The sequence below is a fragment of the Podarcis bocagei genome, assembly GCF_964188305.1.
Source record: "Podarcis bocagei genome assembly, chromosome: 3".
Classification (NCBI taxonomy): Eukaryota; Metazoa; Chordata; class Lepidosauria; order Squamata; family Lacertidae; genus Podarcis; species Podarcis bocagei.
Genome location: NC_138127.1, coordinates 88607941 through 88752119, shown reverse-complemented (window position 1 = coordinate 88752119; position 144179 = coordinate 88607941). Strand labels below are relative to the sequence as shown.

Genomic DNA, 144179 nt, shown 5'->3' with positions numbered 1-144179 from the left:
TCTTGCCCTTGGAGGAGATTGTGTTTTTACTTGCTCAGATAAATATATAGTGAAGTTCATGCATCTTGAAATAGAAACACGAGCTGACTTTCGGAACACAGGCCAAAGAAACCATTAAGTGGAAGCAAACACAAAGCGCTCTCTCTTGTTCAGCTGTATATTCTTGCCTGAATATTCTATACAAAGAAATGCAGAAAATGGAACGCATAAGCATTCTGTCCAAATACTTCCCCCCACATTTTGCAGCTCACTATCCTGGTATGAAGAGTTATTGTATGTGCCCCCATTTTACTCACATGTAATTAAAACTGGAATATTTAGCAGTTGCTGCTTGTTGTCTTGCTTTGGAAATACAATATTTATTTTGTGTACAGTGGTACCTCGGGTTAAGTACTTAATTCGTTCTGGAGGTCTGTTCTTAACCTGAAACTGTTCTTAACCTGAAGCACCACTTTAGCTAATGGGGCCTCCCACTGCTGCTGCGGCGGCGCAGCACGATTTCTGTTCTCATCCTGAAGCAAAGTTCTTAACCCGAGGTACTATTTCTGGGTTAGCGGAGTCTGTAACCTGAAGCGTATGTAACCTGAAGCGTATGTAACCCTCTATCTTGACTGGTTATTGTTGGAAGTAGAATGCTGAAGTTGATGGAGCTTTTATGCTCTTAAATAGCATGACATAAATGTATTTGCTTATACTAAGGGGGGGGGAAGAAAAATTTAGCTGAAGGACCAGGGGAAAATATAGGTGCGAGTGACCACAACAATAGAGATGGTTGTTGTTTAGTCGTTTAGTCGTGTCCGACTCTTCATGACCCCATGGACCAGAGCACGCCAGGCACTCCTGTCTTCCACTGCCTCTCGCAGTTTGGTCAAACTCATGCTGGTAGCTTCGAGAACAGTGTCCAACCATCTCGTCCTCTGTTGTCCCCTTCTCCTTGTGCCCTCCATCTTTCCCAACATCAGGGTCTTTTCCAGGGAGTCTTCTCTTCTCATGAGGTGGCCAAAGTATTGGAGTCTCAGCTTCACGATCTGTCCTTCCAGTGAGCACTCAGGGCTGATTTCCTTCAGAATGGATAGGTTTGATCTTCTTGCAGTCCATGGGACTCTCAAGAGTCTGCTCCAGCACCATAATTCAAAAGCATCAATTCTTTGGCAATCAGCCTTCTTTATGGTCCAGCTCTCACTTCCATACATCACTACTGGGAAAACCATAGCTTTAACATTGAGATGGTAGAAAGTATTTATTGCTTCAGAGATGCAAAAGTTAAGGCTGGAGCATTAGCTTACAATTTCCATGCTTTGGGGCAGAGAAATGAATTTGTAAGCACCTTAAGCTAAAACAAATAAATGTAACCTAGAAATTATATACATCATTATTTTCCTTTTCTTAAAAAGTTCAGCTTAAATGAGTCTCCCACTCTTCTCCCAACCATGCTCTCACCAGGTGCATGCCTAGTTAGCCTCAACATTATTTCAGCACCAGTTAACCCTCACATCTTCAGTGGAACTTTTCCCCTCCAGTTTCCCTCAAAATGTAATATGCCATTTTAGCCTGGGGAACCACATCCATGGGGAGAATGTCCATCCATTTCATCTCTACCAGGGACATTAAGCCCCACTGGAAACAGTGCAGTTTCTTCTGAGTCATCATGTACAGGATTGTGCTGTTCGTTCCGTGTTTGTGGTATATTACTTTTTACAGTCTGCACACAGATTGGGATGCTGTTGCATGTATCCGATTCCTGATCTGTACGCTAGCAATCCATCGGTCTTTCTGTGCACATAAGGACAGAGTGGGAGATAATACGAGACCTGACACATGTTTTTAATGGAACGGCGCGCGCATGGTCGCCTCCTGTGAGGAGTTCTCAGCTCTAAAGTACCAGAAAGCTGTTGTAGCTCTGCTCTCCCCGAGTCCTATTGTATGTACGTCTCTCCTCTTGTCATAACACCACCTCTGAAACATTCACACAGCTTAGTCCCTTTTGCAGAACATTTAGAGGGTGGAATTTTGAAACGTTAAAAAGACTGTTTAAGCAATGTCAGCTGCCTGACTCGTTTCACAAAAGGAAAGAAGCTCTCAAGGAGGAAGTAAATGATAATGTCATATCCTGATATCTTTTGCCCCTTGAATTCTGAGTGGTCCCATATGGCTTTTGCATTCTCCCCCTTTTGTTTCTCTCCCTCCACACGTGCCCCCCTTTGAAACAAAGGGGTTGAGCCTCACACTGCATTCACAACAGAGAGTCAGCCTTGAATTTAGTCCTTAAAATGTCTGTGTGTGTGTGTGCGTGCGCGCACGCGCGCACGTGTGTTTTAAGAAAGAATGTGAGAGAAAGAACCAAGTTGCCAATGTACAGTCTGCATACTACAGTGAACTAGAAAAGAGATCCTAATCACAACAGAACATTATGCAGAAGCATAAATCATTTTTTTAAAGTGTCTTAAATATAATAAAAAGAATAATTAAGAATCAAATGGCCCACTATCTTGACAGTTTAATGATGCCATGAAAGACAGAGAAAGTCTGGTTTTACTACTTTCTCTTTAAAAAGAAAAAAATCAAAATCATTGAAGTTTACTTCCATTCACACTTTTCATGCACACACACAAACACACTTGTGCTTGTCTGCTACAGAAGGCCTTTGGTATGTGCTGCTGTGTATGCGTGTGCCACCGAGAATTCCAGAGTTGGAAAGGACGCCAAAGGGCATCTAGTCTAACCCCCTGCAATGCAGGAATCTCAACCTCCTCTTCAGTCCCTTACTTCAGCCATTGCCCATTCACTGGGTGTTGTGATTTCCAATTTGGCTTGAGACCTGGTGGTTCTCAATGAAACATTGCCTAGAAGAAATGTGGGTACCCTCATCAGAAACACACACAATAAAAGGATTTCATCTCTCTGTCCTTCTAAGCCTACTACTAAAAAAAAAATCTGGTTAGTTCATAAATTTTTCAAACTAACAAACCAAAACATTTCCACCTCTGCTTATCTGAATGGTTTTAACCGAGGTATAAACTTTTCTCCATTTCCCCCCCCCCAAAGGCGCTAAATGTCCGAAGCATTTGCTTCCTTCACTGAAACGAAGAGGGCAAACTCTGTGGACAACCTCCATGTACACTATGAAAATCCCATGCCTGATAGTAGGTCACTTTGCCGTTTAAAATGCTAGGGCTACTTTAGAAAATGGAATATAATACCACTCCTTGCCACATGGTTCCGAATATTTGACCTGCTCTTGTTACCCTCGTTGTCTGAGGTGAGGTGGCCAATCACTGGTGATAAGGTCCTCTCTGTTGAGCATCCTCCCCAGGGAAACTCAATTGGCTCATTTTCTTCTAACCTGTAGGTGCTAGGAATACTGTTTAATGATCTCCGCCAACAATTTCTAGACCATCTACGTATTCCAACATGGAAACCAGAGACAGAGGTTATACGCTTCTTATTACAGGGGAGAGACCAGGAGCTCACCAAGACAGTAGATAAGTTCCTCTATTTGATTTTCTGTCGCCAAAGTACGCTACAGGATCTTGCCCTTGCTGGAGATCCACAGAGATGAAATAGATTGCTCGGCTCTTCTTCCCTTTGGCAAATGACTGTACTGTTGAAATGGCAAAGAGATCGCTCTGGCCTATTTATTCTGAATGTTTGTATGTGATGCCAATAAAGATTTGATGATATTGATGATGATATCAGTCATACCATCTCGGGACTATTTAATTGCTCATCGTCTAACATTGTGTATGCCATCAAATGCCAACAGTGTCCTTCAGCTCTCTATATTGGACAAACAGGCCAAACCTTACGCCAAAGAATAAACGGACATAAATCTGACATCAAGAATCACAAAACAGAGAAACCAGTAGGAGAACACTTCAATCTCCCAGGACATTCTATACAAGATCTCAAAGTAGCTGTTTTACTACAAAGGAATTTCAGAAATAGACTGGAAAGAGAAGCTGCTGAATTGCAACTCATTACCAAACTTAAAACAATGGAGAGACCTGGTCTGAACAGAGACATTGGATTCTTATCTCATTATACATGACTAAGCCATTTCTCACCTTCTCACCCCTTGCCTTTTCCTGTAAGACCTATTACAGTCATTAAGAGTCGTCAACAGGCTCATCTCAGCTATCTGCCAATCTCCCATTCCCACCACCCTTCTGAGTAATACCCCTCCCCACCTTCTCACTATATAGAAGGATCTGGCAACTTCTGTTTCAGTGTATCTGAAGAAGTGTGCATGCACACGAAAGCTTATACCAAGAACTAACTTAGTTGGTCTTTAAGGTGCTACAGGAAGGATTTTTTTTATATTGATGATGATGATGATGATGATGATGAATACTGTTTACTACTTGTAAATTTTTAAGGTTGAAAGATGGGAATTTTTTTTTTTATAAACATACACACACACACACACACACACATATACAGTGGTACCTCGGGTTACATATGCTTCAGGTTACAAACTCTGCTAACCCAGAAATAGTGCTTCAGGTTAAGAACTTTGCTTCAGGTTGAGAACAGAAATCGTGCTCCGGTGGCGCGGCGGCAGTGGGAGGCCCCATTAGCTAAAGTGGTGCTTCAGGTTAAGAACAGTCTCAGGTTAAGTACAGACCTCCGGAACGAATTAACCCAAGGCACCACTGTTTGTGTGTGTGTGTGTGTGTGTGTGTATAGTCTGCAACCATTAGCGTCCTTCAGCTCTCTAATATGATTTTCAGCATGTTGGGGCAGCCAGCATTCTTCATCTGGTTCAGTCCTCTGAGGCCCACCTCTGCATCCGCTGCATGAAGTGGTGACATGAGGACAGGCCTTCTCAGTGGTGGCTCCCTAGTTGTGGAATGCTCTCCCCAGGGAGGCACCCTAGCACCATCACTGTGTGTCTTTGGGCATTAAGTGAAAACATTTTTATTCACTCAGGCCTTTGGATCTTAATTTTCTGCTTATCTTTCAGTGAAGTTGTGTCGGATTTCCTCTTTCTTGCTTTTATGTCTGTTTTCAATCCTTGTGTTTGTAAATCACTTGGAGTTCGTTTTTGAAGTGGGAAGGGGGAATGGACAAATAAATATAAGGATAAATAATTGAGAATAATAGTAAGACATAGCTCACCTGGTTCTAAACATGCATGCACTGACACAAGATTTGTGATTGGACTTTAGCAAATATAAATTGGTTTAAACCAACCCTTTTCTAAAAATTATTTTGTGCTATGAATTCTATTATTAGGAAACCAAATGGACAGTCCCTTCCACTACCCCCAATCTCTTATCTGAATAAAGTGGTGCATCCAGCCATCAAGACGGCACTCGGATCAGCACCCCGGTCCAGATGTGCACCTGCATCTGTCCTGTGCCTGAGATCCTTTCTCCCTGAGCACATCCATCTTGCTGCATAGGGACCCAGGTGATTTTCTGGTGCTGTGGATTGGCCTTAGCACCACGACCGCAGAACCAAAATGTAATGTTTTGGGTTTTTTTAAAAAAAAAACACCTTACAGCAGAGAATAGTGCTTGTTTCTGGATCTTTTCAAAAACAGAATAGACTACAATTATTTTTAACAATGGGCTTTCTGTGTTGTCAACAATGTGATATTTGTGTGCGTTAACAGTAAGCAAACAACATAATGTATCAATGCTTTCTAAAAGGACATATCAATTGTAAGGGCTGAGTTGCTTTTTTAAAATAAAATAAAAAGACTCAATATATGGGGCACGTCCCAGTTTCTCCTATAGCACCTGGTGATGTACTTTTGAAAAGTTTTGGGTTAAAGCATGACTTTAATGTAAGGTTAGGGCTTATCCAGTCTGCTTCCAGTTTTCCAGCAGAATTTGAGTGATGGTCTAATAGAAAAACACTGTGGTAAAGTACTTATTGATGGTGGGCAGAGAGTGGGTTGAGGAGAATCCTTCTTTATAGCATGATATCCCATCCCTTACGACGACGACGAAGAAGAAGAAGAAGAAGAAGAAGAAGAAGAAGAAGAAGAAGAAGAGGAGTAGTAGTTTGGATTTGATATCCCGCTTTATCACTACTCGAAGGAGTCTCAAAGTGGCTAACAATCTCTTTTCCCTTCCTCCCCCACAACAAACACTCTGTGAGGTGAGTGGGGCTGAGAGACTTCAGAGAAGTGTGAGTAGCCCAAGGTCACCCAGCAGCTGCATGTGGAGGAGCAGAGACGCGAACCTGGTTCCCCAGATTGCAAGACTACTGCTCTTAACCACTACACCACACTGGCTCTCAAGGATGCAGTCCTGTACCCACTTACCTAGGAGTAAGCCCCACTGAACTCAGTAGGACTTACTTCTGAGTAGACACGTCTACGACTGTGCTGTGAATTGCTCAAAATAATTATATCGTAAATACATTAAAGCAGGCTTTGCATCTGGTGCCCTGAGACATTTTGGGCTGTCCATCAGCTTCAGCCAGCACAAAACACCTCAAGGGCACCAGGTTGCTGAAAGCTATATTAAAACGATAGATTGGCAAAGCCTGCGTTAAAAACAACAACAAAAGCTGCGTTCCAAAAGGCAACAGAAATTCAGTTTACACCCTGAGGTTCTCTTCAAATAAAAAATAATCTCCTATGTAACAAAGCATTCTTGGTTGCACTGTAGCTCTTCCTTGAAAGGGTCTGCTCAATTCTCCATGTTATCCAAAAGAAATACAAATAAGGATTATTGATTAGATCTTATACTGGCATCCTTTGACACAGTTGATTTATATAGGGCAGATGTGACTAGGCCTCTAAACCTCCAGAGCTTGATTCCAACGCACATCAGCCCAAAGGCATCATGGAAGGATGGGAGCCGTTGTCTAATATCTGGAGGTGTCAGAGTTTAAAAGTAAGAGATGTATTTCTTTGTGACTTATTGAGAAGCATTTAGAATAGCACCCCGTTCTCTGAAAAAATGCTTCCATATGTAAATCACACAGATCTTACCAGTGACACAACTATCTATGTCATATAGTCCTGAAGACTTGACTCAACAACCAGCTTCCTTCAACCCCCTGCTACAAGAAGAATGTGGCAGGGACATAAATTCAGCATTTTAACCCGTTGTATTTTGCTGCCATCTGGTGGCTTATCCAAATCACTGCACTGCTGAAACCAATTAAGGCAAAAAATAATAATCTTTGCAGCGTTTTAATAAACACAAACAAGAGTTTGTGGACCATTTTAAGTGTTGCCTTTATTGCAAGAGTTAGATCTGGCATTTAATATGGACCCGTGTGAACGCTCTCTCTTCTGCTTTGACTCCTGCCACCGTGATCAATGATGTCATGTTATTATTGCCAGTCCTGGTTTGATTTCTGCTTGATGAACCGGAGAGATAAGTAGTATAAAACCAAGAAGGTGGTGGAAATACTGACCAAGATGAGGTAAATTGCGTAGTGGGGCTGGAGGTCTAAATCCAGAGACTGGAGTACCTGTAAGTCAGTCAAATTCCAATTAAATCAATCAGTTTGAATTCCAGTTAAATAAATTGTAATTGTTTACTCATAAGTGGGTCTCAATCAATTAATTAAATATCTAAATGTGCATGCAAGCGAAACAGTAGATCTGAAGATGAAACCATTATTTGTTCTGAGAGGAGTATGTCTGTATTACAGCTCAATGGTAGAGCATCTGCTTTGCATATAGAAGCTCTCAGGTCCAGTCTCCAGATTTGTCCCCGGTCAAAAATCTTGGAGAGCTTCTATGAGGCAGCATAGACAATACTGAGCTAGATGGATCAATGGTCTGAGTTGGTATAAGTTGGTATAAACACCTTTGCTCTTTGGTACTTGTAGAACTCAGCAGGGAGGAGGATGCGGAGAAAAGTAGAATTAGTTGCCTTTGCTCTGGCGCCATCCACTGTTGGCCTCCTGCCTTACGCCCTACCAGTCTCAATAGGCCCCAATCACTACTGAATTAAATGCTGCCCCGTCCTGTTTTAAATTTTCTTCCATATACATTCCAGGAAAGAAGCAAACCCGTTCTCCTTTTGACATTGCTCTTGTTTCTCTTTGTGTCCACGCTTTGCGGAAGCTATCGATAAAGTTGAGATAAGAGGCTCTTCAGTTACGACTGTCACTGCAAGAACTGTGACAACTCTCTTGATGAGTGCATGAGCATCATTTGAGAGGTGGTGCAGTGCAATTTCTAAACACTGTTTTCCAGCAAATTCACAGCTGAGGTGTATAGAAGGGAATTATTGCTTCTTTAACAAAACAACCATCCTTCCAAATTTCCCCCATCATCCCTCGTTTGACAATCACAGCCACAACAAAACACAAGCAGGCACAGGAGGTTAAAGAAAAATAGTTAGAGGCTCCAAGTTGAAAGTTACCCCCACCCCAGCTGCCAGCCATGATTGAAGAGTCTCGGTTGTGTGAATGGGGCTTGCTAGGAATATATATTGTATTCTTTACACTCAGAAATGGAAAGATGAAGAAGTTCCCACCAAAGAAGAATGGATAACCAAACTGATGGACTATGTTGAATCAGCAACGTTAACAGCTAAAATAAGAGAACTTAGTGATGATTGTTTTGTTGAAGAATGGAAGGCTTTATCAGATAGTTTAAAGAAATATTATAGCTTACACACAAACATATATAGTGGTACCTTGGTTTTCGAATATAATTCGTTCTGGAAGACTGTTTGAGTTCTGAAACATTCGAAAACTGAAAACTCAACAGCCGAAAGCTAGGCCTCAGGATCTTACACTCAGCGGAAGCCGTGAAACATGTTCGACTTCCGAGGCGTGTTCAAAAACCGAAGCATTTACTTCCAGGTTTATGACGTTTGAAAACCAAAATGTTTGTCAACGGAGACATTTGAAAACCGAGGTACCACTGTTGTTGTTGTTTAGTCGTTTAGTCGTGTCCGACTCTTCGTGACCCCATGGACCAGAGAACGCCAGGCACTCCTGTCTTCCACTGCCTCCCGCAGTTTGGTACCACTATACATATTGTGAATTAAGGGGAGGTGCCATGACCTTCCACCCCCCTCCAAAAAAAAATCCCTCCTGCAAAACTCCTGTGCAGCTGAACTGACTGTTCTCAGCACCGATAAGATGATGGTCAGTGAGAGTGTGCGTCTTCAAAGGGGCACGACCAGAGCCAATCAGCTGGTGGGTGCTGGCAGCACTTTTTCAAAAGCGCTACAGGTTGGATGCTGAGAAGGAGCAGAAACAGACCTCGAAGGAGCTTCTTCTCAGCAACCAGAGCCAGCTTCTTTGGGGAAACACTGTCAGTGTCCAGCAGCTGATGGGTGCTGAGAGGCAGTTGCTTGGCAGTCCTCTCGAAAAGGAGTGAGCTCCTTTAGAACTGCATTCTTGCCACCAAGCTATAATCAGGGGGACTTGCGCCCAGGTGCATCTGTTTAGAATTGTAGGGTGTTGCAGAAAGATGAGTGTCCCCTAGTGCTCAGTAAGACTAATTGCCTTTCGTTAGGCAATTCTATACTGGCTTATCGACAGAGGCCTCTCAGTGTTTCATAGTTCAAAATCAATAAAACAATCGGCATCAATAATTGTATTGATTGGATAAAATTGGTATTGTTATAATGAGGCTGCTATTGGAACGATATTGGAAAATCAATAAAAATATTATAAAATAAAATAAATATAAAAGGTACAAATCCAGAGTCGTGTGTGTGTGTGTGTGTGTGTGTGTGTCTGTGTACAGCAAGTCTACAACCTGCACTGGGGTTACGTTCCAGGGGTCAGACCTAAAGCCAAAATCGTGTACAGTAAGCCTGCAACTTGTGCTCATTTTTTCCTATGTGATTGCAACCTTACGTGGTCAGTAAATAAATAAATAATCTGGGAAATCGTGGGGGAAATCAAAATACGCAATGGGGAAAAAATGTCAGACGGTGGCAGAAGGGTGGGAAACAAGAGTTGGCAATCCCATCAGCCATTGCACTCACCCTGGGAGAGTAATTGGGCGCTGTCAGAGAGTTGGAGAGTGAGACAGGGACTGACAAGAGCACGGAGGGCAAGCAAAGTGGTCTGAGAGCAAGGGGAAGGTGATCTGTGCAAATGGAGGTGGTCTGGGAATGAGAGGAGCAGTTTGGTTTTTTTAGGGGGCCCTCCTGGCTTTATGTGTTTTTGCTTTGGGGCACAGTTCCCAGAACTGAACCCTTGTGCAAGTAGCAGACTTACCGTATAGTCATAACCCATTGAGTTCAATGGCAGGTGGGATTGCCAAAGTCATTTTTCCTGGAACTGCATCCCCTTTCCACCCTTTTAATTTTTCTTTTCTTTTTTTTTGCAACATGCATGAAGCTGAATGTGCACAAGTTAAATGCATGTATGGTAAGTTGTGGGTGTGGGTGTGTGCAACACTAACCCAAAATTGTGGTTAACACGTGCACACAATATTTGAATAGCTATATTCTTGAGAAATGTTACCTAGAAAGAAGTGACTTACTAGTTTTCCAGGAACTGGATAGGTGATATTGCCAAAAGTCATCGGGTAAGTGCGTCCTCTAAATTGAACTTGCATTACTCCTTCAAAACTCCACCTGACGAAAGATACTTTGGAAATCCAAGTTGGAACTGGAAAAAGAGGGAAGCAAAGGGAGCCTAATTCAACACAGATCGTGGGCCCAAAGAAACAAGAACTTTGCCCGAAATTGCACAAGAGTGTGGTGCCCAAAATGGCTGCCGTGCTCTCGCAGAAAAAACAGGATGTGCCATTTTTTTCGGTGCAGTTGATGGGTATGCTAGCATGTGACCCCCAGAAAGTTGTCCAGAAGGGAATAATAATAATTTATTACTTGTACCCCATCCATCTTTTGCCCCGGTTACTCTGGGTGGCTGCCAACAGAATATAAAAGACAATGGAACACCAGAAAGCTTCCTGATACAGGCTTGCCTTCAGATATCTACGGAAAGACGTATAAATGCTTAAATGGTTTTCCACCCGTGAAATATGGCATTCCATTGCCATGTCTGCTTCTGTGCATGTAGCTTTCTGCTTGTCGGGTCCCTGGTGTTTCCAGCTTACCTGTCCATAGGTTTTCCAAGCTTATGAAGAAGCCTCCGCTCATCAAAAACATTGTGTACAGAATATTGGCAACGAAGGCCGAGATATGAAATGTTGGCAGCATTGCAGACATCCACATTGTCATGGTCCGGGCGCAGAAAGTGACTAGCATAAGCAGCAGCAGCATAAGGAAGAAACATTCCAGTTCCGGACGGAGGTTTGCTAGCCAGTAGGTAGGAACCCCATAAACTATCATTAGGAAGAACTGTTCTGGAAGTTCTCCTAAAACCTGTTTAAGAAAGGAAACACCATTGACCTTGAGGGGAATGCTCACCAATTTATTCCATATCTGAGGCCAAAAAAAATAAAATGTGACATAAATGGGCTATTGTTTCTCTAACTTTCTAATGCTGGATTTTGGTGGGACAGTGGAGGGGGAACACATGGAAGAGAGGTCCTGGCATTTTACTTTTTTCAGATCAGGAGAACTGCCATCATCTGCCAGGGTAGTGCCAGGAAAATGGGTGGATTTTCTATGTGGCAAGTGTAAGAGCTGGTCAAGAGACTTCTGTTGTTTCCTTTTTTTTTTTTTTTGGAACAGATCAGCAAAGAAGAAATTAGAGACAGAGGGAAAAAATTAAGTGAGGGCTAGGTACTTCTTTTCTTTGCTGAGGTTCCTGCTTGCACCTTAAAAGGTAACACACAGGGCTTTTTTCAGCCAGAACTTGCCGGAACACCTTGCAGGTGGGTGCCATTGCCATTATAAGAGAACAAGGGAGGTGTTCATGGTGAGTTCCGGCACCTCTTTTTCTAGAAAAACAGCACTGGTAACACATATATTGCAAGACTGTTTAAAAGCTGCATTTCAGCTGGCTAAAGATCATTTGTTAAAGCTCAAGGTGTTTTACAATGTGAATTGATTCTATATGCACCTTTTTCTGTGACTGTCCCCTGATCCTAATTAATTGAGTATTATCCTACATACTGCTGCTCTTTCAAGCAGTGGGGGCAGGAGGGGGTTGCATTTATGTATTTAGTTATATGGATCAGCACAGCTGATTGCATTTTGGGACTTTTCTTTGGGACACTAACAAAACATTAACAAAACAAAACAAAACAAAACAAAACAAAACAAAACCCTGTCCTTACAGCACAACATCAACCCATCACTGGCTTTCATTCTACAATTAATCATCATCTTTCCTAGAGTTAATAGTTCAGTGCTTCTCAAATGGTGGTCCATGGCTCCCTATGTCCCAGAAGCATTTCCAAGAGATGAGAGGGGATTGGAAGCCATCTTGCTACAACGGAAGCCAATTACCTTGGCGGAGAAATATGGGCTAACAGGATACAGCCCATCTTCAAAATCCTGATACAGTACAGCTTTTTCAGAATGGCCTGTAGCAGAAAGCAGAAATAAACCATTGTGTTTCTTGTTAGAATGGCAGGGTGCCATTTTTATTTTTTTAACATTGCTATTGCTTTCTGAATTTTTAAAACCTCTTAAAAACTTCTTTTTCAAACGTCTTTTAAAAAAATTTAAAACCTAAAAAAACCCAACTCATCTAAAACTCTTAACGCTGTAAAACTTACATTTTGTTACAGTTTCAACAACCACAAGGTAAGGAATCAGAGCTCCTAGCATAAACAGAAGTCCCGATACATCCGGAATAGACAGACTTTTCTCATGACCATAATATAGGAATCCCATTAACAATGACATTAGAAGAGCCTCAAATCCACGGATCAGCAATGCTGAGAGATCTCGGAAATCATTGGAGATCTGGCGGCTACAAAAAGAAATAACACTATCAACTCTGAGCCTAAATTATCTCCTCACTTCAGGATGGAGAACATATCTATGGCTACCACAATGAATGATGCCCACCCTAGATGCCTTGGGGAGGCCTCTGCTGTCTGACAGCATGATTAATAGGTTAGGTTTGTGCTTTTGGACCTAAATAGACTCCACCTGTATTTCTAGCTACTGCAACCAACCAGATCCCTGTGATCTTGGCCCTAGGACACAAGGTGAGGACCATTCATCCATATCCATAACTGACAATGGCATCAATCTTGGAGGAAGTGTACATTAACCATGTTAGATGGTCATGTCTGATACTGATATAGTGCAGGAATTAAATAGGTAAGGGCCTTCTCTGCAGTGGCTCCCCATCTATGGAATGCTCTCCCCAGGGAAGTTCGCGTGGTGCCTTCATTATACACCTTTAGGCGCCAGGCAAAAGTGTTCCTTTTTAACCAGGCCTTTGGTTGATCTTATTGACACCCAACACCCTTTTAAAATGTGGCTTTTTGGGGGGTGGCTATTGGGTTATTGCTTTTGGTTTGATTTTATATGTTGTGGTCTTGTTGTGAACTGCCCTGAGACCTCCGGGTATAGGGCAGTGTATAAGTTGAATTATTATTATTATTATTAATAATAATAATAATAATCCAGTCTGATATTTGCAATCTTACTGGGGCTTGAAACAACATTACCTTAGCAAAACAGTAAACTGCTGTAACCATCCTGGCAACTGATCGGCCGAATGAGAGTTCACAGTAATTTTCTCCTCCAAAATGAACATAGTAGAGCTGTCAAAAATGGACGGAAATGGGAGATGAGATTATTCCGAAACCAATTTCTTTATATACTGCCTTGATATACCGCCATCAAAGCTCTTTACGGCTCTTGTTTTTACCTCTGTGCAGAAACAGTGACCATGTTGTCTCTTGGTTTGCTTTTCCATAAGTGGTCATCCACGTTTTTAATGTTTTCATGAAACATGGCAGCAAGTGAGCGAGCCCTTTGCCTGCTTTCCATTTCCTTTTCTTCACTCTGCCTCTCGATGCTGATCAAATCAACTGTAAGACAGGATCCTGAGTAAGATCATATAACCCACACATGCTGTTCAGCGTTTTCAGTTTCGTATCTGAATTTACACTTATCTTTTCAGAGGTAATTGAATCCTATCGTCCAATTCTGTTTAAATTCCCTGCCTGTCAATTTAGGATTGTACTTCATGCCCACTGATAATGGCATCCCTGATAGGTGACCATCCAGAAACACTAAGATCCTGCTGGATCAAGCCAGTGGTCCATCAAATCCTCTTCTCACAGTTGCCACCCAGATATCTATGGGAAGCCTGCAAGTGGGACCTGAGCTCAAGAGCTTTCTCTGCTCCTGTGATTTCCAACACCTGGTATTCGGAAGCTTACTCCCTTCTGCTGTGGAGACTGAGGCAGATAATTCATCCAGCTTCTCTACAATCTCCTCGTCCTCCTTTAGCATACATTAGACTGCCTTGTCATCCAAGGGTCTAACAGTCCCCCTAGCTGCTCTCCTGCTACTAATAATGTATTTAAAGAACTTATTGTTTGTCTTTACTCTTTTAGTAAACTCTGACAAAGGAGAGGCTGCCAGCTTCTCTTGTAGTCTGTTCCACCCTTGAAGTAGCCATCATGAAATTCTTGGTAAAGTTTAGTCCAGTGGTAGCCAATGTAGTTCATTAGCTGATGCTATAGACTACAGCTCCCATCAGCCTCAGCCAATATATGACAAGTAAGGATGATGGGGATTGGAATCCACAACTTCTTCAAGGCACTATGTGGTCTACTAGTAGTTTACTCTAATCCTTCTTTAAGATGTGGTATTTTTTTCCTCTATAACTAAACAAGCAGATTATTGGGCTAGAGCACCACTGTTAACCCTAATTCAAGTTTCTCTAAGACAGGCATAAGCAAACCTCGGCCCTCCAGATGGGACTATTCCCATCATCTATTCCCATCATCCCTGGGACTACAATTCCCATCATCCCTGACCACTGGTCCTGTTAGCTAGGGATGATGGGAATTGTAGTCCCAAACATCTGGAGGGCTGGTGTTTGTCTATGCCTGCTCTAAGAGAGTGATTGTTGCATTGCATAACTGCCTCCCTTTTATCCAACTTGTCCTTCTGTCTCTATCTATCTATCTCTGTCTTCCAAACTGGTCTGGTGTCAAACTTCAGGGGGTCTTTTGTATGATGCCAGCTATGGGCCTCCACCTTCCCAGCCCTCTGCCCCTCAACCAGGGCAGGCCAAATCCTGCTTGTGGTGGCACAGGGGAACTATAAATCTATAGATCTACCTGGATTATAGATATTGGAAAACAAGTTGTAGAGGTGGTTTTCTTTGGTGGGGGAGGGTAACTTAAAATGGCAGGTGAACACAGCAGATGAGAACTGAGCTTGGCTTCCATTCAAATGGTACAGCCGCCTGCCACTGAAAAGCATCTTGCGGGGGCCAGTTGAGAGAGAGGGCAGTGAATAGCAGCACAACTGCTTTGGGACACTGAGGGCCTTCCTTCTGGGGTCCTTGGCCAATACCCGATCTGGCCTATTGCTGGCACCAGGGCTTCCCCCAAATCAAACTTTGGTGTTGTTTTTCTGCCTTTCCCATTGCCACTTCCAAAGGTTGAGGGGAGAGTTTTCTAGGCATTAGCTCCTAATCAGACGACATAATCTGATCATCGCTGGCTATCTGCAAACCTTCAGTTTAAACAAATCATAACTCTCCCGGAAGCACTTATTATACCAACCGTAGAAATCTGCAGGATTGCTGTATGTTGGACAAGGATATCCCATTTGTGTGAAGTATTGGACCATGTCTTGGGCGGCACCAGAGTAGACTGTGAGTCCAGATGTCATCAAGAGAACCAAATCGAAAAGCTGGAAGATATCCGATCTTGGCTGGTGAACTGACAGAAGAACTAATCTATTTCCTCTTGCTAGCCTAGACAGCAGTATTACTAGGTTGTGGGCGGTAAAGCTGTCCAGTCCAGCTGTGGGATCATTAAGTATCAAGATTCCTGCCAAAGAGGAAGGAAAGTTAATTCTGTATCTGATTAGGTTGGTAGCTTTCACCTTCATCCTAAATATGTTCTTACATAGCTTGGTGGCCTTGAAGAGGGAAGCTTGCTCTCTTCTGCGCAAACATAATTTAAACCTAAGAAAATGGTCGTGGCTGTAAAGCATTATTTTCTTGTGGTGCTATGCATCCTGATCCCACATTCAGCCAGGGCATGGGCGCATACCTCCTAGGCCAAATGGCGGAGGAAGAGGAGTGCGGGGGGAGTGCACCACCACCACCCGCACGATCTCGGTGGGGTGCCATTGCTGCCACGCCCCCTGCCCGTGCTGGTCACCACGCCCCCGCAGGCAGTGCGCCCTGCCCCCAGGACGTGCACCAGCCCTGCCCCCCACCTGCTCTCCACCCCCCAGTGCTGGAGCATGAAGCTCCACCACTGCCTAGGCCCTCACCCCACTGGAAGTTAAACAAATACACTCCTTTCAGTTGCCTGGATAAAACATTGGTGAACAGATATTTCTGGCCACAAACAACTTTATGATGTGCCCTCCTGAAAATCAAAGACCATTTGTAGAGCTACTCATATTTCCCTTGCCCCTGCAGGTATCTGAAAATGCAGAGTAACAAAGACACGGTAAAATGTACTTCACCATGTGGCCAGATGCTACAGACAACCTTATGTGAGTCATACACTTGAAAGCTAAGAAAGAACATTGTGGGGTAGGTAAAGGTAAAGGTAAAGGTAAACCCCTGCCCGTACGGGCCAGTCGTGACTGACTCTGGGGTTGCACGCCCATCTCGCTTAAGAGGCCGGGGGCCAGCGCTGTCCGGAGACACTTCCGGGTCACGTGGCCAGCGTGACGAAGCTGCTCTGGCCAGCCAGCACCAGCGCAGCACACGGAAACGCCGTTTACCTTCCCGCTATAAAGCGGTACCTATTTATCTACTTGAACTTAGGGGTGCTTTCGAACTGCTAGGTGGGCAGGAGCTGGGACCGAATGACAGGAGCTCACCCCGCCGCGGGGATTCGAACCACCAACCATACGATCGGCAAGTCCTAGGTGCTGAGGTTTTACCCACAGCGTCACCCATATTCACCCACGGCTATGTCAGCACCCTCCTTTATTCAGCACCCAAACCACAGCTCTGGGAAGGAAGCACAGCAGAGATGCTTTTGGACATTCTTACCAGGATTCCATAACAGTTGGACCCCAATGCTCACTCGTCTTCTCTCCCCGCCAGAAACACCACGGATGTATTCATTCCCTACTATTGTGTCCGCACATTGCCGCAATCTCAGTTCTGCTATAACGTCTTCTACCTGAAGAATGAATGAGAGGACAGTGTTCATAGCAGTACTGTGGAATGCCATTTGCAAATAAACATCATAGAACAGGCACCCTCAAACTTGGCCCTCCAGATGTTTTGGGACTACAACTCCCATCATCCCTAGCTAACAGGGTAAGGGATGATGGGAATTGTAGTCCCAAAGCATCTGGAGGGCCGAGTTTGGGGGTGCCTGTTATAGAAGGATCTTGTCCATGGAACGGGCATTGCTGTACATAGACAGGGCTATTTTTCTAGCAAAAGTGGTGCTGGAACTCACTATGAACGCCTCCCTTGTTCTTTTATAATGGTTACAGTGCCCATCTGAGAGGTGCCGGAACTGAGTTCCAGTTGAAAAAAAGCCCTGGCTGTAGAATACAATGCTATACTCAGGAATGGCTTGCCGAGAAAGGGTATGGTGGTTGACACAGTGCAAATGCACCGTGATAACTAAATCCAGCATTCCTACCAGTGTGTTTGCACTGCACTGACTTTTCCACTACCTTGCCTCTCCCTTCCAGTAAGCAAGAGCGACCCACCTCCTGGGAAGCTAGCATAGTAGCTAGCAATCACCTAGCGAGCTGCTTCTGGTTTATATAAAGTTCTGTGCTGAAACACTGTTTTAATTTCTGAAAGATGCCTCCTGAATACTATCTCCATCATGTCCTGCTTACAGAGTTCTCAGAAGGATCAGCTTGACCACTCTGGGAAACAGGAAACTGAACTAGATGGGCTTTTAGTCTGATCCACCAGTGCTCTCCTTCTGCTTGTAATTTGGGGCAGTATTGGACTGATTAGTTAAACTAGCACAAGGGTGCAATGGGATTTCCTCTCTGCTCTCCTGTATGTGTCCTGCAGAGTCCCCAAATCTTCTGGAGAAGGTTGGAGGGAACTCCAGAACAGATTGGGGGGCACAGGAGAGAATGCTACGTTGCACGAGGATAAATCCTTGCACTAACAGAGTGTTCACCTTGACACTACATTGTATGTAGCCCTTTGTTTCCAGGTAATTGAGAAGCAATGACTGCGGTGCTGAAGGACTGTAGTGTGGAAGCAAGCTTGGAGTTTTTGCCTCAGGCACCAACATTGCTAGGGCCAATCCTGCCCTCTACCCCACACAGTCAGTAGCCATTTGCATTTTAAAGAATCGACTTTTCTATCAAGGCATTTCTTTTCCCATCTATGCCTCTCCAGAGTTAGACAAGCACTTGGCATGACAATGTGCCAATTCATATTTTTCCATCAAAGAGCACAAAACAAAGTAAAATTGCAAGCCATCCACAAAGAGGAGATATTAGGTAAAACATGCTCTATCACTGATTGAAGAAAAGAAGATGAATAATCACATTCAGATTAGCTTTTCTTTATCCAAACAACTCATACAGCCACTTAGCTAATGTTATTAAATACATTCTTGACAACTTAATTTTCATTCTAATTACCCTTTTTTCTCTTTGTGAATCTGAAAACATCTTGGGGAGACGCAATTTTGCAATGAACAATAGTGTTTCTCTGACTGTCAGGTTGGGTAGCAGTCTGTCGTCTCGCCGTACGTGGGCAATGCATTTCTTTGCCAGCTGGCGAGTGCAGGGTTTTCCATTTATCAAGATTTCACCTGACGTAATTTTGCCTCCGTGGTCCCTGCAGGTAATCACGTCAAACAAAGACGTCTTTCCGCAAGCTGCAAATATAACAGGTCCAGATGTTAAGTAGCTACAGGAGAACAGTTGCTTCAGGTTCTTCACCCCAAAGCATATATGAATCTAGGGGATTTACTAGATGTAACCAGACAGCCATGTGAATTTCACCCACATTTTCTGATCTGTTCAAATCTAAATTATTTGTACAGAAGATAGTTAGACTGGCGACAGCTGAATCTTACTTTGACAGTGGTAATGGGAAGTGTTTCCCACTGAACTTGAAGACCCCAGGCTGCCTTAAAGGGCTGTCTGTCCTCCATCTGAGGTAGCTGCCTCACTCTGCTCGATAATAGGGCCACCCTTGTTTTATAGTCTTTGAAAATATAGCAAACAAATGTTGAGACTGAGCAGATTAAAAAGGGATTTAATTCTTACCAGAGCTCTCTATGAGAGCCAGCATCCGCCCACTTTTGACTTTAAAACTCATATTTTGTATAGCTGCCACATGGGAATCGGAGTCTAGGCCGCACTTCCAAGGAATTTTCAGCTCCGCTAGTTTCTCATACCAGGGGATCTGTGAGGCCATATTAACCTATGAAAGATGAATGGTGTTTTTGTTAAGTAGAAATGCCTGACGTTTGATGATGGTGATTTGTCAATTGCTCTAGAAGGCTTTATCAGCTAAAAAGTAGAGTAATAATGCTTCAAATAAAATAAGGGGGAATTCACTGTAATTTCTAACAAGTCTAGAGCTGTGGAGGTCTATTGGACAGTATTTTAATCTATCAATATCTAAATTCAAATCCCAGTTCAGTGCTTTTCCAGGTGAAATTTCAGGTGTGATGTTCAGGACTGCAGCCACAGAAATATCCATCATGCTAAATGCTTAACCTTAATTTTATTAAAAAGCAAGGATGCACACTTATCTAGCTGTAAGTTCTATTGAATGCAATAAGACTTACTTCTGATGCTCAAGATTGCAGTGTAAGTCTCTAGCTCTTTGTGGAGATATAATACAATTGTTAATAGGTAAAGGTAAAGGGACCCCTGACCATTAGGTCCAGTCGTGACCGACTCTGGGGTTGCGGCACTCATCTCACTTTATTGGCCAAGGGAGCCAGCGTACAGCTTCCGGGTCATGTGGCCAGCATGACTAAGCCGCTTCTGGCAAACCAGAGCAGCGCACGGAAACGCCGTTTACCTTCCCGCCGGAGCTGTACCTATTTATCTACTTGCACTTTGACGTGCTTTCGAACTGCTAGGTTGTCAGGAGCAGGGACCGAGCAACGGGAGCTTACCCCGTCACGGGGATTCGAACCGCCGACCTTCTGATCAGCAAGTCCTGGGCTCTGTGGTTTAACCCACAGCGCCACCCGTGTCCCTAATACAATTGTTACTAAGAAATAAACCTGCTTCTACCTTCCAACATGTTTGCAAGAGCACTGGCAGATATTAATCCCTGCCTTTTGAAAAACACAATCCGTTCATTTAGTAGTGTAATGTGTTTCAGCTTAGGCTAAAAGGGCTTTTTAAGGTCCTTTCCAGTACTGTAGCTTTATGGTCTCAAGATTGGATTCTGCAGAAACAGAGACTGCTAAAATCATCAGGCCAGTTTCTTTCTCCAGTAAGCTGCCTAGACAGATCTGTTAAGTATATGCTTTGTAATGTAGAGTAATGAGTAATGAACATAACCAATACCAATATGTTAAAATATATATAATTAATACCAATTTGTTAAAAGACATAAGAGAAATGCATTCAAGCACACTGAAAAGTCTTTAGGTTGTGTTGAACTAAATTCTACTCTTAGCAGATCCATTGAAGTTAATGGGCCTATGTTACTGGATCTGCTCTAAGCATGACTATCTTTGACTGCAGACTTATTGGGGAATAAGTTCTGTTTAGTTTAATTCAATGGAGATTGATACTTCTGAGCAGACACATATTGACTGTTAAGAGATCTAAGAGAAATACATTGAGTTCATATCACGGACCACGATTGGTTATAGATGAAGAAATCTGGCAATTTCAGTTTCTTTCCATTTCTTATTTTTCCAGTCTTAAATTTGGTTTGCCCTATTCCTGCAAACATTTGAAAAATGTGAATTATAAAAGTCTTCATGAAAATTTGTATGAATTTTCATGGACATTTATCCACACACACATATTGTTATGCAATTTTGCCTAGTATAGGAATTTTTGTAAGCAGTTTCCCCTGTAATAAATATATTCCTAGATGCATTCAATTTTGAATGTGTTCATGTCTACTAAAATATGCATTATTTTTTTTTAACATATTCTTTGGCTGGAGGACTGCATTACAAAATTCAGAGAAATGTGTATTTTGAAGGAGATCCATAGTTTGGTCTGCATATTTCTTTGGGAAGTGCAGGCTTGGTAAAGGTAAAAGTAAAGGGACCCCTGACCATTAGGTGAAGTCATGACCGACTCTGGGGTTGCGGCGCTCATCTCGCTTTATTGGCCGAGGGAGCCAGCGTACAGCTTCCGGGTCATGGGGCCAGCATGACTGAGCCGCTTCTGGCAAACCAGAGCAGTGCATGGAAATGCCGTTTACCTTTCTGCCGGAGCGGTACCTATTTATCTACTTGCATTTTGATGTGCTTTCGAACTGCTAGGTTGGCAGGAGCAGGGACCGAGCAACGGGAGCTCACCTAGTCGTGGGGATTCGAACCGCCGACCTTCTGATCGGCAAGTCCTAGGCTCTGTGGTTTAACCCACAGCGCCACCAGCGTCCCATGCAGGCTTGGTAGTTTTGCATTAAAATTAAAACCCTACCCTTGACATTTTAATCTTCCATTAACCCAGCATTCCCTTCCTATCGAAGTAGAACCATTTATACCCTGAAATAGGGATGGAGGAGAAATTCATTTCAGTCCACATTTAAAGGTGTAGCCATCAAATCCACACTTTTTGAAACAATACGAAAACTGAAGAACAGCCATCCTTCAAAATTCACACTTAACTGAATTTTGTGTTTTAGTTCTCCAACAGTATTTACAAAATGTATAAATTAGGGGGAAAGTGTGCATAAAAATGAAATATATTAATGAAGATTACATTAACAAATGCATTATATTAGGGAAATTGCTTGCAAAAATGTGTGCATTTGTCAAAACTGTGTACAAAAAAATGTGTTTATAGTGGGAATTCAAACCAAAATGCAAATAAATTTTCATTAGGATTTTAAAAAAATCGTAAATTGCTTTTTAAAATTTCGGCTCGAATATTTTAAGCAGATGATTACCAAGCATTCTACCTCACTCTATGAATTTAAATAAATTCCCCACTTTACCTGGTAGTTGAGGTCTCTGACCTCTAGAACATTTGATTTGCCACTGTATGTGAAATAGAGGCTGTTATCATCTTCCGAGCAAAAAATTCTGTCTTGAAATCTCTTATTTACCTGTATAGAAATCATAACCAAGATATTATTTGCATAAAGCTTCCAATTATTTTAAAAACAAAGAAGGGAAGGACAGTAAGTGTACATTCGTCAGCTAAAGCTGTGTCTCGTGTAACAAACCAAGATGTTATAGCAGCTACACCAGTGTTTGGAGATTTTGATCCATTTGGGAATATGATCCACAAATTCATGGTTGTCTTTGGCTCTTTAATATGTACCCATGTTGTGTTCAGGATACATTTGCTTTCCACTCTTTACAATGAATTCCCAATGTGCCTTAAGAAGCTGCACAGCTATGGTTGTACCATTTATGAATGGCTTAGCATGAAACTGGCAACCCCAGTTGAGATATTTTCCAGTCTGCTCGTGTATTGGAATTGTTCTTTACTGTTATATTGCTAGTTGTTTGGCTCCTTTGGAAGGAACTGCAGGATAGAAATATAATAAACAAATTAAAACAATAACGTATCCTACAGGTCATTCACCACTGTTCTATTCACTAATTCAATTTTTAATCTTTCAATTCAAGTATGACTTTTTAGTACATTGTATTCCTGAATTTTATTCCGTTTATGAGTCAGATTTTTGTTTTAAAAACTAAAACCACTTCCACTCTGCCACCCCTCCAAGTTCAGGTAGGTAGCCGTGTTGGTCTGACACAGTCGAAATAAATTAAAAAAATCAACAAATTGTCCAGTAGCACATTAGAGACCAACTAAGTTTGTTCTGGGTATAAGCTTTCGTGTGCATGCACACTTCTTCCCCTCCAAGTGTCAACCTTAAATTTCACTCACTTTCTCGGTCTCCTCTTCCCCCAGGGCAGGTTCCCGTTGAAAGTTTTCCATCCTTTCGTTCTCCACAGCAGTAACTTTTGCTCACCTCCTTTTCAACCGATTGTGTGTTTTCTCCTCTCACTCCAAGAAGGTAACCCAGAGTAACCTAAAACACCTGGACCACACCTACTTCTGAAATACTGTGCTTACTACTGTGCTATAGTAAGGGTAAAGGTTCATCAGATAATAATTATGGTTTGCCTATCACCTGCTACAGAAACATATTTTTTTATTATACATTGAAAAACTACAGAGGTTTCTCCTTTCGGCTAAGCACCTGTTGGGAGCCAGGGATTGGCTGACCTGCAAAGGAAGGCCCCACCTTTTATGTTCCTAATTTGTCATTTAAAAACATGACTGGAGGCATCTATTGTAGTAATCCTGAAATTCATAAATTTGGCAGCTTGCAAGGTACATTATGTTCCCAATAAAAGTGTTACTTTATCTCCTTGGCAAAGCTCCCAGGAGCTGGTGGGGAAGAGACTGCGCCTGTGCAATTGTTGTTGAATTATATAGCACCAGTTGGAAAATGCCAGGACACTCAGGTTTTGTGAGCCAGTGTGGTGTAGTGGTTAGGAGCGGTGGACTCGTAATCTGGTGAACCGGGTTCGCTTCCCCGCTCCTCCACATGCAGCTGCTGGGTGACCTTGGGCTATTCACACTTCTCTGAAGTCTCTCAGCCTCACTCACCTCACAAAGTGTTTGTTGTGGGGCAGGAAGGGAAAGGAGAATGTTAGCCGCTTTGAGACTCCTTAGGGTACTGATAAAGCAGGATAGCAAATCCAAACTCTTCTCTTCTTCATACATGATGGATGGCGAGGGAGCAGCTGCAGTGACCTGCAACACCTGTGCCATGTTTGTCCTCCTGTCTGAGAACATGCAAAACTTCACCTACAACAAATGCAAACCGCTTGCCTTGCTGGAAGAGAAGGTACGGCAATGTGAGGCCCCTCTACCAATTTGTGGCAACATGAGGAAATTCTCACTAGACCAGAGTGGATTATCCTGGAACAGAGATGCAGGCAGGGTGCCCCTAGGGAGGGAAGAAGATCACCCAATGCAGGAGATGAACCCCTGAGGAACGTTACACAAGAAAGCAGGACTGTCAGTAGCCATGCTGTGTCTCTGGAGCTGCAAAATCAATTCCACGCCCTCACCTCGGACACCGATCCTTGGTCAGAAGAACAAGAACAGCAGCTGTGGACCTCAGAACACACCAAGATGGCAATGGAAGGCACAGTGCACAGAACAATTCCTGCCACTCCCCAGGAAAGGAAGAGATGTCTAGTGGTGGCAGGTGTCTCACTTCAGAGATAGCAGTGTATGAAGGAATGTCTCATGCTTTCAGTTGTCTCTATACTGATGCACAGAGTATGGGAAAAAGAAAGAACAATTTGGGTGCTTAATAAAGGATGATAAATATGGCCTAACAGGCATTACTAAAACCAGGTGAGATGAGACTTATGAATGTAATGTAGAAATTGAGGGGTATAACCTGTTCAAAAGGAACAGACCAAACAGAAAGGGAGGAGGAGTAGCATTATATGTAAAGGATGTGTACATTTGTGAAGCGATCCATGACTTGGAGCATAGAAGGCAGATTGAGAGTATATGGGTATACATTGTAGGAGAGGGGAAATGACCTTCTTGCTATAGACTTCTAAGCCAGACTGAGAACTTGGATGATGCCCTCATACAGCAGATTACCAAACATTCAAGAAGGAGAGAGAGATAGTAGTAATAGGAGATTTCAACTACCCTGATATGTGTTGGACTTAAACTCTGCCAAGAATGTAAGGCCCAACAAATTCCTCCATTGCCTTGCTGACAAATTCATTTCCCAGGAGGTAGAAGAAGCAAGAAGTGGCTCATTACTCTTGGACCTGGTCTTCACCAAAAGGGAAGAACTGATCAACATAGTGAAAGCACAGAGAACCTTGGGAGGAGATGATCATATTCTCTTGGGTTTCATTATACAAAGGCAAGGGGAAATTGAGTGTTGTCAGACATTCATTCTGGACTTTAAGAAGGCTATTGCAAAGAGCTAAAGGAACTACTGGTTGAGACGCCATGGTCAGAAATACTCAAAGGCAGTCAGAGATGGGTGGGAGTTTCTTAAATGTGAAATATTCCAACAAGAAACAAAATAGGAGGCACCAAAAGAAACTGGTATGGCTGCATAATATTACAGATGATATGAGATGTAAGAGTGGCATGTATAAGAAATGGAAGAAAGGAGAAATCACAAAGGAAAAGTATAGACACATAGCCAACAGTTTCAAGGAGAAGGTCAGGCAGGCTGAAGCTGAGAATGAGCTCAGGCTTGCAAAAGAAGTTAAAAACAATTTTTGTTTGTTTGGCTATGTGTGAAGCAAGAGGTAAAAAACAAGCAAGTATGAGGTTCCTTGAGTGGAGAAGATGGAGAAATGCTATTGGGTGACAGAAAAAGGCGGAACAGCTCAACACCAACTTTGCCTCTGTCTTTACCCAAAAGGAAAGCTGTGCCCAACCTGGTGATAACAGAATGCAGTGGTACCTCTGGTTAAGAACTTAATTCGTTCTGGCGGTCCATTCTTAACCTGAAACTGTACTTAACTTGAGGTACCACTTTAGCTAATGTGGCCTCCTGCCGTGTGATTTCTGTCCTCATCCTGAAGCAAAGTTCTTAACCCGAGGTACTATTTCTGGGTTAGTGGAGTCTGTAACCGGAAGCGTATGTAACCTGAAGCGTCTGTCACCCGAGGTACCACTGTAAATGATGCAAGGAGGGAGCTGCAGCCCAAGATAGGAAGAGGCGGTAAGGGAACACCTAGCTCCTTTAAATGAATTCAAATCTCCAGAGCCTGATGAGCTGCACCCAAGGGTACTAAAAGATCTCGTGGGTGCAATCCCAGAGTCTCTAATCCTTGAGAATTCCTGGAGAACAGGTGAGGTCCCTGCAGACTGGAAAGAAGCACATAGAAAAGTATGCTGTGCTTATTAAGACCTGGCATCGGTTTCTCAAAAGCAAGGTGGGGGTGTAGTTCAGGGTGCCTTTATGACTGCCAAATTGCTGGCTCCAAGTAAACCAGGTGCTGAACCACAGGAACACACCTTACAGGCAACACAGAATAGCCTAAAACGCACTTGTTTCTGAAATACTATAGTAAGGGTAAAGGTTCATCAGATAATAATTATGGTTGACCTATCATCTGCTACAGAACCATACATGTTTATTATACAATGAGAGGCAACAGAGCAGGGTCACAGAAAGTGAGAAGCTGCTTGTTATGAACGTTTACAGGGAAGTTGCTTTTTAATTTGTTTTAATTGGCTTACCAGTGACGGAGAGATCATTAGGAAAATCCTCCCAGTTATTTGGATCTACATGACGGAGATGGCAAAGAATAACCCAGGCTCACAGGATGAAGGCAGGCAGATGACTTCGATATCGCACGACAGTCTCAGTATCCTGAATATTTCTTATGCAGTCAGGTAAGTAAATGGCAAGACCGATTAAGAAATTTGGTTTTTGTGTATTCCAGTATGAACTTTACCTGAACTATACCTCCCAGTATAACATGTAGATCGGAATGTTCCAGCACAGTTCTTGGTTCAACATTGCAGAAACCTTTTCGACACATGTCTCTCTTGAAAGCATGCAATTGAATGAATAATGATAATATTGCTTGTTGGCTGAAAGCTCCCAAAGTGATATACAGGGAGATTTAAATGCATTTCTTTTTCACCTCTTCCAACTCCACCTATTAAATCTTGGAAGAGCATTTTTCATGCAAGTTGCAAAACAAAGCATAAAGGGTTATGGAAGTTTCTGTCCACATAACATTTCATTTTTAGAATGAAAACGATATCCTTTGATTGTTTTCAAAACACTACTGTATTTTAATTCTTTCCAAAATCATTTCACATGAGTTTCTCTCCCTTTTCCCTCAAAGGGAACACGTGGGACCCTGGTGGGATATTCGATCATACCGTAAGAAGTGGAACAGGCAGATTCTTAAAGATGTGTCATTTCATACGGAAAGTGGTCAGATCATGGGCATCTTGGGAAATTCTGGTGAGTAGTATATACACCTGCATTTTAACTAAACACAAATATTTCTACATTAACTACAGCAAACACTTTAAAATTTACTTAACCATCCCTCCTCCCAAGAAACTCTGGGAACTGCAGCACTGTGAGGGGAATTGGGGTCTCCTAACAACTCTCAGCACCTTTAAAAAACTACAGTTCCCAGGATTCTTTGGGAGAAGCCATGACTGTTTAAAGCGGCATGATGCTGCTTTAAATGTATAGTGCATACTGTCCTGGGCTCCTTGGAGGAGGGGCACAATAAAAATGCACTAGGCACATTCATATGACGACAACTTACGTAAGGGACTGAACTCAGTGTCCAGCTCCTTGAATGCTACCTTTAAGGTCGCTAATCCTCAGTCTGGTCTGGTCAATTTCAAATACAAACAGGGTATCACATACCAGTGGCACAGTTGCACTTTTGGGGTTGGGACCATTCATCTTGTAAGTTTGCAAATTATCTATGTTAATGGAGGGAGAACCTACCCAAATCTATAAATTTAGTTAGATCATGTAATATATTTTAGGATATATAATTTGCTATTGTTTTCAGAGATTTCCCTTGATAATCTCTTGAAACTTTCCACTGACTTGCACAGCTGTCTTCCCCTCCCTCTGGCTTCTCCAGCTGTAACAACAACATCATCTATCTATCTATCTATCTATCTATCTATCTATCATCTATCTATCATCTATCTATCTATCTATCTATCTATCTATCTATCTATCTATCTATCTATCTCTATCATCTATCATCTATTATCTATCTATCTATCTATCTATCTATCTATCTATCTATCTATCTATCTATCTATATCATCTATCTATCATCTAGCTATCATTTATACCCTGCTCATCTGGCTGCGTTTCCCCAGCCACTCAGGGCAGCTCCCAACAGGATATTAAAAACACAATGAAGCATCAAACATTAAAAACTTCCATAAACAGGGCTGCCTTCAGATGTCTTCTAAAAGTCAGATAGTTGTGTATTTCCTTGATATCTGATGGGAGGGTGTTCCACAGGGAGGGTGCCACTACCAAGAAAGTAGAGAACGAGATTTTGCTCTAGAAAACCTGAATGATCAGGCATTCCTAAAATACGTTTATGAAATCTCGTTAAGTACCATTGGTACTATATTTTGAGAATTTTTTCTTTAAGATCTGCATAAATCAGTCTTGATGAGTGTTTAGCCCATATCCAATGGCACAAGTTGTTTTAGGATATCTGGTATAATCCTGAGCCAACTTCACTTACTACCATATTTAATAGAAGTCAGGTTAATACAAATTTAGCTGTAGCAATGCAAGTGCCTGGCTATTTTTCTACAATGGGGGTGGAAAGACTTCAGGCTTACAGGCGCTCCTTTGCTTCTTACTAGAACCCACAACCAGAAACTAGTGCTAAATACATAATATATAGAATTAAAGAATTATGAGCACAATTATTTGTTTTAAGTACAGTGGTACCTTGGGTTATGAACTTAATTTATTCTGGAGGTCCATTCTTAACCCAAAACTATTCTTAACCTGAAGTGCGCTTTTGCTAATGGGGCCTCCTGCTGCCACCGCTGCACAATTTCCGTTCTAATCCTGGGGCAAAGTTCTCAACCAGAGGTACTACTTCCAGGTTAGCAGAGTTTGTAACCCAAAGCATTTGTAACCCAAGGTACCATTGTACTGGAACTGAACAGAGCTCATAGTCCTTCTGGGCAAAAATCTGGTTTCTGTGCTTCAGGTGTATAACCTAGGGCAGGAGATGTTGTTTTGTTGCTGCTGCTGTTAAATAATTGGGAGCCATAAAGCCTTGTCCATCAATGGGAAATCACCTTGAGATCTACCATCGGCTGGGTGAGGGACCATCGGCTGGGTGAGGACTGCAGGGCCTGCTCCCTTCCAGGGCCTTTTCCAACTGGCCCAGGGGGCGTGGCCCAGGCCCTTTCTCCCAGCTATAAAGGGACGCCTGCTGCAGGGAAGCCTCGGACCATCGGCTGGGTGAGGACTGCAGGGCCTGCTCCCTTCCAGGGCCTTTTCCAACTGGCCCAGGGGGCGTGGCCCAGGCCCTTTCTCCCAGCTATAAAGGGACTCCTGCTGCAGGGAAGCCTCGGACCATCGGCTGGGTGAGGACTGCAGGGCCTGCTCCCTTCCAGGGCCTTCTCCAACTGGCCCAGGGGGCGTGGCCCAGGCCCTTTCTCCCAGCTATAAAGGGACGCCTGCTGCAGGGAAGCCTCGGACCATCGGCTGGGTGAGGACTGCAGGGCCTGCTCCCTTCCAGGGCCTTCTCCAACTGGCCCAGGGGGCGTGGCCCAGGCCCTTTCTCCCAGCTATAAAGGGATGCCTGCTGCAGGGAAGCCTCGGACCATCGGCTGGGTGAGGACTGCAGGGCCTGCTCCCTTCCAGGGCCTTCTCCAACTGGCCCAGGGGGCGTGGCCCAGGCCCTTTCTCCCAGCTATAAAGGGACGCCTGCTGCAGGGAAGCCTCGGACCATCGGCTGGGTGAGGACTGCAGGGCCTGCTCCCTTCCAGGGCCTTCTCCAACTGGCCCAGGGGGCGTGGCCCAGGCCCTTTCTCCCAGCTATAAAGGGACGCCTGCTGCAGGGAAGCCTCGGACCATCGGCTGGGTGAGGACTGCAGGGCCTGCTCCCTTCCAGGGCCTTCTCCAACTGGCCCAGGGGGCGTGGCCCAGGCCCTTATTTGGAACAAACTTTTGGGGAAGCTGGGAAGTGTTCTGCAATTGCTTCCCTGTTCCAATGTGTTTTAAAATGTCCTCAAGCAGTCGGTGGCAATTTAAATTTGTATTTCTTTTTTTCCTTTTTTCTCTTGTTGGGGATGGGTGGGTGTAATGGATATTTGGTTGGGGATTAATTTTAGTATAATTGTTCTGTTTTTGTTTTCTGTTGTTTTATTGGTTCTGTATAGTTTGTGTTTTGTTTTTAAGGGGCGGGATCAGGGCTGCCTGGGAGTGAGGCCCCAGCCAACACGATGGCTGGGACAAGTTCCACAGGGGGGGAAGCACTGGGACATCTGATCTCGGTGATCATGGGCAGGAGGCGGAGTTACGCTAAGACCAGACCATGTCATTACCGAGGAGGCAGGTTTAGTCGTTGTTTGAAGACTATCCCTGCCTCCGGGTCTGGCCTTGACCAGGTGGATACTGGAATCAACAAGGGAAACCCACATAACCTGAAGGTGTTGCTGTGTAATGCCAGGTCAATGATGAATAAAACCACTGCCATCCACAACCTGATTGTGGATGGAGGATTTGACCTGGCTTGTGTGACAGAGACCTGGTTGAATGAGGCAGATGGGCCTGTCCTTGCTGCCGCTTGCCCACCAGGTTTCTCTTCCGCACAGCAACCCAGGACATGTGGGCGGGGAAGGGGGGTTGCAGTGATTTTTAGGAAGTCATTAGTTTGCATCAGGCGTCCTACTGGGAAGACCCAGTTTTCTGAGTGCATGTTCTGGAAGTTGGGCAATAGGGGCAGTACAGGATTCCTTTTGGTGTACCGACCTCCCCGCTGCACCAAGGATTCCCTGTCTGAGCTGCTTCAGGTCGTGGCGGATGTTCTCCTGGAGACACCTAGTTTGGTTGTCCTAGGGGATTTTAACATCCACGCCAACACGACCTTACAAGGGGCCGCTCGGGACTTCGTGGAAAGCATGGCCTCCATGGGGCTGTCCCTGAATAAGTTGGGCCCAACTCATAGTCATGGACATGCCTTAGACCTGGTATTCACCTCTAGTGACGTGGGTGATCTGACACTAAGTAAAAGTGAAACCAAAGAAGTGCCATGGTCAGATCACTTCCTGGAGCAACTGGACTTCTCCGCGACCCTTCCCCTCTGCAGGGAGGTGGGACCAATTCGGATGGTCCGCCCCCGCCACTTAGAAGAAGAAGAAGAGTTTGGATTTGATATCCCGCCTTTCACTCCCTTTAAGGAGTCTCAAAGCGGCTAACATTCTCCTTTCCCTTCCTCCCCCACAACAAACACTCTGTGAGGTGAGTGGGGCCAAATGGATCCAAATGGTTTCCAGAGAGTGGTAGGGGATGCTTTATCCCATGTTGATGGCCTTTCAGCTGATTCCCTGGTGGCCCGCTGGAATGCGGAGTTAACCAGGGCTATCGACTGTCTGGCTCCGAAGCGCCCTCTCCGATTGCATGGAGCCCGGACAGCCCCGTGGTTTTCTTCGGAGCTGAGGGCGATGAAACAATCGCTGAGACGGCTAGAGCGTCGGTGGCAGAAAACTCACTCCGAATCTGACCGGACACAGGTTAGAGCTCAACGTCGAGCCTACCAAGTGGCGATAGCGACGGCGAAGAAGACTTTCTTCACCGCCTCTATTGCATCTGCAGAAAATAGTAGCAGGAGACTCTTTCAGGTGGTCCGCAATTTAACGAAACCAACTTTACCACCGGGGCCTTGTAAAGACCCCAAGATCTCCTGCAACGATTTTGCAAAGTTTTTTGCAGATAAAATCACTCATATTCGGAAGGAGCTAGACACCACCGTGGGAGCAGGGCTGGGGCGGGAGAGTGCTAGAGCCCTGTCTGGTCAAGTTGCATGGAATCAATTTCAATCCGTTACCCCCGAGGATGTGGACAGGCTGCTTGGACGCGTGAAACCAACCACCTGTCTCCTTGATCCTTGCCCATCCTGGCTAATAAAAGCAAGCCGGGAAGGGCTGGGCGATGGGCTCTGCGGGGTGGTGAATCCCTCTGTGAGGGAACATTCCCAGATCCGCTGAAAGAGGCGGTCATTAAACCGCTTCTTAAAAAACCATCTTTAGACCCGGCCAGTATGGCCAACTATCGCCCAGTCTCAAATCTTCCATTCTTGGGCAAGGTGATTAAGCGTGTGGTTGCTGAACAACTCCAGGCACGCCTGGAGGATGCGGACCATTTGGATCCCTTCCAATCAGGGTTCAGGCCTCATCATGGGACTGAAACTGCCTTGGTCGCACTGGTTGATGATCTCCGGCGAGCTAGGGACAAAGGTGAGAGTTGTTTCCTAGTTCTGCTGCGGCCTTTGATACAATCGACCATAACATCCTTCTGGACCGTCTAGGGGGGTTAGGAGCTGGGGGGACTGTTATACAGTGGTTTCGCTCCTTCCTCCTGGGCCGTGTTCAGAAAGTGGTGGTGGGGGATGAGTGTTCAGACCCTTGGGCCCTCACTTGTGGGGTGCCTCAGGGTTCCGTCCTCTCCCCCATGCTTTTTAACATCTATATGAAGCCGCTGGGAGAGATCATCAGGGGGTTTGGACTGGGTGTCCATCAATATGCAGATGATACCCAGCTCTACCTTTCTTTCAAATCAGAACCAGTGAAGGCGGTGAAGGTCCTGTGTGAGTGCCTGGAGGCGGTTGGAGGATGGATGGCGGCTAATGGATTGAAGTTGAATCCTGACAAGACAGAAGTAATGTTTTTGGGGGACAGGGGGCGGGCTGGTGTGGAGGACTCCCTGGTCCTGAATAGGGTAACTGTGCCCCTGAAGGACCAGGTGCGTAGCCTGGGAGTCATTTTGGACTCACAGCTGTCCATGGAGGCAATTCTGTATCCAGGGCAGCTGTCTACCAACTCCACTTGGTACGCAGGCTGAGACCCTACCTGCCCGCGCACTGTCTGGCCAGAGTGGTGCATGCTCTAGTTATCTCTCGCTTGGACTACTGCAATGCGCTCTACGTGGGGCTACCTTTGAAGGTGACTCGGAAACTACAGCTAATCCAGAATGCGGCAGCTAGACTGGTGACTGGGGGCGGCCGCCGAGACCACATAACACCGGTCTTGAAAGACCTACATTGGCTCCCAGTACGTTTCCGAGCACAATTCAAAGTGCTGGTGTTGACCTTTAAAGCCCTAAACGGCTTCGGCCCAGTATACCTGAAGGAGCGTCTCCACCCCCATCATTCTGCCCGGACACTGAGGTCCAGCGCCGAGGGCCTTCTGGCGGTTCCCTCATTGCGAGAAGCGAAGCTACAGGGAACCAGGCAGAGGGCCTTTTCGGTGGTGGCGCCCGCCCTGTGGAATGCCCTCCCATCGGATGTCAAGGTGATGGACAACTACCTGACATTCAGAAGACATCTTAAGGCGGCCCTATTCAGGGAAGCTTTTAATGTATGATATTTTAGTGTTTTTTGGTTTCTGTGGAAGCCGCCCAGAGTGACTGGGGAAACCCAGCCAGATGGGCGGGGTACAAATAATAAATTATTATTATTATTATTATTATTATTATTATTATTATTATTATTATTATTACCACTGGACCCAGATCCACCTTCAGCCCATGCTTGTGGGGAACTTCATGCCCAGGGGCTGAAAGTCATCTTCTGTGTCTCTTAGTTCCAGCCTATCATCCCCAGCTCACATGGGGTTCTGCCCTTCCTGTTCCTTCTTGCTGCTTACCAAGCCCAAGGACCAACCCACAAGCTACACCCTTCCCTAAATTTGGCCTTTTGCCTCTGCCCACTAGTACCCAGGCCCACTCCCCCTTGCCTGGCAGCCTCGCCCTCTGATGGGCCATCACAGGCCTTTGTCTCCTGCTAATGGTCTATCCAGCTAGATCTGCCGAGCTGGCTTTGGCTTGTTAGCATAACTAAATCCAGGGGCATTTTCCATGTTTGGCAAAGTTTAATCAAACCTTGATTAATTCAAACTTTTAATAGATCCAGGAATTATGGGCTAGTTTGCCCCCCCCCCCGAACAATACTTATATTGAATTTTCCAATTTGCATTAGGATCGGGGAAAACAACTCTGTTGGATGCCATTGCTGGAAGGCTGAGCCATAAGACAAACTTTTCTGGGCAAGTTTATGTCAATGGACAGGAGCTGAAGCCAAAGCAGTTTCAGGACTGCTTTTCCTATGTTCTCCAGGTTGGTTTGTATTTGCATTTCTATAGGAGTCGGTCTTTCCCAGCCTTATCTGGGATTGTTCTGCCTGCAACACAGGAACTCTACTCAGTTGTCATCACCACATGGCTAAATTGACTGCATTTTCCCTTCTCTTTCAGAATGATACCTTGTTAAGCTACCTCACCATAGAAGAGTCTTTGACTTATACTGCCTTGCTAGCACTCCAGGAGCACTCCAGCAACTTTATAAAAAAGAAGGTCTGTACTGCAGTATAATGTTATGAAAAGTTAGCAGACTGAAGACAAGACTGTGATCCTCTCACAGTTAAGCTCAGGGGTGCCAACTTGAACAAAATAAATGATAATATCCCACATAACTGATCACATGACACAGCACACACACACACACACCATTTGAGTGGCAATACCCATCAACTTGGGGGGGGGGGTTCCCTCAAATATTTTATTTGGGGGACCGAAAGGACCTTGGGCCCTAGGAGTTGGCTCCTATGGCTAGGCTGTTTCAATCCTTTCCATCAAAAGGCATAGTGGAACTGCTCCCCCACTAAAAAACAACAACCCCCATACTACAGTTCACAAGATACCATAGAGTTTTAGAGATATAGAGGTCCTTGGAGGTAAACTAATTCAACTTCCAGATCAGTGCAGGATCTGTGATTCTGGATCTGCAACCATAACACTCCTGAAAGGCCATCCAGCCCCTGTGAAGGAGGGCCTGTTGTTGGACCCAGAAACATTACACGGTGTCAGATGTGTAGAATGAGGAGTATGCTGCATGAACTGGCAGAGGTTTTCTGGATGAAAGGCTACAAGCAGAAAGTAAGAAGCTGTAAGGGAAAGCAATAAGGCTTATCCAACAACATCTGAAGGACTAGAGGTTTTGAGGTCGGCGGTTCAAATCCCTGCGACAGAGTGAGCTCCTATTGCTCGGTCCAACCCCCTCCCACCTAGCAGTTCAAAAGAACGTCAAAGTGCAAGTAGATAAATAGGTACCACTCCGGCAGGAAGGTAAACAGCATTTCCGTGTGCTGCTCTGGTTCACCAGAAGCAGCTTAGTCATGCTGGCCACATGACCCGGAAGCTGTCTGCGGACAAATGCCGGCTCCCTCAGCCTCTAGAGCAAGATGAGTGCTGCAACCCCAGAGTCATCCGCGAATGGACCTAAAGGTCAGGGGTACCTTTACCTTTACCTTTATTCTACCTGCAGAGAATGCACCCTGTCAGTTAACTATAGATCCTGACTAAATCAAGTTGAGTAGCACAATGAAAAGCATTGAATCAGGGGCATTGGAAGACTTCCTGGGAATGATCCCCCCAACAGCAACCCTGCCAAGAAAATATCCATGCTGGTCCCAGTCTGGGTGAAAGGATTCTGCATATTCTGGTTGTGAAGAATGATTATAATAATGCTTAGCATTTGTATGGTGCTTGAGATTGTTTAAAGCAGAATGGCTTACCTGCAGACATTTAAAGCACTTAACAGACATTCTGTTGGTAATCTTTTTAGTACCTCTGAAAGATAAGTCAGTATTGTTATAGCCCCCTGTTTACAATGGTGGGGCTAAAGGAGAGAAAACATGACCTACCTGGGCCACCTAGTGAATTGCTGGAGGGATTCAAATTGGGCCTTCTTGACTCATAACTTGCTTTAAAATTATGTCCCTGAAATCTGGACCATCTGAATGTGAATTCAAATAATAGCTTAGTGAATTAGCTACATGGAGTTGTACAATGGTATATTTCTATTTCGAAGACTATCCGGGAAGCTTATTTTGTGATCATTCTGAATTAGGACTTGCATTTTGTACAGCATATATATATATATATATATATATATATATATATATATATATATGCAGGTTTTGGTGTTTTCGGGTATCTTCCCGTGTAAGAGTTGGGGTGTCTAGGCGACGTTTCGACGAGGTCTCACTCGTCATCTTCAGGCTGGTGCTTTCGGCTTCTCAAGAAATCACTCAAGATATCCCTCAAGTAATTAATGAACAAAAGAAGAAAAGGCACAATAACCTGGGAACTTCCTCTCTGCCCAGAACGTTGGAGGCTATACACCACACCCCCTCAACAGTATTTATAGGAACTCAAACACTGAGATCCTGCTCTGTTCTAGTAACAAGAAGCCGAAAGCACCAGCCTGAAGATGACGAGTGAGACCTCGTCGAAACGTCGCCTAGACACCCCAACTCTTACACGGGAAGATACCCGAAAACACCAAAACCTGCATTCCTGTACCCGTGAAAATCTACGAAAGCATATATATATATATATATATATATATATATATATATATATATATATAGTGCTCAAAGGATGCTTGAGCTGCTGGGTAGACAATCTGAGACCCCAGGTTCTTCCTGAATTGTCTCTGTATTTTGCAGGTTGATGCTGTTATGGCTGAGCTGAGTCTCAGTCATGTTGCATGCAGCGTAATTGGAAACCGCACACTTTGGGGAATTTCTGATGGCGAACGGCGCCGCGTTTCAATCGCAGCACAGCTATTACAAGATCCCAGTGAGTATGGCGCCTAGTGTTTGAGAACAAAACAAACACTCTGTCCTTTTTGATTAACTGTCACTTGGTACATCCATCTACCTCCCATGTCTCCCCAACCCTTTTTTCACAATAGAACTTTTCATCTGTCACAGGGGCGCAATCTAACAAGGGTAGTTAACAAAGAGCGCAACATGTCCTCCCCTACTTGGCTGATGGGATTTGTGATTTAGAAATCCCCAGGTTAGGTGAATTTGTTACAGCAACCCAATCCCTCTAAATAGCATGGGAAGCCTGCCTTAGTGGATATAAGAAACTGTTTTATGGCTCAGTGACAGAGTTTAATTTAGGGGAGCCTGGGCAGTGAGCTGACAGGGTGCCACAAATTACAAAGAAGAGGTGGGGGCATCAAATTTAGGCATCACAAGGGGTACCACTGAAATTTTAAAGCCCAACGTCCGCCACTGTCGGTGATCCTGTCGATAGCCCTTCAGAGTCTCAGGTTGGGTCTTAGATCAGCAACCAGAGAGCTTTTCCCCAAATATTCCCTTTGCACAGTGTTTTGTACAAGCTCACAATGCTCTAACATGGTTAATTCCCACATTGTACTGCTAATTAATGATCATATGGATATTCTGGATGGGTACCTTCCCAAAGCAGGGTTGCTGATGGATATACGGTACTTGTGTGTTACGGCCCTCGAGGTGAAGCAACTGAGATCAGGATAGGGTGGGTGGGTGTTCTGATTTACAAAGGACTGTCCTTTATAGGAAGGGCAGTCTGTCCTCTATCCGGAGAGGGGGTGTTGTAGCCCTTCCTGGTTTAAAGTCAAAGAATGGAAAGGGGGAAAGAGCAGGAGCGGCCTTGAAGTCGACGGTCAACATCTAGCACTTGGAAGGCAAACTGAACAGGGACAGGTCGCTTGATCACTATGGTGAGATAGAATCAGAGACTCATAGAGTTGGAAGGGACCCTGTGGATCATCTAGTCCAACCCCCTGCAATGCAGGAGTGGGCAGCTGGGGATTGAACCTGCAATCTTGGTGTTATCGTTATTCTGGTTCCACTATAATTATTATAGCATTTGTTTTTAAGTTTTATATCTATACAAATGGAGCTGGATAGCTCAGCTGGTTAGAGTAGTGTTTCCTGACCTTTTTCTGACCATGGCCTTCTCCCGATCTTGTTTCCTTCCTGTGCCCCCCATGGGCGTAGCCAAGGGGGGCAGCTGACCCCCAATAAGTAATAAATCAATATAAATCAATACAAACCTGAGGTTCTGCCCCCCCTTTCAAAAATCCTGGCTATGCCCATGCCCCCCACCCCTATTTAAATGTTTTATTTGTAAACAGAACATGTTTTATTTATATTTTTTATAATTTATACAAAATAAAATGATAGGAACACAATGAAATATTGTTGAAGCAGAAAAACATAGAATCATAGACACATAAAGCTGGAAGGGGCCTCAAAGGTCATCTTTCTTGTGCAACCCCCTGCAGTGTAGGAAACTCAGCTAAAGCATCTATGACAGATGGCCATCCAACCTCTGGCTAGAAACCTACATCTTCCATGTACGGTGGTACCTTGGGTTACAGACGCTTCAGGTTACAGACTCCGCTAACCCGGAAGTAGTACCTCAGGTTAAGAACTTTACTTCAGGATGAGAACAGAAATTGTGCGGCGGTGGCGCTGTGGCAGCACGAGGCCCCATTAGCTAAAGTGGTGCTTCAGGTTAAGAACAGTTTCAGGTTAAGAACAGACCTCCAGAACGAATTAAGTTCTGAACCCGAGGTACCACTGTATTATAAAAAGTAAACAACACTTATTTGATCCCAGTTATTTGACACAGAGGGGGAAACCTACAGATACAGTCAAAAAAATACACAGGGAGTTCTGTATATAGGGGATATTTTTGAAAGGCAAGTGGTCCTCACTGACCTGGTCAAAAAGATCTGAAGGAGACCTGGCTGCCTAGATAAAGGACTATAGCCCCACACACCCTTACCTGGGAGTAAGGCCCACTGAACTCAGTGCGGCTTTCCTCTGAGTAGACACTTAGTTATTTACTAGATGCAAGTCAGCAACACCAGACAACACTGCTCGGCTAGGCGCTGGAGTGGATTTCACCCCACACCTTGCTGAGCCAGCCTGACGCTACCGACGGGCCCTGCGCCCCTCAGCAACATCTGAAGGCTCTGATCCGCTGGGCGCTGGGTTGGATTGCACCCTGCGCCTTGCAGAGTCAGGCCCAGGCTGCCGCCAGGCCCAGCACTGGCGGCAGCAAGAAGCAGCTCTGGCTCTCTCAGCCCTACCCATTGCCACCCCACCACCGCACTTACCTGACCTGGGGGTTCTGGATTGTGGGCTCTGATGGTCAAAGCGGGAGCCTCAGCAATCGCTGTCTTCTGCTGGAAACAAACCAGGACTGCTCCAGGAAAATGCAAGTGGCAAAAGAGGAGTGCTAGGCCCTGGTGGGCCACCCCCTTACCCACTTGTGATTGGCCAAGTGGATATCCAGCCAGTCAGGACTAAAAAAGAAAGATATTTCCCCCTTCACTTCTCACTTTCCTTTGTGGCCACCTAGCCTCATGCTGTGCCCCCCTTTATGCAATTTTCACCTGTGGCCCCCTTGGGACATCTTGGGGCCATATGGGCCCCAGTTGGGAAACACTGGGTTAGAGCATGGTGCTGATGACGCCAATGTTGCAGGTTCAATCCTTGTATGGGGCAGCTGCATATTCCTGATCCTTAGGGTCCCTTCCAACTCTATGATTCTATTAAATGTTATATCTATATATGTCCTCTTTTTGATGGTGCGTTTCCTCTTTTTCAAAAAAAGCAAAGTGTAAGCTGGCCTAGAAATGGATTCAGATGAAAAAGTGTTGGAATAATAGGCTGTCCATAATGGCCAGTCCCAATTAGATCTCTAGCAGCCTTTTTTTTTTAACCAACTTAAGTGTCTGGGGCTGTTTGCAAAGGCATAACAAAGTATTGCGGTAATCTTCTAGCCAGCAGCATTATCAGGCTAACACAGAACTGGTAACCACACTGCTGCATGTCGCTGCAGTAACACGCCGTTACGTGAGGTTTCAAGAGCTGTTCCTGTTGTTTTCAGAGGTCATCTTGCTAGATGAACCCACCACAGGTCTGGACTGCATGACGGCCAATCAGATTGTATTGCTACTATCAAAGCTTGCTCATAAAGGCAGAATAGTGATTATTACAATACACCAGCCACGATCAGAACTTTTCCAGGTAAAGAATACTTGTGTTAAACCACGTTTTAATCATGGATGTGCTTTGTAAAGGAACAACAACAGGTTTGGTCTCAAGCATTAAATGTTATTGCTGAACCTTCAACAGATTGCATTCACATAGGCTGGGAAAAACAGATGGTAAACAGTGGATTTCACTTTGGGAGAAACCTTTCAAATCAGTATCAACCCAGATTAAGGAGGCATCCTTAAAGCTTATTCAAAAATGGTATCTTACATTTTTGTTATCAGAACGGTAGTTCTACTATAAGGTTCTGCAACTCTCCAACATTTTGACTTCACCCCTGAATGCGCACTCTTCCAATGTCCTGAGGCAGACAGATGCCAACAATATGAGGCTATGGAGGGACTTCATTGACTCAAGGAATGTACCACACAGATGTGTAGAGCTTTTCCTCATCACACAAATATTAAAACTGTACACTTCCTTTGTCATTAGGTATTCTCTAGTTTTTTATATTCTTATCTTAGCAACATTTGCACATTAATGCTTGTTTGTTCCCCCCAAGGTATTTGATAAAATCTGCATCATGAGTTCTGGAGAACTAATTTTCTGTGGAGATTCATCAGACATGATCACTTTTTTTACCAACTGTGGCTACACATGCCCTGAACATTCCAGCCCTTTTGATTTTTACGGTAAGAGCTTCTCAATTAGGTTCACAAACACAGATCCTTCCAGTTCCCTGGCAAAAAAAATATATCTATGCAAGTATATTTTTGTTCAGTCTCATGGAGTTCAATACAACTTACCTCCTTGAAGTCCCATTAGTTGGAAACTAACTTTATGCAAGATCGCAGGCATTCAAAGAGCAGAGTGCTATTAGTTACTGTTTTCAATTCAAAGATCTATAGTGAACAAGATAAATTTGGGGTTGGGAAAAAGCATGCAATTTGTTTTTATTCTGCTGTGTTACTAGAATATTTTCTTTGCATAGGATTATGTCCAAAAGCATGAAGCAAATCAACCTCATATGATAGGGTTGCCATATTTAAAAAAGTGAAAATCTGGGCACAAAAGTTGTTGAGAATTTTCTCTTTGGGGGGGGGGCGTCTTGCAAAATCTAAAAAACAAACAAAAAACCCTGACGTGGGCTGCCATATGTCCTGCACAGAATTGTTTACAAGGGCTAAATACCGGCTATGTCCAGAAAATTCCAGATGTAAGACAGCCCTATCATATGGATGAATATAAGGTGTATATTAAATCTGGCTTAGAGGTGTGAAAGCAAAGGCGCCTTTTAAACTTGCCTGTTGTTTGTCTTCTGACGTGTTTGCTGATATTATTGTTATTAATGAATATTTAATAACAGGAACTACTACTGCAATAATTATAATAATAGCCATCACTGCTGCCGCCGCCACACAACACAAGCGCCAGCTCATCTTCCTCCCCGAGCTCAGGGCTGGTGGGGGAAATAGGGACATTCTGGGGTTGCTTTCATAATTCTGGGACTCTCCCTGGGAAATTGGGACACTTGGAGGCTAGGGACTAATTCAATTTTGTCGGGTAAATTTTGCAGTGGATCTCACATCAGTAGACTGTCGAAGCAAAGAGCGGGAACTGGAGACTTACAGCAGAGTTCAAACCATCTGTTCCGCCTATAAAAATTCAGAAATCTTTCGCAGAACTCTGGAGGCAATTGAAGAAGCAAAATGCAAGGTGAAAGAGCTGCCACCAATACCCTTTAAATGCAAAAAGCCCCCCAATGTGTTATTCAAACTATGGATTCTGCTCAGGTGAGAGAGCACAGCTCAGGAGCAATGAGTGCAAGGCCTCCTATTTCTGGTGTCCTTCACGGCAAGAATGATCTTGGCCTGCAATTGCAGTAATTATTCTTCACTTTCAGGAGGACAACAAGGAATTTATCCAGAGATAAGATTGGAATGCTGATGCGGCTGTTCCAAAACATGTTCTTCAGTCTCTTTCTTATATTCTTCCTTCTGAGACTGTCCAGTGATGCTCTTAAAGGAGCAGTTCAGGATCGCGTAGGACTCATTTACCAGTGTGTAAGCGCTCCACCACACTCAGGAATACTCAATGCTCTGTCGTTATGTAAGTTTCTCTACAGCATCAGTAATGGTTGCAGAGAGAAAGGGTGTTCTGAAACAATACATTGACTACATGATGGGTTTAGTTTGGAAACCTTTTTATGCATGTTGGAGCACAGACAATATGCCACTGCAACATGAGGCTGGAGTGCATCAATAACCCTTTGGAAATAAATAGTATTAATCATTATCACACCTATGCCGTGCTTTAGAATTGTCAAATTCACACACATTATCTCAGCAATCTGCAGAATAGCTCTCTGAGATAAATCAGTATTAGGGCCAATCTGATAAATGTGTGAATCAACTAGATGACATGGTACATGAATGGATGTATTTAATGCTGCAAGGTTATGGGAGAGATTATTAGTATCGCATGGGGCAGGTATGAACCTTTCCCCTTGACTATGGTCTCAAAGAAAATTGCACCCTATATAAAGCTACTATTTCTTGGCACCAAAGATAGCTTGGGGGAGGGGCAAAATTCCTCCCCCCTCTGCAACAAGGCTGTTATTTTTAGGGGGGGGGGGCTCGCATGTTAAATGCAGCCACGCATTTTACACATAGTCTAGTCCGAATGTAAATTCTCCTAAAATGTGTAGAAATACCTTATGTATTTATTATTCTCTGGTATAGAGTTGTTTGTTTCCCTTTCAGTTCCTGCACTGAGGGCTGTTGGAGACCGAGAAAGTCAAGATGGTTTATATCAGAAATGGCAAATGTTGCTTGCCTACATACTGCATTTATATTTATTTAAAAGCACTGCTTAATATACATTGTGACAAAGAACACAATCCACCCTAGGAAGTTCTCTTTTGAAATGAATGGGAGCTGCCCCAATGCAATACAGTGGAACCTCGGGTTACGTACCATCCTCCTTACGAATGCTTCGGGTTACGAGCTCCGCTAACCCGGAAGTAGATGCCCCTTGTTGCGAACTTTGCCCCAGGTTGTGACCGGAAGTTGTGCACTGGCAGTGCGGCAGCAGCGGGAGGCGCCACTACCGAAAGTGCGCCTCATGTTAAGAACAGTTTCGGGTTACAAACGTATTAATTTTGTAACCAGAGGTACCACTGTATAGATGGCAGACGTTGCTGCAAGACGACCACTTTGATTCTCTGGTATAGAGTTGTTTGTTTCCCTTTCAGTTCCTGCACTGCGGGCTGTCGGAGACCAAGAAAGCCAAGATGGTTTATATCAGAAGTGGCAAATGTTGCTTGCCTACATACTGCATTTCCTGCCTTTTAGCATCATCAGCATGGCACTATTTAGTACTGTTATCTATTGGTAGGTGCAATGGCAGTTAGTACGCCGGGTGAATCTTTCTGCACTGAAGTTACTTGTTGAATAGAGGATTCATTCTGTATGGCTCTGGTTTCTCGGATATCTAGAAGGCAAGAGTAAAGATCATGGAGATGGAAAGGACCTCAACTCCTGCAGGAAACACATTACTTCAGCATCCCTGATAGATGCCCATCTGGCTTCTAGCTCCTGCCAACCTAGCAGTTCGAAAGCATGCCAGTGCAAGTAGATAAATAGGTACCGCTATGGTGGGAAGGTAAACGGCATTCCGTGTGCTATGGCACTCATCACGGTCCTCCGTGTGCCAGTAGCAGTTTAATCATGCTGGTCACATGACCCGGAAAACTGGCTGTGGACAAACGCCCTTGGCCTGAAAGCGAGATGAGCACCGCAACCCCATAGTCGCATTTGACTGGACTTAACTGTCCAGAGGTCCTTTACCTTTTTTACTCTACCATCTGCCAAGTATTTAGTCTAAATCCTTTTGCTTTGAACCCATTGGTCTATGGCAGGCCTTCAGATATTTTAAGATGGAGATTATATCACCTCTAAACTGCTGTTTTCCCAGACTAAACTTTCCCAAGGCTTAAAACAACTAAGTCCTGTACAGAGTAGACTCACTGAAACAAATGGCCCTAAGTCAGACATGGCCGTTAATTTAAATGGACTACTTTGAGTCAGACAAACACTTCATCCTTTCCCCCAAGGCTTGGTGGGTTTGATTGTACATCGCTTAGGGTCAGGTCAGGCGGGAGAATATATGGCTCTTAGCTGCTCAACTCTCAGCCCATTGCTGGGAAGAATGAACCAATTTGTACATATTCAGCATAATGGCACTCCTTTTTGGAGAGTACAAATTTGGATGGACAGGTGGAGGGATCGCTATTTTAAATGTATAGCCATATGGAAAGGGTCCCCCCACCATGTGAAAATGTGGCACATCAAGGAGAAGGCTTCTACCCAAGCTGCCTCTTGATATTCTTTTCCCCACAGCTGTGGCTTGTGAAGAATGATAGAATCATAGAGTTGGAAGGGACCATGAGGGTCATCTATTCCAACTCCCTGCAATGCATGAATATTTTGCCCAATGTGGGGCTTGAACCCACAATCCTGAGTCTCATGTTAAACTTGACCTTCCCAGAGCCACCATAGAATCATAGAATCATAGAGTTGGAAGAGACCACAAGGGCCATCGAGTCCAACCCCCTGCCAAGCAGGAAACACCATCAGAGCACTCCTGACATATGGTTGTCAAGCCTCTGCTTAAAGACCTCCAAAGAAGGAGACTCCACCACACTCCTTGGCAGCAAATTCCACTGTCGAACAGCTCTTACTGTCAGGAAGTTCTTCCTAATGTTTACCATTTCATTTCTGCTCAGTTCAGTCACGGCCAATTTATTTATCTATTTCTGAGCAGAAAGATGGACTATTAAACATATTGCTGCTGCTTCTTTTTTAAAACACCCATTTTTCTTTGCAGGTCTATGGGATTTTACCCAGCGGCTTCTAGCTTTGGATATTTCTTTGCTGCCCTCGTAGTACCTTATATAGTAGGTGAACTGATTACACTTACCCTTCTTGGCATCATTCAAAATCCCAATGTGGTCAGTGGAGTAGCAATGCTACTTAACATGGGAGGTGCCCTAGCTGGAACTGGACTTGTAAGGTAAGGGAAAGTTATTTGCAAATATAAAGATACAGTTACACTATATTGTTGAAACAGTGATCTGCGTTTATGATGATTAAAATTGTTACTGGGAAATGAGAGCATTTGGCTCAACAAGATAACCTGTATAGTTAGCATCCACCTGTCTTGAGAGACAATGGAGTTAGCCTCCAGGGGAGCAGTCAAACCGCTGTGCTGGCAGCTTCTAAGTGATCTCTCTGGGGCACAGGCCTGTACAGTGTATATGGAAGTCCTGGGCTGCCCCCTCTTGTCCTCGCTGATGTGGTCCAAAGGAAATCAGAGCAATGCATTTGGCACCAGCTTGGCTATATGAGTTGCCAGAAGGAAGCGGACAGGATAGCATCCAACTGTCTTAGGACTCTATTCCAGATTTGTGTAGGGTTTACTCCTTAGCCGTTTCTTCTCCTAAAGATGTCCTGCAAGGCAGCAGAGGTTTTGGTTCAGAGATTTTCCCAGGTTGATGAGCCCCATCTGCCTCTCACTTCCCTCTACACCACATGCAGAAACTGCATTCTTGACCATTGGGCCCACTATTGGTCTTGTTCGCTCAATCTGCCAGAGCCTGTCTTCACATGCAGGGGAAGTCCCTAACTCACAGGCAAGAGCTGAATGCAGGGGACCAAAGGCAGACAGACTATCCCAGAAGGAACACGATGATGTCACCCACCAGAAGTACTGCCCCTCCCCTAACACCCCCCCATACCCCTTTTATGTATGTTGCTGTTTAGTCGTGTCCGACTCTTCGTGACCCCATGGACCAGAGCACGCCAGGCACTCCTGTCTTCCACTGCCTCCCGCAGTTTGGTCAAACTCATGCTGGTAGCTTCGACAACACTGTCCAATAAGCTTCATAAAAACGTAACAAAAATCCATGTAATCCACCATGGTTTCCGCCTCCGTTGTTGATATACGTGAGGCTTATAAATGTTTAATATATGCTGTGCCGCGAGATGGGAAACAAGATTACATAATTTGGGCATGACTTTTGTTTTGTTTCTGAAGGAATTTGGAGGAAATGCCAACTCCGATTAACATTCTAAGCTACTTTACGTTCCACAAGTACACCAGTGAGATTCTTGTTGTGAATGAATTTTCTGAATTAAAATTTACATGTGGTAAGTACTAAAAAGAAAACACAACACCTCCAATTCTATTTATATGTTTTATTCATAAGATTTATATCCTGCTCTTCATCAGAAATTATCTCAGGCTGAATTGCGACTATTAAAAAAAAATCCAGCGACCCACAACAGACCAACAACATGCAGTGGAAGTTATCCAAAGTAATCCATACATCTATCCCATAAAACGAGCTCAGCTGGATCTGTCCAAATGCTCAATTAGTCCAGGATACTGTTTTCACAGTGGCTGACGATGAACAGCCATAGCTAGTGAACAAGCCAGAGGTGGGAAAAGCCAATTTTTGCCACTGAGGTTATCTGGGCTTCCAGTAACAGAGGAGAAACCAGAAATTCTATTTACCCTGATCCAGCAAGGGAGATGAAGATGAAGATTAAATTTATTACTGGCCAGGGCAGGAAACAACTATTTAAAATTCAGAATTAAAACAGATAAGAGTCACAGGAACAGTGTGAGTCCCAAAAACACATATATCAGGTGTCAAAGGCCAGGGGAAAGAGGTGTGTTGCATTTGCAGAAAACTGTATACTGTAGTGAAGAAAGCAAGTGCATATCTGCAAACACACCATGTTTTCAACTAGTTAACACCAGGCACAAGTGCTGGGAACTCAAATTGTTCTCAAAGCGCTGCAAAAGACTTGAACACATCAGGTTAAACTTCCTGGTTAAACTTTCTCCACACTAACCGTGAGCTATAGCCAAGTTACTATTGAGAACCAGCTGATCCTGAAAGGACAGGTGTGCTTCCTGGAAGTCTAGAGCTTTCCATATGGACATCTCAGCAGAGACCCTGAAGAAGCGCTTTCAGCTACTTGGGCCAGTGGGACAAATCACCTTGAGAAGGGGTGGGATGGATTTAAATCTTGCCATAGATGTAGCCACTGGTCCCTAACCAAGTGGTCAAGCTTTCTGAGAATGTAAACGTCTCCTTTTAGAATCTTCAAACCAACACTGTAATCTGAAAACCTTTCTTTTGGTAGGTCACTTCAACGATTCCACTGCGGCTGGGGCTCCCTGTCCATTCTCCCAAGGGGCTCAGGTCATTGAAATGATGTTTCCCGGTGCAGCATCCCGATTCACATCAGACTTTTTAATATTATATGCCTTTGTCCCAGCAGCCATAATTCTAGCGATTATCAGTTTTAAAATAAGAGATCAAATTATTGCCAGGAAATAGACGTGACACTAAATGGTTTATATGCTATTTCAGTCTTGCAGTGTGTGAAAGTACAGCGTGAACTATGAAATCTAAACCATTCCCCATTATTTACTTTTAGTTCTTCGGTGCTAATATTATGATAAACAAAAGCAGCTAATCCAGCTGTATCTCTTGCAAATTCAACTGCCAGGGCTGCATGAACCGCACCCTCTTAAAGAAAAGCAACAGTCATATATTGCCTCTTAGGTATTCAGGAGGATTTAGTTTTTCCACCCCAAACCCAGTTCTGTCCGAACAGCTGACTGGTGCAGTTATTTCTGTCCCCACCCCCCACGCCAGACTGATTCTTTTCCTCTCCACATTGTGTTTGAACAAATTATTTCAGGTGGTGGGGGGGGGGGGTTCATTGTATAACGTCTTTATTTTAAAAATGACCAACTGCATTCGTTTGTGGTAATGTTTAAAAGGTTCAAAATAGCAATTTACAAGTGTCATACAAAAATAGAAATTTCCTTTGCATTTTCCTGTTTAAGATCATATAGTTTTGCTGAATACTTCAATTCAAACAAGCAAACAAAAAATTCATAAAGAATTTGTGATGGTTAAAAACTATAGTCCAACAGCCCAAACCTTCCAATAGTTTAAGTAGAAATGCAACTTTTATCATATTATGCTGGCAAAATACAGAAAATTGTGTCTTAACTGGAGGGGAAAAAAAATCTCACAATCTCACACTGACTTTAATACGCTGCAGCAAAGGTGAAACTGAGGATCAGGGCATCGACCTGCTGTTAAGATTAATGTTCAGAATGTCCTTTGAACTTTTCACAAACCAGTTATCTGATGTTAAATGACACAGAATGTGTTTGCTTTTCTTCAAACGTTTTGCAACATCTGAGTCATCTCTTACTGAGTTTAACTAAGAGAAGTGATTCTGGCACAATCTACTATACTGATCATAAACAACAATGACCATAATTATTATTAAGTATTTATGATGGGGGTTTTTACGCATTTTACAAGTGTACAAAACATAATGACTCAAATGTATGAAATGCAGCTTCAAATCTGGTTGAGACATACTTCTCAGTCAAGAATCAAACTCCATTTCTTTCCAGGTTTTAGAGGCATTTCTTTTGTACTGTTCTAGTTCCTAAAATGGAAAGATATATTGAAACAGTTTTTAATGTTTAGTTTTTTGTAAGTTAGTTTTGAGTTTCATTTTTGAAAAAAAAGCTTCTAATAAATGTAATAAATAATAATATCCCCCATGATATAAGCAACTGCATGCTCAATTTTAATGTGAGAACATTAAGTATTATTCTGCAATATATTGCAAATTTTGGATCTCATCCAGTCTCTGCTATCATTACTATCATCACTGCATATAAATCAGTATGCATAAAAATAAAATGAAAGACATAAAAGATGGCATTTTAGAAACAGTGTATGCAAGATAAGCCCAAACACCCAGCGGGGTCTAAACTGCATGGAATGTATCAGCGGTATCTATATATCTTAATTATGAATGAGTTGTAAAAGAAATCCAGATTGTGGCACACAGCGAATTAGTCATGATTAAAGCAGCTCTCATGTATGCCTTTCATAACACTAAACAAATGGCAGTTTATCTTTTTATGTCATGCTGTATATGCCATTCTAATACTGAGATCCACCGCGAAATTACTGAAGTCCATTATTCTAATTGCACCCGTATCATTTTACTTTTCATTATCTACTACTTGTGGTTTCAAAGAGCAATTATCCAGCTGCTACTAAACTAAGAAATGATGTTCATTTGCTCCCTCAAGTGCAGCCTAGGGGTGCAGATCTCCCAAGTGACCAGCAACACAAGTGTTTGCTAAGTGGGAGCTCTATCTTCAAATGCATGTAGCTAAGAACACCATATATTCCAGGGGACAAACCAACCAGTCTTTGCTTCCATATGTTGCTTGGGATCTTCCAAAGGCATCTGACTGAAACCTGCTAGAAACTGGACCCCTTGATGTGACCTGCTAGATTATGAGCGCAGTCTAGAGTATCCCCTGTGCCGCAGGGATGCTTTGCATGCTGCCGCAAGTATCTTTCCTATAGGCGTAGCAGTATGCATCACTCTTTAAGGGTTGGGGAAAGTGTTGGGACTCAGTTTTTCCTGTCCAAAGTGGATTTGGCAGAGCTGAGGACTCTTGCAGTGCTAACAGGAGCACTAGCACAGATGTCGAGGTGGGTTTTTCTTCTGCACAACACCATTTGGCTCACGTATCCAGAAATCTCCACAAGTCTTCTTTCACGGTTGATTTGCCCTTGCTGAATTAGGACACAACATTTTCTTCGTGTGAATGGATAGCAGAAAGGTACTTACCACCACCACATACAAAAACCACATACTTTATGTTTCTGGCAAATCAGACTTCTATTTCTTTTATAATTTTGGAAAACGTTTTGATCAGTATGGGCCGCGTTGTATGGCATCAGAATAAAAAGTGAAAATTGTTGTCACAATCATGGCCTTTTCATCGCACCTAACTTCATTTTTAGTTAGCTTACATCAGCATCCGTATTCTTTTTGTAATTTTGCACAACTTGGCAGAGGCCTCATTTTTTATTGGGATGGCTAGCTGACAGAAGTGTCTTTAGAAGTAGTGAATGCTTGATATTTTATATGGTTCTGAATTGTTCTTATAAGTTGTAAGCTGCCGTGGCATAGTATATTTTAAAAGAAGTGCCATATGGATTTATTAAATAAACATAATTTCTGAACTCCATTGTGCTCATTTCTAATTCTTCTTGTGCATCTGACTAGTAGTTCCAGTCATTCAATCCATATATTCATTGGTTCATTCACACCTTGCAATTGTAATGATGTTTCGTCCTACTTAATTGTTAACTTATCAATACATTGTTGTTACAGTCGTGTGCCTTCATCTTTTTTGTGGCTGTTACATAGGACTGGGCCCTTGTATGCGATTTCCCACGCTGCTATCAGCTGCACAGAGACAGAGATTTTAGTTGCATCTGGAGTGATGAGGGGATGATCCTGATGCATCCAACATCACGATTTTACCTGTATCAGGAGTACTGCGGGGAAGGACAGGTTAATGCTTTTTTACAGTATTCAGTTGTGCTGGGGGTGCTGGAAGGGGGCTAGGTTAATTGCTGCTTAGGTTGCTCAGGTTTTTTAAATTTCAAAAGCACTATTAAATGGCCTTTAAGCATCTGAACAACTATCACTGTACAGTGAGCAAACTGTTAGGCCAGAGAAAATCACGAGAAAGACAGAGAAGCATCCTGATCGGGGCCTTTGGTATATTATAGCAATGATGTATTTCTAATGTCTAGATGAAATAGGCTATATGGCTGATGCAGATCACTGCCAAAAAAAGAGAGAGGTCCAAATAAGCACTAATGGATCAATGGATGCCCGGCAGGGGGTGCGGTAGGGGAAACGGGACCGTTTCTTTTATGTGTTGCTGTTAAGAAAGCTTGCTAAGAAATGAGAGTCTGGTAACTGTTTGCATGTGTGTGGTCCCTAATGTCAGTAGCACTATGAGAAGTATATTAAACTCTACAGATAGACATTCTGAGTCCAAAGAGCAACACAAAATGATCAGGAAGAAATGCACAAAAGTCTACTTTTCAATTGGAATAAAAAGCTACCATGCATGAATACCTTCAAGAAACAGAAATACAAAGCATTATGTTTGACGCTATAACTTTAACATAAATGCTCCTCTCTATATAAATGCTTTATGTATGGAACAAAGGAGTACAAAAAGGAAGGAAAAAAAGATTAGCTTTCTGAAGCATTTAATACTTACTTCTTGAGATAAGGGCCATTTCACTCTCAATTTTCATATAATTATGGGAAATCCTAATGCATTTAAAAACTGAATGTAGCCAGGGAATTGTTTTCTTACAGATATATACAGGGTTATCTCGCAGCTTTTAAGATCAAATGAAATACAAAAATCCCAAAATGTTTTCATAAAGGGCAGTTCAAATGTTATAATAATCTTATAATAACTGAACTCCAAGATGGAAATTTTAGGGAAATAACTGCAGATAATTTTCTTTTTACAGAAACTTGTCTATTACCATTTTTTCTCCATAATAGTACCAACAACAAAAGCTACAGCAACTTCCAATGGCATCAATACAGATTAAAATCTTTATAAAATAAAAGAGCACTGAAACTAGGAAACACCTGGGAAAATATTAATTTTCAATATGATTTAATCAACTTTTACTAGTAGCCTATTTTACTTAATAAAAATACCATCCATAATCATAGCCTTAGTATGAATGTAAAGCAAAAAATGTATGTTGCAAGCAATTAAACTGAACATTCTATTTTGGGTGACACATTAAAATCAATTCAATGGAATGTCTGAGGACTACATTAGTCATTAATTATATACTACTTGTAATCTGCAAGAAATAATTTCAACTGAGATTAATTTTGCACCATGACTTAAAATGGAAATACTTGCTGAGGTAACTCTAAAGTAATGCCCTGGAATAAACCTGTCAGCCTAAACAAATTTTACAATACTGGAAGTAGTCTAGAGTTTGTCTATTTTACTGTAGATTATACTATACTATAAAACTGTGAAATCAACTAGATAATTACTGGCTCAGGTTTGTAGGCATGGTCACTGACATGTTCAACTAAACTTGAGTAACCTTAGCTGGAGTGTTATGAAACTTCCAGAGAAAATATGGGGTTACTTTAGTTTAAGAACTATGCTGTGGCATTTTGCAAAGCTACCTTTCACCTTTAGAAAATGCAATTTGGAAAACTGCCCTGGAGGTAAGCCCTGGAGGTAACACTCAAAGTTCTTCCACGTCTGCAACTGCCGTCAGTGTGGCTTACTTTGCTATAGAAGCAGATTGCTTTAAAAAATTATCTGAATTATTTATAGAATAACCTTCAATAATATCAGCTAAGGCCGAGAGATGATGATGTGTCCAAGGCCACCTGAGCAAACTTTATGGTTAAAATGAGACTTGCAGCTATAAATGAATGTTCAAAGGTACATACGTTTGGGCAGATCTACAGTGCCTGAGAAATACCCGTGAGATTTTTTTTATTGCGCGACATGAACGACTGCTGTAGCATGGTGACATACCTGGTTCTTCTGAGCACGCATAGCATCGACTTCATATTCACCATACTGTGGATCTTGAGCTGGGTCCTTTACTTCTTTGAAAACTCCGACATTCTGAAACAAGGGCAGGTGAAAGAGTAAAATGCAGCCTCGTTCTTTCCCCCAGGTGTGTCTTGAAATATCCCTAGAGCTTGCATCTCTGCCATAAATACGTTTAAGGCATCAACCTGTACGAGCTGCAGAGGCTGGTTCGTATAGCTCCCTCTTCTATATGTGTAATGAAGGACCAGTTGCATGACTGCAACCAAGCTGGGATGGCATGGATGTGCTACATATATACACTGTTTTTCCTTATGGGGGCTAAACACACCTTGCAAAATACTCAACCCTCTGTGCGAAGAAGCTAGTTCATGTAACAGGCACTTCCAAGTGATCCTGGCTACACTGTGAACCCCTCCAGCAGGTCCACATGTTTCGAAGACAACTGTATGAAACAGCCTAGTTCCCATCAGTTCACAAACGTTGTATCAGCTTGCATTTATTTCGCCACGACAAGAACCTACAAAGATCACGTGAAGTGACTTTGTGTCTATGTTTCTGTGACAGTGTCCCAGTTCAGATGTAACAGTTCAGGTCTAACAAACCATGATTTATTTCAGTGAGAATGAGCATTGCGCCCAGGCACTCAGTCCTCTTTTATGCCACAGCTGAACACTTGGGTGTGGGGGTTAAGCCACAGGTTCCTCTAACATCTAAACTAGGAACCCCTGGCTCAAGGTTTAAATCTTGATCAATGAATTAGGAAATGAAAACAGCTGTGCACAAAAAGCAAAGCCAGCACCAAGCTTAAAGTTTCAATTCTTCCATAACTAGAAGTCCCAATGAAATTACTTTACTTCTGCATAATCTGGCTTGGTCACAACAGTGCAGCCACAAGAATTAACAAGTATTGTGAAAAGAAATAAGGTTGATAAGAACATCAAAGAACAAAAAAGGTATACACACCTTTGGTGGAAATGCCTTCTCAAACACCTTTTTCCATAGATCCATAGGTGTCTGTGCATGCAGCTTTCCAATATCACTATTGGAAGCAGGAGGAGGACCTAGTTATTATAAAAATTGTAACAATGGTCACTCCATCATTCAAATGGCAAACAAGCTACTTGTCTGAATATATTCCCCTCAATAATTTAACAAAGCGGATGAAAAGAAAGTACAAAATTGTCCTACATGGAGGTTGTTATACAAATATGTAAGAAACAGGTTCCTGAAGATAAGCACTAAGCTTTCAGCACAGAAGCTGTTATACTAGGGCTGCAATCCTTTGTGTACTTTACACACTTTCCTGGGAGTAAGTCCCACTGACTTTAGCAGGGCTTACTTTTCAATAAATATGTATAGCGTTGTTGTTAAACACTGCTGTACCTTCTTAAAACTTTCTGATCATTTTTCTTAAGTAATCATCATACACAAATACATTTTGTAGACGTTTCAGAATCCATTGATCATTTTTGTCCACTTCAGCCTTGTATTCTCTTAACTGTAAAAGCTATATGAACAATAAATAGACTGGATAAGAAAACCACCCACCTATTTGACTAAGAGAGTCCATTCCTGCTGGGATAAAGAGTGGCTTGTTCTGATCCACTGACATGGATTTGCTTAAAAAACATGAACGGAACAAAATGAATATAGATCAGTTATCAGAATTTACCAAAACTGACAAAAAGCACACTCCAAGAAAGCACACTTCTGTTTTTGTTTCTTTTCTTTTTTGTTTAGAAAATTAGTACCCCCCCCCCCCGGTTACAGCTGCGTCCCATTCAAATCAATAGAACTGATGGACTGCAAAAGTTTAATTTCTGCTGATGGAAGCTTTGATGGATCCATTTCCCCTCCTAGCTTTTTCTATAAAGCTCCAATTTTTATTTCTCTCTCGGCAGCAGTCCTTCTGACAAATGGGATTGAATGGGAGTTCCCCTCACCCACCCTTGCAGGCATGGAGGCCCAAATTCAGATCAGGACTGGAGGAGGGGGAAATGTGCTAAATTCGCCAGTGCCAAAGAAGAAGAGTTTGGATTTGATATCCCGCTTTATCACTACCCGAAGGAGTCTCAAAGCGGGTAACATTCTCCTTTCCCTTCCTCCCCCACAACAAACACTCTGTGAGGTGAGTGAGGCTGAGAGACTTCAGAGAAGTGTGACTAGCCCAAGGTCACCCAGCAGCTGCATGTGGAGGAGTCTGGACCCACCGCTCACCTGATGTTTTTGAAAGAAATACTGTGTACTCAAGGACAAACCACGTAATCAACATTCTGTGTAGTTTGGGCCTGAGTTCAAAATCTATGAGCAGATTTCCAACATTTCAGCAGGGCCTTTTCAAGCCCTGTCATCTGAGATCCTTTACCTGGAGATGCTATGAACTAAACTGAGGGACTTGGACATGCAAGTTCTATCACTGAGCTATTGGTGTGTCCTTCACATAAAAATTGGCCTCTTTCCCACAATGGTAATTTTGCCCAGGATTCTCAAACCCAAAGTGCAAAAAACATCCCTAAGACCTTGGGTGGCTAACCTGTAGTGTCTGCAGATGCCGCTGGGCTAGATCTAGAACTTCAGTCATTCCTGAACATTGGCCATGCTGGGAGGCCACAAGTTAGCCACCCACCTAGACCAACAAGTCCATTTGAAAGCATTTTCCTGAAACTGTTTCATCAGCCTTTATATAGATCTATGAGCAAGAATCCTGTATGAAACAGAAAAGCTGACAGATTTTTTCCCCTTTTCCTTTTTTTACAAATTGCCAGTATCCAGCCAATAGAAGGTTTTGGGAGAGCTTGCCAATAGTAGGAAATTGTTTAGCTTACCTCCTATCAAAGCCAAATGCTAAATGGTTAATGAGAGTACGTGTTTTCAGGAGCAGAGCTTCAGATTTGCTTGTGAACTGTGAACAAAGCATAAAACTTGTGTTATGCTCCTCCTAGTAAACATAGGAAAATACTACTCCCAAGTCACTCAGAATTCATCATAGGACTGTTATGTCTAAGATTTAGCTGTTTCAGTGTCCTGAAACAGCTACCACTTAATGCCCCCAAATAATAATAATAATAAAACTATTGCACAACACTGTTATAATACATGGTTACTGAAAACACAGAATTAAAACACACGATATAACAATCCCAACATTAACATATAAATGTCCATAAATAAAATATGCAGTAAAACAAAATTAAAAACACCAATTAAAACAGGAGACTCAGGTCAAGAGATTAAAAGCCAGCAATGAATGCCAATACAGATGAGGCTTCTCATATCTCAGCAGGGGTTGCATTCCACAATACCAGTGCTACTAGTGAAAAAGATCACCTCTGTGCCATCACAAGCCAACAATCATCAGGTCATGGTAAGACTAACCCACACATTGGGTTATTTTATTTTATTTTATTTTATTTTCTTTGTTTGGGAAATGAATATGAGTTGAAAGGGCTTGACTTTGGCAGTGTTGTGCCCATGAAATACAATAATATACATACCACTAAAGATGCTCCATAATAATGAGAAACAAAGCGAAGCGTCTTGTATATTATTTTTTTCATCTCCGAATCAAATTCCTTTAAAAAAAGAGGGGGGTTGGGGTGGAAAAAATCTAATGAATAATTTTACAGTTTTTCACAATGTGACATAACATTGCATGTAACACTAAGTCAACAGTTGCCAACAAGTGTGTGGGCTTCCAGAGAGGAGACTTTGACCACTTTGCTCCTCGCAGGTCATTCTGTTATTGTGCTATGCTAAGCTAAACCATGGTTTGGTCGACAGTGTTGTTTAAACCCAGGCTTGTGGCTCAGCTCACTCAGGCACAGCACAAGGTGTAGGCCATAGGATAAACCTTGGTTACAGCTTGAGGCTTATCCGAAGAGAGCTAAAGCACAAGCTCAGTTTGGATGACCTGCTAAGCTAAAAAACAGCTTAGATGAGCACAGCAAGAGGATGACCAGGAAAGATCAAAGCACTTCAATATTATATACATATATTTCCCAAAGACACACATTTTTGCTTTGCCTCACAAGGGCTTATTTATTCTACTTTAGAGGAATGCAGCTTAACAATCTTGGGAAAATGTCATTTACACCCCATTCAAAAACAACCAATAACATTGGCTGCTTAATAAAGGAAGCAAACAAAGAAACCTAGGCTTGCGCTACAAGGAATTATGCATCAATGACAGGTGACTTGCCTAGAATGCACTATGCTGCCACCTAGGGGACCAAGGATGAATGTTTCCCCAAACACATGTCCTGCCTGCAGGAAAGATAAGACTGCAGATTGGTGTTGTGGTTATAAAAACAAAAAGGATGAGAAATGAATTAAAAGCAGACTCTGAAAGAACCAGCTTTGCTGTATCTGATGATAAATCATCAGCACTTGTGAAGAGACAGGCACAGCGAAGTGTTTTCTACTGATCAAGTGTGCACACGTTGATCCAGTTGAGGGAGGAGTATGAGAGAAAAAGGACACGAGGACAGTACTAAGTTAAGATCAAGCAGGGTAGGGACCAGATTAAAGGGTACCACACATCACATCTTCTTGGGAAGTCCCTGCTGCATCAGGGAAATAGTCCATCTATTCTAGCATCCTGTTCTCAGAGCGGCCAATCAGATGCCTATGGAAAGCCTGAAAGCTCTCTGCCCACCAGTGATTCCCAGGAACTGGTATTCAAGGGCATCCTGGCTCTGGCAATGGAGGTAGAGTATAGCCATTGTGGCTAATATCCATGGACAGCTGTCTTTAATGGTCAATTCAGTTCTGGGGAGAGGAGGTCATCTCAGACACATTTATACTTCCAGTTAATGGGTAAGTGATGGAACTCCTATTTGGGGACTTCCCTGGCTTTTTTCTGGCCCACGTAGGACCAGTCTGGATAGTTGGCCTTGGTGAAGATTCGACGTTTTCATCCCCAAAATGTTTTTGATTTGAGTTCCTACTGAAATGAGACTGCATTTTAATGTTGTACTAAATCTTGTTTTTAAGTTGTATTTTAATCAATTGTTTTTACCTGGTGTTAGCCTCCCTGAGCCCGGTCTTGGCTGGGGAGGGCAGGGTATAAATAATTTTTTAAAAAATTATTATTATTATTACATTTGCTGGGGAGGCAATCTTAAGATTCAGCTAAAAATGAATACTGTCTGTCAGAAACACCACCGCTGCATATGAACAGGCTGTTCGTCTTCAAAGATAACTACAAAATAACCTAAAGGGCATGTGCTAAAGGAGAGAATGGGGCCTGAAGGTCAACATAAAAAAAAACAAGGGGAAATATACAGGAACACAGGGAGTTGCTTTGTACAGAGTCAGACCCATTGTCTAACTCTATTCCACCTGGCAGAGGCACATGAGCGTTTCTCAGCCCTACCAAGGGATGCTAGGAATTGTTGGTATATTTCACAGCTGGTATATTGCTAGTATATGTCATTCATATTTTGTCTTATTTTCTTCATTATTATAAATATTTTATTATCTTTCTGGAGGATGAATGACACAGACGGCAATTGCATATGGCTGTAATTGCCATTTTGTTCATATTACTTTTCTGATTTTGGAGGGAGAGAGAGAGAGAGAGAGAGAGAATCAATAAAAAAGTGTCCTAGGCTACCACAATACAACAGAGGGGGAGAATTGTAACACAGTTATTACTTACATGAAACATATCATATTTGCTCCCGATTATAACTAGTGGAATTGGAAACGGATCAATCAGTTCACGGTCCTGTTAAGAAAGTGGCAATACTTATATAACATTTCTTACAATCCCTTTTTTCAGATAAGAACATGCTGAGATGGCTTCAAAATAGTTCATACATGGGCTTCATTGCTGCATAATCTTTTGGAATAAGGAGAATTTTAAGTATGTACAGCCATTAATTTATTATGGAAGTAACTGCAAGTAACTCACCAATGCCTTAAGTAGGAAGAATTCAAATGCCTTTCAACCTAACTCAGTCCAGCCTGTGAAGGTGCCTCACCCCTATTTAGATGGGTACACCAAACCCCAATGTGACAAGAGCACATTGCCTTTACAAATGGCTCTTCCTTATGGAAAGAGGCAAGCCTAGGGAATGAAACCCTGAGGTTTCAGCTACTTACATATGCTTAAGCTCAAGACAAGCAGAGCAGCTAGGATTTGCTTCACCAGAGGCAGGAAGAAATCGTCTTTCTTGTTCTCCAATATAAGCTCAACTGAGATGCACATGAAAATTCTGCATCTACAGAAGCTGCAATGAATGAAACTTGAGCAGGGGTCTTGGAAGGGGTTTCTTCTTGTTGGGTGGTCGTCCGTCATGTATGATCTAGTTGAAATTCCTGCATTGCAAGGGGCTGGACTAGATGACTTTCAGGGTCCCTTCCAACTCTATAATTCTACGATTCACTAATTCTCACATGCACATAGCAGCTTCAGAAAAGACAAAGGTGGGAGGTGGGCTGTGACTCATTTCATTCAGGAGTGTGAGTTGGCACCAGTGTGAGAGGTGAAGCAAGGGAGAAAAATATGCCTGTTTTTTTCAAGATGAACTGGGCTACTGGAAGTCATAAAGGAAGCAAATTTAAGTCTATTGGGTCTTTTATTCATGTTCATTTATTGCTCACATTAATAGCTACTTTATAGTATTATTTTTACATCCTTGAATTGTGCACTATAGAATATATATATATACGTTGTTTAGACACCGCATACACACAACATTTGTACAAGATGAATGCATGATGCCAGGCACCTTTTCAATTGCATCTTCGGCAATCTATTTTACTTTCTTCAAGAGAGCACATTAGCAATTGAATTTCAAGGGCTTATGTTAACATCCCTGAAATTTTATAATTTAATTAGTTGTCACATTATCAAAAGACACTGAGTCTGTGATAGACACTTGAATAAATGCAAAGTATAGAGTCGTGCTGAAGGCTGTTATAACTACACCCTTTCCTCAAATCTGTAGCTTCAGTGAGTTGCTTTGCCAGATAACTTCTGTACATTCTAGTTTTCACCTTCATTTCAAAAGGAGATTATAAAATCAATATCAAACTGCGTCTGTAAAACTGTTTCTTTTGATTGTTGTAACATGCCATAACAATCACATTAGATGTCTAACAAGAATATATAAGAAACCTTCTTTCCTTGTTTCTGCCCCTACTGAATTTTCATTAAATTGCTATAATTTTCCACTGAACAAGTTCTTCTACATCAAATGGATTTTCAGTCATGCATAAAAATCTAAAGGAATTGTTTATGATTCTCAAAGCGATTATCTTTAACTGTGTATGAGCCTGTGACATCTGGAGAAAATACTAGTTCTTACTGGATGATCCTTTGGCAAATTGTTCCATATTCTCTGTTTAATTTCAGTAGCTGCTTTAGGATTTGTTTGTCCCAGTTTTGTTATAACTCTGTCTACATGCTTCCTAGTGGCTTGTAAAAGGCTCTCCATGGTTGGCCACAGTTCATTTGGCTTTGAAAGATCCAGGACAAGAACGATAGCAAATGTCCTACAAAAAGAACAGAAAGACAGCCTAACATTTTTAAAGGCACCTAATATATTCTTTACACAAGAAGTATCTCATACAATGGCATCTAAACAGCAGTTTAGAGGAGCAAAAAACAAACATCCCAACCCACACAACCTAAGCAAATTACATTAAATATGGAAACAATGTTTGCCCCGAAAATGATTTGTACTCTACTATAAATTCTTTGTCGTGATATTTTATTAGCTGAATTTATAAGCCTGGTTACTATGGGCTGAGTGAACTGTTTGGGAGAATTAGATGGAGCAGCATTGCTGGAGCTAAGGTGTTATGAACTTGACAAGTAACAAGGAAACAAGCACTGATGCTTGCTTGTTTCAACAAATCATAGTTTAAACGAACCAGTTATTTGCAGTTCACACAGTTAAGCCCTGGGCTCCTTGAGGAGTAAGAGTGGGATATAAACTGAATGGACAAATTAATAAATATACAACAACAAACTGTGGTTAGTTCAAAAATAAAACTGTGTTGGGGTGGAGAAGCATGCACACCTGACACTTGCTTCCGATTGTTGATGTAGTGCTACACCATGGGTTAGTGGCACATATAAAAAAGGCAAATATCCAAGGTGACACTTTTAGTTAAGAGATGAACAAAGCTGTCTCAACCAGCCTCTTAAAAATTTTAAGAAACAGGGAAAATAGGAGCTCTAGCCTGCATGTAACTTTGAACTGCAGACCAAAGCATCTGGCTAGCCTGAGTCCATCATTTCAAATTCTTTAGCCCAAAAAGTGGTCTGCTTCTCCCCACACCAACATCCTAATGTTGATTTTAATTGTAATTCATCTGCAGCAGCTGTAAAAAAACAAAACCAGGTAACTATCTTACCCATCCACATGAAAATTACTTTGATTTTTCACAGCTATGCACAGAGAAAGCAATTTAATATCTTCCGTCAAGTGTAACTACACTGAGAAGAGAGAACCAGGGCCTTTTCCACAATAGTATATAGCCTTTTCCCACTAAATGCCCCGTTGAGAGCAGAAGAAAACCAACCAGTACATTGACTTCTGTTGAGAGGCAACACAAAATTTATTGGTTAGGTGGTTTGTTTGGGTTGAAAGGAAAGCTAGTTTTAAATCTACATTAAACAATTATGTGTAATGGCTGCTGGTCTTCAGCCGGTCCCTATCTGTCCCTTGTATCTCAAGCATTATTGGAAACCTAAAATGTCGCTCTGGGATATTTGCAAAAATAGATGCAAGTGTAATGAATAAAGCTTACAGCTGCTGGGAGAGAAGGTAGTCTCCTACAACAGTAATATTTTCTGTATCTTCTCGTAGCTGGTGTTTTGAGAAAACGTCTTTCTCTTTTTCCTTAAATGGAGCGACTTTCTGAGGCAGGTATCTTTCTTTTAATAAACCATCTTTATTTTTTTCCAAAATGTTATTGCTACATTTATACCCCAACTTTCTTCCAAAGAGTTTAAGATGGCAAATATGTTTCCCCCATCTTAGCTATCCTCAGAACCATCATGTAGGGTAGGTAAGGCAGAGAGATAGAAACTGGCTCCAGGTCCCCTGGTGAGCTTCATAGTTGGGTGGGGATTTAAATCCTGGTTTTCCAGGTCCCAGCTCAGAATTCTACCCATCACACCACACTACAGAATGTAGTTCTATAGATAGTAGAGGGTATAAATTTCAAAAAGCAACTGGAAGCACAATCCTATACATGTCAGCTCAGAAGTAAGTTCCATTCAGTTCACTTCCAGTAAGTGGGCACAGATCTCCAGCCACAATGAATGAGAAAGTAGTGAAACTGAAAAACTGACTCAGATGAAGGTATGACTGACTACTGTTCACCAGTGGAAGCTGTATTGACTATACGCCATGTATACAATTCCAGGTCCCACACGTGCAGGATAAAAATCTAGAGGCCACAAATGACTATGAGAAAGAGTAATAAATGTTTCTAAATGAATAAAGTTGAAGTTTGAAGTTCAATGGAAGACCTGAGCTGTTATAGAAAGATAGTGGAGATTAATTTTGAAATTACCAAGTTCTTGGTTCATTACCTTATGTTAGCTGTAGTTATTGGTATGGGAATCAAGTCCAACAATGAAGTTCCACCACCTAGTTCCCAAAAATTAGCAATGTCTTTGGGCTGGGGAAAAAAGTTTATTTGCATTAATCATTTGCACAAGATTTTGATGCATAACATACATTGCAATACGCATCTTGTATGATTGATCTGACATCAGACAGAAACCCAGAAGAAGGTTGGGTTGTCTTATCAGGAGTTTAGAAGAATGCCAGCAGTGAATTTTGCTGACAAGGTGTTGGAAACAAGATTTACACATGAAACTTGAAAAGATCTTCTAAGAGACACTTCACACTTAGTCACAGATAGGGAACCTTTTTCCACCTAGGAGCTACATTACCTTCTGAGAAATCTTTGGGGACCAGTTGTGGACAGGAACAGAGGCAAAAGTAGGCAGAGCAATGAATATAAAGTTTACCTTTGTACAGCAGACCTGTTTCTGAATGCATTCACCTGCCCCCATGCTCTGTTTGGGCAAGCAGGGATCATTATGAGAGTTCAAGGATACATTCCAGTCCGGCAAAAACACCATACAGTGGTACCTTGATTTAAGAACAGTCCGGTTTAAGAACAATTCGGTTTATGAACTCTGCAAAACTGGAAATAGTGTCCCACTTTGATAACTTTACCTCAGTCTAAGAATGGAATGTGAAAGGTGGAAGGGCACTGGTGGTGGGAGGCCTCATTAGGGAAAGCGCACCTCGGTTTAAGAACGGTTTTGGTTTAAGAGCTGACTTCCAGAACAGATTAAGTTTGTAAACCGAGGTACCACTGTAGATGGACGTGAAGCAAGTTCAGGGAAAGGCTTGAGGAAAGAGGGGGTGGGGTGGGGAGAATCCCACAGGCCAGACAGAGAAGCCAGGAGGGCTACATTTGGCCCTGGGAGGTTCCACACCCTGATTTATGTGGTAGTCTTTATACAGTAGTGTTCACGGAACAAAAAAAATGAAATACATGTAATCACCACTAATCCCCAAACACCCTTTACATGGGTTGTAGGGAGAGATAAGAAAGCCAAAACTAGCCACAACTCTCTGGTGTATGTTTTGTTTGCATCTCCCCTTGCTGCAGCCCACATAAAGGGCTCTGCTTATGGGTGGTGAAATAAAAAGGAACGATCAGAAAGTATTTCTGTATGCAGTAACAGCAGCCAGAACTCTTTTGGCCCAGAAATGGAAACAAGAAGAAATGCCTACGATTGAAGAATGGAGATCGAAATTAATGGATTACGCGGAACTGGACAGATTGACAGGGAGGATTCGCAACCGACGAGACCAAAGATTCACTGAGGACTGGAGTAAATTTACAGAATATATTAAAAATATTTGTGATAATGATATAACGTTTGTAAGTTTTCAAGAAGCTCTGTAAGAAGGTTTGGTAGAAATATTGTTTAAACAACATGGTAAGATAAGACATATATAGTGCAATATAAATTAAGAAATGTGAAGATTTGTGCTAATTACGAAAAATTATCAGACATGTTGATGGAAGTCTAAAAGAAAAAAAAGATGTGTGATCAGTTTTTGATGTTTAATGATGTTATAAATTTGTTTTTATTGGAAAATTAATAAAAAATCATTTTAAAAAAGAGCTCTGCTTATGCGCTTGAAGTCAGTGCCAGGAACAGAAAAGGAGGAGAGAGACAATCTTCAGAAATGTCATCGATTTTTCCCTGAGCTGATGATGCTCATTTGACAGCAAAAAGAAATCAAGCCTTTATTTTATTTTAGTATTGGCCCAGCCCTGTGGAATAGCCTGCTAACAGAGATTCAGTAGACACCTTTTGTTTCAACTTCTAATGACTGCAGAAAACATTCCTATTTCACTAGGTTTATAAAGGCAATTAAGAATACATCTTTCCATTATATTTAGCTGATTTTTATATTTTTGTTTGGTTTTTATTGCATGGTTTTATGTATGATTGTTGTAAAATGCTCTGTTTTTATGAATAGATATTTTTATAAATAAATAAGTTTGAAAAATGCACATATTTCTCCACTATCAAGGCCACCGCAAATTAGAGTGCTGTCTGGAATGTGGTTGCATAAATGTCAGGGGCAGGCTTGATGAGGTACATAGCACTACTGATGAACCAAAAGGGGATTATATAATCTAGTTTGTCAGCATACTTACTGTATTGTGCCCTTTTGCTCTTCTTCCAAATGTATACTCCAAAGCTAATGTTGGTTTTGGAATTTCATCCCTGGAAAAATTAAGATATCACACAAACACACACACACACACACACACACAGAGAGAGAGAGAGAGAGAGAGAGAGAGAGAGAGAGAGAGAAATTAACCTTCTTCTTAATAAAATTAAATTTGCCCTATTATCAAAACAGTATTTTCACAGACAACAGGGGGAAACAAAACAGGGAAAACAGGGAAACAGTTTATTTGAGTGAGTTTGCATGGGATGGCAAAACTCAGTGAATCATTTCTGAGAACTGAGATGTAAAAACTAGAACACGGCAATATACAATAAAGATATGACCCAAGACAAAATGGTTAATTGTCTATATTTTTGCACAACTGTTTTATCTGGGTACATTACTCCAAGATTGGGAAATCTGGTAAAATAAGATTAGAGTATTAAATACAGAGCTGAGCAGAAATTTATTTGCTTGCAAATAAGAGAGATGCTGGAAATTAAAGGCTGCAATCCTATACTTACTTACCTGGCTGGGAGGAACAGAGCAGTATTTCCTCCCTGTCCCCACCCCCTCAAATCTACAATGCTGGAATAAATTAGAATGTGGTGGGTTCTTTTCTGCTGCTCTCCATCAATGGGGGGCTATGCTGCCATGGGGGGGCCTCCGCTAAACCTGCTGAAATGTGGGGCAGTGTACATTTCTGTTGGAAGTGTTCCTGCTGGCTGTAGGCATTACAGGGCCCCAAAGTGGGGTGTTGTGGGGCAAAGCAGGGCTGGTGACAAACCCAGAGCCAGCCTAATTCCTGAGGAGGAACCCAATCTGGAACTCTCTGCTGTGCTAGTCTGAAGGTGCTGCAGGCATCTCCCAGCCCAGCAGGAGCTGGTTGCAGATGAGGCTGGGAGTCCACTGCTCCATCCCATCCGCCCTTGCTTAGGATTGTACTCCAAGTCTCATTGAAAGAGGGTCGGCATGCATAAGATTGCATCGTAAAGATACAAGGTATATGCTAATACTTTATATTTTAAAAAGCACACCAACTTCCTAGCATACAACGTGTCATGCTATGCCAGGCCTCATTAGTTCACCTCCAGTGACTGAAACTTTGCATTATTAAATTATTATCACAAGATTTTAGGGAGAAGAAGATATCACAAGATTTTAGAGAGAGGAATTCCACACCATAAATGCCTCTCTGTGTGGAAAGTGGTTTTTGTTGTTGTTACCTATATAAATTGTTACAAATATTGAGAAAAGTAATTCTGTGAAGCATAAAAGATCATAGCCAGCCTTATGAAGCGGTGAAGAAACTCCTATGCATGGTGGATTCCAGAGGGGTTACCATTTTCCTGTCTCCCATTCTGTGTCATTAGAAAATATGAGGTGCAGAGCAGGTGGGAAAGGAGGAGAATTTTGAGTAATAGCCAACTAAGCCATACTCAGAGTAGGCCCATTAAGATCAATGGACTTAAATGCATTCATTTCCATGGGTCAGCTGTGAGTATAATCACTCTTTAAAGTGTTTAGGACTATAGGCCCAAACCAGCATGATGAGTTCTGCTCTGAAATGACACTGGATCACGGATGTGATGCGCCACTCTAGTCAATATGTAGTGGAGGCCACAGCAGAGGCCTATGTGGTGGGCAGAGCCATGGAGCCACCCTCTCAACATTGTTGTCACTGCAACCTACCTGTATGCGACTGGGCGTGGCAGCAGTGTGGCTGAGGTTGTGTGGGAACAAAAGTGGAAGTAGTGGATCTCTTCTGCTGGGCAACTACATGGGCCTGACCTCACCACCACTGTGCCCTGTCCAAGTGAGCTGCAGCAACACCAAGGTCATAAGGGTGGCTCTGTCTTACCAAATGCACTGCTAGCCTCCTAGAGTCATCCAAAAGGGGCCATGTAGAATAGCAAGTTCAATACATTTCATCACCTGCCTGAGGCAGCCACCTCACTTTACCTAATGATAGGACTGCCCCTGAGAGCAATGTTACAGTGTTGGTAAGAATAAATCGTAAGTGTTTTTAGACTAGTGTTCTGAGGAACATATTTCCACTGTTTGAAGGCACACTGTTAAGGTATGTTCCAACAATGAAACTGTTGATGTTATTTAGAATTTTGAGTACCCAGAAAATATGAGATACTTCTCAAAACTTAAACACATACCTGTCAAGGCACCTCAGTATAATAGTAGTCTTTCCCTAGAAATTAAAAACAACAAAGAATACTATTGTAATGTCATTAAAGCATAAATATTATATCATTCTACATGCTGTAATGCATTCTCCTAATCATTTCTAATAAAATATCTGAAAATTACAAATGTAGGCAATTATATGTCATCTTATTACAGGAAAGTTAGCTGCCAACTTTCTATCAGAGTGTATCTACACTGCTATTATTATTACCATTATCAGAAATGATTGGAAATGACAAATTTAGTAATGGCAACAAGAAACTTAAAAACACAGGCATCACAGTAGCAATCGGTTTAGCCATTTGTATCCGCCATTGGTAATTGTAAATAACAGGTTGATCAAATGATTGCCTGCTACTGGAATTGCTTAAGTAATGGAATGGAAATAAAATGAATGCATGAAATATACATAACAACACTATATAATTTCTTCATGCTTTAAGAAATCAGGTGCTGGGTAAAGTAGCTTACTTTGAAAATTATTTTTAAAATTAATGTTTACATTTTCTACAAATAAATTAAGCAACAACTTAAGTCTTTCACTATTTAATTTTATAATGTGGGTTACAAACATTTTAACCATTCCCGTCCTGGATAAACATACTTAACTACTATTTTCTTTTGAATCAGTGGCACTTAAAAGTATTGTTGTTGTTGTTTAGTCGTGTCCAGCTCTTCGTGACCCATGGACTGGACCAGACCACGCCAGGCACTCCTGTCTTCCACTGCCTCCTGCAGCTTGGTCAAACTCATGTTCGTAGCTTCGAGAACACTGTCCAACCATCTTGTCCTCTCTTGTCCCCTTCTCCTTGCGCCCTTCATCTTTCCCAACATCAGGGTCTTTTCCTGGGAGTCTTCTCTTCTCACGAGGTGGCCAAAGTACTGGAGTCTCAGCTTCAGGATCTGTCCTTCCAGTGAGCACTCAGGGCTGATTTCCTTCAGTATGGATAGGTTTGATCTTCTTGCAGTCCATGGAACTCTCAAGAGTCTCCTTCAGCACCATAATTCAAAAGCATAAATTCTTTGGCGGTCAGCCTTCTTTATGGTCCAGCTCTCACTTCCATACATCACTACTGGGAAAACCATAGCTTTAACTAGATGGACCTTTGTTGTCAAGCTTATGTCTCTGCTTTTTAAGATGCTGTCTAGGTTTGTCATTGCTTTTCTCCCAAGAAGCAGGCATCTTTTAATTTCGTTACTGCTGTCACCATCAGCAGTGATCATGGAGCCCAAGAAAGTAAAATCTAGAACTGCACTGTAAATTAGACAAATTGCAAGTGGACACCATCTACCCATATTTTGGTATGTACAGCTTTGCAAGGTAGGAAATATTTCTTGTTGCTATAACAGAATTTCAGTTAGTATGCAAACAAAATTTATTTAATTTATATCTATACTAATGTGAAATGAAACACTGATTGTTACCCCATTTTTATTTCCTATAAAGAATAGTGATCTTTCCCAACATTCCAGACCATCTGTGCTGTCTTCATGGCTTTCTCTTTTTTCAACTTCCGCTTTAGCAATATCCCACAAGGTGTCACTAGCAAAGGAAAAATAAAATAAAAAGTCCTCATGTAAAACAACCTTCCAGTGAAGATGCTCTGCTCCCACACCACACACTCTACTCCATTTCTCCCTCACTGAAACTAATTGTGCCTTGTGATTATAAGTCACAGGAAGCCTATCAGGTACAGTGGGCAAGCTAGTAAATTCCAGATTCTGTACTTACATGAGCTTCTTAGTACCAATATTCCCGTCCCCCACCCCATCTGCTATAAGCATACATATTTGTCTGGATGCTTTACTCCTGCTTATTTGCACCCTACATTTAATGCAGTATCATATCATTTTAAACAGTTATGACTTATGCCTAAGAATCCTGGGGACTGAAGTTTATTAGCCGTGCTGAGAGTTGTTAGGAGACCCTCATTCTCCTCACTGAGCTACAATTCTCAGAGTGGTTTAACAATCAATCCCTCTTCCCAGGAAATTTTGTAGCACTCTCAACAAATCACAGCACCCTGAACAAGCTACAGTTATTTATTTTATGACAGGGCAGGGAACCTCTACCCCAGGTATAGGCAAACTCGGCCCTCCAGATGTTTTGGGACTACACTCCCATGATCCCTAGCTAACAGGGCCAGTGGTCAGGGATGATGGGAATTGTAGTCCCAAAACATCTGGAGGGCCGAGTTTACCTATGCCTGCTCTACCCTGTGAGCCAACCTGTACCCCCCGCCCCAGGCCATTCTGTCTGGTCCTCAGGATGCTCCTTGTGCCATGTCCCTTATTAGCTTCCCTCTGTGCTCTTGGGTACTTTTTGCCTAACTCGGAAGTTTCCTTGAACTGTGATGGTGCTTCTTGTTTAACTGGACTGAGCGACTGGGAGGGAGGGATATATAAACCTCTGGATTTTGTGCAGTGGCCAACATTTTTTTCTTTATAAGAAACAAACTTACAATTAACTCACTGCTGAGCTGCACCCACCATTGAGAGATTTTTATAGAGATGGGGAGAGGGACAGGGAACTGTAGCTTGTTCAGGGTGTTAAAGGTAAAGGTAAAGGGACCATTAGGTCCAGTCGTGGCTGACTCTGGGGTTGCAGCGCTCGTTTCACTTTATTGGCCGAGGGAGCCGGCATACAGCTTCCAGGTCATGTGGCCAGTATGACTAAGCCGCTTCTGGTGAACCAGAGCAGCGCATGGAAACGCCGTTTACCTTCCCGCTGGAGTGGTACCTATTTATCTACTTGCACTTTGACGTGCTTTCGAACTGCTAGGTTGGCAGGAGCTGGGACCGAGCAACGGGAGCTCACTCCGTCGCAGGGATTCGAACCGCCGACCTTCTGATTGGCAAGTTCTAGGCTCTGTGGTCCACAGCGCCACTGGTCCACAGGAGACCCCTAATTTCCCCCCACAGAGCTACAATTCTTGGGAGTTCCTGGGGAAGAGGGAATGATTGTTCAATGGGAACTGTAGCTCTGGTCCACAGGAACCAGCTCTTAGAGGCCGGCGACCCTTTGGCTCTCCTCCCCAATGAAATATTTGAGCACCCCCACCCCACGTCCATGGACATTCAAATGGGGATTGTGCATTGTGTATTGTGATTGCTAATAATAATAATAATAATGTATATTATTATTATTATTATTATTATTATTATTATTATTTATACCCCGCCCATCTGGCTGGGTTTCCCCAGTCACTCTGGGCAGCCTCCAGCAAAATATTAAAATACAATAATTCAGTATTATAATTCATAATAACTTATGTGGGGCAGGGCTCACCTGGGCCCTCCCAATATTTTATTCAAGTTTGCCCCCCCCCGCGCGCTCTGGTAGGTCTCCCAGACAAACTACACTTCGGGGCGCCCGTTTAAAGCGGAATAACAGCGCTTGGAAAGACATGGTGCGGATGTCGAGATGCCCCCGTCCTCCGGGAAAGCTGCAGGCGGCCTGAAGAAGCCGGAGGCCGGGACACTGGGAGACGGCGAGCCCTGCCCTGTCCTCCTGAGGGAAAGCGGCCTGCAGGCCCGCCGGAGCAGCAGAGGCGGAGACAAGCCCTCCCCACACCGCCCCGCTCTTTACCTGGCCCCGGGCATCGCTGCCCCGCTATCCCCGGAACGACGCGGCGCTGCTTAGGCCTCGGTGGACTCCGGTCGCCATAGAAACAGCGCCTTGCCCAGCGGCCTAGCGGGAAGGAGCATCATGGGAGTTGTAGTTCTTCAGGAGCAGGAACGCGCGGCGCTCCTGCTTTTCGCTTGGTCCGCTTCCGAGGGTTTTTTTCTTTCTTTCCTCGCACTCTGCGAAACGGCTTCTTGCAAGGTCGATAGGGCGTTGTGCGTGTGCGAAAAAGTAATGTGTGTGTAGAAAGTAGGTAGTGTGAAAACGATTTTTCTTTTTTAGCTGCAGATTAGAATTGCAGTTTATTTTACGGGGAAGTTGCTCTTTAAATTTCGCCCACTTGCCGCACTCTGCGGATAGTTTCCCCTCTGCTTTTGTGTGGCTTTTCGCTACCCGAGTTAAAATGTTTAATTAGGGTAAGTGGTCATCGGAGAGGTGGCAGTCACCCCCGGAGGCTTGTCGGATCTGCTTTTTAGCCTTCAGTGCGTTGTTTCTGGTGGCTTTTGTATGATTTTATGCTTAGGCTGCCGCCGTCATTTTTTAAGCGAGTCGCTGACGGCAGTGTACACGTGTGTGTGTGTGTGTGTGTGTGTGTCCGTATACACGTATGCACAAATGGTATACCAGCTTTTCCGAGACAGTGTGTAAAGCCTGTTGAACGCAATGAATAGACACGTATAGGTTTGTGCAATTAGAATTGACTCAGTTGCTTGCTGCTGCTTCCATGGGGCTCTTTTAATGTGACTGTTGTTGGAATATTTCTCTCTCTCTCTCACAAACACACACACGTGTGGACTGCAACAGCAGGGAGGGCGGCATTTAAGAACAATCCATCCTCAAACGGACTATAAAGTACGATACCTTTTCAGATTAATTGAATTCTGCAATCATAAAATACTACAGATTTCCTTGACAATGCCTTTATTTGTTAGGTGGTTTACATTCATATAAAAAATACCTTACGCAATAAAAGCTAAATATCCACAAAATAAATACAAATACTTTTACACATAAATTAATGTTTTATAATTATTTTTTCGCTTTCAGTACCTGTTCTGTTCCAATATTTCTTTACTACACGTAATTCAACAAACCGCAGTTATTTTTCAGCAATTCATTATTTGTGCATCACATAAATTGGAACCCATACAATTTAAACTTCTCTACATAAATGGTTCTCCTGTACCCATCACTGATAGAGATCTCTCGATCTAGCTCTAGCAACATGAGAAAAAAATGTATGTGAGACTAGCTGTACAAGAATGTAGACAGAGATGCATGTGTATCCTACTGAAATCAATGCAGTAGATGGGCACAAGCAGATTGATCACGCCAATGTGCATCCAGTTGACACTACTGATATCCAGCACATGGTAAGCACACAGAAGCCAGCTTATGTGTGCAGATCTCCTTCGCTGGATCAGAGTGATTGAGGTCATGTATGATACAACAATTTCCTCCAAAAATTTAAAACTGAACCATAAGGGGGTTGCTACTAACATACACTGAGAGAAGCAACAAACATGATGACCAATGTAGAATTTTATATGTATGATAGAAACCATGAATATACATAGCTATTTTAAAATTAAATATAACATGGTTTCTGACGTGTCATTTTCATTTTCCAGATTTAAAAAAATGACACACGGGTCTGCCAGTGGTGGCAGGCTACATCTGAAAAGGCTCTGACCTTTCTACCACTTTTAGCAACTTCACTAGCACCTCGTAGTTTGCAGTTACTAAATAAAACTTTCAGTTTATTTCAGAGGTTGAAGAGCCTGCAAATGCGGAGGCATCCCTATTTTAACCTCAACCCTTCCATAAAAATATAGAATGGTTAGCTGTAAAATTATTTATTGTTTTGTACAAGTATAGTAACTGGATATTTTTTAATGGGGGTGGGGCTAAGAAATATGAGTGCCATCTCTGCCCGCCCCCTAGCTTAAATTGCTTATAACGAACAAGTGAGAAAGTGAACAGGGAGGTTAACGGTACAAACTTATGCATAACTATTCCCAAGTTGTGTGTATTAGATGGCAGGCTGGATCTGCAATTACAGGGGAGTTGTAGACTACCCACAGAGGTACATTAGTTAGGCCTGGCCCTTTTTTAGTTGGCTGAAGCTTTGTTGTTGTTGTTGTTGTTAGTACCTATTACATTGCCTGATCCTGTCCATATTGTAAAGGATGTGTAAAACATTCTTTTAAGAAGAAAATACCTCATCCACGACCCTTTAAAAAGATGTCCTTCAGCTCATTTAAAGGCAGAGACTTCATATAAACATTTAATAAAAAGTTCATATTTATATATGTCACTAATTCTAGTTATCAAAGGAAATTATAAATACTGCCTGAATGATAGATCTGTAGATTACTCTGACCATATCCATCAGTGATTTAAAGCACCAATTACTCTTTTCTTTTCTTTGCCAAGTACTACAAACAGACCAGACAGCTGTGTCTTTTGTTTAAACAACAGCATTGCTCATACACAGCTAAATAAAAGGTTGAGTTCACGCACATATACCCATCACTTGAGTGCAGCATCAAATGATAATCTGCATGTGTACAATAATGCTAATACTCTGCATCAGCTCAAACACAACTCATATTCTACAGTGACTACAAGTATTGTACATAAATAAATCAAAGGTTGCTTTGATTCCAATTTAAACTTCCAATTTAAGAGACTAGATTTACAGTACAGTTGTACCTTGGATCCCGAACGCCTTGTTACTCAGACGTTTTGGCTCCCAAACGCTGCAAACCCAGAAGTGAGTATTCCGGTTTGTGAATGTTCTTTGGAACCCAAATGACTGATGAGGCTTCCTTGGCTTCCGAATGAAGCTCCTGTAGCCAATCAGAAGCCGCACTCTGGTTTCTGAACGTTTAGGAAGTCAAACGGACTTCCAGAATGGATTCCGTTTGACTTCCAAGGTACGACTGTACAAGATAAGGAGAGCTGATGGAAAAGGTAAAGAAGGGAGATCTATCTGAAAATAGAGACTAGATATCAGGCTTTTTAAACACTAAGCAAATTTTCAAGTTCAGCAGTGTCACTTAGACCCAATTCACATGTAAAAGGACATTACTACATACCTCAGCATTTGATTACTTATCATTCAATGACTTTCAGCTGGAGTGTGAAATCTACTGTTCCTTACATATAATAGAGATGAAAGTTAATTTTTTTAAAAAAATAATGTCAAAGAATTGCCCTCACACTAGACAGTCTGAATTATCCTTTGTTCTCTTGGTACATTCTGGCCCTAAAGCACATCATTCAGATTCAACATGCTACCACTCTCCTCCTTGAAACTGGTATTTGTTAGCAGAACTCCTGCAGTTGCAGTTTTAAGAGCAAATGTCATTAAAAAAAGAAATACCTTTCACAAATCTAATGGCTATGGAATGTCTTTTCGGAATGCTTTGATTGGAACAATATTAGCCCCAAACAGTAGCTGTTGTCATCTGATACGTTATCCTTCCAAAATTGACACACAGCTTAATTAGAAGTTTGCTTTAGATGTTTTCCTTTCAGGAACAAGTTAAGGAAACCGAAAAGGACCACAAAGGAGAAAGGAGAAAGGGCATGGTGTGTATGAAACTATTGGTATTCAAAGCATTGCACTTATAACTACTAATTATTAACCAGGTTCACAGTGTTTCTTCTGCCTATCCAGGCAGACGAATATAAAGAACATGCATGTGTCCATATGTGTGGTTTTGGGTGCCTCTGGAGTAATTTAGAAAAAGTAGGTCACACACGGGAGCAGAATTGGCTCATGGTAAGCACCACTAGTATTTCATCCAACTTCAATCAGACTTTCCTTTTCCAAGGTAGTACCCAAAATACATAAACATTCAGCCAGTATGCATTTTCACAGGCACATGATCTTTTCATAACAAGGTAGGTCCTTTGGTTGGTCTGTTCTTCAACATAAATGGATGACACCCTATGTCTTTAGTTTTCTGTCTTTCTGCCTGTGGAGACAGTGTCGCTGGAGCAGAAAGATGGTGAGCAGCTCCCTTTTGCTGATGGAAATCATTAATATAACTAGCAATCAGTAGCGTAATCTCAAGAATCTAAAAAAATTGAAATAGCAAAAATTAGAGATGTAGAAGACCATCTGCACATCTAAAATGTTTGCAACTCTAAGCAAACAGGGCTATAACCTACAGCATATTGAGAGGCTGAACTTGTGGTATTTTCAAACTAACGATATGAATGTCAACAGTGAGAAATGTTAGGTAGGAAGCTGTACAAATATAAGATGGGGAACACCTGGCTTATTAGTAGTACACGTGAAAAGGATCTAGCGGTCTTCGTGGACCAGAAGTTTAACATAAGTCAACAGCGTGATGCAGCAGCACCAAAAAGAAAAGCTAATGCTATTCTAGGTTGCATCAACAGAAGTATAGTGTCCAGATCAAGGGAACTAACAGTACCACTCCATTCTGCCTTGGTCAGACCACATCTGGAATACTGTGTCTAGTTCTGGAGCCACAATTTAAGAAGGATATTGACAAGCAGGAGTGTGTGCACAGAAGGGCAACCAAGATGATCAAGGATCTGGAAACTAAGCCTTATGAGAAACTATTGAAAGAGCTGGGTATGTTTAGCCTGAAAAAGAGGGTACTGAGAGGAGATAGATACCTTCAAGCTTGTTTTCTCCTGCTCGGGGGGGGGGGGGTAGGACTCAAACCAATGGCTTCAAGTTACAAGAAAGGAGATTCTGACTAATTATCAGGAAGAATTTTCTGACAGCAAGAGCTGTTCAACAGTGAAATGGACTCCCTCAGGAGGTTGCAGACTCTCCTTCATTGTAGGTTTTTAAGCAGAGGTTAAAAAACCATCTGTCATGGATGTTTTAGTTGAGATTCCTGCATTGCAGAGGGTTGGACTAGATGACACTTGGGGTACCTTCTAACTCTGCAATTCTATGACTCTATATACAAGATAACAAAGGACCAGTTAACATACCAACCTTTGGTTTGGCCATAGCAAACAACAACTTTTCAGTTTGCTTTTCTTGTGTGTGCACATTGTTGACCACCAGCATGAAGTCATCTTGATAGCCTCCAAATGTCATTAGGTTCTTATATAAATATGTTACTATTAACCTCTTGAAAAATAGAAGAAAAAACAAAAGTTTCGTGCAAGCAGGAAAAAGAGCAAAAACAGATTTTTATAGTTTAAATATAATTTCTTCATTACAAAATCTGATGAAACTATGCTAATTAATAATTATAAATGTCTTTTTAAAAGATTCTAGTGGATGGCACCATATGTAGGCATATGGAAAATTAAACGTGATGCATTTCTACTCAGAAGAAAGTCTGGTTGTGTTCAGTGTGCTTACGGTTAGCTAAGTTTGCAAGAATTGCAGCCGACATCTTTCCATTACATGACCAACACCATATATGCCCCAATAAGCTATTTTGTGGCAGGCTCACTGCATACTGTGGCTACACATGCCCATCAAGACCTTTCTTGGTCCTCACCATTCCTTGGTACTCCTTCTGCATTGCCATTTTAAGCCTGAAAGAAGCAATAGCCAACAAGAGGCTTCTTTCAAGCCTAACTGTAGTGGGGGGAGTTTTTTGGGGGGTGGGGTGGGGGTCACAACTGCAAAGGGAAGGCTCAACTGCCCTCTCTTCAACTGCGACACACACCCTGCTGAAAAAGACTTTCTGCTGCAATCAGGCTTGAAAAAAGCCTTGTACTGGAGGCAACAGAATGTGTTGTATTTTGTTTCCAAACCTAATTGCAACAGGGGATGGTTTTTTTTGTGGGTTGGTGGTGGTGGTCACAGTTGGCGAGGGGAGAGCTAACCCCGCCCTCTTCCCAGCTGTGGGCCTGAATTATAACAAATAAAGGCTTGACATATCTCTCTTTGCATGTCATGAGTCTATCTCATATATTAGTTTCACCATTTAAGTTGAATTACTGAAATACATGAACTTTTCCACGATATTCTAATTTTCCGAGTTTCACCTGTAGGTTGGCAACCCATGTCCTACATCATATTTATTTATTTAAATCTGGTACCTACCCTTCACTGCAAAGTCCCAGGTAGGGTGCATATAATCAATAAAACATACAAAACAATATTAAAATATCACTTTAAAGCAGAATTAAAACACAAAATATGACGACAGTGAAGAAGGTGGAGCGGGGGGCGGCGGGCGACGACGACAATCTGATCTAAAATAATTTATGTGCTCCAAAAAGCCTGGGTGAAGTGTAGATCTTTACTAAGCAGCAAATAAAGTACCATCAAAGCACCAGACGCACCTCCTAAGAGGGTCAGTTCCATATCTGGGAAGTAGAGAAAGCATTCCCATCTGTCACCATTCCTTGCACATCAAAGGGTGGCAGTACCGCAAGCAGGGCCTCCCCTGCTGATCTTAAATTTTGGGCAAGTGTACATGGGAGAAGATGCTCCATCAGATATTGAAATGATACGGGCTTTGCACAGTAACATATACCTTAAACTGAGCTTGGAAACAAACTGATAACCAGTGCATGCCTTGGAGGGCAGGTGTAATAGATGTTCTGCTAATACTGCTGTTTAGCACCTGGCCCACTGAACTGTGCACCAGTTGTAGCTTCTGTGCAGCTTTCAAAGACAGCCCTATGTAGAACACCACACGAAGGTTACCAGCACATGGCTCATTAGCCCAACTATTTCTATCCAGAATATTTATCTTCATATAGACATGTGTATGGGGACGCAGGTACTGCTGTGATCTAAACCACTGAGCCTAGGGCTTGCCGATTGGAAGGTTGGCAGTCTGAATCCCCGCGACAGGATGAGCTCCCGTTGCTCGGTCCCAACTCCTGCCAACCTAGCAGTTCGAAAGCATGTCAAAGAGCAAGTAGATAAATAGGTACCGCTCTGGTGGGAAGGTAAACAGCGTTTCCATGAACTGCTCTGGTTTTGCCAGAAGCGGCTTAGTCATGCTGGCCACATGACCCGGAAAAACTGTCTGCAGACAAACGGCGGCTCCTTGGCCAGTAAAGCGAAATGAGCGCTGAAACCCCAGAGTCGTTCGTGATTGGACTTAACTGTCAGGGGTCCTTTACCCTTTTTTTAGACGTGTATATATTAATGCATGCTTGTGTGTGTTCGTGTACATGTAGTAATACTGGGAAAATAAAAACAAACGCAGAGACAGACTAAAATTAGAACATATTTTCTTCTAATGGCAGCCCCTCTCATAGGGTGCAGTTTTAAAGGAACCCTTCCTTTCAGAATACTTTTTGGGGTAAATGCCATTGTAAGGTACGGACACAAAAGTTCCCACACATAAACGGAACACTGCATATGGCACTTAAGAGAATAATTTCACATTAGTGCTTATTAAAATGCAAACCTTTAAGCAATTCCTTTAATAGTTAGCTGCTTAGTCTGTTAGTTCAGATTCTAAGTGCATGGGACATATTAATCCATTGCACAAGTTTGTTAAAGATTAATGGAGAGAGAATGCATTGGTTAACATGGCTCACAGATTTTGTATTACCCCTTTCTTTACCCAACATTTCAACTATCTTCCCTTACCATAGAGCTGTATTCAAGAATATTTATGCCATCTTCATAAACAGCAAGCCATACCAAAGAACTCTCCAATGTTGATATTATCAGAGGCTAGAAAGAAGATATACTGAAATTAGCTACAATTACGAAACTGAATAAAAGTGAACTAACTGAAGCACTGCTTTAAATTTGTGAGGTAGAGGATAGTCAGATACGAGAAAAAGAGAAGCGACTGAAGGCAAGCTATAGAAGTATTTTTGCATTTCTGAGGTGACAGAGAAAAACGGTATCATTATTATATAGTTCCATTTTTGTGTGAACATTACACTTGTTAACACTGAATTGCATTTAAAAGCATAGGTCCCAATAACCAATCCTTTCCACATCCCTCCATTTGAAGAACTATACATTTATTCCTACTCTATGCTTCCTAATGAATTCCTGATCCATTAGAGGACCTCTCCTCTTATTCCATGACTGCTAAGTTCATGCAGGTGCCTTTGCTGAGGTAGTTTATCAAAAGCTTTTTGAAAGTCCAAGTACACTATTGTCAAAAGGATTGCTTTTATATATCTACTTATTGACAGTTACAGATAGGTAGCCGTGTTGGTCTGCCATAGTCAAAATAAAAAAAATTCCTTCCAGTAGCACCTTAAAGACCAACTAAGTTAGTTCTTGGTATGAGCTTTCGTGTGCATGCACACTTCTTCAGATACACTGTGAACTAACTTAGTTGGTCTTTAAGGTGCTACTGGAAGGAATTATTTTTACTTATTGGCAGTATGTGCCCTTGCAGAAGCTGAACTGTCTCTATTTCAGCAAGGCTTGTTATTCTATATGCTTGGTTATTTTATCTTTAACAATACTTTCCACTAATCTTCCCAGGATAAACTTTAAGTTAATTGGCCTATAATTTCCAGGAACAACCCCCACCCTGGAAACCACATAGCCTTGTCCTCCATGAATTCGTTTTTGTTTTACCTCCACTGTCAGAGGCAGCATAGCTCTGAATACTGGTTGCTATGAATTGCAGGTGGATGGACCTCTGTTGTGCTCATCTGGTTGGCCACTGATCCAGCAGGTTTGTCTTATATGGGAGTGGGACAAATCTAGAAAGCCTCATGCACCAACTTCTCTGCTACTTACAAGTTTAACTCAGGGTAGACTCATTAAAATTAAGGAATGTGGGTCAATTAGGTGCATGGGTCTCCTTATGCATACAGGATTGCAGTCATGCTGCAATCCTGCCCACTAGGGTGGGGAACTAGTGCCCCCCGGTGGACTACAACTCCCATCATCCCTAGCCACTGGCAATACTGGCTGTGACTGATGGGAATTGGAGTCCAAAGACATCAGGAGGACCCAGGTATACACACTTATCTGTGTGGCTCTGCCTGCATAATTGATGAAAGAAAGAAAGAAAGAAAGAAAGAAAGAAAGAGAAGAAAAGTCTTACTTTTGCTGCAAATAATTTGGCACCAAAGAAAGGCCACTTTCGAGCAACAGCAAGGTAAATGCGCACACAATCTGCAGCACTGTGACCACGGAGAGCCATCCATTTTGTTGAGAGTCGCTGACAAAGCTGTCTATTGACATTAAGCATAAGGATGTTTAAGTCATAAGTAGCAGGGAGAGGGAGAAGCAAAACAGCATTTCAAATCAAAATGCAACATGTGATAATCAAGTATTAATAATAATAATAATAATAATAATAAATTTTATTTATATCCCGCCCTCCCCAGCCGAAGCCGGGCTCAGGGCGGCTAACAACACTAAAATAGTGCCACATTATAAAAACATCATAAGAATTAATTAAAATCAAAATTGATGGCAACCATAAAGTATTGTAAAGATTGCCAAAGGAGGGAGTCAGGCTGTGCCCTAACCAAAGGCCTGGTGGAACAGCTCTGTCTTGCAGGCCCTGCGGAAAGATGTCAAGTCCTGCAGGGCCCTTGTATTCTGATCTCTCTTTGCTATCTCGGTCTACAAATCAAAATTGGCCTCTTAAGAAATGGAATAATAAAATGGGCCACCTGAAAATAGTGCTCCATTCCTTTCTCTCTCTTCCCAAAAGCCCAGGCCTACTCTAAGTCTGCTGGTGGAGTTTTAAATTTCAGTAAAATTTGCACTTTTGTTTGGGCAAGGAATGGTGTAATGGCAGGAGATCATTTCTAAATAACTGGAGAATAGGGATATGTGGCCGGGAAAATGATTACAGGTCACAAGGCTAGGGCAGATAATCCGAGAATATGTTTTGGCAGACAATAGCATCATTTCTTTTGAAGGTATTTATACTGCCCATCATTCAGAGATCTGAGGTTTTGCAATGAGTAAGACAATAAATCTAATTAAATAACAACACTAAAAAATGAAAAAGACTAAAAACTGCACTTTCCCCATTCAGTTTGTTTAAATGGGGCGGGGGAGAGAGTAAAGACTTTAGCAGCATACCTCAATTGTTCTTCTAAACATCCATCCCTATATCTTTTGGGGTAAAACTTTTCCACAACTTGCTTTAAAGTTTGATTAGATTTTGACTGGGAAGTGATTTGCCCCGTTGGAGTTGAGAAAGGTCGTTCAAAGTCCCCAATCTCCACCTAGTAGATATGCAAAGAAATAGGTAAGATTGTTTTTACATACATATTTCTGCACTTCAATGTTATTTCAGTACCTACAGTCTACAGTGGTACCTCAGGTTACATACGCTTCAGGTTACAGACTCCGCTAACCCAGAAATAGTGCTTCAGGTTAATAACTTTGCTTCAGGATGAGAACAGAAATCGTGCTCCAGCGGTGCGGTGGCAGCAGGAGGCCCCATTAGCTAAAGTGGTGCTTCAGGTTAAGAACAGTTTCAGGTTAAGTACGGACCTCCGGAACGAATTAAGTACTTAACCCGAAGTACCACTGTAATATGTAATTCTCAAGTATCTGCCAATTATATTACATTTATTGAATAAATAACATTATGAGCTGTGATAACAAGAATCTATGAGCTATTTCATATTTAATAGCTGAACTGTGAATATTAATGGGGCACACACGCAGAAAAAAATTTCATGGAAGAGTCTAACACAGTCTTCACCAACCTAGTACCCTCCAAATTTTTTGGACTACAACTCCCACCATCCCCTGCTAGCAAAGGATCCAGGTATTCCTTCAACCCCCCCCCCCCAATCCTGAATGGAAGATTAAATCCAGTTTGTGCCCTGTCGTATGAGTTGGTTGATAGACAACTTGTGACAACCCCATGGTTGCCATGGAGGGCATGAAATCCAAAGCTAGACCAGTCAAAGCAACCTTGGTCTGAAGCCACTCAGACACACCACCCTGGTGTTCTCCAACACTATGTTCAATATTACCTCCAACATCTTGGTCAGGGAGACCATTAGGCAACAGAGTAAACCAACAGCACCCACCATCTGTCCAGCTGGCCCAACAACAGTTAAAAGGCCCACTCCAAGACGAAAAGGGTTTGCTGGCAAACTGAATGCATGTCATATGGACCACAGGGACAGCCAACCTTGGTTGTTGCTCCACTGAGTACCTGAAGGTGGGCAGAGGCCAGCCAAATCTACTTCTCCCAATTCACGCCCCCACCCCCCACTCCCAGTCTTGGTTATACAAGGCAAGTGAGCTTTGTTGGACTTTGACTGGGCAGACTTGGATTCTAATACAATTCAGTCAGGAAATTCACTGGGTGACCTTGGGCCAGTCACACAATTTTGGCCTATCTCACAGGGTTGTTGTAAATTTAAAAAACAGAATAATTCCATGTATGCTGTCCTAAGATACAAAATGTGATTTCATATTACAAAAGAAATTTGTGGAGGGTACTTTTAAATTACAAATCTGGTCAACCACAAATGATCCTTACCTGTGCCATAAGTGCTGCCAGTTCTAGTGCCAGATCTTTGTTTACAGGGAAAAGCCCATTTACAATTTGATCGTTTGTCTGATACACCAACAGCAGCTTTTCCCTTTCTGTCTCCCCACGTATTTGAACTGAAAAATACAGCCTACAAAAAGAAAGAGTGACAAACTACAAATTGAACAAATTGAAACTACAAACTACAATTGAAAATTGCACGAGTATACCCAAGTAACTAAATGAAAAGGTACTAGCATTACAGATGCAACATAATACTCATTCCGCATGTGTAAGAACTCAATCATTTAGTGTAGCAGCACCTGTACTTTCGAACTCCCTGCCTATTGATATCAAGCAGGCGCCTTCACTGTACTCTTTTTCACACCTGCTTAAAAACATTCTTGTTTAGACAAGCCTACCCAGATGCTTGGGACGCAGGTGGCGCAGTGGTCTAAACCACTGAGCCTTGGGCTTGCCGATCAAAAGGTTGGTGGTTTGAATCTCCGCGACGGGGTGAGCTCCTGTTGCTCTGTCCCAGCTCCTGCCAACCTAGCAGTTTGAAAGCACGCCAAAAAAAGTGCAAGTAGATTAATAGGTACCGCTCCTGCAGGAAGGTAAACGGCGTTTCCGTGCTCTGCTCTGGTGTCGGTGTTCTGTTGCGCCAGAAGCGGCTTAGTCATGCGGGCCACATGACCTGGAAAAACTGTCCACAGACAAACGCCGGCTCCCTTGGCCTGTAAAGCGAGATGAGCGCCGCAACCCCGAGACATCTGCGACTGGTCTTAACTGTCAGTAGTCTTAGCCCCTTACCTTTTACCCAGATGCTTGAAAGTGGAGGTAATTTTAATCTGTTTTAGTATTTTAATTTTTGTATGTTTTAAAGTATGGTGGTTTTTTCTTCAATTTTATTATTTTATCTTTTTGCAAACCGCTTTAAGAGGCTTTTTAAAAAATTAAGCAGTGTATAATTTTTATGAAATAAATAAAATTCACCATCAGTTCTAGTAAGGACTTGAAATTGTGCTATTCAACGGTCAGATAATGTGAAAGCTAATGATGCTCTGTATCTGTACCTGGAGGAATAATTACTAGCTTTAAACAGACTTCATTTCTGTAGGCCAATGAAATTAGCATCCTCTTTAATGCTAAATTGACAATAGCCCTGCTGAAACATCTGTACCTCGATAGGAATTGGCCCATTATCATCTGGATAGCCACAAGTTCCCCATTCCTGGCTCATGGGCTTAACTTCTTATTAAACTATTAATTCACATGATGACTTCCTGAGCCCTGGAACTGAATTCAGTTATGAGAGCTCATCTGTGGCTGCAAATAGACTATAAATATATCTAAGAGCAATGACTCCTAGGAACATGTTTGTATTGCATACCTGTTTTTGTAAGTCAGTCTCACTGTTCTTGTGCCTTCACATTTCCCAGGCTGCTGCTCTTTAGATGCCTGCTCCCATCGAGAAATAATGTCACAGATCTACAAGGAAAACCACAAGGCAGAACACAGTTATGGCAAAATATGCCCAAACCGAATTCGTACACTTTAGTTAGTATTGATTTTACAGCAATAATCACCAAAAGACTTAAGTTGTAATTCTATGCAAACTTTTCTGGGGGTGAACCCCATTTAACTTAGTGGGATATGAGTAAAAACACACAGGTCCCTAGAAAGCCTAGGGACATCTGACTTGGAGCTATCACTGAAATCAATGTGACTTATGACCATTTTGTTACCATGATAATGGAAAACATTGTGCATGACAAGTATGCCATACTTGTCTGCTGTAGGGCTTACCCCATAAATTTGTGTTAAATATTTGTGGAAAATATTGACATCATCAGAGTGTCCTCTGTGTGGATAGTGGTGTAGAACTTTCCCCACTTCCTGTTTAGCAATACACCACAAACCCATATGGGAAACTGTTATAACACCATTCCCATGTATCACAAAGTCACCAAAAATATTCCCATAAATCCTTTTCAAGTTCCCCCTGTCTTCCCACAGCTATCTTTAATGAGCTTTCTAAAACTACCATTTGTGCTTAAAACAATCAAGCATTTGTTTGCTTCCCCCCCGGTCAATGTGCGCCAAGAAAAATGAAACACACTTAAATAAGGAAAATGTTTTCTTTTGCAACTCAAAGGTAATTTTGACTGTGAGCTCATTAAAGGGATTGTTTACCTTGATGTTTCCTTGAAGACAGTGTTCTACATCTTTGCCAGAAGGATCATCAGTAAACAAAGCAAAACCTGACTGGGCTGGTTTTCTCATTCCTGTGTCTTGATTGAGTGTGTTTAGAAATTCTTCCACTGTGGTAGAAGCATCAAAGCCAACAACCTAGACAACACAAGTGAAACATAAAAGTGAAATAAGTTCTCACAAAGCTTAGATTTTGAAGAAGCAAGTACCGTGGTGAAAATCTTGGTACATACAGAGGGTTGTATCCAAAGATGCTCTTCCATTTACAGAACGTATCCTGTGGAAGGTAAGTTTCAGATCCAAACCATACATTTTTTAAAGAAAAGCACAAACTATTTATCCAATGGATAAAAAAATATCAATCTGTTTGTTGACGAGGAAGAAAGTAGAGCCACAGCATCTTTAAATATTTCTGACAGCATAACCAATACTCCATCATTTTACGGTTCACGCCTACCTGGTATATGCCATTCATGAAATGCACTGGAATACTAAAAGGTAAGGAATGATGGTAGGGATTTCTTAGAAGTGTAGAAAGAATTTCCATTCTTGATGGTCTGGCTTCCCTGTCACCATTCTGTTGTGTCCTTTCTACACATCGTTGACAGTAAATTGCGTATTTTCCAAATTCAGTTCTGTGAACACAAAACAAGGCTTTGTAACAAACTGAAAACAGCAGGGATTTCAACAGATTATTTTAACATATAATGGTTAAACAATATGTTCAAGAATGTTTTTAACAAGTCATATGGAAATCTATTCTGCTTCTTTCTTCCGATCCCCTACTAAGAATGGTTATATGAGTCGGACAGGGATCCAAACGTGAAACGAAGGATGATGTTGTGAATATGCACACCAACAACTGAGTTTTTGAGTGAGATAATATTATAATGTCTTTTCATATTTTCCTGGTCTTCTTTAATATAGGTGTGAGGGATCAGGTAAAATGCATGTGTGTCTACTAACTTTTATTCCAATATCAGTTTCCAAAGTTGAAAAACTTGAAAAACAGAAAGATGGTGTAATGCCGATGACCCCATTTCAATATTCAGTGGAGTTACCACTTTATAAATGGGCAAACTAAAGGCTTTATATTACTTGGGCAGGGAACTAACATGAAACATGTAAATTAACACCAATACCAATGGAGCAATGTCAATAATTAACATGAAAAAGTATTAACATCTGTAGTCACAATAGTGCTGCATTTCTATGGCCATTAAATTATACTCGTTCATAACAGAAGGCAATCATTTAGCATTTGATGGTCTGATTTTCCTGTAAGGTATACCTGGAATCTGCATTCTTCTTCAAGTGAAGTTTGATGAGCCAAAGGAATGGGTGCTGTGGAAGGAAGAGTCCAATGCAGAGTGCTAAAAGCTGCCAGGCCTGGGCAAGGAGAAAGATCAGCATCATAATCTGAAGTTTCTTTCAGAATCAAACAGCCTCCAAGCACAAGGAGGTTTATGAACATAGTGGACATTGAACAACCAGGAACGTAGGCCAAAGAAGATGCCCCATTTTTTAACTCACTCGTCTCTCTTATTCTGCTGCCCATTTTGCATTCCATGCCCTTCCCCTTCCTTTCCTGCCACCCGCCTTATACAGAGACTACCCATATTGTAATCTTCTGGATCGTCCTCCACCTCCACATTGTAACCAAGAAGTTTTGGTACAAACTCATCAAAGTCAATCCCTCAGGACAGGTGTAAAAGTGTTCAGTACCTGCACTGGTCCCATCTGATTTGGGGGCTGCCGCCTTCTTGTCTGCTTAACCAACTGGCAACAGATTTCATTTTGAAGCTCTGGATGTGTGAGACAGACTTGTAAAGCACTTTGGGCCAAAGATACATGGTAGTCAATGGCAGGAGAGTCCACTGCAGCATTTATAAACAACTGGCAAGTCTGCAACAGGGAACAGGAAAAAAATAATTTCCATTTTGCATTTTTAATTTAATTAAATCTAATTTGGGGGGGGGGTTTGCATATAAACTTAAACTGAATTACAAAGGTATAAAAAAACCAATTTAAACTTGAAAGAACTTTGTCTTCATTGACAATGGGTGGCTGATGTACAGATATAGTAATTTGGAGAACGGCAATCAGTTCTATGGAACCAACTGCTAGCTGGCTCCTCCCTTCCCAGAATTATCAGAATGTATGAAGCCGCCTTGTACCAGATTAGACTATTTGTTCACTTAACCCAGTGCTGTCTACTCTGAGTGACTATGGCCTTCTATGGTCTTAGGCAAAGGTCTTGTACATGACCTGCTGTCTGATCTTTTAAGAGGCAATGCTAGGGACTGAATTTAGGACCTTCTGCATGCAAAGCATATGCTCTGCTTTACCACTGAGCCATGCTCTCTCCCATAAATGTTTCCTTCACAAACCACCTCCCCAGTTCTATTGTGTAATTTATTTATATAACATCATGAAAGAGCTGTATTATGAATTTGTATATTTCCCTCTTCCTCACTCTCAGCCATTATTTGAAACTGTAGACTGTCTTTGGCACTTTGGAAGCAAGGTGGTTCATAAGTGTAGGAAGTGAGTCAAAGAAACACACACACACTGCTACAAGAGAGTACTTCCTTCATAATTCTGGAGCACCTTCCCTATAGAAAACTATCAAAGCCAATGTCTGGGCACATTTAGGCATTTCTGCAAGGCTGGTTTTTGAAAGTCACTATTCAAATTCACAGTCCTATGTGTGTTTACTCAGAAGTAAGTTTACTCAGAAGCGATGCTGCTTCTAATCAGGCTTACTCCCTATTAAATGTTTTTAGGTGTTTAGCTTTATAATGCCTCATTTACCTAGAAGTCCCATTGAACTCAGGGGACTTACTGTCTGAGCAGTCATGAAAAAGGCTGCACTATAATATGCATTCTATACCATTTCAAATAAAATATACTAAAAGAATAAAATCATTCCCAACCACAGAAAAAGTTACTTTTTTTTACCTTAAATAATTTTAAAGCTTCTGTTTGCAATGCTTCAGATGGGAGGGTTGTAAGAGGAGAAGTAATCCCATCTTTGCTGTGACAAAGTGCAGGGTGCCTCCAGATCTGGGAAGCTGGGACACAAAAAGAGACAGTCTTCTATTTAAAGTAATAACATTATTATTTAGAACTAGTCTTTTGCAGTTTCTTAAGAGAGACCTAACATGAAGTTGACAAGCTGATGGGTTCAGTCAGTCAACCAGCTACAAATCCACCTAACAGTTACGCCATTCACCCCACATTTTACTAGGTTCATCGCAAGAATATCATAGGGGGCTTTGTCAAAAGCTTTACTGAAATCAAGATATATTACAAGGCCTGCTGGGCCACATTCAACCTCCAGGACTGAGGTTCCCCAACTCTGCTCTACAAAAAAGTTAAGACATACATACAAATTTAAAGGAGTGCCTGACTAACCCATCTTTGAGAAGAGGCCTGGCTCATGAGCTCATCCAAGGGCATGGCCCGTGGTATGGTTACTTGAGACAGGGCCTTCTCTGTGGCAGCACCCAACTATGGAATTCCTTTGCTGGGAAAATGCAATTGTCCCCCAGTGCAGTTAAGTTTCAGTTCTCTACTACAAACATATTTGTCTGCCTATGCTTTTGAAACATGTACTGGGTCTTAACAGTATTATTGTCCAGCTGTATATTATTATAGCTATTGTCAGGGGTTCAGGAGCAGAGACGCAGAGAAGGGAGGAGACAGAGAGCGAGGGGGAGGAATACGAAGGAAAGATGAGTGGGGATGACGAACCGAGATCGCCGAGCTTATCCAGTGAGTCCGAGGATTCCCAGAAGGGAGCGCCAGCGGTCAGAGCAAGGGGGGAAAACAGGGGGACACCCCAGGAAGAAGGGTCCAGAGAGGGATCAGAGAGCAGCAGTTGGAGATCGGGACCCACGTACCCAGCCGGGAGCAGCGGGGAGGAAGGGGACCAGATATCGGGTTCCGGAGGCTTTCAGAAGGAGGGAGGGCATGAGTCAGGAGTAGTCACGCCCACCTCGGGGAGCGACGAAACGATCAAGAGGAAGGTGGAGAGTTGGGCGCGCGCGCCAAGTTCAAATGTAGCGGAAGCTGGCGCAGTAAGCAGCCCAGAGAGTGAGCCAGGTCCCAAAGCCCGCCGCAAGGAGGCGGAAGGGTCAGGGGGGTCCGCGTCAGAAGAGAGTAGGAAAGAAGAGACCCCGGGGGGCAGAAGGACCCAGAGACGGAAGGAAAGGCGCAGGAGGTGGAGCAAGGCTAGGGTATTAAGCTGGTGTGCTAGAGGCGGAGACTCAGACGGGTCTTCGCCGGTCTGACCTAGAAGAAGTAGGGCTGCACATTGCAGTTTGGAAATGGAACCTGTAATCCAATAAAGACTCTTTTAACCTGAACGCTGGCTAGCGTGGTCCTATGTGAGCTGGGACTGAGTGGCAGCCCTGACAGTTATGCTGTTTAAAAATGTATTAAAATTATAATGTACAAGTGACATACTATTTATTGTTTTGTTCACCACCCTGGGCTCTATTGAGAGGAAGGGAGTTATATAAACAAAACTATTCATCATCACCATCATCTTGGAAAAAGGAACTATTTCACATAAGGCAAGATGTGTGTGTACAAATATTTGTACAAACAGTCCAGATATGCAACAGACAAGGACTGCTGGGGCAGCCTCTTCTACTTGGGAGAAAAAGTCCTATGTGAACTTTTTGAAAACTACAAGGTGGCATTGTATTTCCAATTTTTAAAAATGTCTGGAATAATACCCCATACCACATATGCAATTTTTAAAAATGTCTGGAATAATACCCCATACCACATATGCTTTTACTAAATCTACATTTCCCCCTGTGCTCTTTCCTCAAAGCATTATGCAACCATTTTAAAAACACTATTTGAAAAAAGTAGCAACAATGCTTCCTAAATGTTATTTTATTTTTGAATGGGCAAACCCCCAAATGATGTACTTGATGATTTGAAATCCTACGTAGGAGGCTTCAGTGTGTACTGTTTCAATCTTCTAGGGGGCAGAAATATCACTGTATTTTTGTAAAATGTTAATAGGCCCCTGCTACACCACTCCTGTCTAGTAAAATCACAGTGCTACTGACAGTGTCAAGAGTTTAAAGCTTTGATGGCTTAATTGAGACAAAGATTTTCTATCAAGTCTAACTATGACAGGTACGTTGAAGAGATATTTTTAATAAAATCAAATAGGTATATGTGCAAATCAAATGAAACAAGTTGAAAACATTCTACATATACCAGGTTTTCAGTTTGAAGAACTGGTCCATTGCACCTGATTTCCCCTTAACCAGGGCTGGGGAACTTATTTTAGGGGGGGATTCATGCTGGCAGTGGCTGAGGCCACCCCCTTTCTCTCTGTCTGCTACCCATTTTCTCCCTCCCCCCTTCTTTATCCAGCAGGTTGCTAGGGAAAAGACAGACTTTTTGGAGAGGGTTTGTTACCCCATCTCCTCCATTTTCAGCGTTCCTGCCCTCCTGCTCTTCTCTCCCTCTGGGCTCCCCCATCTGCGTGAAATTAGGCTGAGAGCCACAGGTTGCCCAACTCGTAGAATCATAGAATTGTAGAGTTGGAAGGGATCCTGAGGATTGTCTAGTCTACTCCCTGCAATGCAGGAATATGCAGCTGCCCCATACAGGATTTGAACATGCAACCTCATGCAACAGACAAGGACTGCTGGGGCAGCCTCTTCTACTTGGGAGAAAAAGTCCTATGTGAACTTTTTGAAAACTACAAGGTGGCATTGTATTTCCAATTTTTAAAAATGTCTGGAATAATAGCTTATTTTCTTATTTGCCAAGTTTGGAACAACTATACAGTCATATAATATAAGAACTAATTTCCAATAAAGGAAATTGACTTACTGGGTTCACCTTCGATATTTAACAACTTGCAGACAAGCTGTTCAAACTCTGTCCCAACGTTTATATTTGTGCTTCCAGCAGCAACTGTCAAGTGATAGAGCCAAGTGTCCTAGAAAATAAAATAAAAATATAAATTAGTTTTAGCTTTTATTTATTAATTAACTAGAACAACCTGGCATAAGCAAAAACCACACCATTGTAGATCAATCTACTCCCAAACATAAGTTTGGGTGGTATTCAACAAAGTTTTACTGAGAAGAGGCCCACTGAAATTAATGCAGTAGGTTTACTCTGAGTATAATTTAGTAGAATACCACATTTTGTACTTAAAAAACCCATTCTACATCCCAGCGTAATAAAAATATTACTAAAATTCTCCAATTTGCTTTGCTTCCAGCATACACACCCACATGATGAATACCATAAAGCTGTATAGAAATCTACAGACCATACAATAAATACTTAAATTGAAAGATGTTAATATTCCACACACACCCTCAGCTTCTGAGGATAAAGGGGAACTAAAGAAGCCTGAGGCTCACTTCAGCTCCTTCTTGCAACACTCAATTATGGTTTAGCATTACGTCTGAATCAGCACAGTGCCGCTTACTTTTCCCTTTGATATACATTATTCTATGTTCACTATTGGGACGCGGGTGGCGCTGTGGGTTAAACCACAGAGCCTAGGACTTGCCGATCAGAAGGTCGGTGGTTCGAATCCCCGTGACGGGGTGAGCTCCCATTGCTCAGTCCCTGCTCCTGCCAACCAAAGTGCAAGTAGATAAATAGGTACCGCTCTGGCAGGAAGGTAAACGGCGTTTCCGTGCGCTGCTCTTGTTCGCCAGAAGCAGCTTAGTCATGCTGTCCACATGACCCAGAAGCTGTACGCCGGCTCCCTCGGCCAATAAAGCGAGATGAGCACCGCAATCCCAGAGTCGGCCACGACTGGACCTAATGGTCAGGGGTCCCTTTACCTTTACCTTTATGTTCACTATTAAAAATTGACTACAGACATATTATAAACCATTTTCTACCTTCTCATGCTTGGATCCTATAAGAAGGTAAGTGGGACCTTGTTCTTTAGGGTGGATGACAATTGTATAGTGTGTTGATAATAGGCTACGGCCACTAGCCTCATAATCTTCATCTGAATCACAGGACCGGTCAACTTCTTCAACTTTAGCCTCCCAAAGTTTTATCTGGCCTAAAGGAAACTAGAAGCAAAGACATCAGGTAAGGTAAATGAGAAAAGCATACTGGTAGAAAAACTGACAAACATCATAGTAGGTTGTGTGTGTATATGTGCATGTAGGGGATACACCCAGATATCACTCTTGTTGCCACTGTCCTAGCAATAATATAAACACATTTCCTACCTACGAATGTTTCCTTCATCTAGAATTACAGGTTCAAGTTTTGTTTTCCGATAATAAATGCTGAATTTGTGAAATTACCACTTTGTACCTACTCACACAGTCTCAAGAGAACTAAGAAATGACCTAGGACTTCCGACCTTGAAGTCACAAGTAAGTAGAAATGAATTCTAATACCTTAATAGGTTAAAAAGACATACCTTGTCTTCTTGGCTGCGGAAATAATACAAAGTTTTCCCAACCAGCATACACCACACTCTCTTGGAATATCCATGTTTCACCTGCAAGTGAATAAATTGAAGAATGCCTAGTATGTACTGAGTATGAACCTATGATTCCTTTACTTTATTTTAAATACACAAGGGACCATTTTCAATGATAGAAATGTTGGAATGGTTTCTCCAAAAAGCAAATACCAGATTCAGATGATTGCAGTGGAGATAAAATGATTAAATTTCCCCTTCATGCCTGCTCTGATCACAACTGCCAGTTCCTCAAGCTTATATTGTTTGTATTTTAAAAAAGTTGAACGCAAAGAGGCATTTCATGTCACATCTAGTTTGCCCCTGGGAATTCTCAGTATGGTGAGCTTTTCCAGGGAAGAACAAAAACCCAGCCTTGAGAAGAATGCTCCCAGCTGTCCTTGCCCAAGCCAACTTTAACTTCAAGTTAACAGGTTGTGCAAAAATATTTTAATTTCCTTTGGCTTCCAATTCAATGAACTGGGCAAGGAGGCAGGAAATTGGAAGCCCCATGTACCTTTGCAGGAAATAACACTTCTGAGCATGCTCAGGAGTTTCCAAGTATAAGAATAAATCGACAAAGCCTTTACTGTCCCCAACAAGCCCTCCCCACCATCAGACTTCCGCCCCTTGCAAAAGTAAGGTTCTTTGGAGGGTACTGACCAGCAGTGGCTAGCCCATTGTACTCAAATTTAGAAAAGATTTGGGCTGTGAATTGGGGAGTTGCTATATTCTCAAACTCCTATTTCTGAAATTCACCTTCATCTCTTAATTCTATCTGCTAAGAATTTGCTAATTTACAAAAGCAAAGCTGATAGTACTGGAGAATAAGGATTTCTACCTTGGTAAGCAAGCCTTTCATGGCAGGTTTGACATCTGGTTGAATGAAAAGTGGACTTGCAGCCTGTACTTTAAGAACATTCTGCAGTACTTTGATCCATTCTTCTAATATGTTTGGGGAATCTGCAGTCAAGTAATAGGTTCGTTTTTCAGTAGTCAGCTGCAAAGTGATGGAAGAAATAACCTTGAACTGTGGTAATACAAATCATCCTAACCACATTCTACTGGTACCTACATTTAAACATTAAGTATGTAATAAATAGAGTTTGAAGTTAACCTAGTTATAGAAAATTCAGTAATTAAAACCCCCCTGCAAAAACAGTAAATCTGGATTTAATGAGGAAGAGTGAATGGGGTGGTATTCTGATGAGGATGACATTATGTAGAAGCTGCAAAAAAACTTCTATGCATGAGCAGCACCTAGTCAATAAACGGCTGAGTGGAAGTGCTCTGAGTTCTACTGAAAATTCATTGTGCAAGACTAGTAAAATGTCACTAAGAAGGGGTTTGTCCCTCTGCCTGTGTGGTCAGAGAAGGCCAAATTCTTTCATTATAGAACGTTAATGAAGTACCTGAACTGTTTGCTTTCCATCACCTCTTACAATACGGCTGGATGCATTTAGTTCAATCTGACCTTGGGGTTTACGTATTACATCACTCTGTAGGAGAAAAAAATAATGAGAAAAATGAGACTGATGATTTCCCCCTCTTTCAATTGATCTGATGGGATGAAAGGACTGCTAGGGATAGAAGAAACATCAAAAGGACCAGCTTCCCTCTTTCTTCACTGAAAGCATGGCCTTCTTGTCTACTTCAATGCCTCCTCACCAAAAGGTTTTCCTCCAGCAAAGGGCTAAGAAGACAAGCTGTGAAGCCATGTACTGTATATCTCCCAATGGCACAGCCAGAGCCTGGCTGAGAACTCATTGTGGCATCAGCTACAAATGCTGTTGCCCTGGAAATTTTCAGAAATGTCAGCATCTTATGTTATCTTAATTCTTGTTGTGGCTCATCTAGAAGATCCTCCAGCCACAAGATGTTCTATTGAAAATAGAATCAACCTGAATCTAGAAACCACACATGAAACTCTAATAGATAATGCATTCGACTTATGAATATGCTTTAGCTCCAGATCCAACTTGTGTTCTGTGAGGTCTCAAATTGAGCATCCCCATCTTTTGGATGCAGAGGGTGGGATACTAATCTAGCCACAGGACAATTTATGTCTGGGAACTTTCAGCTGCTCCACGACGAGTTGTCTAAAACATAACATTTATTAGCATATACCACCAAATGCATGTTGTGCAGTGGAATGCTCCACTCTGATGTGACCACATTCTGTAATGAAGAATCTGCTCTGGATTTAGCTGTTGGGTCAGGAAGAACAGATACACCTCTAGATGTGTGTGTGAGTCTGATGACTTATTCCTCCTTAAATCCAGAGAAAAACTATGTCTAGCCCTTGTTTGCTGAAGAGAACAGTAGCTATTGGAACTTGGGTCATATTATTATTATTGAAACAGTCTAATTCTGAATAGACTGTACCCGTATCTCTGGACATTTTTGATAGGAGTGCATATTTGATTTGTTAAAGAATGCTTGCATTCAAAATGAATGTGTCATGGGCCATCTAAGGATTTTGGGGTGGACAGAATTCCTCCCCAGAAGATGTGCCTAACAGACATGCCCTAGGCAAGGTAAAGTGACTGACAAATTTACTAAACATACAAATAAATAATGTGCCTATCTAATTATTATTATTATCTATTATTATTATTATTATTATTTCAATCTATATACCACCCTTCATCCGAAGAACATTTCATAAGAAAAATGCAAAATGAGAAGACAAAATGCATAATAAAACACGAACAAGAACAATGCAATAACCACCCCCCCTTCTACACATTTAAATGGCCATAAATTGTTTCATCAGCCAAAGATCTAGTTATAGAGAAACATTTTTGCTTGGTGCCTAAAGAGATGTAATGAAGGCCCAAACAGACAGAATCAAATTTCTTGACAAGTTCTGATGCAACAGTTGTACACTGGAATCTCCTTTTGAAATTCTCTTTTCGAGGAGAACAGAAACTTTCAGGTCATCAGGGAAAGGCCATAGCTCAGAAACGTCTGGTCAGTAGGGGAAGGGGCATGCATAGCTTTGGGCAAAACGGCCCCATGTTTGTTCTCTGGTGCCATTGGGTAGGGCCAAAACCTTGGAGACAGCAGATCTTGTGCAAAGAGGAGACTGGAAGCTTTTGCCCTGTTCTTTGCAACTTTGGACAAACTGTGGTTTACTGAAACCAAATTCAAATATTGACTTATGAAGCTGGCTTGTTTCAAGAGAACATAGATTAACCACAGTTTAGGGTTAGGAAGTAACAAGAAAGTAGAGGGAATAGGAAGCACATGAATGAAAGAATCACCTAGGTTCATTCCCATAAAGATAACCATAGTCTAGTGGTTTTCAACCAGTGCACCATGGCTTCTGTCCCTCTTTCCTCTCCTCCCTCCTCTGATGCCTTCTTGCGTATCTGCCTCCCAAAGGCTTGAACTGCTGTTTGTTGCAGCAGCCGTGGCTACAAGCTCAGCAGGTGAATGATGCTCCGGGGCTGGTCAGGGGGTGCTGGTTGCCAGGAGCTGAGGTGGCCTCAGAGTAAGCAAACGGGCAAGGGAGTCCAGCCAACTACTCTGCGAGCCCTTGCTGTTGGGAAAGGACAGACAAGTCCCAGGTCCCTGTAGGGCAGTGTAAGGTGGCACCTCTCTTTGGGGTGGGGGGCAGCTCAGAGACCAGTGGAGGCAGCAGCGGCTGCCCAGAGGACTCTCAAGCAAAAGAGGCTGAAGAAACACTCCGCAAGGGAAGGTTTTCGAAAAAGGGTGAGACACTGCCAGCTCTGCAGGCAAGGGGTGACATAACTGGGCTCCAACAGGAGCAATTACAATAGTGGCATATGAGCTGTCCCCAGGAAGGCTGTGGCTATGGCCAGGCTCCTAATGCACCCTGGGGCTTTTGGAAGCACACACTAAAACTGAGGATGTGGTGGACTTCTGTGTCCTTCCCAACACGGCTAAAGCAGGCTTACTTAGATCAGATGGGTAACACAAGGGGAAGTCTCCAAATTTAAACTTGCTGCAACATGTTCCTCTTTCCCTCCCTTTTGAAGAGAGATCTCCAGTGATCAACTGACATTGCTATTCTGTCATAAGGTCCGCAACCAACCAATAGATGCCCAATGGTAGGCTGATTTGCAGCAATTGATGCATTCAAACTCATAATACTATAAGCAAAACACAATAAAGAACTTGCTTACCGGAGATTTGTAGTACAGCAATTCACCTCCTTTGAGTACAAACCACCGTCGTTTCCAAGTCTTTACTTTACCACCCATTTTTAACAAATATCCTGATTTTTCCAATGGCTCCTATAATTTAAAAGGTATTTTTTAATGTGTTGAAGGGTAATTATGATTTATTTTATTTCCCTTAGCTATACAACTGTATACAGCTGTAATGTAGAAGTGTAAAACTTGATTGATCTGCAAGTCTTACTGGTGTGAGTTAATAAGCCAAATGCATGGAAAAGCTTCATTGTGCATAAGAAATAACCCATCAACACCTTGGTAATATAGCCTGCTAGCATAAGCACTGCCACATCTTCTCTCTACTCTTTGCCACTCATCTCCTAATCTATCAGTTCCATCCTCCTCCCGCTTCTCCTCTTGATGACTCTTTATAACTTGTAAAAACTAAATTGTAAGTGCTTATCTTTTGCTTCAGAAAGTTAAATTTGAATTAAACACATATAACCCACATACATATGTTTTAACTGGAAAAATTCATGTATTTCCAGTTCCTCATTGTGCACACATCTCTACCAAATCTCTAATTTGTGTTTTGTTTCCATTCCTCCCACATCTTACATCAGACTCCTAGGCATTTTGCAATCCTACAGATGTATTCCTTTGTCTCACAAACATCTGTGGGTGGGTGGGTGAAATCTCGAATGTCCAGGAATTTTTAAATGGGCATAAATTGTCAGTGTACTGCCGTTTTCAATTGTTTTTTGATTGCTCCTCTGTCCACTCTCTTTCTCTAAGTAGCCTATTATGTACACGTATAATGAGAGATTACGCAGGTTTAACCTCAGAGAAAATCGTAGGAAGAAAGTATTAAGAAGTGTGGCTATCACTTGTGCAGATATAGCCTAAGGAACCAAGGGCCCTGGAATAAAAGAGGCTGTACATTACTCACATTTTTCCCATTATCACTAGATGATGAGCAGGTTTTAGGCAATTTCTGTTCAGGTTCTGAATAATCTGTATCTGTTGAGTAGGCATCAGGAGGAATAGCATAGTCACCTTCTGAGGTCATTGAAGACAGAGAGACCCCTGGATGCAAAGCAGATAATAATAATATATTTCCTGCTTGTCAAGGGTTGAACCAACAACCAAACAATCCTTGTTAGCCTGGAAGATGCAAACTATTAGAGCTTAATCAGTGTCAAATGTGAGTTGTACAAACATTACTGTTACTGTAACAGTTTTCCCTTTAGAAAGGTTGGAGATGTTTCAGAAACAGGAAAACTTCTTTAGTTCCCAGCTCTCTAAAAAAAAAAGGAACTGCAATAGTCATAGTCTATAATGCTTCTCTGGCTTACCACATCCAAGCTCTTGTTTGTCCTTTCCATAAATGCACTGGCTTGGGAGATATCAGGAGAACCCCTAGAACACTTATACTGATTCAAAAGTATTGTGTTCATATGCCTTATGCCCACCTCGTTTCATAGCCCGTGGACTCCCTGGGCCACTTCTGCTTCGAGAGTCTGATTCAGATGTCCGAGAACTGGATCGGGAACTGTCTTCTTCTTCAGACCCAGAAGAGTCATCTAAGAAAGGGTTGTTGCTGATTTGTGTTGCTTTCTAATAATGAATATAAAATTAATGAAAGTAAAATCAAATTCAAATCAAATTCAATTTACAAAGGAAATTCAGAAGGTTGTAGAATCAGTACAAAGGAGAAATGGGGCCCCAATTCCAAATTATTAATAATAATAAATAAATAATAATAAATTTTATTTATATCCCGCCCTCCCCAGCTGAGCCGGGCTCAGGGCGGCTAACAACAACCAAATAACAGTCAAATAATAACACATTCTAAAAATATTTCATTATAAAATTAGTTAAAATCAAATTGATGGCAACCGATTAAACAAAATTCTGTGCAGGTTGCCAGAGGAGGGAGTCAGGCTGCGCCCTGACCAAAAGCTTGGCGGAACAACTCTGTCTTGCAGGCCCTGCGGAAAGATGTCAGATCCCGCAGGGCCCTAGTCTCTTGTGACAGAGCATTCCACCAGGTTGGAGCTGCAGCCGAGAAGGCCCTGGCTCTAGTTGAGGCCAGCCTAACCTCTCTGAGGCCTGGGACCTTGAGGGTGTTATTATTTGTAGACCGTAGGTTTCTCTGTGGGGCATACCAGGAGAGGCGGTCCCGTAGGTACGAGGGTCCTAGGCCGTATAGGGCTTTAAAGGTTAAAACCAGCACCTTAAACCTGATCCTGTACTCCACCGGGAGCCAGTGCAGCTGGTATAGCACCGGATGAATGTGATCCCGCGGCGAAGACCCTGTAAGGAGTCTCGCTGCGGCATTCTGCACCCGCTGGAGTTTCTGGGTCAGTCTCAAGGGCAGCCCCACGTAGAGCGAGTTACAATAATCCAGTCTGGAGGTGACCGTCGCATGGATCACAGTGGCTAGGTCAGGGCGAGAGAGATAAGGGGCCAACTGCTTAGCTTGGCGGAGATGGAAAAATGCCGCCTTTGTTATAGCTGTAATCTGCGCCTCCATAGAAAGGGAGGTATCGAAGATTACACCCAAACTCTTAACGGACGGTGCTGGCACCAATTGCACCCCCGCAAGAGATGGGAGTTGCCCCCTCGATCCCATATCGTCCCGCCCCAGCCAGAGGACCTCTGTCTTCGAAGGATTTAACTTCAACCGGCTCCCACGTAACCATCCAGCCACAGCTTCCAGACATTTGGTCAGTGTGTCTGGGGCCGAGTTAGGATGGCCATCCATCAACAGATAGAGTTGGGTGTCATCAGCATACTGATGGCAGCCCAGCCCAAAACTCCGGACAAGCTGGGCGAGGGGGCGCATAAAGATGTTAAAAAGCATCGGGGAGAGAATCGCACCCTGAGGCACTCCACACACCAAGGAGTGACGCGATGACAATTTCCCCCCAAGCGCCACCCTCTGTCCCCGATCAGAGAGAAACGAGCGCAGCCATTGAAGGACTGTGCCCTGGATCCCCACGTCGGCAAGGCGGTGGTCCAGGAGTTCGTGATCGACCATGTCAAAGGCTGCTGACAGATCTAGAAGAATCAGCAGCCCCGACCCGCCTCGATCCAGCTGCCTGCGGAGATCATCTGTTAGGGCGACCAGAGCCGTCTCGGTCCCATGACCAGCACGGAAGCCGGACTGGAATGGATCCAAAGCAGATGTTTCATCCAGAAACCTACCAAGCTGTTCAGCAACCGCTCTCTCAATCACCTTACCCAGGAATGGAAGATTCGAAACCGGGCGGTAATTGGATAGATCTAAGGGATCTAACGATGTTTTCTTTAAGAGCGGACGCACCACCGCCTCCTTCAGTTCCCCTGGGAATATCCCGGTGCCAAGGGACAAATTGATGATATCCCCCAGGGGGCCCCGCACCTCGTCTGGACACGCTCTAATCAGCCATGACGGGCACGGGTCAAGAGGACAGGTGGTGGGCTTTCCAGCTTGGAGGAATCTGTCCACATCGGCTGGAGATATCTGGTCAAAGTGGTCCAATACTGGACCCGAGGACAGTCGAGGGGCCTCCAGTTCCTTTATTGTATCCAAATTGGCAGGGAGGTCATGGCGGAGCGACAAGACCTTCTCCGCAAAAAAGCTCGCAAATGCCTCACAGCTGTGTGTCAGATTGTTATTTAAATTTGGCTGTCCTTCAAGGGACGTTAAAGACCGGATTATACTAAATAATTGCGCCGGGCGAGAGCTAGCGGATGCAATGGAGGCCGAGAAGTAAGACTTCTTAGCGGCCTTCACTGCCATCTCATAGGTTTTCATAAAAACCCTATAAGATGTTCTTGAGGCTCCGTCACGGGCACCCCGCCATACTCGCTCTAGCCGTCTGAGGTCCCGCTTCATTTTCCGAAGCTCCTCGGTAAACCAGGGAGCCCGGTTTCTGCGGGGTCGCAGAGGGCGCTTAGGTGCGATCTCATCGATGGCTGCCAGGAGCTGGGTATTCCAGCCCTCAACAAGCTCAGTCAATGAGTCGCCAGGGGGAGCAAGGTCCCGCAAGGCTTGACGGAATCTATCAGGGTCCATCAGCCTCTGCGGGCGAGCCCAAATCGGCTCGCCACCTAAGCAGGGTGGGGGTGGAAAGTCAATCCTGGCTTTCAGAGCGTAGTGATCAGACCATGGCACCTTCATCGAGGGAGACATGATCACATCTATACCGGCGCCAAAGATCAAATCCAGCGTGTGGCCTGCTTGATGTGTGGGGCCCGAAACAAACTGGGAGAGCCCTAGTGTCGCCATGGAAGACACCAGGTCCAGAGCCTGTGAGGAGGGAGTGGCATCAGCATGGATGTTGAAGTCCCCCAGTACCAATAGGTTGGGGAACTCCAAGGCCCAGCCGGCCACCGCCTCCAATAGGCCTGACAGGGTGGCTGCTGGTGCGCTAGGTGGCCGGTACACCAGCCAGACAGCCAAGCTCTCCTTGGAGCCCCACACTAGGCCAACACATTCAATGCCGGGGATCGATGGCGATGGTAGAGCCCTGAAAGAACAATTTTCCCGGATTAATATTGCCACCCCTCCCCCCCGGCCCACAGTCCGCGACTGGTGGAGGACAGAGAAACCTGGGGGCGCCATCTCTCGTAGGGTAACAGTTTCCCCTTCGCGCACCCAGGTCTCCGTCACACAAGCCAGGTCAACCCCCTGCGAGGTGAAGAAGTCTCGCAGGGTGGCGGTTTTTTTGCCTATAGACCTGGCATTGCACAACACCAGTGAAGGAGGTGAGTAATCCTTGCTCACCCTACCCTCGTCCCTCGGGATGGGGCGCAGATTGGAAGGGGTACGAGCATATCCATATCTCGATCCCCTTCGCCTATGACATCTGCCCCCACCGCCATACCTCCCTCGCCCCACTACGGTAGCAATCCCAAGCCTCAAACCAACCTCCATTTACAGAATAGAAACAAGTCAAATCAAAAACAATTGTACCAACACAACAAATCCCCACCCCACTCAATAGCCAACCCCAAACCAAACTAAAACAGAACAAAATAGAAATACATCAATAAAAACCACCGTTCACGGTGGGACAACAAAATAAAAAATAAAAACCCCTATAAAACATTTTAAAATATATAAAAACATATTAAGCATTTGCCGCGGCAACATCAGTGTCCTTAAAACAGTAGCGGTGGCGAGTGTGGGCCCCGCCCCCTAGGCCTGGAAGAGTGTGCCTACAGGAGGGAGCGGCCTTCCTCAACCCCCACGGTGGAGCCGCAGCAATGGTGTCCCAGTGCCTCATGAGGCCTCTTAAGCTGTGGCAGTGGTGAGTCAGTCTAGGCCCCGCCCCTTGGGCCTGGTGGAATCAGCCTGGGAGGGAGCGGCCTTCCCAACTCACAGTACAGCAGCAGCAGTGGTGTTCCGGTGCCTCGTGCGGCCTCTTAAGCTGTGGCAGTGGTGAGTCAGTCTGGGCCCCGCCCCTTGGGCCTGGTGGAATCAGCCTGGGAGGGAGCGGCCTTCCCAACTCCCTCATTAAGGTATGCCGTAGAAGCAACCCAATACATTTTTGTGGTATGGGAATGTTTGGTGGGTTAGCTCTTTGTCTCTCCTCTTATGCTTCTACCTTCATGTACCAGAAGATAAAAGCCCTGCCCACAGCTAAGTGGAATATTGGAGATTGTTATCCAACATTTGGTACTTCGCATTCACTTTCTTTCCATCGGTATTTCTGGCTCTACTGTATTTTAAATGTTACTGTTATGTTCAGGTTTCACATCCGGTGCATGAAATAATAATATGCCACCAGAAGGCTCCACCTCTTAAATATTTTGCCATTTTCATTTAACAATTTAACACTCATCATATTCTAAAAGATTACTGGAAAATTACTAGTCAATCATCGTACCCTGGGATTCTAACTGTAGGATCCCCACTACAACAATTCCAAAGCAGTACCAATAACTTTACAAGCACTTTTTTTTTTTTTGCTCTGAAATGTATGAAATGTCATGTTTCTGAAATAGACCGCAAGAGTTCATCCCCTAAATACAACTTTTAAATCAAAATCTTACCCCTTTAAGAGTGGTATAGACTGGTGTAGTCATATTCTTGTATATTAGCGATGTGTAAAGTCCTGATGAGGAATATGAAGCTGAAGAGGTGGAACCTGAAATAAAAAAAATTATATATATATAATTTTTCATTGAATAAAGTAATAGCCGAATAATCAGACTGTCAGATACAGATGTACAAGTTCTAAGAAGGTAAAAGAACATGTGGACAAAATGCATTCTATGAAATTTATACATTTTTGATATGTTAATATTTTTAAATAGAACGAAGAAAAGGAGATAATTATAGCAAATTTTAAAAGCTAGTAAAAAGTAATGTAAATGGTCATGAATATAAGAAGCATGCTTGATCAGATATATAACTTAATATATATAATTAAAGAAGCAAAACATTTTCCAAAGACTGATTTGTACTCTTTTGAGACCTTTTATTTCTACAAATAGGCAAGCAAAGGATTTTTATCCTGTTTACTCTGAGGTAAGTCTCACTGAGTTGAAAAATATGTACCTGTTAAATAAATTTAAGATTTCAATCCTCAAACAGCTTTGTCACACTTACTTTTATTGAAAAAGTCCATGTTGAAGGCCTCAGAAAAGCGTAAGCCTGACTTGGCTACAGCATAAATTCTGCTTTCCTGATATACAAACAGAGGTTTTTAGAATACATTTTATTAAGTCTTTCAATAACTTTAGGCTGTGTTCACATTACATCTATGACCCACTGCAACTAAATTCAAATGGGAGCAGAATTAAGTTTCTTTTCAATGTTAGGAAACATTTTAACAGCTGATGTCAAAAATTGATAATCTGTTATTTGCATATTTCTGCTCTAGTTCTCTATTTTTTGCAGCTATTCCTTATAAAATGTATTTCTTTCAGACATTGCTGCATTTTTTTTACTAGCAGCATTTTATGATTTTGATGGTTCAGGCAGTGGCTCAGCTTTTTACATACAGTTTCATAGTTATATAGATATTTCTTTTCCTGATAGTGTTTGTATGGTTTTGTCATGGCCTTTGGCTAGTACAACAAAGCTTATTTTGATTATCAGCAACATGATTTGTTCTTTACTGAAATATTGGTTGTTTGATACCAATTTCTTCATATGGTAATATTTTAATGTTGTTTAATAATTACAGTTAAGCTTTAGGATGGTATCTAACTGATTTGTTCAAGCTATGTAAAGATTTCCATTTACCCAAGGGAGCTTTCCCACCTCTCCTCTCTCCATATGTGTCCGATGCTGTCCCAACATCTTGGTCTGGAGGGCTGGAGAAACCCCCAGAATGGCACATGGGGGAGAAAGGTCCACTGAGCAAGCAGAAATCCTTGCACAGATAGAATAAGTTGGATACTGCCCATAAGCTCTCTTTACTAGTCATTTATGTGTTTTCCACTATATATTGCTATCAAAATTCAATTAACCTATAATTTCCTAAGCACTTATTATAGTTCCTGAAGTCAACAGGATGCTTGTTTGTTTAAGTAAATGTGCTTAGGACAGAAGCTAAATGTGTTTAGAACAGTTGAGATTTTTTCAGAGAAATGCATACTTTTAAGATCACCTTCCACCAAACTGCATACATTAGTAACAACTACCTGTACTAATCTTTTCCTCAACTCTCTTTATCACTTTCCCTATGTAAGTCACAGCAGACAGCAATATTCTAAGTATTAAAAAGTAACTGAAAGGTAAACACAGGAAATTATAAACTGTGCATGTCAGTGGCAATAAATACATTTCTTTGCATTACTAGATGAGATGGAAAACACTAACTTCCCACTCCCAGCACAACTGCCTGGATTCAAACTTTCCACCCCCAGCCCTTGATTAAATAATAATAAGTAGTAAGTTAAAGTTAAAGTGGAAAATCTAGTAAAGGCTCTTCAATCAACTCATCTAATAGTGCTGTCATATTTAACTTAATGTCTTCCTGTTTTACTCCATCCGCCCTCTCTCTTGTCCTGGTTAAATTATATAACCTGTTACGAAAAAGAATGGAAATTATAAAGGGTTTTAAAATACTTTATTGTTAGTCCCACTGATGTTGATGACAAATTTCATGAACTTGTATTGATCCTAGTCGAGCTTCTAATCTGTTCTCACATATTCTGATGTATAAACCAAGATTTATTTATTTATTGCACTGAAAAATTAACACTTCTAACTATTTCATATGTGGACAATTCTGACTGGAGAGATGACATGTGCTTTCAATGAAGCAACATATGCCCACATTTAATGTTGATAGCAATATTTAGAGGATAATTCCCCCCCCCCCCAAAAAAAAATGGGAATGTGAACCATATCTGGTTAAATTAACAAGCTGGAATATTATGATTTCATTTACCCAAGAGGGGAATCGATGCAGAGGAGGAGTAGGTGGCTTGCTGCTTGTAGTTTTCCTTGCATCATTAGAGTCCAAGGTTTCTGCACACTGAGTCTCACAGGAGTCATAGGTAAACAATTCCTCATTACAACTAATCTCCATCTTCTCCAGAACTTCTGTACTTTCCCCATCCACTTGATCTATGTCTGTTTCCTGAGGCTTAAAAGGACGTATCATGCTTATAGCATTTCTGTTTCTGCCAAACATTTTGTCCGAACATAGAGGAGGCTGGCTGAAATGTTTTTTTGCCAATGCTGCACTTAAAGTAAAGATGCTAGGAGTCCTCAGTTTTGGAGGCGGCAGATTAGATGGAGAATCAAGTTGTCTGCCAGACACAGCGCCTGCTGCCAGCATCAGTGCTGGATGCTTAGGAGCTAGAGCTGGCGTTAGAATTGGACTTGGAGTATTTGCCTCACTGGAAGAGGATGAATAATCTAGCCTGTGGGACTGAAACCTCTTATTCAGTTCATCTGAAAAGCTATCATGATCCTTCTTTTCGCTGAAGGATTCCAAGTTGCTCTTTCCAACTAGATGGTTCTGGTTTTTCCATGGAGACCCTTGTTGCCAAGAATATAGTTTTTTGCATATGTTTCCCTGAGCTTGGAAGCTCTCTTCTTCCAAAAAAGAACTGCTGTCATCTGATGCTGTCAAATACATTTCACTTCCAAGTCTGCTATAGCCTGTGCCTTCTTCAGATGTGTGACTTGAAACAGTGGATACGCACCTAGATTTTGATCTTCCTTTGCCTCCTTCTTCCTCATCAGAGCTCCAGTCACTTACTGTAATGCAGGAGTTCTTTGATACATTGCTATCTAGGTCTTTTGACTTTACTGCTTGCCTTTGTTCTGGCATACAAGAGCTATGTTGTAGAGGTTTCAGAACTCTATTACTCCCATACATTTGGCCAAGAAGAGATGTTTCCTGGACTTCTTTCTCTGGAAAAACAGTAACAACGACATGTTTGGAAAAACTACTTTTAGTGAAGGCACCAGGTTGTAATTTATAACCAATATGTTCATCAGTTGAAATGCACTTTTGTTTTCAATCAAGATAATTGTGATATACAGCTTACTGTATAGTTCCGTGTATAAGACACCCCCATGTATAAGACGCCCCCTATTTTGGGGGACTCCAAATTAAGAAAACATCCCTCATGACTACCCGCGTATAAGATGAGCCCCAATTTCAAACCTATTTTTTGGGGGGGGGGGTAAAAAAAGCCTAGTCTTATACACGGGAGAATACGGTATGCAAGTAGTGTACAATATTATGTGAAACATTGGTAGCTTCATTCTAAGAAGATATGGTTAGATCTACAAATAAGTGGACCAAATCCCTGTAGACTGAGATGCTGGTTTTAATACTCCACTAGCTTTGTCAAAATGACAACTTCCTGCAAATAGAAAACTAATATAGAAAATATGGAGAAGGGCAAGGCTAGAACCTTATTCCCAGAGGAGATGGGTTTAAATTTTGTACATGGATTTAATTTTGTACGTGGAGAAGAATTCAAAAATGGCTCTCACCTGCAGGTTGAAAATGTAGAGCACAGCGAGTAATTCAAAAGTGAGCCCAAAGAAAGGTCTGTCTGGGGTTTTGCAACTAGCCTAAGTACTTTTTTTGGTCATACAGAGTTTCCTTATAGAATCTGAAGGAGGGGATGATAACAATGAAAAGGCAGAGAAATATACCTCCTCTGACCATTCTACTAGTTTCTCCAGTTGTCTGCTGTGACTCTTCTGCACTGCAGCCCTACTATCCAGTCCTTGAACTGCTGTTGTGTACGTCAGCCTAAGTACACTTTCCTCAAGTAAGAAACCAAGTAAAATAAACAGCTTTCACTTCCAAGTATACAGGATCCAGTGGCGTAGCGTGGGGGGTACAGGGGGCCCCGGCTGCAACACCTGGGGGTTAGGGTTAGGGGGTGCAAATCCACGGGTTAGGGGGCGCAAATCCACAGGTTAGGGGGCGCAAATTACTTGCCTTGCCCCGGGTGCTGACAACCCACGCTACGCCACTGACAGGATCAGAAGGAAAGTGTAACAGAAACTATTCTTAACCTACAACCTAAGCTACAAACAGCTACTTCTGCATAAGCTAAGCGACATTTCAAACCTAAAACATTTGCGGCAACATCATTGCACTTGACAAATCCAGAGTAGCACTCCTGCAATGTAAGTGCCAGATGAGTTCATCCTATCCTAAGCTTTCAGTTGCTGCTATTATATAGTTTTGTGATCAGTATGTTAACACATTTGAAAAACAAGAAGGCTATTCCTACTCAAATGCAAGGACCCCAGGTTAACTAGTTTGTAGATAAGACTGAAACTGTTCTAATGTTCACATTTAAATTTATGATAAAACGAACACTGTTGGTCAAGACGGAAAATTAAAATTAAAATATGCAGCCCTTGTAAAAGATTATATGACATATTACAATGAACAGAACACGGTGACTAAGCTTAAAATTATGAAGTTTATTAAAAATAAATTTCTGTGTCAGTTTCTTCCTCAACATAAATTATATTTTCAAAAGTTTAACGCTCGCAAGACCGGTGGGCATTCCAGCCAGGCAAAACACTGGTCACAAAGCAGGGCCAGCTGTATGTGTGGCCTGGGAAGAGTTCTAAGGGCCACACAGAGAGGCATGGAGGGCTGCATTTGGCTCCAGGCCTGAGTTTCCCAATCCCTGTCTCAATTCATGGGAAACACCTATATGTAGTTTTTAAAAGGGTGGTATTTCTGGCCAAAGTTGGTCAACAGACTTGCTTGTTATGATGCAGGTTGATATCCAGGATCGCCAACCCAGCAGAGGCCCCAGACTCTGAGCTTCTTTTAAAAAGAAGTCTCTAGCCCTCCTAGAAATAAAGTTCCACTGGTATCAATGTAAATTATTTCCAAGTAAATCTGTTTAGGATTGAATTACTGGTCACTTCAAAAATTATGCCCCAAATACCTAGACTGCTATTGCCTTCACTTAGTTCAGCTTGCTTTGATGAGGAGATGCTTGTACCGTCAGGCTTCGGAACTTGCTGAGGACTTCTTGCTCGGTTCAAGAAGCATCCAAAAGTCAAACTGCTCAGTCGTTGGCCTTCTCCAGGCTTTTGTGCTGAAGGAACAGATTTCTTCCCCTGAAGTTCTGTGCAGCAATAATTCAAATATCAAGATTCAATATATTCTGCTGTTATATACTAAAAGATTTCTTATTTATCTTGAATGCTGTAAGAATTTTTATATTAGCACCCACGTTTACCTGAAATTCTTTCTTTGATATTTCTATCGACTAAAGTGTTGAAAGAAAAAAATCCATAATACAGTGGTACCTCTAGTTACAAATTTAATTAGTTCCGGAGGTCTGTTCTTAACCTGAAACTGTTCTTAACTAGAGGAGTGCTTTTGCTAATGGGGCCTCTTGCTGCTGCTGCGCCGGCGACACACAATTTCCGTTCTCATCCTGGGGCAAAGTTCTCAACTTGAGGTAACTCTTCCAGGTTAGCAGAGTTTGTAACTGGAGGTACCACTGTATGAGCAAAATTTATGGCAGAAGTGGGAAGTGGTGAACAGCTATCATTCATGAGGAATATTTTTTGTTCTTGCTAACGGAGAACAGGAATCTGATTCTCCACACATACAATGAAATTAATTCTTGGCTCCTGTACCAAGACAACAACACTGGGCTTGTATTAGCCCCCCTTCTGTCAAAAGGCCTTCTGCAATTTAGCAGTAAATAACATTGACCCCTCCTGAGGAGGAACCAAAGCTCAGTGCTAGAGCTTTGAATGCAAAAGGTCCAGATTCAATCCCTGGTATCTCTAATTGAAAGAAACAGGTAGTATGTGATCAGAGATCTGCTACCAATGAGAGTAGAAAGACTAGACTAACGGGACAAATCTGGTATAAAAACTACAAGACCCAGTATAGTGGACGCTTGGGTTGCGAACGTGATCTGTGTGGGAAGCACGTTCGCAACCCGCAGTGCCGTGTCTGCGCGGGTCGTGATTCAGTGCTTCTGCGCATGCGCAAAGCATGATTTAGCACTTCTGCGCATGCACAAGCGCCGAAACCTGGAAGTAACCTGTTCCGGTACTTCTGTGTTCGGCACGATGCACAACCTGAAATCGTGCAACCCGAAGCGTCTGTAACCCAAGGTATGACTGTATATAAAAATGGGGTTGCATTTCTCTCTCTCTCTACAAATAAAATAAACTGCATCAGTGTAGCTACAGAAACACAAAAAGAAATAATATAAATCTGAAGATGGCACATCAGTAAACTCAGTCTTCCTTAAAAAAAATAAAAAAATCAGTCTGTTTTTTCAATTGTCCTTGGAGAGAGTGATAACATTCAACTCCTGAAAAGATACCCTGGTTCTTCTTGTACTTTTCTGGCCCATAAGGGTTCATTTTTCTAAGCAGCTGTGTTTGCACTGATGAATTCTTTAGCCAAGATGAACCATAAAATATTTCACTCAAAGACTGTACATGCACTTGTAGGGAAAAAACTGTTTTTCATCAAGGCAAAAAAGCAATTCATCAAGACAAAAACAACTGCACAGAAAAAATAACCTTTATTGGCCAGAAAAGCACAAGAAGAACCAGGATATCTCTTCATGAGTTGAATGTTATCACACTCTTCATGAACAACTGAGAAAACAGACTGAATTAAAAAAAGACTAAACAGTTGAAACAGATTTTTGTCTACTGATGTGCTATCTTCAGATTTATATTATTTGGTTTTGTGTTTCTGTATCTTCATGGATGTAGTTAAATAAAGATATATAGATTATTCTAGGTCTTGTAATTGTTTATGCTTTGACTTCTAGGGATCCTCATTGTTATCGCTTTCTAACTTGGTATAAGGCAGCCTTTTATTCCTATACTGGTTTTGAAAATGTACGTTACAAAATCTTTTCATTTGGTTTTAAATCAGCAATACCCTCAATGTGATGACTGTAAGCATTGCTACAGAGACAAAGACTACATAATTCTGATTTACAAGCTTGCTTTCAAGCATCAGCAACATATTTGTCCTTTCTACTGAGTCTTCACAGTTATCAGTAGAAGAGTACCGGTATATGCAAGTGGAAGGACTGATACAGCTATTATATATATATATACTTAAGCCATTTGAAACTTCCTTTCATAGAAGTGTCTCAAGGCTGATTTAGAATCATTGCCACCAAATAATAATAATAATAATAATAATAATAATAATAATAATAATTTATTTATACCCAGCCCATTTGGCTGGGTTTCCCAAGCCACTTAAAAAATTGTGGCTGTGTCTCATGATCATCCAAGCAACTCATCCACATCTGAAAATTCCAACATTACAATATGTACATATAACAATTTTCTAGATACTTCCTATGCAGAGGGTTAGAATATAAGCAGAGAAACAACATCTGAACGAATCTTAAGTCTAGGTTTTAGAAAATGGCACAAACAAGTGATCTAATTCCACTGTGGCATCTACCTAAAAATGAAATCTGCAATGGATAAATATTGCAAAGGAAGCTAGGGGTCCCAACTTCATTTTTTCCTATTGTGGGCATGGGAAATATATGTACCAGGTGATTCTCACCAGTAATGTTGCATGGGTTGCCAGCACCCAGGGCAGAGCAGGTATTGCGCCCCCTAGTGTGCTGAAGTGAGTGGGAGTGTCTCTACTGAAGCTCAGGGCAACGGGCAGAGGAAGCTGGCTGTGGGCAGGATGGAGGTGCTGGCCGTTGCCCAGCCATCAAGGCACCTCCATGCGGCACTGCTGCTGTTGCCAGATGGAGCCACAGAGAAGTGGTGGGACATGCATGCACACCTCCTCGGGCTGGGGCGCCACCACCACCGTGTGTCTGGCCATCCACCCGTCTCCCCTGCCATGGACAGGGTGCTTGCAGCCAGCCTGGCACTGCCTAGCTGTGAGTCGAGGCGGCCCACTTGTAGCTCGTACCAGTGCAGCAGACCTGGGCTCAAATGGGAGAAAAAAGTGAGCAAGAATTCCAAGGATCCAGTGTGTGAGTTGCGCATGGACACGTTTCTTCCCCTCTCTCTGCGCGTGCGGAAGGGCTGATTTTGTGAGCGGGAAAGAATATTTCAAGAAAGGGGCCCACAACAGTAGCCAAGGCTCAGGGTTGGGGAAGCATCCCTCATCCAACTTCCACCCATAAAAATTCTGTGCCCGGGGCACAAACATTAGCATGGAATACAACCTGTTATAAATACTTACATACTCAATGTAAAGGCATGCTGGCTAATGTTCTAATAATGAAACACAGTACATAACACTTAAAGCTGTTTTCAGATAATCTTCCACATCTACCTTGCAATTTAGTCTGCAATATCCTCATCTCTTCAGTTTGGTTTTGATTTAACATGCGAAGGTTCTGATTTTCCACTTCTAGCTGAAAGCATATAGACATAAGCTCCTTTTCATGAGTAGAAACACTGAAAAACATTGCATCCAGAGAAAAGCCATTTCCCCCTATCTTATATAAATTAATAGTTCAAAATACTGCTTCAAGTAGGTAATATTCAAACCATACTTGTGTATCTTTGCCGCATCTGAAAACAATATAATTTAAATGTTTATTAGAATCACAGTTGTTGATCTCAATGCTTATTTAGTGAAGGAATAGCTCAGTTGGTAGAACATGAGACTCTTAATCTCAGGGCAAAGGACTCTTATATTGAAGGTTGGACTAGATGGCCCTTGTGATCCCTTCCAACTCTACAATTCTATGATTCTGTGATTTCAGTTTCTAGGTTCCTATTTCTTCATTTTGAAAAATTCTACATGTAACGGCTGCCATAAATCTTAAGACGAAAAAGACACTAAAACCAACCCATTCTCTTCATCATCAACCACCTTAAAGCAAAAGTATTTTCTTATTTCTAATGCACAGAAAGGGGGAATCCTAATTATCTTTAAATTCCCTCTCTCTGATGCTTTGGAGAAAAACAGTTACAGTACTGCATCTGGGATAGAACATCCTCTTTTCAAGCTGCCTATGTCCCACAGATGATTAACATATGTGCGAATGACCAGAAGGACCAGTAAATACTTTTACATATCAGTAAAACTAGTGGACTTATTTGGAAAGCTGCTAATAACTCACTTTTTCATTTTTACTAGTGAGTAGATAAGTTGGGAAATGGTAGTTGTATGCTAATGGAACATGAATTAGTCCCTAAGATTTTCATCTGTGCATAGTTTTGAGTTGCCATTTTGTTGGCAGAGGATCAGTGAATGTCGTAATGAAAAAAACTTTAACCATATAATGCCTGCTACATTTTCAAGAATTTTCAAGTGTTTGCTGCTCATCTTTGATACATTTTCCTCACAGCACTCACCTCATGGAGCTTGACAGTCACCCATTCTTTTATCTTGGCAGCTTTTTCTTCTATAATTTTTGCCTCTTGTATTCTTATTTGCTTCTGAAAAAATGACAGACCCAGCTCTTTTGCAACTTGCATTCTTGACCCCAAGAAACGTTTTTGTCCACCCAACAATTGGCATTATGCAATTAAAGCAGTATCTGATGCTTACGAAAACAGCCGACAACTCTCATCCCCTTACAAAAAGCCATGTCAGGGAACTGCCATCGGAGGAACAGGTGGGGAAAGGGCTCACGGAGGCTGGGAGGGACTCAGCAGCTGAAGCAGGGACCAGCAGGGGGAGAGGTGAGTCTCTGGTGGAAAGTCTCACGGAGGCTGAGAGAGACTCAGCAGCCAAAGCAGGAACCAGCAGGGAAAGAGGTGGAACTCTGAGGGAAAGCGAGCAAGAGGGAGGGCTCAGGGACACGTCCAGCGAGAACAGTGGGGGGGGGGTGTCTGAAGCTCCCATAGGGAGACCCATTCCTCGCCGGAAGCTGTCACGCCGTGAGTCCAGAAGACGTGTTTCCGTTAAGGAGCTTTTATGCTGGAAACGATTCCGAAAGCAACCACTGTTGCAATCTGCAAGTGACTAGAGCAGACATGTCTGAGGAGCTCTGTCACAGACAGAGGTTTGTGGATTTGCACAAACTCTGAGGGACTACGATTTTACACACAAGCAGCTCATCATCCCATCACAGCATTCCGACAGTCTTTGTAAGCTGCCTGTGCAGGAGAAGGCATCATGAGCGACCCAGCCGGAACCGGAGAAGCAGGAGTTGGAGCGGGTCCAAGCTTGGAAGAAAGGTACCGAGCGTTGGAAATCCAACTGGCGCTGCAGACGGCGAGGCTTGAGGAGAGAAGGGCTCAGGATGCAGACAAGAAGGGGAAAGCCCCCCAGTTCACCGAAAGGTACCAGGATTAGTGCAGAAGTTTGGGGGGGGACCCCAAGGACTACCATGCCTTTAGGACAGAGATGCAATATGCCCTCAATGTGCAGTTTGATGAATTCCCTGATGAGGAATCACGAGTGGCTTTCGTGATTGGGCATCTTGAAAGGGGGGCGAGGGACTGGGTTAGACCCCTGATGGCAACGAATAATGACGTCCTAAAGGACACAATGAAGTTCTTTCGTGCGATGGATTTGATGTTTTCCAGCGATATTGAGCAGGGAGTGGTCCGCAGACAGCTAATGGCTTGCAAACAGGGAAGCCGATCTGTCCGTGAGTATTGGACTGAGTTCACCATGCTGGTTCATAGATTGGGGTGGGACTTATCGGCGGAACCCATTCAAATGCTATTTGAAGAAGGTCTTGCTTCGGCTGTGAAAGATGAACTTTCCCGGAGTCCCAGGGCGGTTTCTATGGATCAGCTGACCAAATCTGCGCTGACCATAGGGGCGCGCCAGGAGGCGAGAGCCTTGGAGAGGCGGGAAGGGAAAGGGGAACGGTGGAAGGAGTTCCGCATTCCAGACATTCCAGAGACAACTTTCCCGCCGGCAGAGCCGATGGAAATCGGAACAGCGCGCGCGCGCGCAGTTTCAAAGCCCAGTGAGGGGGGAAAGAAGGAGGGAAAAGGCGCCCGGAAATGCTATCTCTGCCAACAGCCAGGTCACTTTGCCAGAGTCTGCCCCCAGAGGAAGGAATGGCAAGGGATGGTGGGAGCTGTTGAGGGAAGAGAGGAGGAAAAACCGGAGCAAGTAAAAGCCAACGCCTGGCTGCCACCATCGGGGCACAGCAGCCAGGCCAAAGAGCAGTGAAAGTGCCCACGCCAGAACCTCCTAAACCTGCCCTAGTGATAGAAGTGTCGCTAGAACTGCAAAATGGACACCCCCTAAAGATAAAGGCGCTGTTGGACTCAGGCAGCTCCTGCAATTTCATGAGCAAAGAGTTTGCAGCTGAACACCAGATACAGACTATCCCTTTAAGCAACCCCCTGCAGGTGACCACGATCGATGGCAGGGAGTTGTTGGGAGGAGAAGTCAGCTTGCAGACCGTACCAATGATAATGAAGGTGGCAAGGCACAGAACTGATAGCGTTTAATGTGGCCACCTTGGGAGGAGCTCCTATTATTTTGGGGATGAGCTGGCTAGCGTTACATGATCCGCTGGTGGGCTGGCATCAGAGAGTGGTTTCCTTTGGTTCAGCACATTGCTTAGAACACTGCAAAGGGGGAAAGGGTTCAGCAGGGGCCCAAGCCACCCTAGCAGGGACGGAAGTAATGGAGAAGGTGAAGGTACCACCACAATACGCAGATCTCAGCGACGTGTTCAGCGAGAAGGAAGCTGACCAACTACCCCCGCATAGACCCTTTGACTGTCAAATCAATTTACTCCCTGGGGCACAGCTTCCTGTAGGCAAGTTGTATGCCATGTCAGACAGAGAAATGCAGGAGCTAAGAGAGTTCATTGACAAGAACCTGAAGAGAGGGTTCATCAGAGAATCCAGAGCGGTGGGAGGTAGCCCAGTGTTTTTTGTGGATAAAAAAAACACGGACAAGCCGAGACTTGTGTGTGACTTTAGGGGGTTAAACGCAGTGTCAGAACCATTGGCCTTCCCTATGCCCAGGATTGACGACATTTTGACCAGGGTGCGGAAGGGAAAGATTTTTACAAAGCTGGACCTAAGGGGGGCGTACAACCTGATACGTATAAGGAAAGGGGATGAATGGAAAACCACCATGTTCACCCCTTTGGGGGCATTTGAATATCTCGTTATGCCATTTGGCTTACAAGCAGGCTCAGCGTGCTTCCAATCGTTTATGAACCACGTACTGGGGCCTTTGCTTTACAAGAATTGTGTGGCCTTCCTAGATGACGTGTTGGTGTATTCTGAGAATGAGGAGCAGCATGTGAGAGACGTCAGAGAAGTGTTGAGCAGGCTGCAAGCCAACCGGCTGTGGGTGAAACTGGAGAAGTGTCAGTTTCATACCAAGGAGGTGGAGTTCCTGGGGTACCGCCTGTCAGACAAGGGATTGGCCATGGATCCCGGCAAGGTCCAGGCAGTGCTGGAATGGAAAACACCCAAAACCAAGAAGGATGTGCAGAGGTTCCTAGGGTTTGGGAACTTTTATCGTAAATTCATCCGAAACTTTGCCCACCTGACGGCGCCCATTACGGACTGTCTCAGCAGTAAGAAGAAATTCGTTTGGACTGAGGAGGCGGAGCGAGCTTTTGAGGAACTGAAAAGGGCCTTCGCCTCTGAAGAACAACTTCTGCATGTGGACTTACAAAAAAAGATGAGAGTCGAAACAGACGCATCAGACAGAGCCATAGGGGCGGTGCTTCTTCTGCAGCCAGGGAAGGAGGAGTCAGAGTGGAGACCGTGTGCCTTTTTTTCGCGAAAGCTGAACAAATCTGAGAGGAACTACACGGTGTACGACCGAGAACTTCTGGCTATTCATGAGGCTTTCCGGAGATGGAGGCATCTGCTAATTGGCGCACAACATAAGGTGCAAGTGTGCACTGACCACAAGAACCTAGAGTATTGGAGAACGGCACGAGTGCTCAACCAACGGCAGTTGAGATGGGCCCAGGAGTTCTCCAAATTTAACTTTGAGATTTGTTACGTGCCAGGCCCAGAGAACGTTAGGGCGGACGCTCTCTCACGCAAACCTGAATATTTGGAGGGGGAGGGAGCACCCGAAGAAAGACATGTCATTCCAGAGGACCGCTGGGTGTGTGGGGCGGCATGGGTGGGGCAAAGGGAACTGGTAGAGGGAACGGAGAATGATGAATACGCCCAGGACAAACTCAGGGGTCTCAGGAGGGAGGGAGATAAACCCGGAGGTTTTGAGGAGAGAAACGGGGCGTTGTATTACAAGGGAGCGTTATATATACCTGAAGGTGATTTGAGGGAGAAGGTACTCAAGCAGCTGCACGATAGCCCCACAGCAGGGCATTTTGGGCAACACAAAACCATGTGGCTGGTTACCAGGGAATTTTGGTGGCCCAAGGTCAGGGAAGATGTGCGGGAGTATGTGAGAGGGTGTGACCAATGCCAGCGAGCCAAGGGGGAGAGGCGGGCACCGGCAGGGTTATTAGAACCGCTACCCACACCTGAAAGACCATGGGAAGCAGTGGCAATAGATTTCGTGACTGATTTGCCAAAATCCAGAGGGAAAACAGCCATCATGGTTGTGGTAGACCTGTTGACCAAAATGGCCCACTTTATAGCCTGCTCACATGCTGTCACGGCAGAAGAAACAGCTAAATTGTTTGTAGAAAATGTGTTTAGGTTGCATGGCACCCCCTTGAGGGTGGTTTCAGACCGAGGGAAACAATTTACTTCCCGGTTCTGGAGGAAGCTCATGAGCTTACTGCATGTAGAGGTCAATTTTTCGACTGCCCGGCATCCTGAAACCAACGGGCAGGCGGAAAGAGCCAATGGCATCCTCCAGCAATATTTGAGGTGTTATGTGAATGACAGAGAGAATGATTGGGTGGAGAAGCTGGCGTTGGCAGAATTTGCCTACAACAATGCGGAGAACGTGTCCACGGGGATGAGCCCCTTTTTGGCTAATTACGGGTGCCATCCCCGGGCTTTCCCAGGGGGGGGAAGGGGAGAACTGGAGCGTTCCAGCTGCCGAACAGTTCGTAGAAGAAATGGAAGCGATCCATCGCCAGCTCCAACTTAACTTAGACAGGGCCAAGGAGGAATATAAGAGGCAGGCAGACAAAAACAGAAGAGAAGGTGAAACCATTAGGGTGGGGGACCAGGTGTGGCTGTCAACCCAAGGGTTACCATTCAAAGGGGGTTGTAAGAAGTTAAGACCCAAAAGATTGGGTCCCTTTGAAGTCACGCAACAGGTCAACCCAGTGGCTTTCAGACTCCGGCTACCGAACCACATGAAGCTGCACCCAGTTTTCCACAGGTCGTTGCTGTCACCGTATAAAGGGGACAGAGAAGGGAGGGTCACTCGGGGACCAGCAATGGAGGAAAGGGAACACAGCTACCATGTAGCGGAGATCCTCGATTCCAGGTGGAAGGGAGATCAAGTAGAGTATTTGGTAATGTGGGAAGGGGAACCGGAGTCGGAAAACACCTGGGTCATGGCAGAGGATGTCAATGACGAGGTTTTAATAGAAGCTTTTCATCAGAGGTTCCCACGTAAACCTCAGCCTATGGCGAGGTTCCGGAGGGAATACTTTGCCACCACCGACGAAGAAGAGGAGTTGGAGGGGTTCACAGATTCCGAGGAGGAGGAGGATTCAGCGAGCCGGAACGGCGACCGATGGAGGGAAATGTTCGAGACGTCTGAAGATGAAGAGGATTCTTTTCGGGGTTTTACCTCCTCACCGCCCAGAGGAGAGGGAACGGGAGGGGGTGAAGGGGCCCCTGGAGGGGAGGTGGATGTCAGGGAACTGCCATCGGAGGAACAGGTGGGGAAAGGGCTCACGGAGGCTGGGAGGGACTCAGCAGCTGAAGCAGGGACCAGCAGGGGGAGAGGTGAGTCTCTGGTGGAAAGTCTCACGGAGGCTGAGAGAGACTCAGCAGCCAAAGCAGGAACCAGCAGGGAAAGAGGTGGAACTCTGAGGGAAAGCGAGCAAGAGGGAGAGCTCAGGGACACGTCCAGCGAGAACAGTGGGGGGGTGTCTGAAGCTCCCATAGGGAGACCCATTCCTCGCCGGAAGCTGTCACGCCGTGAGTCCAGAAGACGTGTTTCCGTTAAGGAGCTTTTATGCTGGAAACGATTCCGAAAGCAACCACTGTCGGAATCTGCAAGTGACTAGAGCAGACATGTCTGAGGAGCTCTGTCACAGACAGAGGTTTGTGGATTTGCACAAACTCTGAGGGACTACGATTTTACACACAAGCAGCTCATCATCCCATCACAAGCCACTCTTGTAGAAACAACAAAAAATCAATACCTCCACTAAAAATCCAGATCCTCAACCATAAAAGTGACCCCAGTCTCTCCTCCAGCTAATGAGAAAGCATCAATTGCCCTTGTACAAGTTTTATAGGGCAGGAACAAGACATCAGTACATCAACACTATGGCAGATGCTGCTGTGCTGGGACTAGATTGGATCTCAGTGCTATTATGGCAACACATAAATATATATGTTGGCAGCCTCAAGTCTGATCTTCTGCGAAGCTGCTTTATGAAGTTCTAAGAATTCCACCCCGCCCCTCAAAAAAGGAACAGTTGCTCCAGAAATCAAAATAATATAGTGTTTCAAGAAAGCAGAAAGTTTGTCCCCAATACAATTTGTAAATACACAATTTTAAGGGCCCAAACAACTAGAAAAGGTCCCATTCGAAAGCGCCTTCTCAGATGCATGCCATGAAATATAGTCATCCACATTTACATTTCTGATCAAAATTTAAGATATGAATAGATATCTTTACAGAATCTGATTACTTTTTCCAAAAAGGCTTTCAGTGGAAGAAAATCTAGAAGGTATGGATTATTTTCCCTACTTTGGTTCTTATCTGTTATACAACAAATTATAAATGTAGGTAACTGAGGGACAGCCGTATCATTTCCAACCTGTTCTGCAAGCTGTTCTTCCAAATTATGTATAATGTCATCTTTCTCCTGCACCAGTGTCTCCAGATCTTGACATCTCTTATATAGTCTTGTCTCTGACTCACTGGTTTGGACATTAGCAGCTTTTAGTTTCTCCTCCATAATTTGCACCTAAAAGTTAGAACATAACACTATATATGAAAACTGTTTACACCACAGAAATAAAAATAAAAAGAGAACCATGTATGCTACCTTGAGCTGCTGGAGGAAGGAGGGTAATTTTGGTAATTCCCCCTTTCCTTTGCAGCCCCCAGGTCTATTTCCCACACAGTTCTGGAGGATACTCTTTCCTTCTGGGACAACTTTTTGGGTGGACACCACGGATTGCAGGAGGAATAAGCAGAAATCACCTCCCACTACTTCCATCAGCAGGACAGTTCTGTGAGTAGAGTACCTCCCAAAAATAGTCTGGATCACCAGTATATACAATGAATGAACACCAGTGTTTTATAATTACAAGTTTAGCAGGGATTATTTAAGGCATGCAATTTATTTTGAACTCATAGAGAAAATGTTTTAACTATTCCTGAAAAAATAGAAAGCAGATTACTTTTAAGACAGAAATTTGTTAAAACTGTTTTCTGAGTCAAATTGTCTAGTCCACCAATATTGTTGCCTGATGGCTCAAGCCATTTGTGAGCTGAGACTAGCATCTGCCATTGCACTGTGCTTAACCAACTACGAAATCCAACAGAGCTGCTTTAGCTGCATGCACATTCCCTCTGCAAAACACCAGCATGTATACTCAGACAGTGATGGCCCCTTGCTAGGATTCCCTGGTTAGGGAACAGTGAACCATCGCACGTGCTGACAATCTCATCACTCACTGTTACTACATGAGTTAACCTTCGTTTCCAGAATTTGTTTACGTTGCGAAATGGGATTAGATCTACTTTGCTTCTCTACTATTTACTGTAAATGGCATTTCTCCAGGGGTTTTCATAGATTCCTTACAATAAAATTGTACAGCCACCTTCTGCTATTTTATTTACAGTGGTGCCTCGCAAGACAAAATTAATTCGTTCCGCAAGTTTTTTCTTCTTGCGAGTTTTTCGTCTTGTGATGCACGGTTTCCCATAGGAATGCATTGAAAATCAATTAATGCGTTCCTATGGAAACTGCCTTCAGACCAGGTCCGGGGACAGTCTGTCCCCCGACCTCTTCTGAAGGCTGGGGGGGGACACAAGGGCTTTTCTTCCCACCCCCAGCATTTTAAAAAACCCCGGGACAGCGGAGGACTTCTCCGCTGCCCGGGGCGATGTAAAAGCCCCTGGGAAGGCAGGCAGGGGGGACAAAGACTTTTGCCCCCGCCCGCCTTCAGAAGAGGTCCTGGACCTCTTCTGAAGGCGGGCGGGGGGCGAAAGTCTTTGCCCCCCCCGCCTGCCTTCAAAAGCCGTCCGGGACAGCGGAGAAACGCGCTGCCTTTCTCCGCTCTCCCGGGAAGGTAGGCAGGGGGGAGCAAAGACTTTCGCCCCCCGTCCGCCTTCAGAAGAGGTCCAGGACCTCTTCTGAAGGCGGGCGGGGGGCGAAAGTCTTTGCTCCCCCCCGCCTGCCTTCAAAAGCCGTCCGCGATAGCGGGAAGCGCTTCCCTGCTATCCCGGACTGCTTTTAAAATGCTGGCGGTGGGGAGCAAAGCCTTTCGGCCCCCGCCGGCCTTCCTGGACCTCTTCTGAAGGCCGGAGAGGGGGAAAGGCTTTGCTCCCCACCACCAGCATTTAAAAGAGGTCCCCGGAGATTTCCCTATGGGCTTTCTTCTTGCGAAGCAAGCCCATAGGGAAATTCGTCTTGCGAAGCGCCTCCAAAACAGAAAACCCTTTCGTCTTGCGGGTTTTCCATCTTGCGAGGCATTCGTCTTGCGAGGTACCACTGTAATTTTGTTCTGTTTAATATACTCAGCCTAGTAAGGGAACCACGGTTCTTCTTGGCCCATTTCCTCAAACATAAATTCCAACATTTTGAATCAGGGTCCTGTAAGAACCAGTGCAAAAAGTGGAGGAACTCCCATGAATAAGCAGAACAGCTGGATTATAAGAACGTTATGAGTCTGCTGGATAAGGCCAATTTGTTCTAGCACTCTGTTCTCACAATGACCATCCCCTGCTTTTCACAAACATGACAGTACTGTTCACAGAATGCTGCAGCCAGGGCATAAAGGTTGAAGTCTTTTGCTAGTATTGCATGCATTCTGCCTCTGAACAGGGGCATTCCACTTACCGTATTTTTCGCTCTATAACATGCACCCGACCATAACACGCACATAGTTTTTAAAGGAGGAAAATCCGTAGGCATGCCACCCGTAGGCATTCCCTCCATAACACGCACAGACATTTCCCCTTACTTTCTAGGAGGAAAAAAGTGAGTGTTATGGTGCAAAAAATACGGTAGTTACCCTAGTTTGTTTGTTTGCTGCTATGCTACTTTTCATCAATTCAGCTAACATCAAACCCATCAATGCAGCTAACAAAATAAAAAGTTACCATACATTCAAAAGGCAATATAAAACTACATAAAAAAGTAACAGAAGAGAGTAATAGAACAGATTACAGCAATATTCAAAACATCTTCAAAAGCTAAACATCTTCAAAAGTTTAGTTAATGGCCATTGAGAGATCTATTCTCAGTGAATCTGTCTAATCCCCCTTTAAAGTTATCTAATCCAGTAGCCATCACTACATGCTGTGGCAGCAAATTCCATAAGTTAATGATGCATTGTGTGAAAAACGAATTTCTTTTGTCTGTCATGAATCTACTGCGAATAGATTCACTGGATGGCCACAAGTTCTGGTACTGTGAGAGAGGAAGAAAATTATTTCTGTCTACTTTCTCCAAAACCTTTAAATAATTCCACAAACTTCTATCAAGTGTCCCCTTAATTGTCCTAAAACTAAAAATTGAAACAGTCCCAAATATTGCACAGAATGTGCTCTAATCCATGGATCATTTTGACTTTTTGAAGATATTTTGTATCTTTGCAACATCTGAGATGGAGTGACCAAACCGATACAACAGACAAGATCCCCAGCATAGATACACATGGATAGTTTATGAAGGTCCTGCTTCTGTAACATGTCTAATATTAATTGCATAAACTATTATATTATGTTTTTGGCTAAATATTTAACAGTGCCCTGGTAACCGTTGCATGGATAATTCAATCAAAGCATTATTTGTGAGATCTTCTCAAATAATAGGTGGGGCGGGAGGAATTACTTAAAAGTAAATTCCATGAAACAAATGAAAGCAGTCCCACATTTTTTCACTTTCTTGCAAAGAGATGGGGGAAATTGCAGAAAAGGAAGGGGTGAGAGTTTCGCTGGGCAAAAACATTTGCATGCCCCTCTAACCAGTTCTGCTCAAGACTATTTTGAACTTTCCCCTGACTACTTTATACCATGTGTGGGCATGAATGTTTATAAAAGACAGAATGCAGAAGAGAAGCTAAATGCAAACTACCAATTTATTGAGTTAAAAAGTTTTAGGGCCAACCTTGTAATAATTTGTCAACAAAGACATTTACAGGCACAGAGCATGTCTATTTTAAACAAGAACAATAAATAAATTTAAGCCCTAAAACACCCTTTTCTCCTTTTGTATAAACATAGTTTATAATAGAGCATGTGGTCAAGTGTTGGAAAAGCTGAATATGCCTAACAACTCTGTTAAAGATAAAAGTCAAGGCTCAGTTATCTATAAATTGCTAGCATATTTGCAGAGGCACTCAGGCTAAGCCATGAAGGCATTACAAGGCAGGCATACCAAGAGGGATTCATGCTGCTCACAGTTGATATTATCTTCCTATTTAAATTCAGCCTCGTCAGGGAAATAAATCTGGAACGATCCTAGCAGTTTCTAATTAAATCTGAAGAACCAAAGCTTCTGTCCATAGCAAATTTGTAATCTCACAAGTTTATGGAACTGTCTCCACTCCTACCTAGGATTTCTTCACACTAGATGCATTTTCTATATAAATATCATGTTCATGTAGGAAATTGTTGTTTTGCAGTTTGTAGACACAAAGGGCTCTATTTCCAATCAGAGCTTTCTGAGGTATTCCTATGGTAAAATACAAATGTATGTCCAAGGCCAACAGCACTGGGGGAAAATATGGCAAGCAACTTCATAAAAATGGCTTGTGACTAGGTGACAAGAAGCAGCCTCCTTTCTTCTATTTGCTTCTGGAAACGTCACAAACATACACAAGTGCTTTAGTCCCAATAGAAACAACCAGGCTTCACCGTGGTAAATCTCTGTCATTCATCTGTAACAATCCTGGTTTATGGGAAGAGCCATAGCTCAGTAGCCCAGCTACTGGAGGACCCAGGTTCAATCCATGACATCTCCCGGAAGGGCTAGGAGTGGCTCTCTGCCTGAAACCCTGGAGAGCTGCTGCCAGTCAGTGTTGGCCTGCAGGAACTCCTGAAATAGGGCTGGCACAGGATTCGTTGGATTCTCAACTGGCCCTGTTGCGTCAACCTGGGAGCTGGCATAGCAAAAATGCTTTTCCCCCTGCCCCTATTTTTCCACCCTGGCAGGCATGAGTGGGGGGGCCTGTGGAGGTACTTATACTGATCTAATAAGCCCTGCTGCTGCCAGCCAAGGATTTTGATTGCCCATTAAAACTTGACTGAATAATGGGTTAAAATATGATTTTAAAATATAAATACAGGTGGTGACCATTTTGCACTCATCCAATTGATGTGTCACCACCAATGCATGAGTTGTTTTCAGCCCCAGAAGGGGACAGAACGGGGGGTGGGTTGCCTGTAAAATAAATTTACATTAGGTTACATTAGGTTAAATTCAGAACATTGTTGCTACTGTACATAATTCTGCATTATGAACATACCTGCTGAAAAGCTTTTTCTGCTTGTCGATCTGCATCAATTACTTGCTTTTCAAGTTGCTGCATCTGTAAAGAGACATTTTAGTAGTAATAAAAATGAGATGCATGCTCCCTTGGTTGCTATCAATGGAAGTATTCTTCTTCATCATAATATATAGCACTTTTTCTAAGGAATCAAAGAGATTCATATACATTAACTTGAGGGTCCATACAACAGTCTTATATTGCCATATTGCAGTCGAAGGTGGGTGGACCTAATTGTTAACAGCCTACCTTAGACCACCCAGAGAGTTCATGACTGAGGATCAAATCTATCACTTGGAAGGTTATCAAGGTTTAAAAAATTTAATAGCAACTCCAGGGAAGGTGATTCTCATAAAGCCTAGCATGTGGGGAGGGGAGGTTTAACCCTCCCTAGCTGGGATCCTGAAGAAAACCACCCTCCACACACAGCACTATGACTCTTAGCCTTGGGGGTGAGAAGAACTCCGATTAGGGTCAGTAAAAGCTCCCCACCCCCGGCTAATGGGAGCATTGCAATGTCATGACAGGATTGATGGACAAAACGTCCCATCCCTATGCACTGTGGTATTGATCAAAATCAGAGGGCTCTGCACCTACTTTTTTTAAAAAAAATCCAATGTGCTTCTGAATTGCATCTTTACTATCACCTGTAGTTTAGCCTTGACCTCAGCTAAGATTTGAATGAGGTATTTCTTCGTTCATAGCTTGTATCACATAACCCACTATAAATGAGACTAAAGGTAACTCCAAAAAGAACTGAAGTAAAAAGCAAGTGTTGTATGTTAAACTGAACAGGGTAATTCTATGCATATCTACATGGGAGTCATAATGAATTCAATGAGGCTTACTTCTTAATAGACATAAATATGATTGGGCTGTTAAAGACATTAAAGCCAGCATATCAGCTGATAAGCAAATGGCATGCATGAAACTCAGTGTTGATCTTTTGTATTTGAACCTGTTTTAAGGGAAGTATTTGGACAGTAGCTATTCCAGTTTATCCAACAGCATTCAGACATTATATTCTGCAAGTGCTTGCCACAGTTTAATGAGCCAAAGTGGGCCACAGGATCTTGTGTTCCCTTCATACTAGAATTTCCACCAGCACTTTTCCCATGGGTCACCTGATCATTCCTAAACATGTGGTCCTAAATCTCAGTTCAGAAACCAGCAAAAAATTAGCCATCTAGTCCAGTGCATGTTTGTGACTATGATCAGCAAAAATATACCCCGCTAAATTAATGTCTGGGGCTTAAGATGGAGAAAAGAATAAAACTGAAATCAGCCCCAAGTTGAATTGTTAATGGAGCATGCACTTAGAAAATAGTTCTCAGCTAGTTAATAAATTAATGCCAATACCAAATTGTAGCTCCTTGTAAAGTTGACTGTGTCAAGAAAGTATGTTAAGTAGTTTTGCATGAGTTCACAGTATGGATAAATTGGACAGCTTTCTGGCAGCATCTAAGCTTTGATCTTGTAACTTGGATATTTACTTGAACACTCTCAGATTCATGCAGTGCACAAGGTGCTCTAACTGTATGCTCAAAAACAGATATTTTAGCTGTCAGCATAGAAACTGGCTAATGTTTCAAGTTGGGTATTTTTTTCCTGACAAAACTACCAGGAAGAGGAATTGTTGAAAGTTCTAAGAAGGATGTTCAGGTGTTTTATTACAGACTGTCCTTAACTACTGCCACCCAATGTAATAACAACATTTTAAAATTGGGTGGAGAACCACCAGTCCACAGGGTGATTCTGGCTCATAGTCCATTCCTGTCTGGACTCATGGCTTCTGCTTCTTGGCCTCATTCCTCACTATTTCCATGCTGGGAACACGGAAGCCTCTTTCTCCCCACCTCGCATAGAAGCCAAATGAGCTGCTGGAATAGGTACAGAAATATCTGTCCCTCCTCTAGTACCCCTGGAGTGGTGTGAGGAGGAAGATAAGGCTCTCTTTCTCTACCTAGAATGGAAGCTGAAAAGAGAGAGAGAGAGAGAAAGAAAGAGAGGGGTGGCAAAGATAGTGAAATGCATGGTCCACTGATTTTCTGCTTCAGCTCCAGCCAATGCCAGAATGTTGCCCTTGAGAGATTACCCTGAGGGAACATCCTTTACATTAAGAAAGGTTCCCTACCTGCTTTAAGGCTTAAATCCACATGGCTTGCTCAGCTCACTTTCTCTTGGGTTGGTGGCCACAGAAAAATCTTCTACTGGCTATTATTCCTTGATGATTATTTGTGCATTTTTATTTATTTCAGTTTCTCATTTTGCTTTCTTGTTTTATTTCTAAGTGCACTTTTCCTCTTCATCCTATTCTTCACTTACACAAGTCTCTTGCAATGATCTTGTCCTGATGTTTCTCTACTTCTAAACTATCTACTTTTTTCTTAACCCTCTCTCAATCTTTAAAAAGCAACTCTTACTCCTTTTAATCTTCCTTCTCTATTGTAAATTTTTACCTCTCTAATTCAGTTTGGAGATCTACCATTTGGGCAGGATTCAACTTAATAGCTGTGCTAGCAGGAGCCAGAACAAGTCCCAATAGCACAATGGGGCTCCCTCCCTCCTTCCCCCACACCCTCCTCAAATCAGCCTGGGGGGTCAGGAGAACTCTTAAAGTACTGTACAGAGAGAGGGGGAGCTAATTTCACCAGACAAGCAGAAACACTTCTGCTGATGCAGCAATCTCCTTAGGTCTACTTTGAATTCTGCCCTTTGTCACTTGTTTGCAAAACATTTTGAGGATAAAATTGCTTGCCTCCACCGAGATCTTAACTCCACAGTTATAGCAGATGGATCTCATGGGTGTCCAGAACACAGTCTAGTCTTGTTGTGTTGAATGAGTTTCAGTTAGTAATGCTCAAGGATGTGGCCAAGGTGCTTGTATCAGTCAGGGCAAATACTTGCGCTCTGGACTCTTGGTTGATAAAAACTAGTAAAGAGGGGATGGAAGTGATTAATGCCTCCTTGAAAGACAGGGTGGTCCTTGCTTGCTTTAAGGAGGCAGTGGTAAAATCACTCCTCAAGAAAATGCTCCCTGGATTCAGAAAATCTAAGTAACTACCGGCCAGTTTCTAATCTCCCTTTCTTGGGCAAGGTTCTTGAGCAGGTGATCTCAGACCAGATTCAGGTGCTCTTGGAGGAAACTGATTTTCTAGAGCCATTTCAACCACGTTTTAGGCCCGTTTTGACACAGAAACTGCTTTGGTCACCCTATATGATGACCTGTGTTGGGAGAGAGATGAGAGAAATGTGTCCCTGTTAATTCTCCTCAACCTCTCAGTGGCTTTCAATACCAACAATCATGGTGTCCATCTGGAGTGGCTGTCAGAGAAGAGTTGGTGGCACTGCTTTGTGGTAGTTCTGGTTTCCAGAGATTGTAGCTTGGGGAGTGTTCTTCAGCCCTGCAGAACCTTCAATGTGGGATTCTTCAGGGTTCAATTTTATTCCCTATGCTGTTTAACATCTACCTTAAACCTTTGTGTGGGGTTATCTGGAATTTTGGAGTACATTGTCAATGATATGCTGATGACACACAGCTCTGTTTCTTTTTTACAGCTGCAGGTGAGGCAGTGGATATGCTAGATTATTGTCTTATCTTGGTAATTGATTGGATGCAAACTGAAGCTCAATCCATATAAAATGGAGGCACTGTTAGTGGGCGGTTCCATAAACTCAATGGCTGGGAGATTTAGGAGTGGGTACACAGCTTGGACTTACTTCTGGATCTTTTGCTGCCACTTGAGGCTCAGGTGGCCTCCACAGTGCGGAGTGCCTTTCACCGGTTCCTGTTGGTGGCCCAATTGTGCCCCTGTCTGGACAGGCACAGCCTAACTACTGTTGTCTATGCTCTGGTAACCTCTAGGTTCGATTACTGCAATGCGTCATACATAGGGCTGTCTCTGAAGATAGTTTGGAAACTTCAGCTAGTGCAGAATATTACACCGATCCTGGCTCAATTGTACTGGCTGCCAATCAGTATCTGAGGCCAATTTAAAGTGTCCCTTTTGACCTATAAAGCCTTAAACAGCTCAGGACCACAATACATCAAGGACTACCTCTATCCATAGGAACCTACCCAGATCCTAAGATCATCCTCTGAGGCCCTTCGTTGTGTGCCTCCTCCACAAGAGGTCTGGAGCATGGCAACACAAGAACAGGCCTTTTCTGCAGTCCCCATTTGTGGCGAGGTTTGGCTAGTGCCTTCACCATACACCTTTAGGCGCCAGGCAAAAATGTTCCTCTTCAACCAGGCCTTTGGCTGACTGATATCCAATGCCCAAACTCGGAACTATGGTTACATATATATCATACTTAGTAAAACCATCGTTAAAGACACAAAAATGAGTCAGATTTTTTAACATACAACTAAACTCAGGAAATTACTACTCTACATCTGACACTAATCAAACAATTCTCTGTGAGTTATTTTTGTTCCAACAATGAACAGAGAAAAGCCACATGTGAATAAATATCTAATGCCTTAAGGAAAAATAGTTCAAAAGCAAAGGCGATCAGCTTCCCTGCAGTCTCTTCCGTAGAACACTCTATACTATTTCACAGAGTTCAGCTGAAAGTCTTTAGACTTTATTTAGAAGCATTTTTGTTTCTACTTATCCCACAAACTGTATCATATTTTATTCTATGTTTATGACTTACATTCAATCAGATCTTCAAATATTTGCTATCAATTTTCTCCAGTAAGTACAGTTGGGTGACTCAACTAGGTAAGCAAGATTGCAATACTTTAATAGGCGATGGTCAGTCTAGGGTCTTGAGATCAACTTTCTCTTTTTCAATATTTACATGGCAAATTTCTATTTCGATATACATTAAATAATGGGAAATGTTGTCAGAATTGGCTCCTGCCAAATTACTAAGGGTTGAATTGTAAGAGCTGGTTAAGAAATGCCAAGACTGGGAAGAATTAAGAGATAAGGCAACTGTAGGTAGTCCCTACAAATACAGTGGTACCTCGGTTTTCAAACGAAATCCATTCCGGAAGACCGTTCGAGTTCTGAAACGTTTTGAAAACTGAAATAGAAGCCTCAAAACAGAAATCTCAATACGGAAAACTCAATATGGAAGCTGCGTTTCCGGTTCGACTTCCGAGGTGCGCTCAAAAACCGAAGCATTTACTTCCAGGCTTACGGTGTTCGAGTTCTGAAACGTTTATTAAGAGAGACGTTCAAAAACCAAGGTACCACTGTATATTACTTCAGCTAGAGTACAAATCACATATTTATCATTATTGTTCATTTTCATGGAAGGCAGTCAAGAAAGCTTATAAACATGGATTTCACAGGAAGACAGAAAACTCCAAATGTACACTGGGATTCTAAGGGAGCTGCAGTTCACAGCTTATGTGGCTCTGAATTGATAAGTAAAGATGTATGGGCCTTAATCTGGCCGCTAGACAAACACAATGGCCAACATATAATGTCAGGACAGTTGCTGGTATAGTTACATATCTCCTCTGCTGCACTGGGATGTACCACAGCGTCTACAAAGTCTGAAGCAAATTCCTTTCATATTAATCAAAGCGAAAAGCAAAGCAAAGCAGACTCTATATCCATCTCTTTGCCTGACCGCATGAGTGTGTCCCCTTGAGATAGGGAGTGAAGGAATGAAAAGCCTCATTCCCCCTTTGCCCTTCTCCACAGCTTCCTTGACAAGTTATTGTGCACACAGGAATTTGGCAGGAAAGGTTCAATTAAGGACAGGTGTCAGGGTTTGTGCTGAAGCTTCAAGGTTTTAACATTCTTCCCAGGTTCTCCAGAGGAAGTTCCAACAGCGCCTGACCTTTACTAGGTACTCTACCCTTAGCTTCTTCTTGCCAGTTTGTATAAAGTACAGTTGTACCTTGGATCTCGAGCACCTTGGCTCCCGAACAAATCGGCTCCCGAACGATCGAAACACAGAAGCGAGTGTTCTGGTTTTCGAAAGCTGAATGTCTGGCGTGGCTTCTGATTGGCTGCAGGAGCTTCCGGCAGCCAATCAGAAGCCACACTTTGGTTTCCGAACAATTTGGAAGTCGAACAGACTTCCGGAACAGGTTCCGTTCAACTTCCAAGGTATGACTGTACCTCTGCCATTGAGAAAGTGAACATTGGGATACATCAGGTGTTTTTACCAGCATTAGCAGTTACTCTCTCCTGCCAAGCATGACCACACTCATACCTAAACAGTGTCTTCATAAGGTCAACCAAGTTTGGTGACAGATTGGGTTATCACAAATTAGTACAAAAGCTTAGGCAATTAGAAGACCTGCAGTTTTACAGTTCTTCAGTTTTGATACACAGACCAGTGAAATGGAAAAACCAAAAGAGAGAGAAAAGATAAAAGCTTTCTTACTGAGAAAACTTCTGCTTTATACTACACTATGCTCTCCGACAGCACTGCCATTTTCCATTGTGCATTATTCCCTTACTCCCCAAAGACTGATATCATTTTTCATCCACTCAGATTCCAACAGAGTATTTAAATTACATGATCTCCAGAAGACGTCTTGTGTGGGGCTGTTCAATATAATATTTACTTTTTGCTTAAGAGTGAAATTGGCACAAATTTCCTCCAACAGCCAATGCTGTCATTCTACAATATGCAGCTGCTCTGTCACGATCTTAGTCTCAGATGTGTGCCAGTACCTACTGTACATATTTATGTATTCCTTTATTTTTTGCCAATTAACCCAGCAAAAGCACTGAAAATTCACTGGAATGATTCTATTTCTCAGAATGAGCCATTTTAATTACCATCATATATCAAATTCCAGCCGTTTTGATCCAGCAGAAAACACCAGACACTCCAGTTAATGTCACAATACAGTGTTACTTCTCTTTGCCAAGATCCTTTAAAATAACATTGCACTCCAAAATTGATTCTACAAACACGTCACTACAGGGTTCCATGTTTATTCTGTAACAATAATTTTCAGATCAAGTTTACTTTAAAAGAATTTGTGCTTTCTAACAGCTGGGCTTAAAACTCTGCAGTCCTGAAAGTCAAGAGATGCTATTTCTCCTGTCATTAGCTGCATCAACAAAAATTCTGCAGGCCATCTAGTTCCAAAAACAACAAATATGCCCCACTCTACTGTGTATTTGAATTATTCCTTAATATAGTCTATACCAGTAAATGAAGAGACAACCAATTTTTAAACACTTCATCTGCATTAATGAAAATGTGATATTATTTGTTCCTGTCATGCTTCTAGTGAGTGATAAAGGTAGGAGCCTTATCACACAATAGCCTCCTCCTTACCCCAATATTATTAAATTAAACAAATATTTAACATTTACTGCATTATACAAATATAGCAATAAACTATAATGACATTAATCATTTTGGCCATTAGTCATTTTTATTAATTAGCATCTTTTTATTAATATGTAGATGGCTTCTTCAGTTTTTGCTGATGTTTGGAGGGAAAAAATTGATTAGCAACTTTCTTTGTTCATATTGTTCCCAAATGGGTCAGTGCCCATGGATGTTAACTAGACGGTTGCTGGTTCGAGCAGTGGGTTGGCCCCTTTCAACTCTACGATTTTTTTATTATGATTTTACAAAACTCCGTTTTTATAAAACTTCTCTACCTGGTTACTCAAAGGAATTTCTCTTTACAGGCAACCAGATTAATGGCTATGTATAGAAGCCCATGCTAAACCATGCAAGGGACTTTGCAGGGAATCTAAGGTGAATGAAGGCCCCATGGCCTCTTGTATCAAGTTATAAAAGCTATCAGGCTATCTCAAGTCTTTAAATAGTCAAATGAGGTAGAATTAGTCAGCTGCTTTGCTCCACTTGCCAGACACAGGATGCTACTTCAGCTATTGTTGTGCAAGCAGAGGTTTTATACTGAAATAGCTAACACAACATAAGTCTCCAAGTTATTTAAGTTTCTGAACAATGTGCATTAAAGATGCAAAATGGATTGCCAAAAAGCAGAGGCAAACATGCCAAAGTTCAACTCTTCAAGCTAATTATTAAGCAAACATTTTTCTCCAAATTTAGTCATAAGACTCTCCTATAGCTAGCAATAATATATTACAAATATTTCCAGCCTCCCTCCCTCTCTTCTCCACTTACCAAACACTTTTCCTTTACCAGTTCTGGGTTTTGTTTTGTTTTTATAAGGTATAAGGATAGAAATGCCAAATTACCCCCTCACCATTTCCTGTTTTTACAACCATCCTTCAGTAAACAACTATTATTGAACACATACTAAAACCACAAAAGGAGCTAAATACATATTTTTAAACATGTATAAATGGCACTTCTGTCATACTTCATACCAAATACACTCTTCCCAAATGCCATGCTGTCCCCAGGTGGGAAAGGTAATAGAAATGCTAGGTAAGAGAAGTTGGAAAAGAAATTATGAAGAATTATGAATTATGAAGAGGAAAGTTGAGACAGTCTCTTTATAATAGTACTCATGTCCATTATTTAGACCATAGGTTTCTTGAAGGCAGGGGCTTGCCTTTTCTGCTTATTTATTTAAATATGTTTTCCATTGCATTTTTTTGACATATACAAGTCCATAAGCTGTATGTTGCTAATGCATGCTGCTTCCAGTGAGCTGGAGATGGCTTACAAATATTGTCTCATAAACTAGCAAAGATCTAAAACAATTCAACAGTTAGATAACAAATACTGTTAATACAGAATGGAATTCAGAAAAAAAACCAGAAAATACACTGCCCAACCAATGTACGTTCACATTATAAGCAGATTTATAACAAAGCCGATTTAAATATCACGTGTGAAAATTATCTTCATCTCTGACTGTAGTCCTAGAAATAATTGTTTCTAAAGGCCATTCCCAGAACAGCTTTAGAGTACATATGTACTTATTCCCAGCTGTCTTCTCTTTTAACCATCCTGGCACATACAAGAACCCCAGAAGGAAAAAGTCTATCTACACAATTCATTGCTGATACAACCAGATTACAAAATCACCTTGTTCTGAGATTATACAAACAGAAACTATTGCTCCTGCTTAGAACAGGTCTGTTGTCACACGATTTTAGCGTGTACTAGTGCCACACATGGGGCAGGCTGCAGAGGGGTTCAAACAGATTTAACCCTTTCTGCTGATGTTTCCTGCTTAAAATTGAAAACATTGCTACAGTTACCATCTTCCCAGTATACCTATGCAGTACTAAACTGCAGAGGTGTGCATGGGGAAGGACAGCAGGTGCAAATTTTTGCCCCCAATTCTCATCTCTAGTAGGAAAGGTAAAGGTAAAGGGACCCCTGACCATTAGGTCCAGTCGTGGCCGACTCTGGGGTTGTGGCGTTCATCTCACTTTATTGGCCGAGGGAGCCGGCGTACAGCTTCCAGGTCATATGGCCAGCATGACTAAGCCGCTTTTGGCGAACCAGAGCAGCGCACGGAAACGCCGTTTACCTTCCCGCCGGAGCGGTACCTATTTATCTACTTGCACTTTGATGTGCTTTCGAACTGCTAGGTTGGCAAGAGCAGGGACCGAGCAACGGGAGCTCACCCCGTCGCGGGGATTCGAACCGCCGACCTTCTGATCGGCAAGTCCTAGGCTCTGTGGTTTAACCCACAGCGCCACCCGCATCCCTAGTAGGAAAAGAGACCAAATAAATGTTCTATGAGGACATTCCCTGCTTTCCTCTGTACTATTGTGCTAGGAAGATCGTTTTTCTTTTCCGATTGGTAGGAAATGGAAAGAGGAGTCTTCACAGCTCTTGGTCTGGGGGAATCAGGAAGATATTGCAGAATTTTTTAATTATTATGTCAAACAAAATGTACCCCTTCCCCCAGATTCTCCCAAGAACCACCATCAAATAATTTAATTAACTGTTTTTCTTTTTTGGGTATATTTAAATATATTGCTGATAATCTCAAAAGTTGAGTACTTGAACTCAAGGAAACAAAATTTGACTGATTTTATATAACAGTATTTTTATCCTACTTTGGAAAGTCCAAAATAAGCTTTTAAGAATAAACCTGAAAGAACAGATTTAAACCAGCATGTGGTGAAGCTCAATTCATTGCTCAATCCATTGCTTACAAGGGGGAACTGATCCCATGGAATGGTCCAGTTTCCTCAGGACTTTTGGGCCAGTACTTCAACATCCAAGAACTATGGACTCAGAAGTGTCAGCAACAATGGGATGACCCTGTTTATGCAATGAAATGTTAGCTTTAAGTTATTTAATAGAAACTGCCTTACCATTCTTCTTTGAACTCCAAAAAGGGGATAAGGGGAATGGTGGTTAAGCAGATATGGAAGTATGCAAGAAAACTGTAAGACTAAGAGGCAGAAAGGATCTTTCCCCTGGGGCAAATGAAAATGAGTTTAACCTGATGAAAACAGATTTTTATTTTTTTTAAATCCTAATTTCTCAAAAAGACTGAATTGGCAGTGACATATATAAAATTCATATTCCTATTCAGGAAACAAATTGGGGTCATGATGGAGAGTTCAATGAAAATGGCAATGTGAGGTATCAATGAATTAGGCAAACTTCATGCTAGGAAAATAAAACAGTCATGGTTAGGATCAGGACTTTACATACTGTACCAATTTGTTTAGTGTACAACTGAACTTCCCTTCCGCACCCCACTTTAATTAATCTTGTGTTTTGACATTCAAATTGAGAACGTGGAGTGGGTGTAAATTCCTAGATCCACCCTTAGACACATTCCCAAGGCTGCATGTTGGCAACCCGTAGAATAGATTCCCATTCTTTCATGAGTGTGTTTAAGGGTTATGTGTGAAATGCATATACACTGAAGTTCCAGAGACAGATTTAAAAATGCTCTGTTACCTGTTCTTAGTTTCACACATTGCACCCACCTCCTTCATTTCTTTTCTGTGTTCTCTCTTGGGTGGCCTCTCTGGAGTTGAACTCCAAAAAGGAATTTAGCACATTGCCTGTTCCACTGGACTACAGTCTGGCCTAATCCTATAGTAGTATTTAACCTCATCATGCCCCAACCCTTCGTTTTCCTTGATCCCTTAGCACTTGATAACAGTCTATAGTGAATGAACTGGGTCAGATTTCACCAATGTCATATATGCCCTAGCTCCTGATAGAGGAAAGAAGTGACAACACTGTCACTTTGGTACTTTGTGTATTAGGTGAACTGTGACAAAAACATGTGTTGTAGAAAAGGGAAAGGAAATGTATTTTCCATTGTAAAATGCCAACTGCACTCAGCTTACAGAAAAACACTCCTGACATTTCCCTGAGAAGGGTGTTTTCCCTTTATTTATTTTGCAATACTTTGCAGATTCAGAAAACTCAACAGTAATAAAATAAATTCCACTTGAGCTCTACGGACAGCATAAGTATGTTACAGTAGAGGTACTTTCTACACCATTCTTTGAATTCCTATGAAGACCTCTCCCACTTGCAGCAACAGCAACTTCTGCTTAGATCTTCAACAAATTCTCTTTCTTTGCATATAACTTTTTATAAAGCACACCCTGACTAGGCATAAGGGGGGGAGGATTCAGTTTCCACTACTGAAGGTCTGTATTCCCTTGTCTGCTTCCTACTCCCACATTCTCTCCCATAAATGCTGCAAGGTCATGCTGTTAATCATCCAATGTGTGCTGACTTCAGAAAGAAACAAAAGACTGAACCTGCCGAGTGAGAATTTCTTTAAGGATAATTTTAAAAGGCAACATTGTATAGATACCACATTTGTCTCATGTTTAATAGTTGGGTTTTTGAGGAAATTCTTACCAACTATTTCTCATCTGTGCTTGTGCTGACAAGACATTAAATCAACCTGTAACCTTCTAGATATTGCTGGACTACAACTCCCAACATCCCTAACCACTGACCATGCAGGTTGTAGCTGGGAGGGGGCCACAGGTTCGGCACCCCTCTATTAAATTTCTCTCAGTGATAAGTTTTGCCTTCAGACATAGATACTGCAGCTTATCTTGTTTGTTTTGCTTGATAGGTCAGGGGAGTAGATTCATTCAGGCACATCCTTTACACCTTGGAGACACAAGTCTTTGTCTGTTTGAATCATACAGTATTGTGGTCTGCCAGCAAAAAAGGATGGGAAATATTCTCCCTATAGCTTTCTTAAACCAACATGTTTAGTCTGTATGAGAAATGGAAGGGACTCATGAGCTTTTTCTGCACCCCTGGTATAAAGAGGCCTTTCTTATTTCAAATATTATTTCAGTTATTTATGTGAAATTAATTACATTTTCAGCACTTTGCTGATTTTGCATTGCTCACTGTTCTCCCCTATATTCCCTGCCAACTGGAACAGCAGCAGACCACCCTTGCAGTCCAAATGGCTATATAAAAACCTATCTGTGAAACAGGAAATTCTATACAAATCAAATATCCTTAACAGCTAAATGTTTGCAAACTTATTTTAGCTTCAGAACACACACACACACACACACACACACACACACATTTACAATGAACTGTTATTGTCCATGACAAGAAAAAATGCTCAACTGTCTACTGTCAGATGCAGCTCTACTTGTACGAAAAATGTAAGCATGATGAGTCGTGTCAGAATATGATTGTGTGTTCAAATGAATATATTCTTAAAAGAACTGTATTGTGGAAAGACAGCATTCACATTCAGATACATACACATGCTAATAGTCATTGGAAAGTGTACCAGTTCCTCATTCAGCAACTGATATGCATGTAGGATTCTAATTTCACACCTGAATCTTCTTAGTTTGATTGAGACTGTACACCACCATAATCCTGCTTCCTATATAGAACAGTATTTCTTCTTAAAAAACCACATATATTTTCTTTAGGAATAAATATATTAATAAGAGGACACTTGAATAAAAGTCTAATGATTACCACAGCCAGATAAACCTGATCACACAATAAACATCTATTAAGTTATTTGGAACATGATTTAATTATAGATTCTTTAAAAACAATAACTTTTATTTTATTAAGACGGTTTAAGACCTACCTTGTCTGCTAACAACTCTCTAATTTTGCTTGCTTGGAGGCGAAATTTCATCAGCTGGGATTCTAGAGCTATGCATCTTTCTTTCCAGTTTATAGTTCCCTCAAACTCTAGCAGCTCTGCCATGTTTATGCTGTGAAGGGGGAAAACAAGCTATTTAATATTCCATATAATTGTTTCTTCATTCTTATACACATATAGAAGGTGTTCCTAAATATCATAAAACACAGCATAGTAAACATGTTTACTCTGTGGTAAGTTCTACCAAGTTCAATGTTTGCTCTCCAGTATTATTATTATTAATAATAATAATAATAATAATAATAATAATAATAATAATAATTTTGTATACATCACTTCATCTGTAGATCTCAGGGTGGTTCACAACATAAAAATACAGTGCGTTTAGGACTACAATTTTAATTTAACAACTTCAGTAATATCCAAAGAGAGATCATACATATATAACGTTCCAGTGTTTGATCTCAACTTATTGAGTTGGGGCTAGGTACAAATCTTTCCCGTAAAATCATTTTGCAAACCGATAAGCTCCACTGACAAGAGATGGATTAGGAAATATCACCCATTTATTACTCTGGACATTTCATATCCAAACTGCAACTTTAAAAGATCCAGTTTAACTAATTAATGTTTCTATTATTACTTATTAGACTAGTTACACAAAGGTCTCCAAGCAACTTACAGCATATTTAAAAACATGAGCATAAATACATTATAATATCAATACATTCACACAAAAACGCATGAAATTACAAAATTCACAAAACAAACCTCCATAACAGCCATAGAAAAGCTTTGACAAGTTACCACTATCCAAATAGAGTTGTAGCTGAGCCAACAGCCTATGCTGACGGAAGGCACTCTGTGCTGCGGTACCTGTGTCTCCTCTGAAAGCAAACCCCCCACACTACAAACACACTCCTATTTAATGGATATTTACCACTTTTTAGCAAAATAAAAAATCTCATGAAACAGTTTACAAACTGCATTAACAGACTCAAGTAAATATAGAACGACAATTTTCTTGGTGAGCCACTGAAAGCCAAGGTGAAAAATAGATCTTTATGGCTCTTTTAAAGGTATTGAGGGATCACGCTTGCCAGATATCACTTGTTACTATCATGAAACCAACGAGAAAAAGACAATCAAGATAAACAACTATTGGCTGAAAGAATGTTTAATTATCTACCACATTATTTACATGTACAACAGTTTTCAATATTTTCCAACAAAAACTGTTATAGGGTTAACGCCTAGATTATTTAGAACTTGTCAGTTATTTATCTATTTAAAGCATTTTGGCTCTTTAGTAAAAAAAAAAGTTACTTAGCTAGTCTTACTTCTAAGGGCATAAACATGCTTTGCACTGTAAAACAACTAGTCAGTGCTGTTTTCTGTTCAGGTAGATAAAAATAAAATTCCATTACAGTGGTACCTCCGGTTGCGCACGGGATCCATTCTGGAGCTCCAGTCGAATCCTGAGCTGTGTGTATCCTGAGATGCCGCTTCTGCGCATGTGCGTGGTGCATAGAGCGCGTCCTGCACATGCGAGCGTGTCGAAACCCGGAAAAATACTTCCGGGTTTGCTGCGCACATATCCCGAAGGATACGTAACGGGAGGTGAACGTAAGTAGAGGTACCACTGTATGCATCAGGCCTAGCAAAAGTTTGGAACATAAGCTCTACTTTCCACCTTTCACTTGGCTGTAACCAGGGGCACTTCTAGGAACTAAATAACACAACAGACCCTTAACACATTTGCATATGCTAGTCATAATAACAATAATTTTATTATTTATATCCCGCTCATCTGGCTGGGTTGCCCCATCCACTCTGGGCGGCTTCCAGCACATATAAAAACATAATAAAACATCAACCATTTAAAAACCTTCTGAAACAGGACTGTACAGTAATTCATATGTAAAGATGAAAGTTTAAGTCTTCAATCAAATTAAGATGGTGGGGGTTGTGGGTCTTACTTGAATTGCACTTTACAGCACACCCAGAAATCTTGCAAGCATAGATGTCAACTCCTAGGGGTTGAGGTCCTTTCAGCCCCCCATAAAATATTTGAGGGGGGCATGGCCCCACAAAATTGATGGGCATTGGCATTCAAATGGTGTGCGTGCTGCATCATGTGATCGATTCTGTGGGGCAGGGCTGATTACCTGACACCCTCTCCCCCATATTTTATTCAAGTTGGCACCCCTGCTTGCAAGCAAAGTAAAATATTAATTATTATTTTTTTGATAAATGGGGATGCAGGAGGTTTGAGGCCCAGTACAAAGGACCTGGGATTTGGGTCCCCTCCTAACAGCACTTCTGCTATAAGAGTACTTCATTTCAACATTTGCCAATACAATTTGGATGAATCATCTCCTCTTTCCTCTTTTAACTTTCCCTTCTGAGTTTTTGTTTGTGTTAATTTCATTTGTATTGTTTTCTTTTTAAAATTGAGTTCTAAAGATCTCAAGGATAATTACCAAAAACAATTGGTACCACTTACCAACAAATAGTATCAAGAATGTTTTTGGCTTTTCAGAGCTTCTACATAGGTGGAAACTGAAGTTTGTGGAAATAAAGCAGGCATAAGCAAACTTGGCCCCCCCCCAGATGTTTTGGACTACAACTCCCATCATCCCTGACCACTGGTTCTGTTAGCTAGGGATGATGGGAGTTGTAGTCCCAAAACATCTAGATGGTCGTGTTTGCCTATGCCTGGAATAAACTTTCTGCAGATGTCCCAGTGAATATATGAACATGACAAACAGGGTAGAATTTTTCAGTGTTCAAGCATTTAACTGAGATATAAATATGATATCACTCATATAAAGCTTGAAATTGACCCTATTATTGTGAGGGTTTTGTTAGTTATAATTCCAGCAAATTATTTGCTTTGCATTTTCCAAAAAGCAAAGGATTATGGAAATATTTGCTGGCACAATATATGCTGTTTACAATTGCACTGAATGATCTTATTTATGAGTCAATGACTTCCCGTCTCTTGTTCAATTCCTCAAGGGAAAATAAATGAGTTCATCACTTTGGCTGGGCTAAGTGTTCTGATTCAGCATTGTGAACCTACACACATTTTCCCTCCTTTTCTTTTTTAAAGTAAATAGTTTTTATAAACCAACAGTGCAGTCCTATATATGCTTACTCAGAGGTAAGTCTTATTACATTATGTAGGGCTTACTCCCTTGTACAGGATTCTAAATTTAAGTTCCTTAAACATTAGGTTACAAGTTACGGCATGATACAATAATTCTGACAAATCTGTTTCAGCTAAGATCTTTATATATACTGCAAGGATATATATATAAGAATTAAATATTTTATTTCTGCTTGAATATATTGGGATGGTTTAGCTGTCATGATATTGATATGGGAATTCATTTTCATATTTTACATTAAACCATGTGGCATTATGCAGTGGGCTAATATTTTGCAAAAACATGCATTAACTGATCATATAAGGCATCAGAATGCAAAGGAAGCAGATCCAGACTTGAAGATCCACCAACCTGAAACAGGAATGGAACTGTCAGTAACTCTATAAATGAAAGTTTATAGCCAGAAGGGAGTGACAATTTGTTCCTATTTAAATTGCAGGAAAAGCATCCAATTACTTCAGTGAGGTCAGGGTTTTTCCCAAAATACTCTCCCAACACACAATGTAAACAAACAGAAAATAGAAGAACTTTTCATTATAGTAGGTCATTTCCCCCCATTTAGCAAGAAACACATCCTTTTCACATGAGGGGATATTAAAATGTGATTTAAAACACACCTCTTTAAAATAAAGTATTGCATTTCTAGCATTCCACACAGAAAACTGGAAGTAGAAGTTTTAATTTGCTACCTGCAAGCTATCTGAAACCATAAGGTAGTAATATGAAATGTAGATGATTGCTCAGTGGTGTAACACTGTGGCATTTAAGTTCATGGCAAGGATTTGTCCATGCAGAAACTTAAGATACCACTAGCTAACACTTTTCTTATTGCTGACTCTTGAGTACCCTGTCATATACGGTACATGGAAATATATAATGGAACGATAACCAAGTGGTGATTACCTACTTCTACTGCAGGCACTTAAATGCACTGTTTTGTTTTCGTATACAAACTTGATGTCGTGGGGCATCCCTGATTGATCCTGGTCGATCGTGTGATCCTGAGATATCCCCCCCCCCAAAAAAATCTGGATTTTGGTAAAGCAGTCTGTGATGTTTTATAAACTTTATATACTACCCAATAGAGACTCAATGAAAAGGGTATGCCATATCATTCCTTGCACTGGGCTCCTTTAAATTTCCCTGCAATTGCAGCTTTCCCCTTATCATAAAGCAAGAGATCATTGACCATGTTCCCAGCTCAAGTACAGTTCAGAGTTCTGGGAGTTTGGCCAGCATGAGGAGCAGAAGAATCTCGGGGGTGGGTTTTCAGGGTGAAGGCTCTGTACACTGCAGATGGTGATGTTAAGGGCTTTCTGTGCTACTTTAGTCTCTGTTCTCTTCCCGCACAGGAGATTTAGTCCTTAAAATATTTACATACTGCTATTCATTAAAGAGAAAATCAGAGCCATTTGCAACAATTGTACATAAACCATATAAGAAAGTTAAAATCAGAAATCAGACGGTTGTGGAAAAAACAAGGTTCAAAGCTATGAAACCCGCAAAACAGTATGCTTAACAGGGCACAAATCAGGGCCAGGAAACAACCTGTTTTATCCATCAGGACTTGGTTCTGGGATAGACAAACAATTAAATAAACAGACCACCGAGCACGTACAGAGTGCCTTTCCCCTGGCCAGGGATGCCAACTTGAATAAAATATTGAGGGGCCAGGTATGACCCACCCTGCATATTCAATCACATGCATATTCAATCACATTCAATTCACACACACGCCATTTGAAAGGCAATGACCATCCACTGGGGGGGGGGGACCCTTAAAATATTTTAGGTGGGCACCAAAAAGACCTTGGCCCCTCGGAGATGGCTCCTATGCCCCTAACCACAAGTACTCCTCATGCTACCATAATGTGGGGGGCATCACAGGAGGCAGACTGTGCGCCCTTTGGGGCAGACCTGAGCCCCTGAACCTCTGACTGTGTTTCCCACCTTTACCTCCAGCATCCTTTAATGCACATATGGCAGGATTGCAGGGACTTTTGAAGCAGCTGGGCATGCAGGCAGCCCGATTTATCCCAGGCATCCAGCTCCCCATCAACAGTCTGGAATGGGAGGCTAGAACTTGACTGCCCCAGCTCTCCCCACTCCCTCCAGATGTGGGGCAGAGCTGCTTGTTCTGACGACCAGAGGCGAAGGCACTCTTTGCGCGCTCAGAGGCGCTGCTTTGGGCGCCCAGCCATTAACGTCTGAGGTGCCCACCTGATGCCCCACCACGGATAGACCAGACAGTGATTCAGAGGCAGAGAGAAAGAGAGGAAAGTTCATCCAGCAGCAGCAGCGAGGGAATTTTTATATATATAAAAAGCTTGGGAGTTCCCGCAGCTTCGCTGCTGGGCCAAGGGAAGAGCAGAGAGAAGGCGAAAGTTTGAGGGAAGAGGGAGGGAAGAGGCATGACTTCCCCCTCTCTGTCTAAAAGTCTCTCGACTTCCCCCGAAGAGGGGAAAAGGGAGGCTCCCCACCCCACCCCCCAAAAAAACTACAACTTAAGCCAAACCTGAGGAGGACGGGCGGCCTCCGCCTCCTCAACGAAGTCTCTCAGGCGCCCCTCACAAGCAGCGCCGCCGCCTCGCTTCCCAAGGCTCCCTCCGCGCCTGTCCCACCAGCACCATCCCCGCGGTCCGTGGGGGGCCGGCAGGCGGCAAGGGGCCTGGGCTGAGCGGCAGCCGCGCCGGCCATTCAGCGGGCGTGGAAGGCGGGGCTTGGGAGCGCTCGGCAGCCTCTCCGCAGCGGCCCGGGGTGGCGGTTTCTTGGGGCCGAGGGGGCAAGGAGTTGGGCAGGAACCACCACGACGTGGGGGGGGGGGGAGCGAGCGGAGCGGGGCTGAGGGAAGCAGCCGTGTATCTGCGGGACTCGCCCACGAGAGGCCGAGGGCGGGACACCTCAGTGGGCCTGCCTGCCTGCCTCCCCCGCTTTACTAGCGCGAAAGGGCTTGCCGACGCGCCGCTCTGCGCCACGCGCGCAGCCCGAGCCTGAGGAGAAATTAGGCCCTTCCTTATATAGCCCCTTCCCCGTTGAAATGAAAATCGTGTATCGTTTCTTTACCAGAAAAAAATAATCTCGAGAATGGTGGGAAGGGACCCGGAGGGTCATCAAGTCCAACGCGCTGCAAATGCGGGAGTCTTTTGCCCCACATGGGGCTCGAACCGACGACCCTGAGGTTTTAAGAGTCTCAAGCCCACACCAAGCTCCCACGTCAGTTTGGAGGGGTAAGTTGCCCAGCAAATTTTGTTGCCCGCTTTCAGCATCAGCTGAAAGGATAAATCCGAGGCAAATCGAAAGGCGGTGAAGTTTTTGTTGTCCCTGATCGTGCAACAGGGAACCGGCGACATCAAATCAATAAGAGCTACCGGTAATTAAAACCAGCTTCAGCGGATGAGGAAATGGCATTTTGAAACAACAACAACAACAACAGAGTCTTCCTCTGTAACTGGAAAGTTGTTGAAGGTGATCTAAGCATTCCCAATACATAGGAATGGTTGCACCACCAAAAAAAGCCTCTTCTCTGGTCAGCACCTGCTTTCTCACAGATGGTAGTATCATAGAATTGTAGATTTGGAAGCGACCATGAGGGTCATCTAAGTCCAACCTGCTGCAATGCATCCAACATGGACCTCAAACCCATGACCCTGAGATCAAGAGTCATGTTCTACCAACTGAGTTATATGATTCAATGGAGGGACTCGGGTGAAAATCATAAGGTTTCGGATATACAAAGGTTATATATATATATATATTATACATATATATTTTATATATATATATATATTATACATATATATATTTTATATATATATATATATATATATATATATATATATATATAATACAGATATATATATATAATACAGATATATATATATATATAACAGGCATATATATATATATCTGTATATATATATATCAGGCATGTCCAACTCCCAAGCGGCCTCGGTCCAGTATAACTGAAGGAGTGTCTCCACCCCCATCGTTCTGGCTGGACACTGAGGTCCAGGGCAGAGGGCCTTCTGACGGTTCCCTCGCTGCAAGAAGCCAAGTTACAGGGGACCAGGCACAGGGCCTTCTCGGTAGTGGCGCCCTCCCTGTGGAACGCCCTCCCACCAGATGTCAAAGAGAAAAACAACTACCAGACTTTTAGAAGACATCTGAAGGCAGCCCTGTTTAGGGAAGTTTTTAATGTTTAATAGATTATTGTATTTTAATATTATGTTGGTAGCCGCCCAGAGTGGCTAGGGAAACCCAGCCAGATGGGTGGGGCATAAATAATAAATTATTATTATAAGAGACTGCGATCTACTCCCACTTTTAAAAAAAACTGGCAGTGATCTATCCATTCTTTTTGGGGGCAGGGACATCAATCAGGATCATACAATCGACCAGGATCAACCAGGCACAGACCGTGATCGACCAGTAGATTGCAATCGACTGGTTGGACATGCCTGATATATAAGACTCTTCCTAGTGTTATGAGTTTGGCGAAGTAGGCTGTACGCCAAGACCTTTCTAGCTCCTGAATCTAGCAAGTGTTAAAATAAAAGCCAGCCTATCTTCTTGATGAGGCAATTGCCTGGGTGATGGACCATTATTAAGAGAACTAAGGAAAGGGGTTCTGTGCAAGATAGAAATGGGTACCACCCACCCACCCTGCAACAGTTAATTAGAATGAAAAGTCAGAGTTGAGTGGCAGTGAAGCAAAAAAGCAGCAGGCCAGAGAAACAGGCAGAGCAACATTTGTCTTCTGTTTGAATCCAAGGCTGTGGTTATGGGAGAAATGAGACCTTTTTGCTATGAACCCCTCAATTGTAAGCCCAGGTTATAAACCATATATCACAAAAGCACCACAGTCTCCATTGTGCCTTATTCCCAAAGGAAACACGAATCCTGGCTAAGTGTCTGAAACCCCTGGGATCTCACACCACTCGGAGATTGGGTGCCATGTAACACTCTGTACAGAATTACAGAAACTACAAATAGTGAATTGTTGTTTGTTGTCCACATGACATTGTCTTTAACAAAATGCCATTCCATATTTTGCACACACACACACCCCATTACCGTAAATCAAAATTTATCATTTCTGCAGTGGGGGCGTTGCTTACTGGTTTATTTATTTATTTTTGGTTGAAACAGTAAATCCAGATATGCAACAGCATTTTGATGAGGTCGAAACTGTGTGGACACTGCATAAAACACTTTACGCAAGAGCAGCAGCACTCAGTTCACTCTAAACTACCGTGTGAAACTCCCCGATAATGGAAATGGAAATAAAGAGTCATGGGTGGTGTAACTACAGCCAAAAATTTCCCCATTTGTGTGCAGGCATTCTTTCCTTTTCATGCAACACTGCCATTTTTATCTTGCTCATAATAAATCCTACAGACTGGTGTGCTGCTTTCTTTTTGCTTGCCAGTTCCCCAGAGTGTTGAAGACTTGAGGCCAAGAGCATAAAGAGATTTATCAATCAAACAGTTGAGAAAGGAACTTCTCAATAAAGTAGTTTCTCATTTAAGGACATTTTTATGTGATGTGTTTCTGAGTGTATTTCCCTGTTATTTTTTCCTAGGACCTTTTCTGGTTTCACTCTGGTCAGTGCCCAGCACTATATTCTCCCAATGCAAGCATTGTGCTACTCTCTGTGCCAAGTCACAGCTACAATAGGACTACAGTGGTGCCCCGCAAGACGAATGCCTCGCAAGATGGAAAACTCGCTAGACGAAAGTTTTCCGTTTTGGAGGTGCTTCGC

At 42.5% G+C, this 144179-nt stretch overlaps 4 protein-coding genes and 1 long non-coding RNA gene across 10 annotated transcripts; 2 read left to right on the top strand and 3 right to left on the bottom strand.

Moving 5' to 3' along the window:
- Window positions 1-7137: 7137 nt before the first annotated feature.
- ABCG8 (ATP binding cassette subfamily G member 8) lies at window positions 7138-26468 on the bottom strand. Of its 3 annotated transcripts, none has more exons than XM_081188586.1 (13): window positions 26373-26468; window positions 22111-22221; window positions 19233-19389; window positions 18600-18838; window positions 17020-17152; window positions 15563-15832; window positions 13687-13849; window positions 13484-13579; window positions 12578-12774; window positions 12306-12382; window positions 11006-11273; window positions 10427-10554; window positions 7138-7437 (listed from the first exon to the last, which is right to left on the bottom strand). In XM_081188586.1, exons 1-13 carry the CDS (start codon window positions 26388-26390, stop codon window positions 7297-7299), a joined length of 1998 nt encoding a protein of 665 aa, XP_081044712.1. In that variant the 5' UTR covers window positions 26391-26468; the 3' UTR covers window positions 7138-7296. The 3 variants fall into 3 exon arrangements, with proteins under 3 accessions (XP_081044712.1, XP_081044713.1, XP_081044711.1); XM_081188587.1 differs by lacking the exon at window positions 26373-26468 and adding an exon at window positions 23016-23325 and having other exon boundaries at window positions 22111-22646; XM_081188585.1 differs by lacking the exon at window positions 26373-26468 and adding an exon at window positions 23016-23133.
- On the top strand, window positions 26422-47387 carry ABCG5 (ATP binding cassette subfamily G member 5; the record flags this gene model as incomplete). The annotated part of the gene is made up of 13 exons (XM_081188598.1): window positions 26422-26528; window positions 26990-27111; window positions 33860-33996; window positions 34134-34232; window positions 36389-36521; window positions 39618-39757; window positions 40287-40416; window positions 41301-41517; window positions 41628-41833; window positions 42978-43116; window positions 44612-44797; window positions 45821-45933; window positions 46939-47387. The coding sequence occupies 13 exons, from the start codon at window positions 26422-26424 to the stop codon at window positions 47133-47135; spliced, it is 1926 nt and encodes a 641-aa protein (XP_081044724.1). The 3' UTR covers window positions 47136-47387.
- Window positions 47388-48095: 708 nt separating this feature from the next.
- DYNC2LI1 (dynein cytoplasmic 2 light intermediate chain 1) lies at window positions 48096-69956 on the bottom strand. 2 transcript variants are annotated; one of them, XM_081188772.1, is made up of 13 exons: window positions 69788-69953; window positions 67624-67741; window positions 66168-66202; window positions 63983-64052; window positions 61821-61909; window positions 59581-59767; window positions 57927-57995; window positions 55762-55839; window positions 55093-55169; window positions 53816-53886; window positions 53231-53328; window positions 52247-52339; window positions 48096-48270 (listed from the first exon to the last, which is right to left on the bottom strand). In XM_081188772.1, the coding sequence occupies exons 1-13, from the start codon at window positions 69799-69801 to the stop codon at window positions 48208-48210; spliced, it is 1062 nt and encodes a 353-aa protein (XP_081044898.1). In that variant the 5' UTR covers window positions 69802-69953; the 3' UTR covers window positions 48096-48207. The 2 variants fall into 2 exon arrangements, with proteins under 2 accessions (XP_081044898.1, XP_081044899.1); XM_081188773.1 differs by lacking the exon at window positions 55762-55839 and having other exon boundaries at window positions 69788-69956.
- Window positions 69957-70727: 771 nt separating this feature from the next.
- Window positions 70728-141047, bottom strand: PLEKHH2 (pleckstrin homology, MyTH4 and FERM domain containing H2). 2 transcript variants are annotated; one of them, XM_081188401.1, is made up of 30 exons: window positions 140934-141047; window positions 135228-135357; window positions 122252-122314; window positions 117367-117516; window positions 110852-110935; window positions 109821-109902; window positions 106462-106644; window positions 103467-104440; window positions 101675-101750; window positions 101116-101210; window positions 96543-96687; window positions 96020-96156; window positions 95080-95190; window positions 92341-92427; window positions 91770-91928; window positions 90887-90967; window positions 90348-90527; window positions 89314-89422; window positions 86407-86519; window positions 85171-85350; window positions 84737-84834; window positions 83903-84080; window positions 83428-83583; window positions 82625-82722; window positions 81241-81382; window positions 79818-79963; window positions 78823-78952; window positions 77391-77477; window positions 74814-74951; window positions 70728-73911 (listed from the first exon to the last, which is right to left on the bottom strand). In XM_081188401.1, the coding sequence occupies exons 2-30, from the start codon at window positions 135348-135350 to the stop codon at window positions 73726-73728; spliced, it is 4491 nt and encodes a 1496-aa protein (XP_081044527.1). In that variant the 5' UTR covers window positions 135351-135357; window positions 140934-141047; the 3' UTR covers window positions 70728-73725. The 2 variants fall into 2 exon arrangements, with proteins under 2 accessions (XP_081044527.1, XP_081044528.1); XM_081188402.1 differs by lacking the exons at window positions 122252-122314; window positions 135228-135357; window positions 140934-141047 and having other exon boundaries at window positions 109821-109898; window positions 117367-117383.
- A 420-nt stretch (window positions 141048-141467) lies between these two features.
- Window positions 141468-143945, top strand: LOC308583913. 2 transcript variants are annotated; one of them, XR_014006487.1, is made up of 2 exons: window positions 141468-141883; window positions 143847-143945. It is a non-coding gene; the product is annotated as an uncharacterized lncRNA (long non-coding RNA). The 2 variants fall into 2 exon arrangements; XR_014006488.1 differs by having other exon boundaries at window positions 141468-141944.
- The last annotated feature ends 234 nt before the right edge of the window (window positions 143946-144179 follow it).

What these genes read in the sequence shown, in the direction of transcription:
- PLEKHH2 (XM_081188401.1), bottom strand. Translation starts at nt 135,350, where the DNA reads ATGGCAGAGCTGCTAGAGTTTGAGGGAACTATAAACTGGAAAGAAAGA. An exon ending in GAGAGTTGTTAGCAGACAAG is followed by an intron (nt 122,315 to 135,227) that starts GTAGGTCTTAAA and finishes GTCTCTTTACAG; the next exon opens with ATGCAGCAACTTGAAAAGCA. An exon ending in TGCTGTACTACAAATCTCCG is followed by an intron (nt 92,428 to 95,079) that starts GTAAGCAAGTTC and finishes TTTCTCCTACAG; the next exon opens with AGTGATGTAATACGTAAACC.
- DYNC2LI1 (XM_081188772.1), bottom strand. An exon ending in GAGCAAAAGGGCACAATACA is followed by an intron (nt 61,910 to 63,982) that starts GTAAGTATGCTG and finishes TTTTTTCCCCAG; the next exon opens with CCCAAAGACATTGCTAATTT. An exon ending in GGACTCTCTTAGTCAAATAG is followed by an intron (nt 53,329 to 53,815) that starts GTGGGTGGTTTT and finishes TATAATAACTAG; the next exon opens with GTCCTCCTCCTGCTTCCAAT.
- ABCG8 (XM_081188585.1), bottom strand. Translation starts at nt 23,066, where the DNA reads ATGGAAAACTTTCAACGGGAACCTGCCCTGGGGGAAGAGGAGACCGAG. An exon ending in GGGAAGAGGAGACCGAGAAA is followed by an intron (nt 22,222 to 23,015) that starts GTGAGTGAAATT and finishes ATTTCTATACAG; the next exon opens with GTAAATAAGAGATTTCAAGA. An exon ending in CCAACTGTTATGGAATCCTG is followed by an intron (nt 15,833 to 17,019) that starts GTAAGAATGTCC and finishes CCTCTTTGGCAG; the next exon opens with GAATCTTGATACTTAATGAT.